This window comes from Pinus tabuliformis, chromosome Q (assembly GCF_031772625.1).
Source record: "Pinus tabuliformis cultivar Carrire ecotype Pingquan chromosome Q, CPIR1, whole genome shotgun sequence".
NCBI lineage: Eukaryota > Viridiplantae > Streptophyta > Pinopsida > Pinales > Pinaceae > Pinus > Pinus tabuliformis.
The window spans coordinates 1,216,675,785-1,216,819,963 of record NC_142296.1 but is presented as its reverse complement, the minus strand read 5'-3'; positions in this window follow the sequence as shown (position 1 = coordinate 1,216,819,963).

Sequence of the window (144,179 nt, the reverse complement as noted above, 5' to 3'; positions counted from 1 at the left end):
TAAATCCAACTTCAAAGCGTTATAAAATTCTAATGATAATCTCTTTGTGTCAGTACTATCTATCATCCAGTGATTAGGACTAGATGTTCCTCAGATTTGTCTCGATTACAAAATTAGCCACATAAGGCAGATTGACTGGAAACGTTACTCTCTTATCCCCTACTAGATGAGATACACATGAGCTTCTATCTCTAGAATCGAAGTGTATTGTTATGGCATCATTGATCTAGGTATATTTTGAATTTTTACCTGCAACATAACCAACATTAGAGAAAGGAATTTTAAGAATATCATACAGTTTTACCCTTCTTTGGCTTACAACCCTTACTCATAGTCATACATGTTTAAAAGAAAAATAACATAACAAATTATAGTAAAGACTAATCCTAACTAAATAATTTGTTGTTCTTTTTTCTAAGAAAAATTCAGACCAATATAAGTCACTCACTGAAAAGGAATCAAACCTTTCTACTAATAAGCACAACATAAGTACACATGGTAAAAAAACAACACAAATTCTTAACTATAATACTAGAGAAATTCACTCAGAAATTCATATTACCAAAGTCTCATCCCTAAGCACCTCCCCAAGAATTTTATGCAACCAACTCACAAAAAGATAGATCAACGACTTAAAAAGTATCCTCTTCGAGGGGGAAACCTCATTTACATTGAATAAATGAACAATTCTTGGATGGTACAAATGACAAGATCTCCTTTGTATATATAGTAGTCTAAGGAATCACAACATAATCAAAGCCTACATAAAAATAATAATTTAAGGGCACAACAATAACAATAGTTGACTTCTATGGGGAGCAACAATAATAATATGGGGGCTACATGGGTACAACAATAACAATAAGAGGGCTACACTAACAATAACAATTATGGGTCTACACTAGTATTATACGGTACTAACATGCCCCTCTCCTTTAAAAAAGTGTTGTGCTCAATGACTGAGTAGTTCTGGATGCTTCTGTATAAAATTATCATCCTCCCATGTGGAGTCTTGAGTGGGTAAGCTCTTCCACTTAATGAGATACTCTGAAATTGATTGATTATGTAGCTGTCGAGTTCTTGTTTCTGTGATTACTTTAGGCTCAAATATGATTTTTCCTTCTTTGTCAAGTCTTGAACCACTGTTTGAACTGGAATATTATCGGTGATAACCTTATTTAAGCATGAAACATCGAAAAATAGGTGTATTCATGAAGATGTAAGAAACTCCAATTTTTATGCCATAGTAATATTTTTCAACACCTTTTAAGGACTGTAGAAATTGGGTGATAATTTATTATCCTTCTTAGCTGTCTTGAGAGACGTTTGTATGGTTGTATTTGTAAAAATACCTAGTCATCTACATCAAAACTTCTTTTACTGTGATGTTGATCTGCATGTTGTTTCATTCGTTTATGTGCCATAGTGAGGTTATGCTTTAAGAGTTGGAGAAATTTTTGTTGATGCTCGATGTTATCTTCCACTACTTGAACCTTAGAATCTTCTCTTAAAGATGATGTGATGGATCATTTTGGATGATATCCAAAAAGCGCGATAAATGTTGTCATTTTTGCTGCATTATGGAAGGATGTGTTATACCACCATTCAGCTAGGGGTAACCACTTGACCCATTGAATTTTTTTATCAGATACAAAGAAAAGAAGATATCCTTCCAAACATTTGTTCACTATCTCAGTTTTCCAATCATATTGAGGATGATAAGATGAGATATGAGCTAATTGAGTACCAAGACAAGAAAATAATTCCATCCCAAAATTTCTAGTGAAAATGGGATCTTTGTCACTTACTATAATATTTAGGTTTCTATGAAGCTTTTGAATTGTTTCCATAAATGCATTGGGATTGTACTTTATTTAAAAGGATGAGATAATGTGCAAAATCATGCATACTTGATAAGTCTATTACCTACCACCAGGATGACACTCTTTCCTTCATACTTGGGTAAACCTATGATTTGAAAATATAGTGAACCAAGACCTGAAATTTGAACACACGGTTCACCAAGATTTTAGCTACCCGTGGTCGAAATTTTATCTTCTGAAGTGTCAAATAAAACAAGTTATAGCGAAAATTACAAGGTGACTTGCTTGAAGAAGTGAAACCATAGAATCCAAGGCTCTGATACCAAATGTTATGCAACCAACGCACAAAAAGATAGATCAACGACTTAAAAAGTATTGAGGGGGAAACCTCCTTTACATTACATAAATGAATAATTCTTGTATGACACAAATGACAAGACTTGACAAGACCTTCTTTTTATATATAGGAGTCTAAGGGGCACAATATAATCAAAACCTACATAACAATAATAATGTAAGCACATAGCAATAACAATAGTGGGCTTCTATGGGGCACACAGATAACAATATGGGGGCTACATGGGCACAACAATAAAAATAAGGGGTCTACACTAAGAATAACAATAAGGGGTGTACACTAGTATTATATGGACCTAACAAATAATGACGCCAAAATTTTGGTTATAGTTTATGCTAGATTAATTGTCCAACACTATCATGATAATCTATGAGTATTGTTAACTTTGAGGTGCATCATAATATGTGATAGAAGAAGACCTCTGGTACATTCATAAGAATAAGAAATCAATGTCTTGCTACAAAATTTATTCAATCAACACTTTCAAACATTAAAAATCATATAATTTCCTCAAAATCTATTATAATCCTGTAATCCTAATCGCATTTATTGGAAAGAAAATCTTAACTACTAGTCATGTCGGAATCTTAATCGCAGACTGGGTTGAGCAACTTCTATATGAAGCCTATGTTAGTTTTCCAAAGGACAAGGGAGTTTGAAATCATAATCGCATTCACATTTCATGGAAAAAGAGTAAGCAAAGAGCCTACTCCTATATCCCTACTGCATTGAGAAACTTCTATGTGAAGCTTGTCTTAGTTTTCCAGTGGACAACGGACCATAGTTCTCATCACACCACGAAAAAAAGGAGTATAATGAAAGTCAATATTTTTTTCCTAAGGGAATGTAGAAAACTCACTTAACAAATCCAAAAGGAAATATATCCAACTTCAAACTCTTATACAATTATAATGATAATCTCTCAATCTCAAACCTTATATGCTTCATAAAAATTGGAGTCTCTAAACCTACTTCAATCAAAAGAAGTTTGTTAACTTATGCAACCGAAATATTTCACATAGAATGTGATGTACATATTTATATCTAAAACTCAATATTCATTTGAGAAAAATTTTGTATATGTTTTCAATCATCAAAATCAAATCCAATTGAAATATAATACAAATATCAGTTCAGGAAAATGTATTTCTTGCCACAAATCCACAACAGGAAAGAATATAAGAAAAGATTACTGGATAGATACCCTGCAATCACAAGAGCTTAAAATATGTTCATATTAGGATCCCTTATGAAAGCTAGAGGACATTCATTTTAAAGTTATCTTCCTTTTTGAAACACTCAAAATTAACTTTACAAAAAGAATAAGGCAACACAAATATATGTGTGTGTGTGTGTTAAATATCGCTGATAGAAAACTCACAAGTTTTAATAATCAAGCACCAAATGTTGTATTCCCACATGAAAAATTAGTCTGACCTCAAAATAAAGTTACAAAAGCACCATATAATTACAATAGCTTTGACAAGGTGCACATTGTAACTCAGATGTGTGGTTTAGATCTTAAACTCCAAGATCATATCCTTCTTGTAATAAACCATGTACAATGAACTCACGTGAAGATAGCATTCAATAAATAATTAACGAAATGCGTGCCATTTTAGCCTTTGTATAATTCATTTGTGACATTAAAAAAATGATTCACTACAACTTTAATCTTTGTATTTCCCATATCTACATACACACAACTCGAGTATAAAATAGACGTATTGTGCTGAGAAACAAAGTACATAACAACCCTCACTATTTCCACACAAAATTTCTAAGATCTAAAAGAAAGAATGTTGATTAACACATCATGCTTGATATATCAAACATTAAACAAGAATATCTACAACCTTTAACAAAAAATGAACAAAAAGGAAGGGCAATGGTTGAGTTGGCAATCTCAACCAACTAGCAAGTTGCCCCTTGGAAAATATTAAATCATAGAGTCAATCAAATACACAAATGACAAAGTTTGAAACTTGGCATAGCCTTCGTATATTAAGGATATGCTTATTTTTTACATAAGATAGAGATAGGTCATAATCTGGTTACCATAGGGGGTGACTCAAGAATCCGAAAAAGTAGCATACATTTACAATAGAATCGCTCACTTGGCCATGAGCCATGGATAGAATTTTATAACATTTATAGTACAATAACAAGCTATAACTAGGTGAAATAGATTTAGAACAAAAGAGGCATAAATCGTAATAGTCCACGGAGGAAGATAGGTCTAGTGGCACTAGCTAACTAATGATGGATGACTGAAGATTTTCTATGGAAGGAATCTAAGATTAACCTCCCAAATCTTTGTTTTCTACTAACTAAAGTTCCAATAGAGTGCATTTTGACTTAACCCTATCAATGATGTGAAAGAGTGTACAAGAAATCATCTTGTCGTGGACCCACATGGAAGGCTTCTTATGAAAAAAATCATCCACACTTCCTTCCTTTGGTTGTAGGATCTTGTGGAGGGTGCATTAGAAACTTTCACAAATAATAAGTAAGCCTAGAAATGCACTTGAATGAAGAAATTGTGGCATAATTAAATATTAACCTTTCAAATTTTCAAAATAAATGTCTATTAGGGACATTCTTCCACTCTTACGCCTAAAAGGGATGAAAGGATATGAAGTAGGGGGCTCAAAATTGGTAAATATGTGGGTAAACACGATATTTTATTGGCGAAAAAATTCTCAATTCTCAGGCCTACAATAGATACCCATTGGATGTATAGTTAAATTCGACATCCAATGGGTACCCACTCTATATAGTTTTGAGTAGACCCATATCAAATGAAATTGAAAATACCTAAAAAAAGTGTGTTGAACACTTTTCTTCATGCATTTTCAATTTTTTTGATGTGGGTCTACTTAGAAATATGAAATGTGGGTACTCATTAGAGGTGGAATTTGAGTGAACTTACAAGGAGATAAGCCAAAAATACAATTAAGAGAACTAGATTTCTTCATTTCCCTCCAAAATTTTCTCCCATGGGGAAGGCATCATCACCTTGAATCCTATTGGTTATTTTAAGGTTAATTTTGTTGGTACATTTCTTGTTTTGAGGCCCATTCTTGACCTCAAAATTCCCTTAATAGCTCCCTTCTTAAACAATTTTCACAATTGTGAATTCACTACCCATTTGGTTCATATTGACCTAGTCAATGTTCCTTGACTGATCCTTTATCCACATCTACCCTCGTATGAAAATTTGCAAGGCTTCAAAGATGAATAGGAATTTTATCACATGAATAAAAATAATAATTTATTAAACGAAGAAATAAAATATGTCAAATTTTTAGGAGACGCACAACCCAAATTTCTTCCTTGTAACAACTATGTGGTCCCTCCCCCTCACACTCTTGTCCATATCAAATGTCTCAACACACATTATATCAGTACAATTCTCATAGAAAATCATCATTCCTTCATGCAATATGGCATGCATATACTCATATCATGCACTTAATCAAGCATTCAAACAATGCTTTCAGTGTGCGTAAAATTCAAGAGTCATAATAATTAATTCTTAGAACACTTATTTGGGGAATGTTGAGAGTGATTTTCTCATTGATGTCACAAACTGGCTATTAATGCGAAAGGAGTATTGAAATTAGTGGGATCGTATTGCTATTTGAGGCCTTTATTTGAAAACCATCATAATAGTAGATATGTGATGAATCTTTAGAAACAATGATTATGACTATGACTATTAAATGTTGAGGCCATCGTTGAGAACCTTCCTAGCTATCTTTGATTGACTTCTTGAAAAATTCATCAGAGAGTGGAGAGAAATCATAGTAAGGCATTTTCCTTAATGAAGATCAAGTCGGATGTCCCTACATGGTGTGTAGTTGGATAGTCCTCTCATAGATATTTCCACGTATATATGGTGTTAGCACTCGAATCTGCCTCAGGCTGAAGAAGGAAAAACTCGAGGCAACATCAAACCAAGCTCAACCTCGTAGCTAGCCCTACGAGGACAGGAGAGGGCTCTCTCCACTCAATCTCGATAAAATGAGCAATAGGGTGCGAGATGGCTTAAAATGGGAATTTATTTTAGGCTAGTAAATAGATAAGAGAGGGTATTTTGATAAATGACTGGGTTTTCTGGGCAGTGTGGGATCAAGAATAGCATGAGAAGAGAGATTAAATCCGAGACAGATTATCTCAGGAGGCAAGACAGGCAATAAATTTAGCATTGAATTTTCAAATTATATGGAATTAAAAGACTACTGAGAGGTTGACAAGGGAAATAGATGAATCCTTATCAAACATAAGAAAACACAGAACATGAATACCTTCCCAAGGTAGAGCAGTAAACTGGATTCTGTCCTTCTCACTTAAAAGTATTCATTTAGAAATGATTATGAAATGAAATGTGACACATAACAAGCTACATATGAAACAAAAGAAAATACAAATGCTAAATTCACACCACAAGAATCTCAGGAGTCAGAGTTGTATCTTTTCATTAAATCCGTGTCAAAAACTGTACAGTGAAGTTTTCCTTCACACCTCTCCCACAGTTTTTCAGAACTTCCCCCTTTACAAATGATCTTTCATACAATAAATAATCTCTACCATTAGGAAATGGATCGACCCAAAGTGGGGATTGTTTAATCATTATTGACAGAAATGAACAGCCAACAATCAGTAACTGAAGCATCGTTACATTTTGATTTCTCCGATGACCAATTAAAATGAAAAAACTGCAGCGTAGACCCTCCTGAGTTGTAACTGAAGCCGAAATAGAACATCGAACCATATTCCTTTGCCACCATGGATATATACGTTAAATTCAGCTTTTCGGTTTAGGACTTTTCACCTTCCCTTGGGTAGAAATGCGAGCATAACTGATTTGCACATATCAAGAACATAGTGGTGTGACTGTACATCCAAGAAAAGGGGTGGCACCATGCTCACGGCCTCTTGTCGAGTTATGTTCCCAACCTCGTTTTCTGGCTTTAAGAATTCATGAATCCTTTCAAGCATTTGGTTTTTCCTTAGTAACATGCGAGAAAAGTTCAAGTGCCAAGCAGGTTTGCCAGGATACCATAGTAAAGGCCTAATATGTTCAACCACATTGCCAATTCCTCTGCTGCCTACATATTTTTGAATTACTTCACTCAGTACTAGATATTCTGACCATATTGAATTATACCGCCGGACTAGATTCTGAAATTTCTTTGATTCATGGAGACTTTCCTATCTTTGCCCAGTGCCTGCTAGATCAGACCAAACTACTATATCAGCGACAAATAAACTATACCCAACCACAAAAGTCCGCAGTGACAGATACATGATTTTTCAAATTCAGCTCCAGCCTGAAAAACATTGGCGTATTCCAAATCATTCATCAATCTGAGTTGTTGCAAACGCATCACGGAATACATCTATGGCAATTGCATCGAGATCCTTTCATGATCAATACTTGCACCGAGATTATGACTTCATTTAGTTCATCTTCAATATGTCGAGACAGAGTACGCTTGCGCAGAAATCATGATTTCATTCCATATGTTTGAGACACAGTATGTTGCACCAAGATCATGACTTCCTTTATTAAAGTATGCTAAGGTCTACAATATATGGAGTGAAAGATTTTATGCCTTGATAAAATTGCTTGTTTTGGATGGACTTGGTGAATAATGTACACTAGGATTCTATAATCTTCAATATTAAGCCATCAATCCTCATCAATCTCAGTGCAATCTGCTACCATTTGGGCTTAAGTAGAGCGGTTTCCTCTCAAACGTAATTCATCAATTTCTATCCTTAGTAGAGGATCACATATTAGTTGTCAGCTGTAAGCATTTTCGGGCACCCTGCAGCAGCGCATTTGCAACCACACCTTTTTGCATATATATGCTTGCACTCCGTGCTGCGCATGGGATTTTCAAGTTCAATGACAGGTTTCCCAGTCAATGGACAAGTCATGTTTACCAGGCTGCACTGACTGCTAGTCATAATAATTTCGTCCTGCTCCTCTCCAGGCGTTGGCTCATCTGCATGATGAACCCTCCAATGCATTATTGAAAAATAATTTCTGGACTTCGCTCGTTCCCTTATTGAACGTCTCTTTTCTCTGGCAATCAAAGAAACTTGGTACAATCCCGGTGCTCATAATATATACAGGAGAACACATATGAAACTTGTTCGAGGATTTCTACTGGCTTAATGAAAGATCTAGAGATGATGTATAAAGAGGGGGACGATCCATACAGTTGCTGCCCAATTGTTTTCTGTGGCTCTGTGTTGTTTCCGCCATTGAAGACCCGAGCGTAAGCTCTAGTCCCAAATTCCTCTCATCTGTCAATTCTGTTCTCATGATATTATTCTCTACCCAATTATTATCGTTCTGCTGAAATAAATTTTGAAGTGGGCATTCACTTTGATTTTCGATTCCTTCAGATAGGGCTGGGCCTTCACTTATTCCTTCAGATAGGGTCCAGGTCTCTCGATTCTCGATTGGATTACAGTCAGATTTCGCACTCTCAAACCCTGTTTTCAGACGAATTAAATCATCAGAGTCACTGCTGGAATCGGTTGATAAGAAATTGTTCACTGGTTGTGCATTGATTAATTGGAATTCCTTGGGATAACATCTCCTCCAATGTAATAATTTCTTTGCAAGAAACATGTACATGCTCTTCCAATAAGCCAAGGGCCAGACAAACAAAAATACTATGAGCGTTTTGGCGAGTAGTTTATTCCGCATAGAGTCTGAAGTCTTCAAGTAGATTTAGAACATTTCCAGCAACTGCTATCGGCGAAAACATATGAGAATCATAAGCAACTGGAGCCAATAATGCCACTTTCTCCATAATCTCCACTAAACGTCCTTCACTTAAAGCAGCCAGGGTGCATTGAGCTCCCTGAGAGTGGCCGATGAGATGAACATTTCGGTTTGTAATGTTGTGCACAGGTACATCATGCCGGGAAGGTCAAAGGCTGCCAATTCATCCGAGCTCCAATCCCAGTATGCCTTATCTAATTCTGTCAAGTATTCATGACCATAGCTATAACTCGTGGTGCGAGCATTCCCAATCCAAACATCATAACCTGCATCTGCCAGAACAAACACAGGGGACACATCGGCTTTATCAGGGGGATTCACCACCCATGAGATTCCACCAGTTAAAACGACGTGGTTAAAGGAAATGGGACTCTTTTGATTGGATTTAGATGGGAATGCCCGAGAATAGATCCTCTAAACTCCCAACCAAAAGCCATCTACAATTGTAGTCTTGTATTCCTGGCAACCATATTTAGAATAATAAGGTTGCACGAGTGTGGCGCAGAAACGGCCTAGCTCCTGCGCTCCCCTGACAAAGAGGGTATTTGAATTGAAACCAATATAGAAAAGTAAACCAAATATCATTTTCCATGCTTCCATGAATGCCCGCCCACCAAAAGAACAGTGAAAGGCTGTACTTCTCACAGATGCTCTCATATCTATCGATTTGAGGGGTTTCAAAGGCGACTTGATGCAATTTGGAACAAGTTTCAGGCCTTTGTGGGTGTGCGCCGCACGCAAAACCCAGTGCGCCGCACCCTGGCTGTGCATTGCGCCTGTTGAACAAATGAACTGAGGATTGGCGCTGTGTGTGTCGCGTCCCGGGTGTGCGCCGCGCCACAGAGTATATGTGCCATGCTGCTTGCAAACACCCAGTCTGCCATTCTAAAATGCATTTCCATCCCTCCAGACTTCAACTCAGCTTTTCTTTTGGGCATTTTGACAATTTCTTGCTTGATAATTGTGAGAAGTGCCCGAGGTCTGCAAACATTGCCTCTGAACCAGTGATGCACAATAGAATGCCTCCCAAGGACATCCAACTTCCTCGTTGTGCCTTTTTTTTTTTAAATTGTACATGTAATATAGAGAGAGTGCCCAGTGTACATGTGGATTCCAGCAAATAATATTATAGAGGCCAATTTCTCTGATGCATAGTAGCCAAGTCAAAACCGTTGGTGCTAACATGAATTCCACCCAATGTGTGCCATGGTGTTGTAGTGCAAATAGGCCTATTATTGTAATATAAATTGAGCACTTTAACTGATTTTCACCGGCGAGCAACATGAACAGTCATCGTGTCACTATGGATAGTGTGGCTACCTGTGCATTCGACAATGTTTCAGTTGTCAGTGAACTTGGTCTCAGATTTCAGATTGTCCAACTTCATTCTTGTATAAGGCACTTTTGGAAAGCTATAAGTCACACATGGTTCACTTTCAAGATAATAACCATCAAACTCCACCAAAATCCTGAGCGTGTTGTATTCGACAATTAGGATGATTTGCCAAGAGTTCATTTTGTGAATGGAGCGTATCATCAAACAAATTTGACAATTTCTTCTTCAAAACAGAGTTTTGAAGAAGAAATATCTTTGAGCATTAATGATGATGAAACTTTTGAAATAAGAAACTTATTGAACCTCCCTCTAGCTTGTAAGCATTATTTCACACTTTTGGAGACAAAACCCTGGACTCAAGAATTAAAATGACTCTTTTTGACCAAAATGGCATTTGATGACTGCAAATGACGAGAAATGAACCTTGGTGAATTTGATTCTGACAGAGGACTGACAAGACTAAGTCTAACATATGGAACTTATGAAAACTCCTAAGGGTTCATGAGATAATCCATTTTGAAGTTGGGATGTATAGCCAAGGAAAAGGAAGTTTTGGAATGTTCATAAGCTTGGGCCATTTGGGATGCAAACAGGTAGTGCATGGCCAAATGAATTGGAACCTAGACTAGTTCAAATATTTAGGTACCTCGAGGTGAAAAGTGTAACAACTTGAATAATGGACCTGAACCCATATTTGTGGTGAATTTCGCTATTTTTCAAGGCTAGTGTAATCTAGGCATTCAGTCACCTGAGTATCTACTAAAGGAAAATAAGGAGAACATATCGAATCTAGATCTCCTCTTCATTAAATTTTGTGACATGGAAGTATGATGAGGTCAATAATGTAGCATAAAGGTGGTGTTAACTAGACTATAGTGACAACATGTCATCTTGACAGTGTGGCACATGGCAGGAAGTTTTGGATTTTTTAGGTGGCTATGTAAGCCAAATACATATGACACATGGCCCGACTCAGAGGATTCCATGTGGCATGATGTAAGAGTGATGTAAGCTAATTTTATGGCACAACTTACAGATTCATTCTAGGACTTGTGTTTTGAACAAATTTCCTATGTTAAAGTATGATTAGAAATATACTGAAATTACAGTAGTGGTTCCAAAACATGAGTTGGTGTAGAGGACTAGGAATTTGTGCATTAATACATGATGGAGGTTGCAAAAGGAGCTGAAATCCTGGATATTTGAAGCATGTTGGATAATGATGAGGTCAATTTGATAGATCCTATGAGGTAAAAGGTACCAAATCTTAGGAGAAAAAATAGTTAAAATTTGGAAATAGAGGCAGTGATGAAAACAAAAGAATTTGTTGCATAAGCTAGACAATATGAGTTATTTTTAATGGGAAATCTGATTATTGATGAGAAGTGACATATAACATCCTTTAGAGAATGAAATTCTAGATTGAGGTCTCATGTTTTCTCAATTACAACTTACATGGAGAAGTTGTGATGTGAATTGTTGTTGGTAGAAATTAAATACGTGAAATAATAATTTGAGACTATAACAGAGTGCTAAAATTATAGGACTGGAAAATTAAATGTCTAGCCTATAGCTAATTGCAGTAAGTCTATTCAAGTACTTCCTCGAGTTGTAAAGAAGTTAATGAATTTAACTTTATAGAACTCTGTGAGATAATGAAACTCATGTTTTAGAGATGTTTCAAAATGGGATTGAAGAAAAGAGCTTTGGTGAGAAAGAAAGATAGGGAACCTAGTGCATGATTGTAGATATCTATAGTGTGTGTTCTATGGAGTGATGTATAAGAGAAAGTGTATGAATTTGTTGTAGAATTGTGGTGTTGTGTAGAGAGTGAGTGAGCTATAAAAATAATAAATATCCTAGCTAGGAAAACTATAACTTCGGAATCATAGGTGGTTGTAAGAGAGTAATGAAATTGATTTGTAACATAATTGAAGAATGCTTGAAAATTTTGAGTCTGAAAATGTATGAAATATTGATATGACTAGCTACAGTTCATTGGTGTCTGCATAGGATAGAGGTTGGTGCCTCTATAAATTTAGTGTTTGTTGATTTGATGGGGATAGGGCCTCCTATCAGTGGATTCTAAAAAAAATGATTTAATCATATTTGGTGCTTTATATTTACATCATAATAAAAACAAGCTTTGGTTTTCTTTCTCCCAGAAGGGTTTCCACAATAAAACATTATGTACAAATCTCATGTGAATGCTTTATTGTTGTATATGTATTGCAAATGGTGGAACAATAAGTTAAATAGATTTAAAATTAGTAATTATTGATTGAACACCCCCCCAACTCTCAGCAATTCTTGATTCCCAACAATTGGAAGTAGACTAGGTTTCTTCCGGAGTATTTTGACCACTAGAAGGTAGATCTATAGGAAATCATGTAAAGTCAGGGAAATAAAGATTCTTACTCAAGCACAACAATTGAGGTGCGATCCAGAAGTTAAGCACTCAGCCAAGAGAGTAATGGTTCATACAACATCGTATAGTACCATCGCCCCCCCACACACTCAAGGTGATTGGTGCGGCGGCCCTTTGCATGATTGCATGTAGTGTACAAGGGAAATGTGGCAAAGGGAGTAAAGAAAGAATTAGTTTTATTAATAAGGAAGGAGTGAAGGTTGCTGTTGATCGAAACGCCTGTGAGCATGGAGACTAGTGCAATGGGAAATGTTTGTGGTACCACCAACTGCAACAAGCCTACCGACTATGCACGAAGGGTAACGAGTATCTACTCAGACATATTTCTACTGTCATAATGTTTACCTTATTTGGTTTTAGTATGAGGGAGAGGGGAGGAAGTATGGGGGATAATTGCAAAATTGAGAAGCATTGGGGGCCTAGGCTGGTGGCATATATTTGGTTCTACGTTTGTCTCTCGCACTCATTTGGCATGCCATCTATTTTGCTTTTCTTTGAAGTTTTCCTTTCCCATATGGGAATTCTGTTGGTACTTGACAGAGGGCCAAGTTTTGCAATTCGTAAGACTCTTTCTGGTAAAGCTAAGGAGATGAGCCTTGGGGGTATAGATGGTCAGCCCATCTGCATGCTGGGTGGTAGCCTCTACTTTAGGTCCATGCATAACCGTAGAGAGGTAGGTTGCAACCTTGGCATGAGGGAGAAGGTCGAGAATTAAAAGAAAGAAGTCTAGAAAGGGAATGGCATTCATTATGGTAGGAAAATTGGTGATAGCGGCATCATGGGGCTTATGGATGGGTGGAATATTTTGTAAGGTCCTCCTCTCACATACTCAGAAGAGGGTAAAGTGTATGCTAGTGAAGTTTGGTAGAGAGTTCGTAAGCAACGACGTTTAGTAATGTAGAACCAAGGGGAAGAAACACAACTAATTGAGCCTGAGAAGAGGTGTCTTAGGTGAAGTATATGTGTTGGTGTTAGTTGTGGGTTTTTTCTCTCTGGGGAACTAACCTGCGACCCCAAAATGCTGGGCATTAAAACTATAAGGGGATGGTCTGTGAAAGGTGGGTTGGTGTTCGATAATCCGACCACCTATGTGAAAGATCGCTATTGTATTTTGTTGAATTATAATTAGGTTATGGCTTGTTTCAAGGAAACAATGTGGGGTTAGAAAAACCATGGCTCTTCCTACAAAAACCTGTGGTCATGGAAGGAGAGCCCAAGCGACTAGGAAAGACATGGAGTCAGGCATGTCTAAGGGATGCACAGTCATAAAATATGTTGAAAGGCTTGAAAGTGAAGTGGTAGTTGCCTACCGTGAAGGCACCAATGAGGAAATTTGTAAGTTGTTAGATGATTGGGAAGAAGAAGTAAAACAAGAGAGTGAGATAGACACAAAAATGGAGGATTGGATAACCTTTGTCCTGGACCCTAGAAACACAAGGGGTAGAATCATTGAATTCAAGAAAACCCTCTACCTGTACTGGTTGATGAAAATTTTTCTAGGTAAAGCTATGGAACAAATTTTGGTGGGCATGGTTGTCACTGTCCAAGGAATGCCGAATTACAAACAAAAATTTTAGAAGGTGCATTTCCAACTACACAAACAAGATGTTGGACTAGGCTGAGTTGAGAGACACCTTCCCTGTATCCTAGTCCAGACTGAGATGTTGGGGACGAATGCCAAAGATCCAACACCTGTGGAGTCCACTTCTGCTGAACAGTAGGAATATATAGTCTACTTTCATGGTTTTGTTTATATATGTGAATAGATTTTACATTTCCTTATGAAAATATATATGTATGTAGATCTCTAGAGAATGGACAAGAATCTGAGACTTATATAGCCTGGATAGAAAGACTATTTTTTTTTGTTTTTGGATGGCATACAATGCGGATAGGTGGCCAACTGACTTGGTTTCCCATCAGGCAAGTTGAGGCAACCTAGCTAATCTTTGTGGTGTAAATTTGCTTTATAATTAATGAAAAAAGGAGGATCTACCAAGATTACAAAAAAAAGGATGCTTAATCAAGAAAAGTACCAATATTTAATCGAACAGATTATGTCTTTTGGAAGGTTAGAATGGAACCCTATATCATGTCTCTAATGGGATGGATTCATGGGGGTTTGTACTAGTTGGATATTTTGTTCGAAAATATCCTCCATCTAAGCCTGATGAGTGAACAACTTATATGAATAATGAAAAAAATAGGGATGTTATTATGTTTGGCCTTAACCAATTTGAAATAATGAAAGTAATGCGTTTTCAGTCAGCCAAGGAGGTCAATGATAAACTAAAGGATAATTATGAGGGAGATGAAAAATTAAAACAAGCCAAACTTCATATATTTAGAAGGAGATTTGGATGTCTAGGGATGAATGAGGATGAAAGCAATGTACAATATTTCCTTTGGCTTGATGACATTTCCAATATGATTAGGGGATTCAATGAAGAACTAAAGGAAGGAATAGTTGTCTAAAAATTACTATGATATATTCCATTTATATCTAATGCTAAGGTCTCAAGAATAGAAGATATGTAAAATCTGAAAGCCCTGACAATGGAGCATATGCATGGGATCATCACAACCTATGAGATGACAATTGGAAAATAGAAGGTAGAGCCAAAGGAGGTACCATTAAAAGCCTCAAATAAGCCTAAAGAGTATAAATAACGTTAAGACTACTCATGTTGTGAGTCAAATTAGGAGATGGCACATTTTTTAAGAAAATTAAGAATAAGTTAGGAAAGAACAAAGGAAAGTTACCTTTCAAATTTCTTGACTATGATAGACTTGGTGACGTTCCCTCCAAGTGCCCTTATCCTAAAATAGAAAATCTAGAGAAAGAAAAATATCAAAAGCTAAGAGATAAAGCTCAAAAACACCATAGGAAAAATTCTCAAAAGAAGAAGAGCCTCTATTCTAAAGAAGATAGTCACTCTTCAAAAGATGACAATGAAGAATAATTTGAAGGAGAGAATGATGAATGCTTGATTATGACATTGGAATTTGAGTCAAGATTCAAAACTCATGCTTCGAAAGAGAATCATAAGGTGTTTGTTGGAAATAATACTGAGAGGGGGGGTGAATCAGTATTATCTAATCAATAAAACTTTTTCATTTTCATACTTCAGAATAATATATGCTACTTCAGTTAAGTATACCCGTGTATATACGCGACTGTGTCTATTGCAACTAGCGTATAACCATTAAACTCATGATTCAGTTATGTGATCTTCAATGGATGCATCAGAACATTATTAGCCATATTAACAGTCAACAGTAGTAGTAAAACAAATAGATAAACACACACAAGCAACACACATGAACACCATGATATAAGGTGGAAACCCAATGTGGGTGAAAACCACCTACTACAATTCATTTCTATCTTCCTTTATTAAGAAACTTCTTTTACAATGTACTGGTGCAGTCCATTACCAGCACGTAGGCTACAACCTGCAGAAGGCTACAACCTTCTCTCTTTCTCCAGATTCTCCTGGAAGGGAGCTCCAACACCCTTTGCTCTTGTACTAGCTAAGATACTAGTACATAGGCGCCGGCCTACAATCTTCTCTCCTCGAGGTACCACGTTTCATACATTTTCAGACTGCATACTCCTGAAGCACAACACTATAATCTGAAGGCCACGTTTCATCAAATTTTCATACTGGACCCATAACTATCATTGAAGCTCAAAACATTCACTACCAGCATCATCAATCTCTGAATCACTGAAACACTAAAACCCTGTCAATAACAAAGTCACCAGAACACAGAGCAGACTACAGAACTCTGCCATAACAATCAGATCCATCTGCAACTTCAAATATTATCCTTCATAATGTATACGCTACTATGATGAATCAAACCCGTGTACAAACGCTCTTTTTCCAAAGACAACCCGCGTACAGATCTAAAAATATTTTCTTATAACTTTGGAGCTATACCAGTCATCAGTCATACTCATAACATTTATAGAATATTACATGCGTTAGTATGCAGATCTAGAAGAAGCATCATAAAGATAGTTCATTTCAAACCATTTAATCCTGATCTCTCCTTAGATCTTGTTCTCCATCAACCGGTGAGATCCCCCCTTAGCTCAGATCACTCAATGCATCATCAACCCATAACCTGCATACTAGATCTCATACTTCATCAGATATTCTTGTCTTTTCAGATACGCTTGCCTAATGATCTTCTTCTCCTTTTATAGTCTTAGGCCTTGCTCAATACCATGGTCCAAAACCATAATAAATCAATACCAAGGGCCCAATACTTGGGATCAACACACTTGTCGAGATACCACGGTCCAAAACCATAGATTCAAATATCGAGGACCAACTACCATGGACCAAAAGTAAGCTTTCTGGCATGTACTCGCTTTTCCGTGCATGAAATTGTGTGTATACCCTACGCGACTTGGTATATAGTGAACTTGCGTATATACCCTACTTGGTATATAGTGAACCTTCGTATACACGACTTGGTATATAGTGAACCTGCGTGTATACCCTACTTGGTATATAGTGAACGCGTATATACTCTTCTTTCTTCATTCTTTGTAGTCTGATCATCAATTCTTTACTACTGACCTGCTGCACTCTAATCTGTCATCTGTGTGATTTGCCATCAAGGACAACACTTGTCTCATAATGCCAACAATCTCCCCCTTTGGACTTGATGGCAAAGCTAACTTGTCACACTTAGAACTATCATCTAATTCCTTTGATCTGTCCTCCATTAGTCACATCTGATATCTCTTCTGAAGATTCATCGAGTTATAAATAAGTGAGATGTTCTTCTATGAGTGGGTTGCCATCAATTACAACACATGCATCATAATGCCAACAATCTCCCCCTTTGGACTTGATGGCAACAACACCAAATCACTCTCCCCCTTTGACATCAAGGGCAAAGGGCAAACCAAGATATTCTCTTCCTTTGCTGAACATTCTGCTGTCCATACTCCCACTGAGTATCTGTTGAAATCTCTGAACGAGCTCCCCCTTTGTATATGCCAAGGTGTACCAATCTGTCCATTCTCCCCTTGAGTACATGTCGAGTCTCTGTACTGTTGAAGTGTGTTGTTCATGCTCTTCCTGACTGTAGGCAAGATCTGCAAAAAGGTGTTCTTCAAGAAGAACCATGACTTATACATCTTAAAAGACCTTCCTATCACCAAAAGACTCAATACATACATCCATTTCCCAACCAAGTGGGGATATACTAGAATTGACTCATCCACCCAACCAAGTGGGAATACATCAAAAGTTTACACATGATAAAACAAGAACATTACATCTTCATCCCAGGCATAGTGGGGAAACCAATATAGGCCGTTACATGACCTTGACACCATGAAAGAGATACCACAAAAGAGATATATGACATAGAGACGAAATATCTAGAGCAAGACTTATGAAAGTCACCAATAACTACTATTAGCAGCATCTGACAATCACTGTATATATCAGCAACCATGTTCTCCTTCTGTTCTTCTTTCTGCAGCTGATCCACCTGAACCAAAATAGCTTGAGTACTTGAACCAAAAGTTTCTAAGGTAATGTCAACAATTCATTATTAGAAGATTATCTTCTCCCCTTGAACCTGTGCCAGATGGACTCTGACAGACCCATATCAGACTCTCTGCAACCAGAGTCTGTCCCTGCTGATTTCCTTCAAAACTCCATATACGCGTCTGCACCTGCATAAATCAGCGTATGTACGCGGATACCCCTCATCCAACTCGTGTACACTAATTTCCATATCAACAACCTATAAATGTCCTGTAACAAGGTATGTCTGAACATAGATGTCAACTCATCCTTTTAAAACATCATCATGAAATCATTCACATTATATCATATGTGAAACCACCATAGCCATTTCATCAACATCAATCTCTACATGATCCAAGTATCATTACTTGGGAACATCTGCATCAATCAACATATGTAAGTATCAACCTATCATCATATAGATACGAACTCATCATCATGTCTCCAACAAAGCGACTTTGAGTAGTCATCCATGTATCAGCACTATGTATCTTGAGCTCAAGCTCTTTTGACAAAACTTCTTGATATCATCAACAACAACAATCCTTATCCACATGAGTGCCTGCATCATAACTGTATGATCTTTATGCATATGACAACAACAGTATATGAGTGACTCATTATCAAGTGAGGAAGATGTGTATTCAAGCTTTGTACTTCTCCTTATCCTTATGAAGATCACCATGTAAGTACCATATATGCATCATCAAAGAATCAACCATAAATCTGATTTGAACATCTACTATGTAACTTCAAGAATCATATGAGAGTTTATCATAGACAACTCACAACCACATCATAGCAAGATATATCATTTAGTCATATAAGTATCATCACCAAGGACTATTAATCCATAATGCCAACAATGCATTATTAAAGGCATATGCTCCCCCTCAACCTGAGCGATCTGTTTACTGTTAGATCTGATCATGCATATATCAGTAATAAGCATCAAGACATCATCATTAGGATCAAACCCTTCTAAACATCTTACAAGTATCAAGATATTTCCACACATCCTCAACAGACTATAAATATTATCAAATAGAGAAAATAATGGACTGAAACATAACAAATCCTTTTCCTGAACCTGTCCCTACTACATTTCTTCAGATAATCATATACACGACTGTGCAGCATCCAACTCGCGTATATACATGACTTCCCTTTATGGAACTTGCGTGTGAGATTTAGGACACTGAAGTTTTATACTTTTAGCTCCCTCTGAGTCTGTTATGTCTGTGTTGTGCTGTGTCTAAGTACATTGTGCTGTGCCACATCTTTCTGACTGTACTTCCTTCTTCTTCCATATCTTCAAGTGTGATGTTGTTTTCTCCTTTTGGTGTGATGTCTGTGCTTTGTTCCTGCATTCCTTTGTTATATGTCCAAGCTTGTTACATGCATAACATCTTACATGTTTCATATTTCTCTTGTAGCAATCAACAGTTTTGTGACCAAACACATTGCAAGCAAAGCAATATCCATTAAAGTACCTTGAATGTGATGATCTTTCTACATGATGGTCTTGAACCCTTCTTCTTCCACATCTAGCTGCAACATGTCCAAGATTATGACATACATAACATTCAACATTATTCATAGGAGGAGTAAAAGATTTTATTTGAGGAGTCTCTTTCCTTGATTGTTGATGGGGTTGACCTTTCATCTCCTTGTTGATCATTTTAGATTTCTATTTAGAGTTCCTTGCCTCACCTTGTGAACTAGATTCACCTTCAACAGATTCATGAAAACCAAGACCAGTCTTGATAGAAGGAGACATTTGACTACTAAGAATATCATCCAAGGCTTTAGTACTATCTTGAAATCTCAACAGTTTATCCTTTTCTTCTAATTTACCTTTCAAGATATTTACCTCAACTTGAAGTTGTTCCTCCTTTTCTAGACATTGCTTCTTCATGTCTTCTTCAGCTTTCCTTCCTTCTTCCAACTGATGCCTTAGTTTGAGAATCTCCTTTTCTTGTTCTTCATTCAGATCCTGCTGCATTTGACGAATTCTGAAGGCACATTCGAGTTGAGATTTTAAGCTAATATCTTCGTTTACCTGTTTTTCAATAGCTTGGAGTAGATCTTTATTCTGCTTCTTTGATTCTTCAAGATCTTCCTTTAGCGAGCGGATCGTGGCTTCAAGACTTTCATAGTAACTGGATCTATCTCTGAGTTTCTTGATGGTTGTACTTCTTTCATTGACTTCATCTCTTAATGATGTCACTTCACCCTGCAACTTTTGACATTGATTTTCCTTGTCCTCGAGTAACTTTCTTACCTTGTTTCCTTCCTCTGATTGAGCTTTTAGTTTGGTAACTTCTTCTTTGAAAGCACATTCCCTTTTGTTCAATAGATCTTGTTGATCTTTAATTTTGTCTATAAGCCTTCTAAATACTGCCTCTATTGATACTTTTCTTGCTCACCCATAAAAGAAAATTCAGTTGCTTCACTATCACTTTCATATTTTCCAAATGGATAGATAGCTGGAACATCAGAGGATAGAAAATTCATACCTGATAGTTCATCTTCATTCTAAAATGATTCTGAATCTGAAGAGCTTCTTATACCTAATCCCCAATCGATTCTCCCACTGTCATAGTTCCTCTGAGAGGTCTTCTTCTTCTTAGGTGCTTTCTTCTTAAGCTTCTTTCCCATAGTTCCACGGATCTCCTTCAAGCGATCAAGCTTCTACCAAAGGACCTGCTCTGATACCAATTGTTGGAAATAATACTGAGAGAGGGGGTGAATCAGTATTATCTAATCAATAAAACTTTTTCATTTTCATACTTCAGAATAATATACGCTAGTTCAGTTAAGTATACCCGCGTATATACGCGACTGTGTCTATTGCAACTAGCGTATAACCATTAAACTCATGATTCAGTTATGTGATCTTCAATTGATGCATCAGAACATTATTATCCATATTAACAGTCAACAGTAGCAGTAAAAGAGATAGATCAACAAACACAAGCAACACACATGAACACCATGATATAAGGTGGAAACCCAATGTGGGTGAAAACCACTTGCTGCAATTCGTTTCTATCTTCCTTTATTAAGAAACTTCTTTTGCAATGTACTGGTGTAGTCCTTTACCAACACGCAGGCTACAACCTGCAGAAGGCTACAACCTTCTCTCGTTCTCCAGATTCTCCTGGAAGGGAGCTCCAACCCCCTTTGCTCTTGTGCTAGCTAAGATACTAGTACGTAGGCGCCGGCCTACAATCTTCTCTCCTCCAGGTGCCACGTTTCATACATTTTCAGACTGGATACTCCTGAAGCACAACACTATAATCTAAAGGCCACGCTTCATCAAATTTTCATACTGGTTCCATAACTATCATTGAAGCTCAAAACATTCACTACCATCATCATCAATCTCTGAATCACTGAAACACTGAAACCCTGTCAATAACACAGTCATCAGAACACAGAGCAAACTACAGAACTCTGCCATAACAATCAGATCCATCTGCAACTTCAAATATTATCCTTCATAATGTATACGCTACTATGATGAATCAAACCCGCGTACATACTCGCTTTTTCCAAAGACAACCCTCGTACAGATCTAAAAATATTTTCTTATAACTTTGCAGCTGTACCAGTCATCAGTCATACTCATAACATTTATAGAATATTACATGCGTTAGTATGCAGATCTAGAATAAGCATCATAAAGATAGTTCATTTCAAACCATTTAATCTCGATCTCTCCTTAGATCTTGTTCTCCATCAACCAGTGAGATCCCCCCTTAGCTCAGATCAAGCAATGCATCATCCCCATAACCTGCATACTGGATCTCATACTTCATCAGATATTCTTGTCTTTTCAGATATGCTTGCCTAATGATCTTCTTCTCCTTTTATAGTCTTAGGCCTTGCTCAATACCATGGTCCAAAACCATAATAAATCAATACCAAGGGCCCAATACTTGGGATCAACACACTTGTCGAGATACCACGGTCCAAAACCATAGATTCAAATACCGAGGACCAACTACCACAGACCAAAAGTAAGCTTTCCGACATGTACACGCTTTTCCGTGCATGAAACTGCGTGTATACCCTACGCAACTTGGTATATAGTGAACCTGCGTATATACCCTACTTGGTATATAGTGAACCTGCGTATACGCGACTTGGTATATAGTGAACCTACGTTTATACCCTACTTGGTATATAGTGAACCTGCGTATATACTCTTCTTTCTTCATTCTTTATAGTCTGATCATCAATTCTTTGCCACTGACCTGCTGCACTCTAATCTGTCATCTGTGTGATTTTCCATCAAGGACAACACTTTTCTCATAATGCCAACAGTGTTAAGGATCTTGAAGGAGATATCATCAATGCTTTGGATCAATTAAATAAGGCTAGAAGAAAATAAAACCATTGAAAGAATAATTAGAAGAGTTGTAATAAGCTAGATGATGGGAATAAACACTTAAAATAAGACTTGTCTAAGAAACAAGAGAAGATGGTCCTAGATGTTAATAAAAATGAAATTATCTCTCTTAAAACTCAATGTGAAGAAGACAAGACAAAATAGGATGTACTTATTAGCCAAATGGCTAAATGGGAAAGGAACTATCATAAATTAGACGAAGAGGTTGTGTCTCTGAGAATAGACCTTGAAAAATGGAAAGCCAAGTTAAATTCGGATCTCTAATTTACTAAAGGACTAGATGCCTTGAACTACACCCTTAATAGTTCAAAGATCTGCTATAGATAAAGAAAGACTGGGATAAACATATTCCTAGGAAACTTTAAGAGGAGGAGCTAGCACTGGGTCCACGTGAATCAGTGGCATTCAAAGTTATACAAAAGAAGTTCAAGGGGAAGCCAGTGAAGAAAAATGAAAGACAAATCAGTGAAGAAACCATAAAGGTAACAAGTTTGTTGAAATTGCAAATATTCCATAAAGTAGACCTCTGTATCGACAATCAAGGTGGTAAAATTTCAATTGATCTATTCAAACATAATGACAACACTATCTTAGGTACCTGAAATTATTTTATAGTAACTATTATGCTTGTAAAAAAATTGGACATAAGGAAGTAAATTCTAAATTTAATAAAGTTGAAAGAGATGAAAATGTTAGATATATTCATTTAAAAAAAATTATATCAAAAATTCCTTTGTTGCATAAAGAAGCTCATTCTCTCCTCTTGTGAATGAGATTGAATGCTATAATTTCCACAAATATGGGCACAAATCCAATGAATTTTCAAATAATTTTTTTTGCCCTCCTAAACAGTAGATCTTTCAATAAATAACTCACATGAATATGAAGAAATAGAAACAAAAGACAAAAAATATTGAGGAATGTAGTGTTGTATTATATGTTCGTGATCAATAAGAAAATTCGTATCTTCATAGTGAATGTTCCAAGAACATGACTGAAGATAGAAGTAAGTTCCTATTTGTAAGAGAGAATGGGAAATGTAGTTTCAAATTTGGGAACAATGCTCCATTTGAAATTAAAGGGAAAGGTACTATTAGCCTAGACGAGAAGACTAAAGCCCAAAATGTTCTCTATATGGATGAAATTAAACACAATATCTAGTATGCATCATAAAAATGTGTGATAATGGCTATGATGTAATATTTCATCCTAACTATTGTGAAATAAGAAGAGAAGAGAATGGTAAGCTCATAGGGAAATCCTTCAGGTCCCCCCAACAATGTGTATGTTTTCAATGAGTTTGGAGTAGAATGTAATTTAAGAAACATTGATGAGACATGGCTATGAAATAGGAGAATGGGTCACATGAATTTTAACAGCTTAGTAAAGGGTACCAAGATAGGTGCAGTAACAGGTTTTCCTAAATGGTCAAATCCAGACATCCCTATATGTAACACTTGTTAGTTTGGTAAGCAAGAAAGGGTGCATTTAAAAAAAATGGAGTATTAATAAAAAACGCTTTTATAGCTGATCCAAACTGATATATGTGGTCCTACAATATAACAAATCCCTCGAGGAGAGAGGTACTTCATTTTGTTCCTCAATTATTTTAGTAGATAAATTTGGATAATGCTACTCAAAGAAAAAATGGAAGTTATGAGTAAATTGAAAGTTTTCAAGGATGAGGTGCAAAATGAAGATATTCGAGAATCAAATGCTTGAGTTCGAAGAAAGAGAGGAATACACTTTGAGAGGAATTTTTGAGTTCTATGAAGGAAACTAGATGATATGGAAATACTTAGTTGCTAGAACTCTTTAGCATAATGGTGTCATTTAAAAAAATAATGGAACCATTCAATAAATGACTAGAGCCATGATGGATGAAGGAAAGTTTGAAAACACCTTCTGGGGAGATGCCAGTCAAGCCATTATTTATTTGGCCAATACAACTCAATTCAAGACTAATAGTCATATAAATATATATGACTTATGGAAAGGAAGGCTAACCTCATTGAACCACCTCAAGGCTTTCGACAACAAATGTTATATTAAGAGAAAGGATAAAAACCTTGGTAAGTTTTATTGTGATGCAAAGGAGGGAATTTTTATTGGATATGTAATAAGAAGAGAAGGATACAAATGTTATAGTAAACGAACCAAGAATATTGGATAATGCATTGATGTTAGATTTGATGCCTCATACCTCATGCAACAAAACCTTAAGAGAAATTAAATGAGTCTGATTATTATGTTTCAAGTATGTCAAACCTAAAGAGATAGAAGAAGAAGGAGAAGAATAAGATGGGGATGAAGAAATAACACCTTAGAGGCCCTAAACACCATCTAAATATGTGTAGAAACAATACCACAAGATCCAAACCAATGGAGATAGGGAACTCAATGTTCAAACAAGATGGAGATTGAAAGCCAATTGAAAACATGCAAATTTTACTCTGTTGTCCCAGATAAAGCCCAAAAATTCAACTAAACAAGTGAGGACAAATTCTAGGTTAAATTTATAGATGGTGAGTTGGAACAAATTGGTAAAACAACACGTGGGAACCATTCCCGAGACGAAATGACAAGAATATTATAGGTACCAAGTCGGTGTTCAAGAATAAGCTAAATAAAGAAGTCCTGGTGGTAAGGAACAATGCAAAGGTGATTTACAAAGGGTATGCTCAAGTATAAGGTATATATTAGTATTTTTCCCTATAACTAGATTAGAAGCTATAATAATGTTCATATAATTTGAAAGTTATAATAATTTTAAGGTATATCAGATGGATATTAGGTTATCATTTCTCAGTGGTGATTTGGAAGAAGCGTACATTGAAGATCCATAAGGGTTTTAACTCTCAGAAGATGGAGATCATGTCTGTAGACTAAGAAACTATTTTTATTGGGTGAAGCAAGCTCCAAGAGCATGATATGCTAGACCAAATAAGTATTTACAATAATTTGGATTTAATATTAGAAAAACAAAAGACACTCTATACATTAAATTAGAAAATGACAATTTGTTGATTATTTTGGTGTATGTAGATGACATTAATTTTGGAAGTGATCTAGAATAATTGGGAAAAGAATTTGTTGAAGAAATACAAAAGGAGTTTGAAATGTCTATGCTAGAAGAGCTATAATTCGTCCTTGGACTACAAATTACTCAATCATTAAAATATATTTTTTGTCTCTCAATCCAAATATTTTAAAGAAAGTTTGAATTTTTTCGGAGGGGATGATTTCAAACCTATTTGTACAATTATGGTGACTAGTTATAAACTGAGAAAAGAGGATGATTCCCCCCACTGTAAATAAAAATAATTAGAAATCCATGATTGTATATTTGTTTTATTTAATTTTTGTGACGCCCGATATGATGCATGTTGTAGGAATGGTTTCTAGATTGTAGAAAAATCCAAAAGAAATCCAAGTCAATACAGTAAATAGGATTTTCAAATGCCTTCAAGGCACAATGGACTTTGGTTTGTGGTAATCGAGATGTAAGGATTTTACTTTATGATATTATAAAAATGTTCATTGGGCTGGAAGCATTGATGACAGGAGAAACACAAGTGGAGAAGTATTCTTTTTGGGAAATGACTTGGTGTGATGCATAAGAAAGAAGCAAAATTAAATTTCTTTATATGTAGTTGAAGCCAAGTACATAGTTGTAGGTAGTTGTTGTACTCAATTTATTTGGATGAAGTAGACATTGAAGGTTATGATAGTTGATTTTTATGATCTAATCCCCATTATGTGTGATAATACTAGTGCCACAAGTATTTCCAAGAACATTGTTATTCATTGAGTAACTAAAGACATTGTAACTATAATTTCTTAATATTTCAAGTTGTTGATCATGTTGTTATTTTGGAACTTTCAGCTACTAAAGAAAATGCAAATATTTCCACAAATCCACTTCCTAGGGAACCATTTGAGTACCCTAGACACATATTGGCAATGATTTATTCCTTAGAAAAATTACTTTGTTTAATTTAGTGGTTGAAATAACTTAACCTCTTTCCATATTTGAGAAGTCATGTGCAGAAGAAGAACGATGGAATATAAAGTTGTCTAGTATGTATGTCTATCTACAAGGGGAGGAATTTCATAGTAGCTCTATATCTTGTTCTAAGGATGCATGGCTTCCAAGGGGGAGAATATTAGTGGTTGAAACATTGACATTAACGGAATACAACAATAGAGGGTGTTCAAACTTGGTAATAAACAAAGAAAAACTAAAGGATTGCATAGGGGGAATATTGCAAGGAGTAGTTTCCAAATGATAGTCATGTATGAAGCCGTAAAACATTGAGGGTGAGAAGGAATGTATATTGATTAGACATAAAAGGAAAGAATTAACTTGGAGACAAGTATGATAATTATTAGGTGGAGTGTTGCTATGTGCTATTACCATTAATGCCTTAGCAATGCTTTTTAATGTTACCGTCAATGCTAAAGGTGAAGATTGTTGATCATAGTGTTTTCATTATTGTCTTAGTGTGGCCATTGTTTTCAAAGGAGTATTAGGATTGGGGGGTCCTGCTGGTATTTAAGGTATTTAGTTGAGATCCAGCATAGTAGTAACATCAGTGAAGAATGTTTAAAATTTATGATTATGATGATGATTTTTGGTTGTTGAGGCCATTGTTGAGAACCTTCTTAGTTATCTCTTATTACTTCCTTGAAAAAGCCTTAAGAGAGTTGTAGGAAATAAATGCAAGGCATCTTGTTTATAGAAGATCAAGTCAGATACCCTTGGAAGGTGCATAGTTGGACATTCCTCTCAAAGACCTTTCTAATGATATATGTAGCTTAGAAAAACTATGAAGGATTCAGAAGATAATGTATTTTTAAGCTGGGTCATAAAGCCAAGGAAAACACAGCTCGCACATGTTCCAAAGTCTAGGAATTTTGGGACACAAATAAGTAATGTGAGAATGAATTTGATACACTTCAAACTCATAAAAACATCGACGTATATAGGGATGAAGAGTGTGGCCACTTGAAGAATGGACACAAACCTAGATTTGTGGTCATGTTTCTTGTTGTGTCAAGTTTCTCGTGTAATTCATACATTAAATAACCTTAGTATCTATCAAAGGAAAGTAAGGAAAGCATCCTAGATTTGTATCTCCTCTCCCTTCAAGTTGATTATGTGGTAGTATAACAAGATCAACAATGTGGTGTTCAAGTGGTGTTGACTGGACTAGAATGATGACGTAGCATATCAATAGTGTGACATTTCATAGGTAGTTTTGGATTTTTTGCATGGCCAAGTGGGCCAAATCCATATGAAATGTGGCATCACTCATACTCTACCATGTGGCATGATGACATTATCATGATGTTGAATGACGTTAACCAATGATGCGGAAAAACATTGGGATGTGTGCCAAGAGTCGTGTTCAGAATTGATTTTCCATGTTAAAGTATGATAAACATTCTGCTGAAATCATAACAGTGGAACCCAAAGACAAGTTATTCAAGAGGACCGTGAATATGGGAATTATGATGTGACTAAGGTTTTAAAAGGAGATGAACTCTCGGATATCCAAAGCACATGATATAAGGATGAGATCATATCAATTGGTAATATGAGGTAAAAGGTGCTAAATATTTTACGCACAAATAGTTAAAATTTTGTGTCATAGTTAGTTATGAAAACAAAAGAAATTGTTACATAAGACGGACAATGCATGACCTGTTTAATGATAAATCTAATTATAGATGACAAATGAAATATAACATCTTGTAGAGAATGAAATGCTATATTGAGACTGCAGGTTGGCTATATTGAGACTGCAGGTTGGCTTGAGTACAACTGAGGTGGAGAATTTGTGAAGTAAAGTGTGGTTGGTAGAAATTGAAGAAGTGAATTAACACTTTGATACTACAAGAAAGTGCCAAAATTAGAGGACTAAAAAATAAAATAGTTAGATTGTAGCTAATTGTAGTAAGTCTATATGAAGTACTTCCTTGAGCTATAGATAAGTTAATGAAGTGCATTCTTGAGCAATGTGTGAGATAATGGCACTCCTATTTTCAATCTATGTGTAATGGGATTGAAGAAAAAGTATTCAGTGAGAGATAAAAGAAGAAAATATATTGTATGAGTGTAGAGAGCGAGACTGTGTGTTTTGTGAAATGGTGCCTGAGAGAGAGTGTATGAATTTGTTGCAGAAGTGTGGTGATACTTAGAGAGTGTGTGTGCCAATAAACAAAAAAAGATTGTGGTGAAGAAAAATAGAATTGCAAAAGTAGAGGTGGCTATAATAGAATAGTGAAATTGATTTGTACAAGAACTTAAGATTTCTTCTAGAGGTATAATTATGAAAATGTATGAAATACATATTTGACTGGCTATAACAGGTTGGTGCCTGCACAAATAAGAGGTTGGTGCCTCTAGCAAGTCAGTTCTTACTGATATTAGGGGATTTCAATCTCCTATGAGTGGGCGCTCACAAAAATTGATGTAATCAGAGTTGATGCTTTATTTTTAGATCACAATGAAAATAATATTTGGTGGTTATTCTCCCATAAGGGTTTCCATGTTAAAACATTGAGTAAAAATTTCATGTGAATTTATTCTTTTTACACATGTATTGTTAATGGTTGATTGATTACATAAATAAGTTTAAAATTTTTAATTATTGATTCACCCCCCTCTCAGTAATTCTTGATTCCCAAGAGATAAAGAAACACTAAGTGGAATAAAATCTCTCATTTTCCCTTAGCCATGGGCTCTACCACTCTTGTTTCGTTTATAAGTGGGTCATTATTAGGGTGGGAAATGATTCCAAAAATATAATGGATTGCCAAGAGTCGAGTATTACATAGCCAATATTGAACACAAATAGAGCTAAGGTACTAAACCTATGCTATAAGGATTTATGCTTCATTAGACAAATAAGAGACCCTCTAAGGTTTTGTTAGAAAGACAAGGTAGATAAAGTAAGGGAAGGATTGTTCTAAGTATTCATTCTTTCAATAGTGCAAGCAGTAAAGCATAAATTGAAAAGATAAGTGGAAGGTGAACAAATGAGCCCTCACATGTATATCTATAGTAGTGGTTAGTGTAGCTGGGAAGGGCTCTTAGATAGCTCCAAAAGCTGATCCAACACATAAAAATAAAACAAACACAACCTTCAAAACATAATAATATGAACAAAAAAATGAATAATAAATGGACAACAAGCATTCCAAGCAATAATTAGTTAGACATAAAAGCAAAGACCATGAACAACAATTTGGAAGAGAGGAAAATCAGTCTAAATTAATGAATCTAGTGGGAAGGAGATTACAACCAATAGATGTAACTGGAGAAACACCACTTTCAGCTCCTAGCTCTCTAAAATATGTATCTGTCTCTCTCTGTCTCATGGAAGATCTTGACAGCATAACATTACAGTGAACTCCAATCCCTTTCTCAATGGTCAAGCCTCCAATATATAAGCAAGTGGATGCTATGAAGACTACCAAATTATTTCTCATTTTTTGGCAAAAATCTATAGGGTGGGTGATGATTCCTCCTTTTAATGCTTTGTGGCTTTTTCCTGTGTTTGTATGCTTTTTCAACTTTTAAGAGCTTTAATCCACTTTTAAGATATTTAATGTTTTTATCCACTTTTAAGAACTCTATTTGTTTAGGAAAAAGTTGTAGATGAGAATAAAGTGATCACATTCAACCATGTGAGAGTTTCCTCATGTGAACAAAAGTGGCATAGTGAGTTAAATTGAATTTTTTTCCTTCTAACTGAATGAGAATTCAGTAATGCAAGTTAGATGAAGATACAAAGTGTTGTAGACTAGGATAAAATTGTCCTCATGGCACATAACTTGTTTTATAGTCTTAAATAGGCTAGAGAAAGGGGGGTATAAAGGGGTGTATTTCAACCAAAATTATATTAATTTTCTCTGAGTTGATGAGGAGGTATTTTCATAGATAAAAAATGCCCACTAAAGTCGGAGGTCAGAGAAGAATGTGATGGTTGAAATACTTTATAAGGAAACCATGGAGAGAGAGTAATCAGAGCCTCAGAATGAAAGGAGGTATGTAAAAAACATAAAACATATGTCATATATAAATCATGTCCAGAGTCACTCATTCCCATGCTTAGTAGTTAGAACAATACATTGTGGATCCGTGTAGAAGATGAGATATCATGTTCTCAAGTAAGTAGAATGTGGAATTATGTTGCAATGTAGTCAAACTGAGAAAAGTTGTGTCTAGAAATAAAATATGTAGCTTGGGAGAGGGAAAAAGGCTAAGTGATGTTAGCATCATCACAAGGTCTTAATCACCATCATATAGTAGCATAATTCTATAGATGTGAATAAATTACCTCAAGTCAAACATGTGAAAATTTATCTGGTTACCAGCCAATAATGAGAACGATTAATAGACATGAGGATGGACACCAATAAGGATGATGGTCTCCAAGATACACAGTACAATATAGCAAGTGTGAATAAATGAGTTGAGGGCAAACAAATGTTGAATCACTCAATTAGGAGTCAATAATGAAACCCCCCAATCAAACACTCATAAACCTGGCACAATGTACTGCAAGCTCTTGTATAATGTGATGTTTCTCAATCTGCTTCTAAGACAATGTGTTGAAGTGGATAGGAAGGGATATGTAAAAGGTATGAAATAAGGAGTCCTACATCAATTAATGTGAAACGGGACAAAAATGTTTGATCTTGGAGATATTATAGAAGAATAGGTTAAACTGACTCAAGGAAATAAGGTATATGAGAAAATGGTTGATAAGGTCAATAGAGAGCATATTATCCCTTGAAAAATTGAAGGAGTGACACCAATAAGACCAAACAACTTAAACTCAATAACACCAAGAGGAGTAGGACATGAATATGTAGAGGAAGTAGGCTATCAAAAAAAATCTCATAATACGGTAGGGTTCAAAGAGAAGCTGATAAAAGGTGAATATGATGGGAAAATGCCATGTTCAAGTGATAGATAGTAGACTATTGCGAAGAATTATGAACAATATTGATAGTAGCATGCATCATTTGTTGCAATTTTTTCCCAATCTTCTTAGGTTTAATGAGCCCATAAATGTAAACTCATGAGTATTTTCACAGTTATAGAGTCCGAACAGAGCTTAGTGAAGACTCCAATAGCTACGTTTTTCATGGTTAGTAACTCGATGCAGCAATAATTTAATAGTATATGTGGCATAGTTCCTTTTCCATAGTTATTGCATTGAGTTAGGATACTGTGATAAAGATATGCTCAATAGATATTCACCTCATTTTGTTATGAGTACAAGGGGAACAAGGTAAACTCAATAGTCTTCATAAATTTGACACAAGCTAGACAGAGAAAACTCGCAGTCTCTTTTCTAGTTTAGAAAGTGAGAAAAAGGTAGAAAAAGAATGGCTCAATATTGTTCATGGGACTTTAACGAGCCCAAAAAAGGTAACAAGAGGTTTTTCTGGTTTCACAACCAAGAAAAAGCGTAGAAGAAAAATGCTCATTCCTCTTTGTAGGAGTTTAATGAGCCAAGAGAAGTAAAATCGAGGATTTTTTGGACTAATGAGCTAGAAAAATACCATAAAAATAATGCTCCTTTAAATTTTGTGGATTTTGAAAGTGATGTAATTTTTTTTGTTAGATGCAACAAACCACAAATCCATGTTTTGGGATTTTTGATGGACTAAAATCTTGGGAAAAACAAGGAAAAGGGAATGAAGCACACCAAATGAAACAAAACTTTGTACATAAAGCTACAAAGTACATGCTAGCATGGCGCTAGGAATAGTACTTTCTCAGTGGGTCCCCAACATAGTCCATAAGTTCATAGGCCCTTTGAGAAAGGACCTGAGTAACAATATTAGGACTAGACCAAATGGGTGGAAAGGTTTATGCCCCTATGAGGTTTCTCAAGTTTCCTTCCAAGCATAACTCTTAAATAAGTGTCAAAGAGGAAGGAATAAGATAAAATAGGGGACATGATTTGAAGAGAATTCATGTTTGACACAAATGGAAAAGATATCGAGACACAAGGGTGGAACCCATCCCAAGGATGTTCATATAGAAATGTGATCTTCTTAATAGCATTATCAAAGGCTATTCCACTTGATGAGAAGATTAGTTGATGGAGTTTCAATGGAAGAGTTCACAGGATCATAGACCCCAACCAAAGAAGAATAAGACTCATATGTAGAGGGAATATCTTGGTAAGCTAGTTTTTCCTATGATAGCAACATTTGTTCTCTAATAGAGTGGATAGTGGAAGGGGTTAGAATGATCCATGGATCCATAGATCTAGTGGGTACAACAGAGACCATACAGATGGTCAAAGAGGCCTCTGATAGTCGAAGAGGGAAACACCCTAAGAGAAAGGATCCCTTCAATAGGATGGTACCAATATTAACAAAAGTGTCAGGAGAGCCACCCAGGAAAGGAATTTTTCTAGAAGGTAATGGTTGAAACTTAGGTGTGTACAAGGATATTTTGTCCAAATTCACTATTTTCCCTTGGTGAGAAAAAGAGATAAGCCAAAAAACTGATGAGACAATGTCTTTCATTATGTAAATCCAATGTCATCCTAGCATAAGGTTGTAATCGATTGGGTGATTGAAAACTTCAATACCAATGGAAACAATTTTCCCTGCAATTGTGATAGGAAAGTTAGCAAGATATCTTTTAGGAGTGAAAGTCTAGTTGTTAAAATATTCCATGGATCTTGACGGAAGGGAAAGAGTGAGTGAACCAAAGGTGAGCCAACAAGAAGTAGCCATTACATAGGTAGATTCATCTTCATTAATGATGGTGCAGTGAATGACATTACCTTTCACATGACCTTGCACTTGGAATGTGATCTGAAAATGTAATCTTAGACTAATATTAAGGTATTACAGAATCATATGTAGGATTTGCCTATATTACTTAGTGCAACAGATTAAAAAGATTGCGAATAATATAGACAATGAAGCAGTTAAAGAAACATAATAGACACACACACATAACATGACAAATAATCAAGGAGTTCACCCAAAACTCCTGGGCTACGTCTCCTGGTCTAGACTTCAATGGTGACCTCTCTATTATGTCTCCAAGAGTAGAGTTTTACAAAAGTGAGCCCAATTTGAGTCTCAACACAACAGATACAAAATAACAAGAGTTTACCTGAATCCCTCAAGTCTCCCTAAGTACACAGACTCTCTCTCACTCTCTGTCTCTATCTTCCCTCTGTCTCAGCATTACTTGCCTTTGTCTCTATCATTCAATGGTTTTTAAGCCAATCAGTGTTGTCTGTTCGTTTCCTCTTCTAGGCTCTCTGGCTTCTGGCCTCTATCTGCTCAAATCCACTTTGAGCGTTAAGAAATCATTGCTAAACGGTTTCAGGGACGGCGGCTACCTGTTTTGTAATGGAAGGAACCATCAATGCCTTTGAAATCCCTAGAATAGTCGTTCTCTGCTTACACAGAGAAATACACAAAAACACTGGAAAATCTGGGAAAATACTGTTTATTGTACTTGAAATATTATCAATTCTGCCTTATAACTCCATCGAGTTTGCCTTTATATCGCTATCACATTTCTGCCCTTGATCTGTGTAATATTGATCCAATGGTTGAGATTGATTTCGGGCAGTTGATGCGTATAGAGGTTACCTGCCTGAAAAGGCGGTTTTCTCAAACCACGTGTCAGCCAGTGGATGGGATTGGGTGGAGCTTGTCCAATACCACTTACCGCCTAAGGCTCGCTCGAAATCCTACTCATTATGGAACTCAAATATGTTAAACTACATGTATAAAGCTTTTCGAGTCCGTTTTATCACCCCTTTCGTATTTCCTTTATTTTTCGTTTATTTAACGAAAATGCGAAATACATAGAAAAAACCCTTTTACCAGACTTGAAATATTATTAAATTTCATCCATAATCCCGTCGGGCCAACTATCACAAGTCACTTTTGTATCAGCCCCGCTCCTTTGTATTGCTCCGATGTGATATTGCAATGCAATATCGCAATCGCATATCGTTGATCCTTCAGGTCACGGTTAAGTCCTATATATATATATATATATATATATATATATATATATATATATATATATATATATATATATATATATATATATATATATATATATATATATATATATATATATATATTAGCGATGCGATAACGCGGTTGAATCTGGACCGTTGATTTGCGTGCTTGATCGACAGTCCTCGTTTAATCGTGCTGATTGCTATTGCACTTTCCATAAAGCTGCCTTTGATAGACTCTGCTTGCCATCGCCGATTTCGTTATGCTGATCAGATTTGGACCGTTGATCGGCCAGATCCGACAGCTGTTATGTAAAGTTATTCAACCTCCGAGAGACTATGTTTTTGGCCATTTTGCATGTTTTTTCTCTCCCGATAGTGTAATCTGCCTTTTTTAAAGGTTTTCCCCTTTGATAGTTTTTAAGTATATCAAGACTTAGAGGGTTTTAGGATCCATTTTGGATCACACCTTCCCATTGAAAAAGCTTTTGGACCACCAAAAGTTAGTTTTTAAGCATCGATCAAGCGAGGATATGACTTCCTCACTTGTCCAATTTCTATCCATCGTGTACTGCTTGGTTTTAAACCTTTGAGTTCAATTTTGAGGTACTCAACATCTCCTCTGCACATAGTTCTCACCTTCCTATCCAGAACTGTGTCTTCCTGCAACTCATTGAGATATTCAGGCAATAGATCATCAATAGAAGGCAACTGACTTTACTCTTTGGGATCTTCAATCAATGAAGGTTCATATAGTCTCAAGTTCTCTGCATTAATGACTGAATAGATTTGCATATAAGCTAGCAAATCAAGGCGAAAAGTGTTTTCACCAATTTTCTCAAGTATCTTGAAAGGCCCATACCTTATTGGCTTCAGTTTCCTACCTTCACCTTGCATTCTATCTTTACTGATGTACAGCCAGACTTGATCACCATTTTGGAAGCTATGCTCAATTCGATGTTTGTCATGCCTTGCCTTGTACTTGGCTTGGCTTCTTTCTAGTTGTTCTTGCACTGCCTGGTGAATTTCTTGGCTCTATTCAATGAACTTGGTTGCTTTGTCCATATCACTATGTCGATCAACTGCTATGTCTTTACTAAAGACAAAATTCAAGGGAGACCTTGGTGTAAAACCAAAACAAGTCTCAAAAGGAGATCTTTGAGTAGAAGAGTGCTTGGCATGGTTGTAAGCATGTTGCACATAACACAAATGTTCATCCCAAAGCCTGGGATGCTTGCTACAATAGCCTCTCAGAAACTGGATCACTGTCATGTTGACCACCTCTATTTGACCATCTATTTGTGGATGAAATTTTGCACTCTTATTCAATCTGGTGTCCATCAACTCCCATAGACTTGACCAAACCTTTCCAACAAATCGGAAATCTCAAACAGATATAATGGAAGTGGGTAACCCAAAATGAATCCATACATACTGAAAGAACAACTTCGTTGTTTGTTCAGCTGTAATCTATTTGTTACAAGGTATTAAAATACACATTTTGTTGAACCTGTCCACAATAACATATAATAATCATGACCTTTTCTAGATTTTGGCAATCCCACAACAAAGTCCATGGAAGCACTTTCCCATGGGAAAGGCATGGTGTAATTTATCCATGTTAAAGGAAAGTAGGTTGGAATATTGAGGGTTGACTTCACCTATAACCATATGAAATTCTTTCCATTGTTTGGGACAACTTTGTAATATTTTGAGTGCAAACATGGCACAAGGAACTTGTGTGAGATCTTCTACAAAATTGTAGTTCTAGGCAGTGTAGGTAGATGGATTATGTGTGTTATGATGAAGTGTCCCTTTGAAGGGATGAATCAAAATGTTGACAATGGGCCTCTCGATATGTAGATCATTAGGTGGAGGCAGAGTAAAATATGAGAGGGTATCCAAAGTGTATGGGGCATGACTCCCATAATTCTTCGCTTGATATTGTTAAATCAACTACCTTAAAAGCATAGATAGTTGGTGATCCTTCCCCGGAAAAAGGGGGATGAGAAGCAACATTTCCTCCTTGTGGGGGTGGGGGTAGGTTCACAACGATATGTTATTTCTACTGTTACTGTTAGCAAGGGAAAGGATTTTTAAGGATAGAAGGAGTCCTGGAATTATTTTCTACAAGAGTATCAATGAAATCTTGTAGACAAGGACATTTTTATGTTAAATTATCCTCAGAACATATCTTGAAAGTAAAATTCATTGCTTTCTCTTATCTAGCAGTAGTAGGTGCTTTCTCTTAATTGTTCTAAACAAATGTTTTCTCCTCAAAATCAGATGCATTTTTCTTGTTCTTATTTTTCTTTCTAATGGATTATTATGTAGACTGCACAAATTTATTCATAGTGGATGGAGGAGTAGTAGTGTGATCAGATGCAGTTAAGGTGGGGATAGCAATGATGGATAACTAGGCAGTTTGCTCACTCAGCTATTTGATAGCGTTTATGGAGGCATCACCAGTGAGGTGGTTAGCATGAGGACCAAGCTTCTATGTAACAAGACTATTTGATGTTTAAGGATCATTTAGGATAAGGTCGTAAAGCATGCGAGACTGAGAATCAATGTTATATAACTAGCTAACAAAATAGAAGAAAATATAGATCAACGACCTCAAAACCAGCCTCTTCGAGGGGGAAACATCCTTTACATTAAACAAATGAATAATACTTGGATGATACAAATGACAAAACCTCCTTTCAATATATAGGATTTTAAAGGGTCACAATATAATCAAAGCGGACATAACAATAATAATATAACGGCACAACAATAACAATAAGGGCTACAACGAGAATAATAATGGGGGAATAACTAGTATTATCGGGACCTAACAATCAATGAGATCTATGTGTTGGGAATAATGGATGACCTAGTCTTCCGTAATAGCTCTAGACATGGAAACATCTTTCATGATGGGAGATAGAAGTGATTTGTAGAAATAATTAGCGAGTAGGTAGTCTAGAATGGGGATCTTTACTAACCTTTGTCATCAGCTTCATTCATGAATATCATTAAAGATTTTGGTGGAAGTGTTCTAGTGAAAAGTTGTCAAAAGTTGTATTTTGGTTTCGTAATGGATTGGTAGCTAGAAATGATTCAAGAATTTCATAGCAAGAGTATTAAAGTTGTTAATATAGGCGTGTGGTAATTCAATATACCACTCGAAAGCATTGATATTTAGGGTGCACAGGAAGAGTATGAGCCATATACTATCATCAATCATAGAATTAGAAACACACAAAAGGTGCTATTTAGTGATGTGTGTTATTTGGTCATCTCTCTATTTGCGCTTAAACTTAGGAATTCCGAAAGGAATTTAGTTTTGGGTTGGAGACCAAATTAAGTTTTGGTTTATGGAGTAATTTTTCAACTTGTACAGATATGTAATGTTAGGAATAGCCAAAAATGGCAATGGAGTAGGCACCATCAAATTTGACCAATGAAGAGGAGGATGACCATAAGGACCTCGAGTTCCACCCATAATTTGGTTTCTAGAAGTGTACATAGGTTTCAAAGGATAATTATTTCCTTAAGGTGGTGAGAGGGTGATATAAAGTGATGAACCATAAGGTGTGCCCCAAGCCTAAGGAAAGGTACTACCACACTGGCTGTCCCCAAGATAGGAGTTACTCCCAATAGGTGCATAATGTTGATTTGGGAAGCCCAAATGAGATGTAACTAGTCCAGGGAATCGAACACCACTCACCACAAAATAAATATTAGGTACAAGACCGCCATGAATGGGACAACCACTGAAAGGAAAATAATCAATCAAAGATGAACCCTATTGTACCACCGATTGCATGGGTGCAAGAATGCCCCCGGTGGTTGGATATGTACCAAAAATATTTCCCCCAGTTTATAATGATAGGGGAGTTGAAATTTATGGAGGATTCCAAACAAACAAAGTGTTAAATGTTGGTGAAATGATAACACCTAGTGGGCTGAGGGCCTGCGTTCTAGGAGCTGACACAACAGGGGGTGGGATGGTTGGAGGTAGAAATTGTGGCATAATAACCAAAGGTTGTATAGTTTTGGTTCATTTATTAATAATATGATAAATAGTAAGATAACCAACAAACTATGTAGAAGTTGTTACAGGTGGGTTAAATGGTGGTGGAGCAAAAGTGTCTAGGAAAGACAATTACTCACTAGCATTCATCGGTATGTTCGAAAAGGAAATAGATGGAGACATTTTAGGAAATGGTGTTATATGAATAAAAATATTCCCAAGAGGATATGCAAGTGGAGGATTATAAGGAGGTACTAGAAGTTCAGTAAAAGGGTCCTCGGGCATAGTATACTCCGAGTCAATATGGTGTGATTTAGGTCTTCAAAATAGAGACTCACTCCACTGGGTAGAGGCAAAATCTAAGTCACTCGTAAATTCCTCCACAAGAAGTGGAGGAAGGCCTCACATCCATTGAGACGAATGATGAGGTCTGGTGGTAGCCACAATGAATAATATATATTTTACAAAATTTTATTAAGTAATGTATATATATAGTGTCAGTAGGAAAAATAGCACATACCTACAAAGAAAAAAATCTAAGATTAACAAGGAGTCAAACTTTTTCCAACAGTCACATCTAGTTGGTGATGGAATACACTATCAAAGGAATATAAAAGGAAGCCATTTTGGAAAGGGAAAATTAGGATTACTCCTGAACCTCACGTGAACCCTAATAAGTAGGGGTCTGGAACACTCATGAAGGTGAGTATGCTCCTAAAAGACAAGAGATAGAGTAAGTTCATCTATCTCAAGTACAAGGGTAGCTCGCCTTAGTCTCCTTGTGTATGTTTCCCTAGGATTATGGCCACTAATCTTTACCTCAAATCATAAATAATTCCAAGGGGTCAGAGTCATGCAAAGTATGTTGTGTGGGCAGTATACCTAATTCCCTGACACAAATATGAAATCCCCAAAGGAATCCTCAGTAAAAAAATATGTACCAAAATGCAATCGAAGTTGGTCTACCTTGTCTCACACTATGATTTTACCTCACACTTAACTCTTGTGTTAGAGGAGTGGTCCCAATGAATATGACTGCAAAATGATTTTCACTCTTTAATGACACTATTTTGGTTTTGTAGCCTTGGGGAGTTGACTTTCATAGCCTAACCAAAGACCCTAGCCTAAGGTAATGTGTGTTTTACCTATGAAAAAGAGTTACTGATCAATTTTGTTACATTTTTTTCTTTTAAATTTACATTATTAATGTTATTGAAGGGTGTTGACGTACAAAATCATGAGACTTGACTCAAAGCATGTAGATATATGCTTTTCAAATTTCTTTCAATGAGAAAGTAATTCTACAAGGAGAGACTAATGAACTTTGTTTCAAAAAACCAACAATACTTATGTTAATTCTGACACCTAAAAGAAGATGTATACATTCAAATTCCAATTACATGCACACCAGATATTTTATTAAAATTAGAATTACACAATGGATATAGAATTTTTTTTACTTTAACTAGATTGAGTTTTTTCCAAAAATAGAAACTAGAAAATCACTTAATTCATTACTTTGAATGGATATATTCACTATTTTTGTGATAAAATTATCATAATAAACTATGTAACAAAATTTATAGAAATTTGTAGAAGAAAATGTTTCAAGTATTCATATCTTAATGAAGAATAATAAGTTATTGTTAATTATTTTTATTCTTGTTCATCACGTTTCCTTTTTTTTGTGATAAAATTACCATGATGAACTACATAAACCAAATTTATATAAACTTGGACAACCAAAACTTTGATGTTTTAATCTTGGGCTTAGTTAGTTTATTTCCTCTAATATTATTTATGCCAGTGTATTAAAAAGTTGATTAATATAATTTGAGGACAAAAATATTATATACATTAGTATTACTAACCAATTTAATTGTAATTTGATACAGTAAATTTAAAAATATTTGTGACATAACCAACCTTTTTGACCTTTTAACTCAATAAAACTATGTTGATCTTGGAATGCTTCTCTTAACACTTTTTGAGCATAGAAATAATATTCCAAATTTTATGAGTAATCGGTTTATACCCTAGAAAGGTCCAAGAGACTGTCTTCACACTTAGTGGATGTTAATCATCATCATAATCACCACCATCATTATATATTATTATAGTAAATTTAGACCACTTTATAACTGATAAGATAAAAATAAATTATGAATTGAAATAGTAAAATAATTCTTTTTTATTATTTACTTTTTTGTGTTAAAAGATAAGTTAGTTGAGGTTTGCTAATGAATAATAGATTAAAGTGTGAGAATTATATTACTTATAAAACTATTTAATGGAAATTACATTCATAATGTCCAATATCTATTATTAATTCTTTTAGCAATCATAATCAAATCTGAATAATAATAGCAATAGAGTAGTATAGATCGATTTTTTCTCCAAATAGAAGAAGAAATGGGTATGCTCGCTAAACTAGTTATTTCATATGTTCAACATTTATTTTTGAATTCTTTAAAAAAAATTAGAGAAGAAAAGATAACTATTTTGTTTTTTAATGAATAAAAGAAGTATAATTCTAACTGAATTGAGTATTTTTTCATTGACATTTTGTTGTGGTCACAAAGAATCATCTCTTTTTATAACTATGAGATGCTTGGTAAATTATATAAGGCTTCCACTTAAGGAATAACATTGCTGAAAACTAAGAAATGTTGATGAAAAAGAAACCAAAGTTGCAGGCTATCTAATTGTTGAATAATTGTTTCAATATATTATATTAAAAATAACAATAATAACCTAATTATCAATTAGGTTATGCGAAACTAATGGTTTTAGAGTCATGGCTAACCTATGAGGAAAACAGGGCAAAAGAAATCAAGAGAATCCTGGCCAAGGAAGTAGAAGAGCCACTTTTGTTTAGGTAAAAACTATCAGCACCTCATCTACTCATTGCTAACCACAAACTCATAACAAAAAATATATAAGTGGTAGTTTTCTATAATGAAAATAGTGAAAAATAAATTCCTCGTTTTGAAGACACTTTCATATTATAGGGGGTGAATTCCTTCAAGCATGCCAAAGGAGGTCACATACCTTTCCACATAGTTTGAGAATAAGAGAATACCATTCACTAGAGTGGTTCATAAATGGATTAGCCAAGAAACTTGTATATAAATGGATCATCCAAAGGCTTGGATTCCATTATATTGGACTCAATTTAGGCCTCTTATACTATTGGGACTAAAAGAGAATAAGGTTCAAGCAGAGTAAAATAGGGAGTGGAAAAATATTGAGGAGAATGCAGGATTTCATCCACAGGGGTTGTAGATTTTAACCATGTACAAAAATTACCTGCAAACAATTTCTTAAAATAGAAAAATATAACGAAAAGAACATAAAACAAATATACACAAATATTTTCCACTAGATCCCAGAATATGGACTACTAGATTCATTTTTCATTATATTACTTTCAACATTACTGTATATATATATATACATGTTAAAGCATTCATAAACCACAATCCACTAACTTTGAATTAGAAATAACCATAGTTCCCTTGACTAGATCTATAAAATTCCATGGGAAGAAAACCATCATGCCAAAAACCATGTGCAAACTCCATGCACAAAAATATGGGTAGATATTCACACCACATTTGGGTCTTCCCCCCATCTTTGGGTCTGACGAACTATTATTGGGTCCACATAAAAAAGAATCTCGATGCAAGGGGGTTACCACCCCCTTGTAAACCCCCAGTAGGGTGTACCACTTTTGACACAGCTAGTGATGTCAAGAAAGGCACTAGGGCAATGAATGAGTTGTAGCTATATGAATAGGTTTCTCAAATGACGAGTAACATTTTCAGTAGGGGGTATGATGGGTCTCAAAAATAGGTATACTTTAAGCCCCATTTGATCATCCTTTCGCATATTTAACCTTTCCTTATTCATTTCATAATTCATTTTTCAAACTTTAATGTGTTCTTATGAAGGATAACACATATTTTCCATATCATGTGTTTCTATTACATTAAATGTCAAATATATTAAGGATGCACTTTGTAGATGACACAGGAGTTCTGTAGGAGAGGATTATGGGGCTTGTTCCTTGCTATATGCTAATCAAAACTCGGTTGGTTCAAGGATATTTACTACTTCCCTATGGCTAAGAGAACACTAAGGAATCATATCTGTATTTTTAGGGATTTTCGATGGAAGAAATCCTCCCTTCAAGAAGCTTTCTCCTCATGAACGTTTTATATAAATAAGGGGCCTTAGAAATGTAGTAGGGATTCAAAAATATAGAATAAAATAGTTAGTATTGGAGAAAAGCTTTTGCCTATCATTTCATTTTGTCATCTCTCATGTATGAGCAATTTTGTAGATTAATGAAAACCATTTCTTTGTTCTCGGTATAGTTTAATTCTAAGGGACTTAAGTCTCCTTGGGTCAGGGCCAAACCCATTTGCTCAAGCCCCCTCTCGATACATTTCCTTTCCATGCATTTAGTGTATTTGTGATTTTTTTACAAATCTTATTTATGAGAAAAGTATTGTCTTTGCAGGGTTTATAAGTGACTTCCTTACTGATGTTTGGTTATGCATCTTACTCTGATAAGCACAAAAATAATTTTCTTCATGCAATAATAGCCTTCATTTCAAACTAAACTCATCCTTTTCGTTGTTGTCTTACATCCTACAATTAGTGGTTTGAAAATTATTTATACCTATTTATTTTATTACTTAGTCATGTAATTTTCTTGCAAATGGATGGTATCGTTTCATACGAAAAATCGGTATTTTTTTCATGAATTGGATCACTCACAATATCACATTTTCACCCACTTCTTCACATCTCTACCAACTACCAATGAGCTAAAATCTGCTTAGGAAAGCTACAGGAAACCCCTAGTCCTTTTTCTTCCTTGCATAAGATGACTCATTGAGTGAGTTCTAAGTCTGGTAAGGACCTTTTTTTACCTTCCATAACCTTTAACCACATTTTCCACTCTTCAAACTACATGTAGGCTTCATAAAATTTCTCTTTGATGTTTCTTGTAGAAAAACAGGGCCATCATTTAGAAATACACATATTTCCTTAGAGCACCTCCAAAATTGCACCATAATCTTCTCCATAATCCCTCAACATTTTACAACATCGATTAGAACTTAAATATGGAGTTTAGAGGTTCAAACACCATTTAGGAACTTTGAACTAATATTTGTAGCTTTCTTCCCGCAATTAGGGTTTGTTGTCTTTATGTCTTATTTCAACTATAGAATTATTTTTTCATGCAAGATAGAGTAGTATTGATTTGATCCAGCCTTATTGAAGTGTTTTCTTAGATTTCTTGCAAGTAGCATAAGTTTATTTTAGTCATTTCCTTTCATCCAATACCATATGTTTATTTTCTGTAAAAGAAAGTAGAATTACTTCTTGTCATTTATCATCTTGCAATTACATTAACATCTATCTTCTGCCATTTAATTTTCTACAATAGAATAGGATTCCTTTCCATTGTTTTCTTTCCTGCAAGATAGAATAGATCTCTTTATTTTTCACTAAATTTTCTAAGTATTTCCTATAGGGTACTGGTCTCTATGCAGTATGACTTATCCTTAGCTGCATTAGACTAAACTAAGTACAATATATTGCATGTTGTACATATAGTATCGATACCTCTTAAGTTTGTAAAACCCTTGATTTAATTAAATTTGAGCCCCCCAGGAGTTCTAGAATTCTTGTTGCAATATTAAGGGCCATCAAGGGGCATCGCAAGGTTGAATTGTTGGAGAGGCATGAACTATATATAATGGTGTGTTAACGAAAATATGCATGGAACGAGGAATTACTAGCCACCTTGCTATGTTGACGTGGCAGTGCCACGTGGCCATACGGTGACCACATGGATGCCACATGGTATGTGATATGCACTGCATTTGATTAAATGCATACCTCATTGGAATATGAGGGTATGGGCTTCAACAGTCGTGAGGGGTGTAATATAGTTAAAACACTTAGATGAGCATTGCTTAAATATAGTGTTGCAACAATGAAAAACAATATGGGATGAGGACCTGATGGATGGGTGTGTTTCTATGGAAATTCCATGTGGGCCAAAGTAGATCCACGTGGATGCCATCTGGAATTACAATTATGATGTAGACTAATATAATTGACAATTATTATGGGCATAACTTTCAATATGAGTTTTGGGTTGAGGTGAAGGTTATGGGCATAACATTCAATATGAGTGTTGGGTTGAGGTGAAGGTTAAATGTTTGCCACAAATCACATAATTTTCTTCTCTTAACATCAAAGTACTAGGTGTTAATGAATTTTTAAATAGAGAAGGATTATATTGAAGCATACATACTTTAAAAAGAAAATCACAAATGTTCAAATCATATCATCAGAGAGATCTATTGATTATATATCTCTAGAAATGTTGTAGATACAACAAAAATTATTTATAGCTAATTAGGTTGTTATACAAAGGAAAAAAATGGAAGAACTATATAGTATGGGTTCTTATAGCTTAGAGGACATATACAAATGTATATGGTTCGCAACACCTTCAATTAGGGGGATAGGGCGGGCTTTAGAATTGTCATCCTTTTCTCATCATTTACATGTCTTTTTACTTACCCATAATCCTCTATTTATCCCTATTGATGGCTAAAACTAGACTTTTGACATAGGATGTTTTGGATTTCATTAGTATTTATTTAAAAATATGATTAAATTTAGACAAATGTATATTTTATATATGTTTATCAATAATGACTTGTTTCTAAACAAGTTGTGATAATATATTAATTTAAGATATTATGTTACAAGTCAAAGAAAATTTGAACAAATGGCACAGGCATTTTGTAGAAACCACGTGTTGCATACTTAGCATGCTACAATTAAAGGAATTGACCACTACCGATCATGCAATTGCTTCAAAAAGAGAATAAAATATATATTTTAATTATTGTGAAGCATGCTTCTATGTTCTGATATGTGCATATATGCTTTTATTGAAAATTAGAGATATCCAATATATAGTGTATGGATATAGGGATGCCCTCACAATTAATTATTATTTTCCACATATTTTGAGAAAGTTTCTCACCCACATTGGTTATTACGAATTTGGTAAAAAGGCTATTTCAATTTTATTTTTTTTCAGAATTAGCATGAATATTAGAAATCATTGTTTATATTTTATTGGAGTGTAAAATGGTTGCAACCACAAAAAATCCTTAATTATCAAGTTGATATATATTCAAACATTTTTCATTGAACCAAGGGGCACTCTCCAACCCAATATAGTAATGATGTTCTAATATTTTATTTGACATTTTGAGAGAGTTAAAGTAAAAATAACTGAAAATAAAATAAAAAATAATAATTATATTTATAATTAATAATAATAATATTTATTTTTATTATTATTACAATTAATAATTAAATAACCTAGATACATCTATTCCAAATCCACTAATGATCAAGAGAGATCAAATATCTTGAGATGAAAACCTCTTTTACTGTTATAAGGGATTTTATCCCTCTCAACACTTGGCAAAGTTAAAATCGATGTTCATTCGTTTCTATTATAAATCAAAATCATGCATTAAAAATTGTCATTGCGGTCCTAATAGTACTTGAGAAGAGAATAAGACAATCGTGTTGGACTGTCATATTTTTTGTGTTTAAAGTTAAATATTTATTTCATTTATATTTCCTTTTGTATGTTATAAAAGTAGGGAGTGATGAATTTAATAGTGATGTAGGTTAATATCAGCACTATATTCTATGGAGGTATGACCCACTCCAATAGAATAGACTTTAATGGAGTTCAAGTAGTTTTCATTTATTATTGTTTAATTCTGTTTATTTTCATAAATATTTATTTTAATAGTTTTATTTCTTTATGTATTTATAAAGTTTGATCTACCTTCTATAAATATTCATTTCAATGATGCATTTGTAGAAAATGTTTTTTTTTCTTAGCACATATTAATTGTTGATTCTCACATTTTACTTTCATGCAATGTGTGGTGTGATTTACTTTTCCACATTTTACTTTCCATCAAAATATGTGGTGATTTACTTTTCATTAAATTATAGTGTGATTTGCACACACCAATGCATGCAAAAAATCTAGGGAAATTGGAACACACAACCTACATTAGTGCATGATGACTTGCAAGTTCCATACAAACCCTAGGTTGAAAATAAAATGTGCGAAACATTTGATTACCTCTCTAAGTAGTTTGGAAGACCATTAAATCGATTATCAAGTTGTCCCATAAGGTACCAAATCCCTTTTATTAAGTGGGACTTAGTTGTTTTAAATTGATTTAAATATACCAAGAATAATAATATCCATGACTGTGAATGCATCCTACCAATTTTGTATAGTTATTCTACATTGAAATGGTCATTCCCAGTAAACATCGGAAGAATTTATTGCATTCATGGGTATATTATGCAAAGGTGGGGTTAAGTTCAAATGGGTCCTAAGTTGCTAATGGAAATCAATTGGAATACATGCTTCCATAGAAATGGTGATTAAAATAACTAGTATATGAATGGAAGTTGTATTTTACAAAATTGATGTGTTTAGTCGAAATTATGTCCTTGTAAGACTCTAAATTGTAGAAGAGGAAGAGGATATCTCTGATTGAAAGTAGGTGTAACCTTATTTGTTGGTTTCCTAGTTTTATATGATAATTTATTTCTTATTCTTCAAATAATCTATCTTCTTCCAAATGTAGGTGACACAAATTCCTTAGCTCTAATATTTTTTCACTCTACCAATGTGTGAGGGTGTGAATTAAAACAATTTTCACTAGAATATTGATATGCATTTGAAATTTGAGTTCCTTATAACATTACTTTAAACAACCACATGAAACATAAATTATTTTTCATTCTTCCCATAGAAGAAAACATGGTGACATGGAAACCCTTTGATGTGATGTGTTGGCTTGATGGGCCCTCACCCAGGTTCAGCATTAGTCAGCCAAGCAAATCCCTACACTACTAGCCCTTTCGGCATCAGCCCACGGAGAGCAGACCGAAGTCTCACCCAAAGCAGTATAGGGGGATGCAGGAACCAAGTTTCCACACCTTGAGATGGTTGTGATGTCAGTATATACTTCCTGATATTGACTTCATGCAGGTTGATATGGCTTTAGGGCTTATCAATGTTCCTTCTCTTCCATCTTTCAGTACCTCTGCAAAGGTACTCCACTGATCTTCGTGCAGCCCTAACTTGACGTCTAGGAACTTAGGCACCTTTGTGACTGAGTTACTGTATAAGTTCCCAAGTTATCTTAAGGGTTACCTAATCTACCATGCATTTACAGTTACCTATGCGCAATCCATTAATCTTCCTTGTGTTCAATTAATAGATATAGTCACAGACATTCGCACATCAATTAAGCATTATAATGTAAACCCAGATTGTAACACAATATAATCGGATGCATTAAACAAAGACAAAATATACTTTGATTACAGAATAATTCTCTTTATTGATATCTCAAGTTCAGTATAGACTCTATTTGCCCTGCGCACATAGCTGAAGGGGTCCGCGCACTCAGCTATGGACTTCCACCCTAGGCCTCTGCACAATCAGCTGCAAAGCCTTTACCTATGCTAACACTCGAGAACACTTAGAGCTTCTTACCCTGAAATCCTTCTTACCATTACCACTACTCCCATAGACTCTTCTAAGACTCCCTTTTTATACAATCACATGGTCCCCAGACCATGGGTAGATCTTTATAGCTAACATGAGACTTCACAAAATAAGGGCAGACAACCCTTTGACCTCTTCACACTCCGCAACCAAAAAATGCAGAGGCTTTACATTTTTATTACAAAATTTGGGCCTTATGCACCAAAATATGGGCTTTTAGCCCCAAAACTCGCTCTTGGGGGAACCCGTTCCCAACAGGCCCCTAACACAAACATGGTGATTCACCCTCGAGTCACTCTATGGGCCTAGAGATTTTGGCACAAATTCCCCCTAGCTCGACCTATAGGACTACTACCTTGGTGGTGCACTGCGCAACTGCCTACTTTATTTCTTCGACCAACTGCTCTGTTGTTGGCCTGCACAATCAGCCTGCAGCTTTTGTTGAGTCTCCTATATACTGGCCAGCTTGCCTTTAATGGAGACTGTGATCAAGTAGGCCTGATCCAAACAAGGCTTCAAGTGTGCCTTCAACACTGCCTCTTTGTGCTGAGCTGCATCTACTAGCTCCTTCAATGCCTTGGCCTCCTGCAACTTTGCGAGTCTCTATGTGAGGGAAACAGTAGGCGCTGTCCCTTTTACCTCATCGTAGCGCTACTATAGCTCCCGCGGCTTTGCTTCTAGCCTCTGCACAGTAGGGTCTTCTTGTAGGCTGGCTAATACATAGAATGACTATTCAGAAAGCATTGTGCAGTCCGCCACTGCATTTTCTACTGCTGCCATTGCCTCTATGATAGCAGTCGTGCATTTCTCCTTGACTTCCGATGGAGTTGAAGGCTAGGACCTTAATTGCAATTCTGCAATTTGGAGGTTCAAATCCAACTGAACCTTTGCCAATTTTGTGCGGGTGTCACACACTCCCGTAGCGACTTTGAGAATGTGCACATCTAGTTGCTCATCCACAGGAATGGCCAACTTTGACACCATTCAGCATGCTTCCTCCATGGCCTGGACTATGCGCTTATTCTTATCAGTCACGTCATTTGTAGTGGTGATGGAAGAATCTCGTTTTATGACCATCAGAGCATTGTTAATGATCTGCTCGTTGATCACCTACAAAGTGTGTTGTTCGCGGGCCCTCACTTCTGTGAGCACTCCATCCTATAGTAGGTGAAGTGCCTTGTTAGGAAGCATTTCTAAGTTCATCCCTACTCCCTTGAGTGTGCTAAAAGTGGGCCTATCAGCTTCGGTCTCTCTCTTTAGTGCTCCATCTGGCAGCACTATGGCTCGAGAGTCCTTCGCACGTAGCATCCCGACATCTTCTGAAGTGCCAATGGCTAAACTGGTGGGTGTCACGCTGGTCTGTGTTGCTCGAATTTGCAACTCTCGCAGATTCGCCTGAATGGCCTCCAACACCTATTGATGTTGCTGCTCAAACTACTACAGTAGTTCCATGGTGGCATCCTGCACTGTATCCCTAGTGTCGTTCATATCGCCCTCCATTAGGGTGATCGGGTCCATGGACATCTTGTTGGCCTTGGAATTCTTTTTTGGCCCTACCTTTTCTTGTCCCCTTGGATGCTTGATATGGAACGAAGGTGTCTACGGTTCCAATCCTCCCTGTTCTGTCAGATTGTCCTCTTCTTCCACATCTTCTTGGGAGGGAAACTCCTCTTTGTCAGAGCCATGCTCCTCTCCTCCTATTTTTCCACTTGCCTCCCGTGTGCCAGTGCGGTTTTCCCTAGCCTTATCCCCAGCCTCTTTCCTCCTTTTCATGGCCAGCTACTCCATCTTGAGCTTGGCTTCATCCTTCTTCTACTGCGCAGCTATCTTACTGGACCCCACCGTTAAATCTGAGGCAGTGTGCCATTCTCCCGGCCAGTTGTCAATAACTACTTGAATTGCTTCATCTGTGACTAAGTAGGGCAAGTCATGCCACTTCTGCTTAGGGTCCTTTCATGCCCTTATGGATACATGGTGGAAATCATCCTTAAACTCTACGTACAACTACAACTTACCAAAGATAGTAGGTGACCACTGCAACTTGCAGTCGATGGCCATGTGCACATTCATCTCCATCAAGATCCAAAAGATCTTGTTGTCCTTGATCCCTTGAGGATCCTTAGTCACCCATAGTGAAGCGTACTTCACAGCCTTAGGCACATCCGATGCGACCGAGGGAAATTGGCTATCTTCAGGTAGCTCCCAAGCTACCAGCACAATGGACAGCAATAGCCATGCATAGTGGAAGGTCTTGCTGAGATCCTATGCCTCATGGTTGTTCGCAAGGAACTCACCGCAGAGGTAGTGTACCCAATTAATCTAAAACCCCTCCACGCATTGGGCCACTAGGGCTACGATAGGTGTCGTTACTTCATCGGAGTGACACTTCCACATGACCTTCCCTACCAATATTTGTGTTACCACTTTGACCACAGGGTTGGAAATACTTGTAATCACATAGCCGCACTGCTTTGTTACTAGTTCGAACTTCTTCTTCATGGCCTCCAGGAAGGCCAGTTCGCTTGCCTTTCCACCAAACATCATAGCCGAATTCTCCCTTGAATATGGTAGCCCCATGATTCTATGGATTAGTCTATCAGTGATGGGTAATGGCTCCTTCAGCCATAGAAACCCATCATGTACCAAGGACAACAGCCGCTTGATTACCAGCAAGGTAATGGGTGTGCGATTGTAGTGTGGCACCCATAGCAGGTTGAGTAGGCTTGCCTTATCCACTCCTTTGAGCTATTTATGTGGTTCCAACAGGATCACCCCAGTGGTCTTATCGTCTGCCACCAAGTGAGGGAATTGCTTGCTATCAGCTAAGTCCTAGTCCTCCAATTTCAACATTGGAATTCACGCCAAGTGTGGTCCTTCAAACATAATCTTGTTCGGCAACAGAGGCGTGTACAAGGTGACCTTGCTCTCATCAATGTCCTTAGGCACCTTGGCCTTGTCCCTACGCGGAGGGATGTACTCAGGAATTTTAGTAATGGGGTCAAACCCCTCAACTTCAACGTCCTCCGTGTCGATCCCAAGATCCTGACAATCCATTGGGATATCCCCAATTTCTTTCTCCTTCAGTTGTAGGTTAATGGTTTTTCCCTTTTCCCCAACGGTGGGCTTGTCATTCAGTGAGTTTCTCCTAGGTGATGCACACACCAATGTTGTCGCACCCTACTTTCATTTCTTTCCTTTCATGCCTTCATGGGTCTAGGTAGGCCTTGGTCTAGGCGATCGTGGCAACTTCGGTATCTCTGCAACCTCCAAAGAAGTTCCCTCTACTTCCATAGCAACTTCTGGCATAGCTCCTTCAGCTGTCACCACTTCTCTAATATCTATGGTTTCTTCCAGTGTTGACATGACGCTATCCAAAAATTCTTGGGTCTCCTTTGGTAATTGCTCAAACACCAGACTCGCTATCAGAGCTTCAAAGAATTCATGGTTCATACGCATCTGAGAGCTCAACATCTCAATGCTCAAAATGCCAAGTGTTCTTCATTCAGTAGCCACATGTAATTTATAGACCATTTTGAATTCAAATCAGACCACTCCCCCCAAAATCAGTTCATTAATGCTAGATTGGGTGGCAAATTTTCAAGGATCTCACCCAAAGATTTTGTCGTAAATGTCGCCCCCTGCTCCATTTGGCTGTTTCTTCATCATCAAATCATGAACAGTGACTTTAACAGTCACTCTCTGGCTGATCTGTGCAGTTTTATCCCAGGTAGCACAACCTTTTGTGCACTTGTGTGGTCTCTCTCACATCTCGTCATTCGTGTAGTTTCTGTATCCCGTGGTTCCCTAACCCGGGCAGTGTAGTTTATAGTCCCGCGCCTCCTTTCAACTTCTTGGAGCACTAATACTATGCTTCCTTCATATAGTCACCTAGCCAGATCACCAGTGTATGGCTTCAATCGGCTACCATTCATGTTTCTTGGGAAGGACTCCCCATTTAACTTAACCAACTGAATTGCTCCACCGTCGATAATCTCCTTGATGACATAAGGCCTCATCCAATGCATCCTAAATTTTCTTGGAAATTTATCAAACTTGCTGTCATACAGAAAAACAAGATCATTTACCTAGAAGGTGTGCAGTTTAATGTGCCGATCATGCCATGCCTTTTAGCGCTCCTTTTAAACTTGTTGATGAAATCCAGCTAGAAATCGGCCCTCTTCAAGATCTGCTAGCTGCACAAGCCTCACTTCCAAGGCTCTGTGGTCTTCCATTCCTGTGAGTGCTGCTATGCACAGATTAGGTACAATGTATTCCATTGGCATCACAACTTCTACGGCATACACAATTCTAAAAGGTGTTTTCCCAGTCAACTTCTTGCAAGTCGTTCTATAGACCCATGACACCGCTGGTACGCGCATATCCCAGTCACTTCTCTGAGCATTTCAGGCCTTTTTCAGAGCATTCTCCAGTACTTTATTGAATTCTTCCACTGTCCCATTAGCCTGTGGGTGATAAGGCATGCTCTTCTCATCATACACCTCAAATTCTTCTATCAACACATTGATTGTTTCATTAAGGAAGTGCATACTGCGATCGCTCATCAAGATATTTGGACAACCAAATCTCGTCAATACATATTAAAAAATGAAATTTGTTGATGTCGCACTGCTACAGTCCTTCATAGGTTGTGCCTCTACGCATCTGGTCAAGTACTCTGTCACAATGATGATATACCGCGCACCTCTTTTCTTCCCTGGAGGCTGAATTGGTCCCACAAAGTCAATCACCCATTTCTTGAATGGTTGGAATGTCACTTGTGTTGTCAATGGCAGCTTATCCCTTCGCGATGGCTTGCTTGTCCTCTGACATGCATAATAGGATCTACAATATTCTTTTGCGCCCTTATGCAAAGTTAGCCACCACAATCCAACACGCAGAACCTTTTGTGTTGTCACGTTTCCTGCATAATGTCCTCCTATAGCTCCTCCATGAGCCCCCGCGAGGATGCTGCTCCACTCAAAGTGAGGAACATAGCGTCGCAGCATTTCACCAGACCCCATTTTGTATAGATGTCCTGTAATGACGGAAAAGTCTGCTCTGCACACTATTATCTCCTTCTTCTGATGGCTTGTATACCCTTCTAGAGTAGTCCCTGTTGTCAAGAATTGTATGATATCCTCAAAGTGATTGTCGGTGATGTGTATTGCAAAGAACTACACCTTAGGTAGTCCTTTCTCCAAATTAGTGAGCTCCTCTCCTATTTCAACGTGCGACAGATGATCTGGTCCCAGGTTAAATCATCCAGGCTTCACAATAACTTCAAAATCACACTCCTAAAATAATACCAACCACCTACAGGTATTGCCCCCCAACACAGGATTATTAACCAGGTATTTTAACACAGAATGATCTGTATACATATTACAATGTCCACCCACCAAATAGTGCTTGAAATTTTGGAGTGGATATACCATGGCTAGTCCTTCATGCTCTGTAATGGAATAGTTGTTCTTAGCCTTAGGTAACTTCCTGCTCACGAATGCTATAGGATGGTCCAATTCCCCCTCGCCTGCCTATGTTAGCACGGCCCCCAGTGTGATACATGAGGCATCCACTTGCACACGAAATTCCTTCTTCGAGTTCGGAAAGACTAGGATTGGTGCGGTGACCATTTTCTCTTTCAGCACATCCAAGCTCTTCTCACATTCATCATTCCAACAGAATGTAGCATCCTTTTTCAACAACTTCTCCACGGGCATGGTGATCTGGGCATAGCTCTTGATGAACTTACTATAGTATCTAGTATGCCCTAGGTCGCGCACAACTATTTCACATTCATTCGTGCCTCCAAGTTAATTATCACTGCGATCTTCATGGGGTCTACTATCAATCCCTATCTGTACACCACATTCCCTAGAAGGATCCCAAAGGGGACACAAAATAGACACTTCTTTAGATTGAGTGTGATCTGGTACCTTCAACTTGTATCTAACATTAAGCGCAGACTTGCCACATGACACTTGACCAATCCAAGCACCGTCCAATCGTCAAAGTACACTTTTAGAAAATTATGAATGAAGTCTTTGAATGTCACAATGACTATGCGCAAAAATATGGCTAGCACATTCTTCAGCCCAAAAGGAATTATAGTATACTAAAAACATCCCCATTCCATCACAAAGGTCATCTTTCTTCTATCTTCAGGCACAATTTTGATCTAGTGATACCAAGAGAACCCATCAGTGAAAGAGTATGCTTCTTGGCTACCTACATTATCCAGGACTTCATTAGTGAATGGGGTCAAGAAGGGGTCATGCAGGCAAGCATCATTCAACTTCCAAAGATCCACACATATACTTATTTCTTCTTTCTATTCTTTTCCTGAACCACTATTGGGCTTACCCAATCGGACTCTTCTACTGGCTCAATAATTCATGTCGCGGGCATCTTGTCCAACTCAGCCCGAACCCTTTCCTTATACTTAGGATTAAGGTGGTAAGGTCTTTTTTTTACAAGCTTCGCATCCAGATCCAGGGTGATCTTCATGACAAGTAGGTCTCCTATTATCCCTTTTAGATCAGAAAACTTTGTGGGGAACATATCCTGATATTCATGGAGGATCTCAGTGAACTTGTCTATTGTTGTGTCATCCTAATAGTCCCCAATTTTTGCAAATTTTGGTTCCGCCTCTGTGCTAGTGTTGACCTGCTTGGTTTTCAGTGGCACAGTTATGTCAAGATCCTGTATCTATGAACCTTAAACCTCACGGTGACCTTCAGTTTCCATAATATTAACTTTTCGGGGATCCTCGTCTTCTTCTTCAATAGTCATGTTATATCATTCTAGTGCATGAATCAATTAGGTAGTCCAATCAGGTTTGATCAGGTCCAAAGGATCTTCGGGTATCCTAAAGATCAATTCCTTAAGCTCTTGTTGCGCTGCATCAATACAGTTAAACCCATCCTCAAAGCCGAACGTCATTAAAAATCCCTGGCGCAGGATGTCCCATTCTTCTGAGCGATGGTGGAGCTCAGTTTCCAAGTACCAATTCATTGGTATGATGCCTAGGTGTTGGCTTATTAGGCCCTGACCTAGGTTCGGAAGAGTCATTATCCAAACAAATCCCACAGCTACCATCCCTTTCGGCAACAGCCCGCAGAGCGCAAACTGAGGTATCACTTGAGGTAGCAGGGGAGGTGTTATGCTCTTAACCTGCAAGACAATACAAGAATACCAAATATGCACAGAAATATACCTAGAACATAGAATAGTGAGAAATAACAACAGGTATTTTATTATTCAGAAAGCAATGTTCACTTGCCTCTTCGAGGGGGCAACCTCCAATAGAGCATAGCTCGATTAAAAGATAAGACATGATGCTCCTCGCAGGGAGTGTCTATCCTTTATATATGACTCATACATGAAATACCATGGAGAAATACCATGGTTCTTATTAATACCATCTATCTAATACCATGGGCCATTTGCAACTAACTGTGGTCCCTTCATTAAATGTGGGTTAACCACTTACAATTATTAATATGGGCTTTATTGACTCGTTACTTAACTATAACTATGACTCAATCCTACTACATAAATAAGGGGGTTAGGGTGGGACCCTAACATGCCCTCCCCCTTAATAATAGCCTTGTCCTCAATGCTGAAGCTGCGGAAACTATTGAAGAATAGTGGCTAGTTCCCAAGTTGCATCTTCTAGAGAGGTGTCTTTCCACTTGACGAGAACTTCCTTGATCATGCAGCCATGTAGGTGTCGTTATTGTGTGTCTAGGACCTGTTCAAGTTGGAGCCAGATTGATCCTTCTTCATCCAATTCAGGTAGACTGGTTTGAATTCTATAATTGTTCCCAATCACTTTCTTGAGGCATGAGACATGGCAAACTGGATGGATTTTTGTAGTGGGTGGCAAAGCTAACTTGTAGGCCACTTCTCCCACGCGCTAAAGTACTCGATACGGTCCGTAGAATTTTGGAGATAGTTTTTGACAACCCTTGTCTTTGAGTGATGTTTGCTTATATGGTTGCAGCCTAAAAAATGATCCCCTTCTTGAAGTTGGCACTCTGAGCAATGCTGATCTACCTGTTGCTTCATGTGGTTTTGAGCTTGATGAAGATTCTCTCTAAGATGGGCAAGCATGGTTGTGTGGTTCTGTAGGAGTTGATCCACTGCTTGCACCTTTGAGCACCCCTTGATATAAGAAGTAGGGGAAGGAGGGAGTTGACCATAAACTGCTTCATAGGGAGTCACTTTGGTGGTGGCATGATAGTTGGTGTTATACCACCATTTAGCTAGAGGTAACCACTGTACCCAAAGATGTTGCTTTTCTGAAGTGAAAAACCTAAGGTAGGTTTCTAGACATTTTTTGACTGCTTCACTTTGACCATCCGTTTGTGGATGATAGGAAGTACTAAGTTTTAGTTGGGTACATTGTAGCCTGAAGAGTTCTTGATAAAAATTACTGGTGAAGATCGGGTCACGATCAGACACAATAGAAGTGGGCATGCCATGCAATTTGAAGATCTGATCCATGAAAGATTGAGCAACCAAAGTCGGTGTAAAAGGGTGGGGTAGGGTGCAAAAATGAGCATACTTAGAAAGTCGGTCCACAACCACCATGATGACAGACTTGTTTCCTGACTTTGGAAGACCTATAATGAAATCCATAGAAACCTCCATCCATATTGATGCCCGGATGGGCAATGGTTGTAATGTACCTGGTGCTTTGACTATCTCCCCTTTGTGGCACTGATAGACATCGCATTCCGCTACAAAAGTAAGAATGTCCTTTTTCATGCCTGTCCAAAAAAATGATCTTCTAGTGCAAGAATACGTCTTCTGAAAACCTGAATGTCCTGCAGTGGGGGATGAATGCAACTCTGCCAAAATGCGGCTTTTGAGGGTGGATGTTGGTGATATTACAACTCTGTCCTTGTAGTGAAGAATCTCATCTTGCCACGAGTAGCCCTTGGTGGAATTTGGATCTACCTACAATTGAGTAATGAGTTGGGAGAGCCTGGGATGTGAAAAACATTCCCTACGAGCCTCTTCAATCCATTCTAGAATGGGAAGGGAAATTGCGAGCAAGGTACTTTCCTCCTCAAATTGGCGAGATAATGCATCTGCTACAATATTTTTGCGCCCTTTATTGTAAATGATCTCATAATCATATCCTAGCATTTTGGCGAGCCATTTATTTTGTTGTGGTGAGGATAGGCGTTTCTCCAAAAAATATTTAAGACTGTGATGGTCTGTGCGGATTTGGAAACATCGCCCCAATAAGTAAGGTCGCTAGGTATCTATTGCATGTAAGATGACCATCATTTCCTTCTCATAGGTAGATTGTCCCAGATTCTTCCCACTTACTTGTTGGCTTGTGAAGGCCAAGGGTTGACCTTCCTACATTAAGACCGCCCCAATACCCATACTCGAAGCATCACATTCAATGACAAAAGACTTGGTGAAGTCGGGTAGTGCTAAGACTGGAGTGGAACACATGGCATTTTTGAGAGCTGTAAAGGCCTGTTGTGCTTCATCATTCCAGAGGAATTAATTTTTCTTGAGGAGTTGAGTGAGGGGCTTCGCAATGTGACCATAATTACAGACAAATTTGCGATAGTAGCCTGTGAGACCCAAAAATCCTCTTAGGCTCTTCAAGGTCTTAGGTTGAGGCCAATCCTGCATTTCTTGGATCTTTTTGGGGTCCACCCTGACACCTTCACGCCCCACAATGTGGCCTAAATACTCCACTTCTTCCATGCTAAAAGAACACTTGGACATATTAACAAATAATTTATGCTAGCGGAGCAGTTGCAAGAGTAGATCTACATGCTGAAGATGTGTGGCCTAAGTGTGACTGTAGATGAGGATGTCATCGAAGAAAACAAGGACAAATTTTCTGAGATATGGTTTGAGGAGGTGGTTCATAAGGCTCTGAAAAGTAGATGGGGCATTACAAATACCAAATGGCATGACCAGGAACTCATAATGGCCTTCATGAGTTCTGAAAGAAGTCTTTGGAATGTCGACTTATTTCATTCGAATTTGGTGGTAACCTGAGCAAAGATCTAGATTAGTGAAGAATTGAGCCCCATTTAGTTCATCCAGCAAATCATCAACAACCTGGATGGGAAATTTATCTTTGACTGTCAACTTATTGAGGGCCCTGAAGTCTGGACACATACGCCATTCCCCATCTTTCTTTAGCACCATGACCACCGGTGATGAATAAGGACTAATGCTGGGACGAATGACGCCTACTTCCAAAAGTTACTTGATTATTTTTTCTATTTCATTCTTTTGGGCAAACAAATATCTATATGGGCGCACAATTGGTGGTTGGGCCCCTAGGACCAAAGTGATGCTATGATCATGTTCCCCTCTTGAGGGTGGAAGCTCATGAGGCTTGTCAAAGACTGGCAGATGGTTATTTAAAATCTGTTGCATCTTAGGAGGAATCGGAAGAGAATTGGGTTCGACAGCCTGGATGGCATTAAATTGAGCTATAACTCCATGATGGCCCTTTTTTAACAATTTTTCCATCCTATGTGAGCTGATGATAGAGGGAGCTCCTACCTGGAGTCCACAGAGGGTATGTGTGGAGTCGTTCTTCTTAAAGCTCATATATAACTCCTGGAAATCCATTGTGATTGGCCCAAGTGTGCGAAGATTGGCCCAAGTGTGCGAAGCCATTCAACACCGAGGACAATGTCGCACCCTCCCATGTGTATGGAAAACATGTGGGACTTCAACTAATAATCACCCATTTGAATTTTGACATTTTCACAGTGGCCTTCACATTTCATTGTTCCCCCATCCGCAATTTGGACTTGGAAGTTAGAAACTGCTCATATAAAATAATGCACTGCTTCCGCGATTTTTTGATGGATAAAATTATGTGTACTTCCACTATCAATCAGGACTACTATTGGGTGATGCTTAATAAAACCTCTGATTTTGAGAGTTTGAGGTGAATAAATCCCTACCAAAGCATGCAACGAAATAACTGGTTCATCAGGGACATTGTCCTTCTGCTTGTCCTCTTCTTCCTTCTTAGGTTCCTCAAGTGGTGGGGCTTCCTCCGATGAGCTGTGATTAGTGGCATCAATTTGAAAGAATTTGGGCTCCTTGCATTTATGACCGGGGGAGTATTTCTCATCACAGTAGTAACATAATCCCTACTTTCATCTTTTTTCCATTTTTGAAGGTGACACCTTTTGAACCTTAAGTGTTTGAGTAGTGCTGTGAGCCTATGGGGGGCGACCCTTGGTGGCGAAATTTGGGCGATTGGACTAGGCTGCTAATGCACGTTCAACATTACGAGCTACCTTGCAAGCCTCTGACCATGTGGGAGGGTGGTGCAGTCAAACGTGAGCTTGTATGGCTTCTTTAAGACCACTGATAAAACATTTTGTATAGAATGCATCTTTGAGACCCATAGTGCGGAAAGCTAAGGCTTCAAAGGCTGTAATATATTCATCCACTGTGCCAGTCTGTCAGAGCTTAGTGAGATGACCCAAAAAATCAGAGTCATGGTCAAAGCGCTCTATAAGAGATTTTTTGAAGGTGTGCCAAGTCAATGGCCTTCCATTGCAACGTTGATGCCATTGCCACCATTGCCATCTTTCATTGTCCAAGTACATGCTCCCTACCATAAGCTGAGTCTCATTATCCAATATGTAATTCAGATTGAAATACTACTCCATTTTTGCTACCCATGTTGCCAGGTTAGAACCATCAAATTTATGCATATCTAGCTTGGGTGCTCACGGACGGGATGGTTGGTGGGTGCCCCAGAGGTGAAGAGAGTGGCTAGACTCACCCTCACTATGTTCATTGCTAATATACACCTCCTTGCAGGCTTCTGCCTTGCCCTTAGAGAGTGTGTTAGTTATTGTCGTCAGCTGGTCTTGGATATCTTTCAAGACTTGTTCCAGTTTATCAATCTTCTCATTTGCCATAGCTTGAGCTCTAGTTTCTACCATGCACCAATCCGATGTACTTGAAATTTGGGACCACCTGAATTTTTTTTGGCACTACAATTGAATGGTACCTTCTTGCTCAGCTCGTCATCCTAATTCTTATGGGCTAAGTCAACAATAAGTGCTCTGGGGGGGTCCCAGAGTGTTGCAGCGGATATGATGGATCAATAGATCTGAATGGTTGTTCTGTTAAATCTGAACTCCGGGACTGATTGCTGCTGCTGCTGCAAAACCCCACTTGTGAGATTTGATCTGGTAGAGATTATGCATGATCCCAAGATAAAAAAGGGAACTATGGTCTCGAGGAGTGTCAGGTGCTACAGATCGCAATATACATAAGGGTCTGACAGTAGTACTCGGCCCAATTTTTTGGGTCACTAACTAAGGAGGATCAACCATACCCTTAGCCGTACAACTCGACTACCCTATCATATGGGCGAGCAATCTCTCCAAGTGTTGTTCTTGGTGTATTTTAGCAGCAAGACGGCTGATGGTTTATCTATGGCAAGGTTTCAAGGGAGCTAGGGGGCTTTCGATATACTAAAGGGTACTTGGAAGACAGTCCGTGCACGATTCTGTCTAATGCGCTACTACTCGAAGGGTACCCACAAGGTTAACAAGGGAGTTGAACAAGCGTGACCACCTATTGTATTTCTTGTGTGCATGCCTCCCCAAATCCGCAGGTTTATGCGCTCAATGACAGATCCCGTGGTTTAAAGACGCCGGAACACGTCTCTAGCCAAAAAAAAAAAATTGCTAAAAAATGGAGATCCCACCAGCCCTGGAAAGCGCTCTGATACCACTTTTTATGCTCTTAACCTGCAAGACGATACAAGAATACCAAATATGCGCAAAAATATACCCAGAACATAGAACAGTGAGAAATAACAGCAGGTATTTTATTATTCAAAAAGCAATGTTCACTTGCCTCTTTGAGGGGGAAACCTCCAATAGAGCAGAGCTCGATTAAAAAATAAGACACAATGCTCCTCGCAGGGAGTCTCTATCCTTTATATATGAGTCATACATGCAATACCATGGAGCAATACCATGGTTCTTATTAATACCATCTATCTAATACCATGACCCATTTGCAACTAACTGTGGTCCCTTCATTAAATGTGGGTTAACCACTTACAATTATTAATATGGGCTTTATTGACTCATTACTTAACTATACCTATGACTCGATCCTACTACATAAATAAGGGGGTTAGGGTGGGACCCTAACAGGAGGGTGCTGGAACCAGGTTTCCACACCCTTGGGATGTCTTGATGTGGTCAGGAGGGGTTGTGAACTGTTCTGTCACCTCACATCAATCTGTACTCTTATCGGGCTTCTGCGTAGATCCACGCAGGTGTACTTTCTTATTAATGAAATATTATAGATCTTATTTTCTTGTTACAGTCTTTAAGCAAACATTTAACAATAAAACCCAGTGCACACAATTATAAAAAGATATAAACTCATATAACAGATGCATAAATCAGAGCACAATAGAGCCATGATACTTCAGAAACCAGTTATCTTTATTAAAATCTTACATCAATACAACCAGATCCACCTTGTGTACTTAGCTGGAGGGGTCCACACACACAGTTGCGAACTCTACCAGGCCTCTGCGCACACAGCTGCAAAGCCTCTATCTATCTACCAACACCCTTGACTCGGACTTACAGACGCAGATAACACTGTCTTCAAAAAACCATAACACCAAGATGCAAAACAAAAATTCTCAAAAACTGACTTCTAGCAATAAAGCCTTACTCTATTTATACATTCCCATGGTCTACGAACCATGGGCAGGACGACTCACTTCCTATTATTTTTCATCATTTTCAGGCAGACAACGCTTTGACTTGACTCATTACAATTCGTGCTCCATGTACTTCATGGAGTCTTTACTATACTTTTTCCAAAAATTGTGGACTTAGGGTCCCAAAACCATTACCCGGGGCCTTCGCTACCCAACAAGGCCCCAACACAATCAACGTGAATTGTCCCAAGTCACTCGGCTAGTGTAGCAATCTTTGCATGAAGGTCATGCAACAACTTCTGTGCTTTGCTTACACTTGCAACAAATTCTTCTACCATCTGTTGTACTTGTTCTACGCGAGCCGTCGATGCATCAGTATTTGCTTCAGTCGCCTGTCCGGTTGCATATGTTGCCTGCATGTGGGCCATGTTTTGATCGATGGTGGTGGAAACCCCGAACGCCTCATCAAGCCGAGGCTGGATCCATTCTTTAATCATTGTTGCTTTCTGCCGAGTGGTGTCAGCCTGTATCTTAAGAGCCTGAGCCTCCCTCATTTTGGCTAAATGCTACCTAATAGCAACTGTTTGCGCGGTCCCACTGACATTATTATAGGGTTGTTGTAGCTCCCTTGCCTCTGTTTCCAAGCGTTGTAAGGTTGGATCCTCCTACAGGGACGTGATCATAGGAAGTGATTGATCCAACACATTGGAGCACTCCTGCATAGCATGAGCCATTGTTTCTCGTCTGGATTGAATCATGCCTCTCCATTGCTCGGTGACCTCTCATGGTGTAGAAGGCTATGCTTGGAGTTTCAGCTCTGCGATCTGCAAGCTGAGAGCCAACTGAATCGTTGTGGCCTCCTCCTTTGCTTCGCAGAACCCACTAGCTAGCTTGTGGATTCGTATGCCAACAGGAAACTCGGCCACAATCTCCAGCTCAGAGGCACGCAAACATGCTTCCCCTAAAAGTTGCTCCAACTGTTGAATCTATGCGACTGCTTTGTCCCATTGGAGGCTCAACTGTTCTATATTAATTCTCTGCTTGATGAGTACCTGTTCTGTGTGTCCTTCCCTAGTACGGAGCTCCATCGTTGCATTGTGCTGGAGCTGGTACAAGATTTCATGTGGGAGGGTAGCCAAATTTAATCCAAGTCCTATAAGCTGGCCCACCACAGCTCTGTCCACCACATTTTCTATTAACAATGCTCCTATTGGGAGAGCGATACTATTAGCCATTTCAACCTTTAGTAGCTGCTCAGTGGCCTGTGCCCCAAGTTCCTATATCTCCGTGCAGAGTGCCCAACACAATCTGTTGCTCTAACGTGGCCTCGTCAATTGCTTCCCGGGTGACTTCACGAACTATGTCCCCTATGTCACCTAGGTCACCCTCAATCAATGTGGTAAGTTCTCTATCCCTTTAAGACACCTTGGCCTTCTTCCATGGCTTTGTCCGTTCTATCTTCGGGTAGTTCACTTGTAAACAACATGATGGATAATAGCAACCATGCATAGTCGAAGGTCTTACCGTCCTCTTGGACCTCCTTACAGTTGGTCAAGAATTCATCGCAGAGGAACTATTCCCAATTGAACTGTTCCCATTCTGCGCATTGTTCCACTAGTGCGACGACTATTTGTGGGACCTCCTTGGCGTGACATTTCCACATCACTTTTCTTGCCAGCAACTGGGTAGCAGCGCGAACCCCTTTGTTCAGAATACTGTCAATACCATACCCTTACTGCTTCTTCTCCAAATTGTATTTCTTTTTCAAGGATTTTGTCATCGTCACATCGCCACTCTTAGCAACTATTTCCATGGGGTCCCTACCTTCACAGGGAAGCTGTGTGATCTTGTGAATAAGTTCAGTCATGATGGGAATGGGTTTGTCTATCCATAAGTATCCATCATGTACCAAACAGAGCAGTTATTGGATGACCAATATTGTGATGGGTGGCCATTGAAAATGTCGAATGGATAGGAGATAGAGTAACCCAGCTTCCTCCACCTTTCACAGCCACTCCTTCGGCTAAAGTGTTGTAAAAATTCCCTCCACACTTTTCTCCATTAGTTCACTGGTCACCAAATGGGGAAACTTATCGGTATCTGCAAGGTCCCAGTCTCCAAACTTCATTGTCGAGATACGGCCAGTCACTGATGCTTCGAGCGGAACCTCTCTAGGGAGGGATGGGGTGATGAGTATGCTGTCAACGTCATCCCAATTTGTAGGGACCTTGGCCTTTCCTTTGCTTGGAGGAACATACTTGGGTCATCTTACTAGCTGGATATCTTCTTTTCCTTCTTTGTCTGGTTCTATTTCTTCAACATAGGTCAGAGGTCCCCCTTCCTCCTCGTCACTTTCAATAGTAACAGCTTTGCCCTCTTCTTCCATTGTGAGCTTGCTAAATCAAGGATTTCATGGTGACATCCTTACTGGTCCCAGTATCTAGGGGTCCTTCTTGGTCTCTGGCATCCTGGGTGATTTAGGGATTTCAGCTGCCTGTGGTGTAGGATTTTGTGGAACCTCCTTGGTGGGGGTTACTGACCTAAGTAATGACTCTCGCAATTCCTTTGGCAATTCCTGAAACCACGGGATTTCTTTCATCAATTTTTCATTCATCTTTCTACTCTCGGTTTGAACTCAGAGCATCCTATTCTTTGAATGATCAAGCTTTGTTATGTGCCCCTTTACTTGTTTGTTATATACGATTTCGAATTCAAATTCGGTCTTTCGCCCTATTTGTGGCTCATTGATGCGATCTTGGTGGTTAGCCCTATGCCTTAATTGCTAACCGCCCACTCTTTGGTGTCTTAAATTGGACATATTATCATGAACAGTAACTGCAACATTCACCTTCCATCCCTTCCACACAGCAGCACAACCCTTGGTACGTGGGTGCGTTCTATGCTTTTGACTGGCCCTGCACGCCACAGCCTGTTTGCGTAGCTTTCCTGTAGCCTGTTTTATAGTCCTGCGCCCTCTTTCCACTACATGGAACGCTGAGACTGGGCCTCCTATAGATAGTTGGGTGGTCGCACCTTTCGTGTGAGCCTTCCTTTTCCCCGCTAGCCCGGGCCGCGGGCACCCTTCGCGCACCTTCGAACTGAATAGCTTCTTGTGGTTTGTACTCCCTTCTTCAGTAGGGTGCAGTCACAACCACGATAGTAGGGTCACGGCTTGTGCTAGGATTGTAGGAGGGCTGGCCAAGTCCAGTTCCTTCCCTCGTGTGCTCGCACGGCCCGTTTGTGTGTCTCCTATTTTTATTTTGTCAATTTCTTCGTCCAGCCTTGTGCTTTTCCTTCTTAGCCTTGCCCCTCTTTCCTCCAATTCGCGAACTCTCAGGATACCACAGCAAATGGCTTCCTGCAACCATCGAATCCATTCATCGAGGTCTATTCATTTAGTTCGAATGATAGGGGCAGTGGTTGGGGAAATTCCCTGTACTTCCCGTCCCACCGTGGATAGAGTTTCCTTGGCACACCTTGCTCTATTTATGGTCTTATGGGCCTAGAGAACCCCTGTTACGCGTAGATTTAGTTAGATCGATGGTTGTGCAACATACCACTGTGTCTGCTACTGTAGATGGGTAGCCGCCTTGCACCATCGTGGCTGCCCTGGCTGTGTTCACCACACACGTCCTCCAATCCATACCCAAAACCACCTTCTACCTCCACATTCATTCCTCCTCATCTTCCTCTGTGTACACCACCCTAGTGTGATTGTCGCGTGTAGTGCCTCTTACATCACCCCCTGTAGCTTTGGCCTTATGATTGAAGTTCTACCAGGATTGACAAAATCCTCCTCCTTTGTTGCGCCCTTGTTCGCTGGTTGTTTCCGTGCCTCGGTTGTGATGCATCATAGTGATCTAATCATCATGTTACAGTTGAGCGTTGTGACTTCATGCAATTGGTTCTGCCATCGTTCGATCTCCTCATTTGAATCTAAGGTGTAGGAACTATCATGCTCCCATGAGATTCTCCCATCCGCTGTGGGATTCACCCAATCCTGGTCTTGCGCTGTTATCTGGTAGATGCAGTCTAGTTGATCGTCACTGTCCTCATCACACACCAATTCAGTGTCATGTGCTCCTTCAGTTGGGTCCAATAGAATTATTACTTGGACTGACTTTTTTTCGAACGTCATCTTCCGTCTTTTTAAGTTGATGACCCCATTCATGTCCATGACCTAATCTATTCCTAGCAAAGCAAGGTATGGATTACTGTCATCAACAATTTCTATTACCTCGAATTCGGTCTGCATACTTATGCCTTTAATGTCCACTGTCACCCCTTGGAGTTAGCCCATTGGTAAGATATTTTGCTCATTGGCCATCCTCAGTTGAATAGGAGACCACTGCAGTGTGGGCCTACCCATGCTTTCCCACGTTTTCTTAGGCAAGACATTCGCATACGACCCTAAATCCAGAATGACCTGGTCCATCTTGTATTCACCGATTTGCATTGTCATTCGCATCTCTCATCCGGTGCGTAGAGCATGTCTTCCCAGTTTTCAGACTACGTGCAGCTCCCCTAACCCTGCGCACTTAGTGATCAACTCTTGTAGTCCTTTAATGGCTCTATTGTCACGTAGCAACTTCATACATGTCTCTAAAAAGGTGGTAAGCATAGAGGGATCCATTCCCAGCTCAATTGGGTCCCCTCTACCTGGAGTAGAGACTTCCGTGAAGCTCTTCTAAGCTTCCTTAGATGTCTTCTTCATCTGTTCCATCTCAAAGTCAGGTTCCCTTGTAGAGGCATCGCGACCCTTCTCATCTTTTGCAGGTTGTTTCCACGCATCTCCACCTGTAGTTGTACCACTCCTTAGTACCATGTTTATGCAGGGGTCCTCTTCGCGCAGCTCCGAATTCATCATTTGGACAATTTGAGTTGGAGTGGGCTATAATACCCCCTTTTCGCAAATCTTCACAATTAGCGTCGGACAGTCTACCATTTCATGGTGAACCTTTTCATAGTATGGACATGATATTCTCGTAGGGTTAGTACAATCGTGAGCGTAATGCCATAGCCCACTACAATTATAACAGATCAGCTGTCTGCATCCCCATCTAGTCTTGTTATAGATCTAACCGAGAAATATATGAGAATAGAAATAAACCCAAGAATAACAAGATCGAAATAGATAGAAATGATTCCTTTATTAATGAAACGCTTAAGGTAGGGCAACACCATACATTCACTCCTTAAGGAAGGAGAACACTCCACAAGCCATATGCCTGTTCATACAATAATTCCTTGACATCTCTCAATGTGTAGTCTCTAGCATCTATATAGGCCTCACACACACAATACCATGGGTCATTACCATGGTTCCCTCAATACCATCTATATAATACCATGGGCTTATTACATTATTGCTAACTGCTTGTGGTCCCTTACATGATACGGGTTAACCACATTATTTATTACTATGGCCCATTCCATTATTACTTATTCCCTTGAGTACCTCCCTTTGTACCCCATATTATCCCCCTTAGGTATACTACATTCCACCCCCCTTAACATGTTTCGTCCTCGAAAGATGGGAAGAACACAAATAATAAGATCTACTCAAAAGAGTAGTCCACTGGTACCATGAACGTCCATCTAGCCATCCAAGAGAAAGGTGAACTCTTGATCTAGCTAGCGCCTCGCTCGCTTGAGATGGAAGTCGACCATGGTGGCTCTTCTGTGTTGATGTGTAGTAGGTGGATTGTCGCTTCTCTCTATCTATCATGTGGGGGTTGTTGTCGTTGTGGCTAATTGGTTGCCATCTTGTTGGTTGTTTTCTTGCGGGGTGATGTGGGTGATGATATGTTGACATTTGAACCCACGGTGTATTTTTCTTTAATTCACGCCTTACTGGAGCCTGACTGTTATCTGGTGCATGTTGTGGTTCCTGTTGTGGTGTCTTATCTTCCAATATTACTTCAACCACTGAGCCCTCATCTGATGTATCAACACATGTAACCTTTTCTGCTTCAGCCTCTGTTTGTGTTTGATTTTCTATCATCAAAGGCTCATCATCTAATGTGTAAGTTTCATTAGAGCTTTGCGCTATTGCCTCCGTAGTCTCTGTTTGTGGCTTAATGGAAATATGCTGCAATGTAATTTTCTTCTTTTTATACTAGAGCTTCAGGAATTTCTTCTGCACATTAATATTGATAGTACCCATGGATTCCATCCAAGGATATCCCAAAACAACATCCATGTTATCCATATCTAAATTATAAAAATCACCATGCAACACATACTTATCCATAGAAAGCTTAAAATCCTTATAAACTTGAACATCCTTATTATCAACCTGTGTGTTTTCAATGTGTTTGGCTGGAACTTACAATTTTTTTGCCAAATTAACATTGATAAAATTATGCTTGTAGCTAGGATTTATAGACACAATCATCTTCTCCTTCTGAATCAATCCATGAACCTACAATAAGGAGACACCAGTAGAAAATAACCCCTTACGTGTCTCATTCTCCTTTTTTCTAGCACGAGACCATTTGTCTAAAAGGACTCTTTCAAATTCTGCATCTGAAAGTTTGGTCAACTGCTTGTTGTCAAGTGAGAACCACCATTTGGCAGCCTCATCTTTGAAACCAAGCCACACTGAAACCTTCCAAAGTGTCCCATATGTGAACTTTTGTCTCTGTATGAATTCTTCAATAGTAGGGCTATCATCTTTCCCTGTAAAATTAAGAACCGCCATGAAGAGTGTTTTGAAAAAAAATCACTTACTTGGTGAAAATTTGAAATGGCCACAATTCCATCAATATTGATCAAAATGGCTTGTTTTCAGAAATGGAACAACCATTCTGCATCTTCTCATGTGGTATAAATCTCGATCTAGGCACTAGAATTGCAGATCCGCGCTGCAACTGTCCCGCCATCACAAAAAAATTGCTAAAAAATTGTTGATTTTAAATCAGCGATATCTCCCTCATTCGGACTCCGATTCGACTGATTTTTTATTGAACTTGGGTAGTTTTTCACAAACAATCTAGATCTGCAATTAGATTCTACAGATTTTGCACCAAAACATACAGATCTGCGCTGCAAACTCACCGCCTCGAAAAAAATGTCCGCAACCCAACTGATTTTTTAATCAGCAATCTCTCCCTCATCTGGACTCCGATTTGGTCGATTTTTTTTTGGAAATTGGGTATTTTTTCACAAAAAATATAGATCTACAATTATATCTTATAGGTTTTGCACCAAAATGTACAGATCGGATATGCAAACTCGTCGACCAAAAAAAATCCCTGCAAAAATAAAAAAAATAATATTCTCCACTTTGCCGAAGAAAGTGCTTTGATACCACTTGTTATGAAAATATATGAAAATAATACCAATATACCCAATAACTACAAATAGTCACCAAAAATAAGAAGATTTGAATATAGATAAATGCTTCACTTTATTGTTGAAACCCTTAAGGTAGGGCAACACCTTACATTCACTCCTTAAGGAAGGAGAACACTCCACAAGCCATATGCCTATTCATACAATAATCCTTGACATCTCTCAGTGGGGAGTCTCTAGCCTTTATATAGACCTCATACATATAATACCATGGGTCATTACCATGGTTCCCTCAATACCATCTATCTAATACCATGAACCCATTACATTATTACTAACTACTTATGGTCCCTTACATGATACGGGTTAACCACATTATTTATTACTATGGCCCATCCCATTATTACATTATTCCCTTGGGTACCTCCCTTTGTACCCCATATTATCCCCCCTAGGTATACTACAAGGGCCCATTCCTCGTCCTCGTCCACGTCCTTGGAATCCCCCGCGGGGCCATGTGGCTGGGTTGAAACCCTGCGCCTCAGTCTGCATTCGATAGGCTAGGGTCCTCTCCATCATTAGCTCATATATTTGACAACTTCGCTCATCGTGACCTACTGACCTAAAGAACTTGCAATATAGATGTTGCAGAGTCTAGGTAAACTTCTACAACAAGTGGTAGTTATCTATTGTGTGCTTTTCTCCTACTTGACAAATCACGCACCATAGGGCATGCACCACACTTGGTCGTGCTTGTACTTCCAGCGTTAATGGCATCGACCCCCCTCCCGCCAGATAATTCATGAATACAGGGTAGTGGTCTTTGTCGTGACCTTGACCTTTGCATTTCATGCATCGTACTTCTGTACGCGCCTACGGTCGGGGCACCCTTTCTTGCTTCAATATTTACATTTCTAAGCATAGGTTTTGTAGTTGCACGTGGATTTGCTAAACTCCCAACCCCAGATCCTGTATTGGAGTTTCATGCAAACTCATCACTATCTCCAATGCTTCAGCTTGGGTTGAGATCTTTTGCTGTGACAACGCCATCCTCAGATGTGGTGTCAATGACGCCACAAACCACAGGCAGTGTTGCGCACCCATCAACATCATGTTTGCCTCGTGAATTGTACTTTTCAATCTCTGATCGAGATCCCACAAGGTTTAACTAGGCATCATCGCGATCTCCTTGAACCCGATGATCCACTACGTGTTCGATTTTGGTCGGCTAAATTCTTTGTTTAGGACATCCTGAATCGCCACTATTCCTGCATTCGGGTGACCGCTAGAGTACTTTATATACCACATCAATGCACGGTCCTACAGCGCGCTCACCAAAGAAGCCTTTTTGATGCTCTCATCTGCTATGCCTTGGGCTTCCCATACAGACTTTACCACGAACAAAAACTGATTTGGTTCCTCATTTCCTATGCCTCTAAGTACCGGTAACTTGATCACCCATCCCTACCCTCGGTGGTGGCGGTGGTGGGGTAGGTGAAGATGGGTTGGGTTGGATGTAGGTGAAGTAGGTGATGGCCTGGATGGTGGTGGTATTAGTGGAAAGAACTGCTTTATCAATCGGACTGCGCTTCTCAAAGAGAACCCAGTGAGCTCCTCCTCACTTTCTCATGAGAATGAAACCAGGGGACTCTTTTCTAATCCTTCGGTCCCTCGGTAACCTCTTCTACTCCTCGTTACCCCAGACATCAATGGATACGCATAACTTATCTTTCACATAACAACATTTTAATCCAATTATTCAATAATTTGATGTACTTACCCCACAACCCTTAGAGAAAGCGCCTTTCTGCCTTGCTGTAACTCATAGCTGTGTCTATCATGAACTCGGTTATACAACCTCCTATTACTCGATCCAACCAGTGATTTACTGCCCATGCAATTTTGTCTTTAGATGCTTCCAGCCCACGCACCAACTCTGGGGTCCACACGATGGGCTGATCCAATTTGCACCTTCTCTAGCTATTATTTAGCCTCGTGATCCACTCATATAGCTCTACCGAGAAAGACACGAAGAAAATCTCATGGATCTTTGTGTATATGTAGCGATCTAGCCAACTTTCCTCAAATATCCGTGGCGTTCTATTTTCTTGTAGCACAAATTTTTGAAGCTTCTGATCCAACCAATCTTCAAGTTCTTTCTTTGTAGGGTTCCAGTGCTCATACATCAGACATCCCTTAGTAAGATCCTGGTCCTGACAACATAACCACTTGTTGGCTTATTAGGCCCTAACCCAGGTTTGGAAGAGTTATTAGCGAAACAAATCTCATAGCTATCGGCCATTTTGGCAACAGCCGACGAAGCGTGGACTGAGGTCTCACCCGAGGTAGTAGGGGAGGGTGCTGGAACTAGTTTTTCACACCCTTGGGATGTCTTCATGTGGTCTGTGTAGAAATTTTGAATAATTTAACACATATTCAATGGAGATTATCTTGATCATGTACTATTTCAGAAACCATACACAATACATAAGCTCCTCTACGTTGATCAACAATATAGCAGCATCAATAACAATAAAACATCAAGAGCATTCACACATTAACACAGTATGTATCCCGGGGAAAGCATCTCGCTAAAAACCCCAACTATATGTATATTAATGATTGAGTCATGTAACATTACACAGCATAATACTTCTCACAAGTATCTCCACCTCTATTACACACAATACAGCTCAGATTTGATCTCCAAATCTCTTCCACTGCTTGCCTGCCTCCACTGCTCAATACCTACTCAAGAACTGATGAGAATGACTTCCCAAACTCGTATTTCACCTGCAAAATAGTCACTCACACTTTGTTGGACGTGAGCACAAGCTATAATGTGGGAAAATACGTGAGCAAACTCATTGGCATACTCAATCTCTTGATTGTGCAAGATCTGGTGCACAACTATAGTCACAACTGATAGCAATCTGATTCTCTACCACCTGTCCCTGTTGAACTGAACATGCACTGACATGCAACTGAGTTAACTGATGTATTCATTAGTTGTATTATGAGTTAATAACTTGTGAATTAATTAATAACTAATTCACGCAACTCATCTCTAGTCTATTTTCCAGTTAGACTAAATACAACCAGTTTAACAAAGCTAAACTGAACACAACTCCATCAACTCCACAATCAACTCCACCAAACTCAACTGATTGAGTTCTAACTGAAGTCATGCATGCAACAACTCAACTGACTCATAAGAAAAGCGTATTTCCTTCTGACAGTTGCATGTGCCACCTCTGTAGCTCAAACTGAAGTGCTTCAAGAGAATAAGATTAAGTTTATAGTCCAAAAATTATTGTGAGATAATAATATTTGACTTTTCTATTTTTGACAGCCAGTCTAAAATTAGACTTTGATCACTCACACTATGATCACTCACACTTTCATCAAAAATAGAATTCCATCTATTTTTTCCCAACTTGGTCAGTCATCCATAAACAGTAACCTGCAATCCATAGACATGATCCATATGTCTAAAAATAGACATAGTCTAAAAATAGACTTGCGCCAAAAATAGCCTGCGGGCCCACTTAGTGAAGGCGACTCTTTTCACTAAGCTCCACCATCTTATTGCAATCTCAACACTCCCTCTCGACATGATATGGATTATCAGCAACCCCTATCCTGCCTCTGTGGTACTCGAATTTGCTCCTGGTGAGAGCCTTCGTCAAAATATCAGCATCCTGATCCTCTGTTGGAATGTACGAAAGTAACATGATCCTCCGCTGCACACAATCTCTGATATGATGGTACCTGATGTCAATATGTTTAGATCTATCATGAAATACAGGATTAGCCGAGAGTTTAATGCAACTCTGGTTATCACAGTATATCACAGTAGGATCCAAATGAGAACCAAACAAACCAACTAGGATCTTCCTCATCCATATAGCCTCGCATGCAGCCAAACTTGTTGCCATATACTCGGCCTCCGCTGAACTGAGTGCCACGGATCTCTGTTTCCTGCTGTACCAAGAAACTGTTGTCAATCCAATACTGAAGACCCCTCCTGATGTGCTCTTTCTGTCTGTTGGGCTCCCTACCCAATCTGCATCCGTGAAGCCACATAGCTTCACCTCATCCTCCTGTCTATACCACAAACCATATCCCAATGTGCCTCTCAAGTAGCACAATACATGCTTGCCCGCCTTCCAGAAGAGCTTGGTAGGCTTAACCATAGCTTGTGAAAGATGGTTAACTGCATAGCATATATCAGGTCATGTATTGACCAAATACATCAGTGACCCCACCAACTGTCGATAAACAGTGGCATCCACTTCTTCTCCTGAAGTGGCATCCTCCTTCCTCCAACCTCCAGGAAGAGGAGTATCAACAGGCTTGCAGCCATGCATGTTGAACTTCTCCAGTATCTCCCGAGCATACTTGCCCTGAGAAACAAATAGTCCACCACTACGCTGCCATATTTCCAATCCCACGAAATAGTGAAGGAGGCCCAAATCCTTCATCTCAAACTCTATAGCAAGATCCTTCTTGCATGACAGTATCAACAGCTCATCACCCATTAGAATCAAATCATCAACATACAGTACAATGATAAGCAACTTACCCTCCACCACAATCTGGTATAGGTTCGGATCCGCCTCACTCTTGGAGAATCCAAGTCCTGTGAAATAGCTGTCTATCCGTGTGTACCAAGCACGTGGTGCTTGCTTCAACCCATACAGCGCTCTCTTGAGCCTGCACACATGCGACTCGCTGCTGAAGACTTCAAAGCCTTCGGGTTGCTCAATGTACACCTCCTCCTCAATGACTCCATTGAGGAACGCAGTCTACACATCCATCTGATGAATGTGCCATCCCATCTGCGCTGAGAGAGCAAGAATCGTCCGTATGGAAGAATACCTTGCGACAGGTGCAAAGGTCTCCTCATAATCGATCCCCTCAATCTGTGAAAAGCCTCGGGCAACAAATCTTGCCTTGTACTTCTCCACACTCCCGTCAGCTGCCTGCTTAACTTTGTAGATCCATCTCGAACCCACCACTGATTTCCCTTCCGGTCTAGGAACAATCTCCCATGCACTGTTTCTGACAATAGAATCATACTCTTCCACCATGGCGTCTACCCATGCGGGATCCTCCACAGCTTCCTTGAAGGAGGATGGCTCAGTCACAACACACTTGCTCATAAGAGCCATGTATCCAGTGTACCGATCAGGTGACTGTCTCTGCCTGCGTTGGGCTGTAGGTGGTCCTACAACTTTCTCTGCATCTTGAGCCAGTCGCTCAGCTTCTGTCAAGCGCTTTTGCCCTCTGATGGTTGGCACTACATGAGTGGTCTCTTCCACTCCATGAACCTCGTCCTGTGGTTGATCCACATCCTGAAGCTCATCCTTAGGAACTAATAGCTCCTCATCTGCATGCAAGTGTAGCTCCCTCTCAAGCGAACACTTCATGGCTTTCTCCTCCTGAAATTTTATATCCCGTCGCACAACAGTTTTACCACTGTCTGGCAAATACACACGATAGTTGTGGGGTGTATTAGTGTACCCCACAAATATCCCAACCTCTGCGGTCGGCTCCAACTTCTTCCTGGCATCCTTCGTCACATGCATGTAAACGTTAGCACCAAAAATCCTCAAATGAGAAAGATCAGGCTTCTTACCAGAATAAGTCTCCTCAGGTGTACTCATGCCAAGTATCCTATGAGGACAACGGTTCTGCACATAAACTGCTGTATTGCATGCTTCCGCCCACAAGTGAAGGGGTAGGCCCTGATCATGCAACATTGCTCGTGCAGCACCCACAATCGTTCTATTCTTCCGCTCAGCTACCTCGTTCTGCTATGGGTTATGGGGAGCTATGAGCTCTCTACAAATCCCTTCTGTCTTGCAGAAATCCTTGAACTCATCCGAGATGTATTCACCACCATTATCGCTCCTAAGAGCCTTCACCTTCTTCCCCGACTCCTTCTTGACCAGTGCTTTGAATTCACAGAACTTTGAATATGTCTCGCTCTTCTTCTTCATGAATAAGATCCAGCACTTACGAGAGAAATCATCAACAAAAATCACATAATACCTGTGTTTTGCTGTCGAAGCAACTGAGAAAGGTCCACACACGTTTGTGTGAATTCTCTCAAGGATCGTCGTGGCGCGACTATCCTTCTCGTGAAAGGTGGCTTTCACAAACTTCCCCAAAGTACACCCCTTGCACTGATCTGACTGCGCAAGTGTGCCTTTAGGAAGCCCTGTAGTGATCTGCTGCAGTATCTTCAAGGCTCCATGGTGAAGGTGACCCAATCTCCTGTGCCACAACTCGCCATCATCCCGGCTCACCAATCCTTCTGCCTTGCCTGCCATTGCTGCACATCCATCTACATGCAACTGATAAAGGTTCCTCACTCAAACCCCTATCTTCCGGGCCTCACCAGTTGTCTTACTGCGCAGGAAGACCTTTCCCTCACTGAAAACAACATCATACCCCTTGTCTTCTAACATCACCACTGAGATGAGATTCTTCTTCAATCTTGGAACATGCATGACTTCCTTCAATACAAAGGGTTTACCAGACTCCCTCTCAAAGGAAATGGTATCGATACCGGTCGCACTGTATCTACCATCATCGCCCATCTCGATGTGCACTCCAAGATCCTTGTCCTCCAGATCAGAGAACAAATCTCTATCTCCCGTCATCTGAAAAGATGCACCACTGTCCAAGAACCACACTGATCCCATCACACTTGAAACCAAGCATGCGATCAATGAAAAATCAAGCTCAAACTGAGAAGCTAAGGCCTCTCCCCCTGCAGATCCAACAGCTTGCTTGTTCTTCTTCTTCTGCAGACAATTTGTGGCATAGTGTCCGTGCTGGTGACAGTGAAAACACTTCACCTTGGACATGTCCTGCTTCTTGCCTTTCGCACCGGAATGAGAAGATTTCTTGTTCTTCCCATTCTTTGCTTTGGCAGCCAAAGCACAATTCTCTTCATTAGATACCTTTGATGAAGATCCATTCTCACCTTTATTGTTACTGAGTTTATCCTTCAGCGCCAGGTCGCTCTTGCTTTGGAATAACATTTGCAATCTGTTGAAGGACATTTCAACAACACTGCTGCAAATTCGATTTTCCACCAGCTCCAAACTCAGCCGCTTCCGATCTAAAATTCATGAGAACACAATATTTCTCGTACAGAGATTGACTGTATGGGCATTCACTGGATATCTCACCTTCCAAAGGAAGGATGAATCCAGAGGCTACCTGGCCCGATTACAGACTCTGCCTGAAGAAATAGAATGTAAACACTTCCTAAATAGTAGACCTGATGATCAATCCTTGCTTGATATCCTGTAAAAATCTCTTCTACAAATCAAGCAGCTCTGATACCATGTAGAAACTTTTTCTACAATTATCTAGCTTGCTCTGATACCTGTTGTGGGGAAAAATGCCTATGTAGGACGATCCTATCCACCTAAGGTGTGACAGTGCCTTAGCAACAAACAGAGACAACTATTCTAGTATTCTTCCTTTATGAATTAAGAATGAAGAGAGATGGATGGACTAACCGGTGTCTTTCGTTTGTCCCTCGATCCAGTTTCTCTTCTCTTGGAGAGTTCCCAGCTACTTGTCTTCTCGCTCGCCCAGCTTCAAGAGGTTTCTGCAAGATCACAAGAGAAGAACACTACGCAAGACATAGATTCATATTCATAACTAGTTCAGGATTATAAGTAAACTAAACATACTAATGCAATCATACATCAAAGATACACCAGTATATAGGAGAAACCAAGATAGCTTTATTGATGAATAACAAGGTTCAGGAAGAGATACAACCCAGAGGGCTCCAATCCAGCATCTCCTTCCCAGCAAAATGGAATTCCTATCTTCACCTCCCTTCAAAGCATTAAGCACCCAATGATTCTGATCTCAAACCAACAGCAATTCTTTGCAATAACAAAATTCCAGCCTCCAGATCTCATGGAGGAGAGATCCATATATAGATGTTTGGAGAGAGGATGAGTCAGCTTGAGATCTGACTAGTGTCCTCTCCCTCTGCCAGTTCTTGATTCCACTTGGAGGTTCTTGCTTCCACTTGGATATTTGGAACCTCTTACTCATCACCAGTCGAATTCACTGAGGCAAGTGTCATTGAGGAAGATTTTGGAAGCTTCCTGGGTTTTGACACCTTGTGGAATGAACTTTCCACATGTCAACTCTCGCTCAGCGTAGGTAGCCAGTGTTGGCTTTGACATTCAGCGCAGGTAGCCAGTGTTGGCTTTGATCCTGAATTGACTTGTTTTTTAGCAGATTCTGGTGGAGAACTTCTGTGAATTGCTGTGGTTTGTTAGCCTTGTTCCTCTAGGGGTAGGAACAACATGTTTAGGGACTTTGGATCCCTTAGATTATGGACATTTCATGCTCAATGCTGTAAGGCACAAAAATGTCTATAACAGTTGCCCCCTAAAGTATGAGGCCGTTTATTGGGCGAAATGCTTTATCTAGGAGGGTCCAAAGTTCATCCAATGCTGGGAGGAGACCTGTAATAAGATACAATACAATACATTATTTTTCATACTGCTTTCATGATCTAGCTGAGGCGGGCATTCCCATGCTCAGCTTTATAAATTCATTTTTCCGTACATAGAACAGACAATCGTCTGATGGTAGACTGATAATTTTGATGAAATTATCATCCTTTGAGTAGGATGATTATCTACTGCAATGATGTACATGTCAATGTCTTTATCTTTCCTGAATATATATCGCAGCCCGGATGGATGAAACTAGATCCGGGGTCTTCAAACTCGTTCGATCTTCACTCTAAGTACAAGTCGATCCATGTGAGAAATGTTCTGAAGTCGAACATGGAAAGACATCGCTTGATTACCGGTCAATGAGGTAAACCGTTAACAAGCACGAGAGGAATCACCAATAATGATAATGACCCTCAAGGTACTGCAGTACAATTCACGTGGTGTGAAAAGGACTTGGCATCGAACACCACGCAAAATCTTTCGGTCGAAGGTCATTGATGTATACCTGTCGCCGGAAGTGAGAAACTTGCCATTGAGGCATGCAAGCTTCAAAGTACTGAAGGGGGTGTTCCTAGATCAACTTCTTGGATAATGAGCTGATGTCGACAAGAAGCGATCCGTCAAAGGAGGGCCTTAATGAATCCCACATCAGTGACACAAAATGGAGCTAATGATTTTGATGGAGGTGAAAACGATCTGTGACATATGATTCAGGGTGGCGGTCATGAAAGGATGAAGGATAATGTATGGCAGTGGATGGGACACGGTTGACTTTTCTGAACGACTTCTCTTGAACATATGGCGACATTGATGCGATGGATCGGTAGCATTACCCCAAATATGGATGGTATGGCGAGACCATGGTGATGTGACCGGTGAATGAAACAACCCAACCCGATTGTGGTACGGAGGAAAAGTGTCATGTTCAAGAGCGACTTGCTACCATCAAAGTTTTCTTGAGTTTCTCCCAATTTTTCCCCAGTCATTGCTGACCAGTACTTCTTTATTTTTGTCAAGCTTGAGGAGGATAACATATGCTTGTTCTATAACTCGCCCTTCGGGCAAGCCCATCGCTATGTTTTAACGAGCCTAGCGATAGTGAAACTCGTTCTCGTCTAAAGACAAGTTTGTCGCTATTTAATGATTTTAACAAATCTAACGACAAAGACAACTCGGTCCCTTTTCATTTTTAGAGAGTCTGAAAAGGTACGTAAAGATAACTCCAAAGTTCTTTTTTCGTCATCTAATCCCTTAAGTCCGAAAAAGTATAAAACAATATAGAAGGGATGAGTTTTCGATAGTTTTAACGAGCCGAACAAAACAAGCGCTCGATCTTTTTGTGCAATAATCCCTCAGGTCCAAAAAGATTAAAATCTAGAGGAGGGATAGCACTTCCGGTTGCTTTAACGAGTTGGAAGGCCAAAACTCGGCAATCTTTTCATATTTTACGAGTCAGATGAAAAGAGCTTAAAGAAGACTCGTCTTTTGAGGAACGAGTGATAAAATGGGTTAGCAGCTGATTCCAGGTACAGGTTGAAATTTTCCAATCACGGCAGTGTCACAAGGATGGCTAGGTGAAATCACTCTTCGCAGCTGTTCCTCAAAATGGGTAAACAATCAAATGGAGGTGAATGATCGGCCAATGGAAAAGTGGAGGTGATGGTGCAAACACGACCAAGGCTTTGATGGCTGATGATATTACATTCACTGTGGTTATTTACCGGGTAGTTCATTTTTTAACGAGCTTAAACGCGGGTGGAAACATTTGATCGATCTTATGTTTATTTTTTAACGAGCATGAACTATGTGCTAAAACTGCTCGGATCTTGCGTTTATTTTTTAACGAGCATGAACTGTGTGCTAAAACTGCTCGAATCTTGCGTTTATTTTTTAACGAGCATGAACTGTGTGCTAAAACTACTCGATGATAAGTTTGCATGCCCCCGGCATAACAACGCAAATCGAGGTGCATGCCCCCCAAGCTTTATTGCATTCAACTTGGTGGTTGGAATGAAGGTTTACCTTTGAGATTTGGAAAGGAGATTGTTTCATTTTTTAATGAGGTTGACACAGTAAAAGAACTATCCTCATGACTCCTTGTTTCATTTTTTAACGAGGTTGACACGAGATTAGAACCGTCCTCGGAGCCCACTGTATTTACAGTATTTCTATTAGGGCGATGATCCATGCTGACAAAATGTTTAGGAATCTTCCGAATCCATTAGATATAGAAGATTTCATATTGTAGGTTTCCACTGTGGCCACTTCCGCCAGATTACTTGCAGGCGGTAGGGCAAAAGTACCCATTAAGGCAGGGTCTTTTAGGAGACCTACTCCAATATTTTGAAGCGAATGATTGCTTCCATGGATCATTGGAATGCTTCCCGTAACTTGTGAACTGTCGGGGAGGAAAGCTTTTGGTCGATGACTGTAATTCCTCCTTGAAAGGGAAATGCAATCTTCCTGAAGTAGGTCGACACAACTGCGGCCATGGCATATATCCAGGGCCTTCCCAGTAGGATGTTGTAATCGAGGTTTCCATCAATTACTTCAACATCAATTCCTACTGTTTTTCCCCCTAGTTCAACTTGCAAGTTACTTAAAATACCGTATGGAGTGTATGATCGTCCATCAAATGCTTTTAACGTCATTGACGATCTCGACAAGGGTGGTGAGCCTAAATTCTTCCAGCAACTCATCGACATAATACACGTAGATGCCCCCTCATCAATAATTGTTCGATGAACAGTTTTGTTGAGGGCTTTCACTTGAATAAGGAAAGCTAGTTGAGCTGGTAACTGAGGGTCATATCCTTTATGATCAAAGGCCACAAGATTGGAGTCCATTGGGTCAATTTCACCTATTGCTGATAATAAAGCTTGCTCTTGGGAGAGGCAATTTTGCGGTACCTCAAGCGTCGATATAGCGGACGGCGATTGGGCCAGGTCCTCTATTATATTATAATTCTGTGCTATTTTTGCACGCGGATTAAATGTCGACTTGTACACTACTCCCTTTGGCGACTTTATCATTTGTTCAGGAATGGTGGGTGGCACAACTTTGGTCAAAGTTGTTGTCGAACTACTAGGTTGTTCATTAGCCTTGTTATTCGACACCTGTGGATTCCCGTAATCTTTATTCCTTGCCAAAGCATCATTTTTCTGCTTTGAGATAGACAACATAAGCACTTGGGATCGGGAAGCATTTTGATTAGCAACCAGTTTGGTACCCGGGCTTGGAAATGGATCAGTCAATACTGCTGAGGTTTTTGAACTCTTAAAGAGTTTCTTAACTTCAGCTATATGTGGACAATCTCTCGTCCAATGATCCCCATCGCATATATGACACCCCGCAGGGGGTTTCCTTTTTCTCCCTTTCTTTTTCTTCTTGCCCCCTGGTTGCTTCAGTTGTTTGCCCTTGTCGGTCGACGCAACATTTACTTCCGAGGCAAGAAGTTCCTCATTTGCATTTTGACTGGAAATCTTACGGGCCCTTGTAGATGTAGCCTTTGTCGATTTCGTGTCTGTCGTGCCAATCACGCCATCGATGGCATGAGAGTCATCGTTTGACTTAGGAGGAGGAGGAATTGAGAATTCCGGTCTAGGGGCGTCAGGTATTTTGTCGTAGAGCGTGCCAGACTGAGTATAGACCAAGTCCAGATATTGCACACGAGCGATGACTTGCTCTTCCATTACGACTCCCCACTTTGCCACATCTTCCGTGATTGTAGGAAGTAAGGATTTGATAAACCATTCAGCTAATAGCTGATCAGGAACGTACGTTTTTACCATCCTACGACGACGTCGCCACTCATGTATATGATCAGATATGTGAGTGGCCGTTGTCTGTTTGAAGTTGGTTAGGAGTTCCATTCCTGTTTCATACCTTATCGGTAATTGAAAATGGGTTAAGAAAGTCGTGGCTAAGGTACTGAAGTTGTTGAACGAAGCTCTAGGCAATTCAATATACCATTTTGCTGCTGGACCAGTTAACGTCCTCTGAAAAAGGCGAAGCCTAATCGAATCATTGTTTAGGGTGTTTGATGAACACCATAGATGAAATGTCATCACGTGATTCGATGGATCTTCACCTGGATTTCGATTAAATTTAGGAATATATGATGGAAGTTTATGCGGAATCGCTGGCCACCAAGGGGCATAAGCAATTGGATCATTCGTCAGCTGGTTTAGATCTGGTAATTCTAAAGTTGCTACAAAGGGCAACTGTTGATTCAGGTTAGGCGAAGCATACCCAGGATAAGATGGAATTGCCTGAGCAATGGGTCTTTGCATACCAGCATAATGCTGGCAACTTTGACAAGGTTGATGGGCATAACCACTATAATATGGTTGCCCATTACCTACAAAGACTTGTTGCTCAGGTCCTTGATATAATTGCTGGAACGGCGGTTGTTGAGATTGAACCAGCCCTGGTTGTTGGACCATTTGCTATTGTCCAATACTGGATGTTTGACCAAGATGAGGAGTCATAGTACTTGTTTGAGCCTGAGTCGCTCCAGATAAGGAGTCACTAACCTGAGGTTGTGATTGAGTCGTTGAGACAAGAGGCTGTTGTATTGCAACCTGAGAAGCTTGGGGTTGACATACAACAGGTAGCACTTGTACTTGCGATGCAGTCACCATAGCCGGTATAGCGGGAATATTCGACACAGGGTGGACTGGTTGCATTGAATATACAACCCTTGGTTGCTGAGGCAGTATTGGTACCCAACCGCTGGATGTAATTCCAGTTTGACCTAAACTTTGTTGTAAACTCCCATATGTTTGTTCTCCGGGGGGGAACAATGAAAAGGCATACTGCCCTCCATATGGTGGCAATCCAGTACTTAAAGGGTAGATTGGCCTTTGAAGACACATTGGATCAATTTGTTGAGTTTCAACATAAGAAATACCAGATGATAATCCGGATGAAGAAATAGGAACTAACCATGTCGTCGAAGCAGTCCCTGATGGGACTCCGGCTTGTTGTTGATAACTTGCCGGGACAGATGGTATACCATCGAACATCGTTGGGGTAGCAGCAGGAGGCTCTGCCGCTGCTGTGTCGGATGACACAGTCCTGGATGTCGACGGTTGTTCAGACATATCTAGTCTATCCAAAAGATTTTCTAGCGATTCTACAAGAACTTACGATGAAAAGAGACTAACTTCGAAGATCAACGAGGGAATGGTGATGATTATTCCATTTAAAATAACTTTTAACGACGCTTAGACACAACCTGCTTTTTCAATTTTAAAGAGTCGAGAAAAAGCAAAAGATGACTCTAGTCTCCTTCGATGTTTTAACGAGCCCGAAGTGACAAATGCTTGGATGGACTTTTTCCGTTATAGAGTCTGAAAAAGGCCAAAAGGAACTACTCTGGAGTTCTAGGCAGAGGGTGTGCCAAACTTTTCGCAAAACCGCAGAATACTTTTTAGGGTACGGGCGGTCGATCTTCCTGAATGCTGTGTTCAGTGCATTGCGATCAGTAGGGCGGCCGACACGGCTTCCTAAGGATAAAGGTTTTATGCCTATAGGGGTCTCCCAATATATACGTGATGGTACGTGGGAGCACAATCCATACTGGCGTTGTCGTCCCTCAGGAGGAATCACCCACCATCCACGAGATCGACAGTCACCAGGCTTTACGACGTCGGAACACGTCTCTAGCCTAGACCTCTATGTTGTGCGTTATGTTGCAAAGCGTTGTTAAGTTCATTCAATTTATTTTAGGTTGATCTTTTTAGAAGTTTGCCTTTCAAGGTTCACCACGAGATGTATGATACAATTCCTAAATGCAGTCTAAAGATGATAAGCAAGCTTTATATCTTTTCAACTTTGAAAATCCTAGCTACTAAGGGAAAAGAAAGACACCATCTTTTCTCAAAGAGCAATCAGCACACTCTAATGCACTTTTCCTAAATCAGACATGCAAACTATCAAGATGCAAATGCACAATGCAGGTGTTTGTTTTCCGCTTTCTTAGTATTGATGCCTATAAAGAAAGCTTTTTGTACAACTTTGAATTTGCTTTTAAATGACCAATACAAACAAGTTTACTTTTTTCGAAATCAGAAAGGGTAGAAGAGAATACAACACTTTACGACTTTCGAAATGAACACTTGTTTCGACACTTAAAAGAGACAAACTCAAACCAATAAGCAAAAGTAAATGTATAATCAACTGTAAACAGCCAATGAACTCTCTCCTAAGATCACAATCAACAGATCTGAATCAAGGGCTACCGGATGATTATTTCACTCATGCAAAGGAAAACTGTAAATGACGCCACAAACACATAAAAACACTCACAGTCTTTTTGTACAAAAGGAGGCGGAATCTAAGCAGAGAAAAGGAGTTATCAGACTGGTACCTATGCTGGTTACAGGCTGCAAAAATCAGAGATCAAAACAAGGCAAAACAGAGCAGAGAACCCCAGCTGCACAAGGCCAAACTGGTTCAGCGCAACCTCAACACAGGGGTTTTGACATTCAACGCAGGTAGCCTTCACGGGAACTGCGTTGAAATGCAGAATCCCTTCACTGGGTCTGAGCTGAAGGAGAAACTCTCGTTTCCCACTGGGTTCTGGGTCACAGATTGCTGATTAATCAACGGTTTCAGGCCAAATAAAAGCAACAAGCAAGGTACAATCAAAGGGATGCTTTGAGGGGGTACTAAGATCTATCACAAAGGATCATCAAATCATTTGTGAGTCCATCATTCAGATCATAGACAATTCCAGTGATTGGATCAAGACAACAACTATCTACTTTGCATCCGGGAATAGCAGATGCAGTTCGATTGTTGCTGTCAAGTCTATGAAACAAACAATGATAGAAACACAAATAAAATGACTAAACAGATCTCCCCAGTGGAGTCGCGAATTCGTTGTGGGGAAAAATGCCTATGCAAGACGATCCTATCCACCTAAGGTGTGATAGTGCCTTAGCAACAAACAGAGACAGCTATTTTAGTATTCTTCCTTTATGAATTAAGAATGAAGAGAGATTGATGGACTAACCGGTGTCTTCCGTTTGTCCCTCGATCTGGTTTCTCTTCTCTTGGAGAGTTCCCAGCTACTTGTCTTCTCGCTCGCCCAGCTTCAAGAGGTTTCTGCAAGATCACAAGAGAAGAACACTACGCAAGACATAGATTCATATTCATAACTAGTTCAGGATTAGAAGTAAACTAAACATACTAATGCAATCATACATCAAAGATACACCAGTATATAGGAGAAACCAAGATAGCTTTATTGATGAATAACAAGGTTCAGGAAGAGATACAACCCAGAGGGCTCCAATCCAGCATCTCCTTCCCAGCAAAATGGAATTCCTATCTTCACCTCCCTTCAAAGCATTAAGCACCCAATGATTCTGATCTCAAACCAAAAGCAATTCTTTGCAATAACAAAATTCCAGCCTCCAGGTCTCATGGAGGAGAGATCCATATATAGATGTTTGGAGAGAGGATGAGTCAGCTTGAGATCTGACTAGTGTCCTCTCCCTCTGTTAGTTCTTGATTCCACTTGGAGGTTCTTGCTTCCACTTGGAGATTTGGAACCTCTTACTCATCACCAGTCGAATTCACTGAGGCAAGTGTCATTGAGGAAGATTTTGGGAGCTTCCTGGGTTTTGACACCTTGTGGAATGAACTTGCCACATGTCAAATCTCGCTCAGCGCAGGTAGCCAGTGTTGGCTTTGACATTTAGCACAGGTAGCCAGTGTTGGCTTTGACATTCAGCGCAGACAGCTAGTGGAGCCACTGAATTTATCCTGAATTGACTTGTTTTTGAGCAGATTCTGGTGGAGAACTTCTGTGAATTGATGTGGTTTGTTAGCCTTGTTCCTCTAGGGGTAGGAACAACATGTTTAGGGACTTTGGATCCCTTAGATTATGGACATTTCATGCTCAATGCTGTAAGGCACAAAAATGTCTATAACAATACCATGTAGAAATTTTGAATAATTTAACACATATTCAATGGAGATTATCCTGATCATGTACTATTGTGGAAACCATACACAATACATAAGCTCCTCTACGTTGATCAACAATATAGCATCATCAATAACAATAAAACATCAAGAGCATTCACACATTAACACAATATGTATCCCAGGGAAAGCATCTCGCTAAAAACCCCAACTATCTGTATATTAATGATTGAGTCATGTAACATTACACAGCATAATACTTCTCACAAGTATCTCCACCTCTGTTACACACAATACAGCTCAGATCTGATCTCCAAATCTCTTCCACTGCTTGCCTGCCTCCACTGCTCAATACCTGCTCAAGAACTGATGAGAATGACTTCCCAAACTCGTATTTCACCTGCAAAATAGTCACTCACACTTTGTTGGACGTGAGCACAAGCTATAATGTGGGCAAATACGTGACCAAACTCATTGACATACTCAATCCCTTGATTGTGCAAGATCTGGTGCACAACTATAGTCACAACTGATAGCAATCTAATTCTCTACCACTTGTCCCTGTTGAACTGAACATGCACTGACATGCAACTGAGTTAACTGATGTATTCATTAGTTGTATTATGAGTTAATAACTTGTGAATTAATTAATAACTAATTCACCCAACTCATCTCTAGTCTATTTGCCAGTTAGACTAAATACAACCAGTTTAACAAAGCTAAACTGAACACAACTCCATCAACTCCACAATCAACTCCACCAAACTCAACTGATTGAGTTCTAACTGAAGTCATGCATGCAACAACTCAACTGACTCATAAGAAAAGCGTATTTCCTTTTGACAGCTGCATGTGCCACCTCTATAGCTCAAACTGAAGTGCTTCAAGAGAATAAGATTAAGTTTATAGTCCAAATATTATTGTGAGATAATAATATTTGACTTTTCTATTTTTGACAGCCAGTCTAAAATTAGACTTTGATCACTCACACTGTGATCACTCACACTTTCATCAAAAATAGAAGTCCATCTATTTTTTCCCAACTTGATCAATCATATAAACAGCAACCTGCAATCCATAGACATGATCCATATGTCTAAAAATAGACATAGTCTAAAAATAGACTTGCGCCAAAAATAGCCTGTGGGCCCACTTAGTGAAGGCGACTCTTTTCACTAAGCTACATCATCTTGTTGCAATCTCAACAGTCTGGAGGGGTTGCAAACTATTTTTTTGCTTCGCATCACTATGTACTCTTATCGGGCTTCCGCATTGATCCGTGTAGGTGTACTTTCTTATTAATGAAATTCCTATAGATCCGATCTTCTTGTTACAGTGTTTAAGCAAACATTTAACAATAAAACCTAGTGCGCACAAGTATAAAAAGATATAAAATCATATAATATATGCATAAATCTGAGCACAATAGATTCGTGATACTTCAGAAACCACTTATATTTATTAAAATCTTTCGTGAATACAACCATATCTGCCTTGCACACTCAGTTGCAAGGGTCCGCTCACACAGTTGCGGACTCTACCAGGCCTCTATGCACACAGCTGTAGAGCCTCTATCTATCTACCAATGCCCTTGACTCGGACATACAGATGTAGATAATACTGTCTTCACAAACCCATAACACCAAGATCCAAAACAAAACTTCTCAAAAACTAACTTCTAGCCATAGAGCCTTGCTCTATTTATACATTCCCATGGTCCGCGAACCATGGGCAAGCCGACTCACTTCCTATTATTTTTCATTATTTTCGGGTGGAAAACCCTTTGACTTGACTCATTACAATTCGCTCTCTGCACACTTCACGGAGTCTTTACTATACTTTTTCCCAAAATTGTGGACTTAGGGTCCCAAAATCATTACGCAGGGCCTCTGCTAACCAACACAAAGGTATGACAAGATAGATGCACCCATTCAGGCTGGGGCCCCGCACCATAAGCCTTATTCAATTTAGCCAGGTAATCACGTGGGTCATCTCGTCCATCATACTTATCTGTCGTCCGCACTTTTGGTTGTCTAAAATGTATACTCATCATCCTCTTATAGTTGCACCAATCATTAAAACTATCTTTGTGCATACCCCACCTTCTTGCAGGCATAACACACAGTACCCAGTGCAAGGCCTAGAAGGCGATGTTTCTCTACTACCTCTCCTTCAAATGCATCCAAAAAGCAATCAAAATCAGTTAGCCCATCATAATGAGGCAGATTCCTAACCTCGAATGACACACAGTGCAATGATTTGGTCATCATATTACAACGCATCGTCGAGACTTCATGGAGCGGGTTCTGCCAATGCTCCAATTCTTCATCAGAGTCTGATGTGTAGGAGTTTTCACGATCCCATGCAATGCATCTATCCATTGTCAAATTCACCCAATCCTGACCTTGCACCGTTATTTTGTAAATTTGGTCTAGATCATCATCGCTTTTGTAATCTACGATTGGTTTTGTATAGTGTAGTCTCTTCGTGGGATCTAATGGAACCACTATGCAAACTGACTTGTTTTCAAATATCATCTTTCACTTCTTCAGGTTGATTACCCCATTCATGTCAGTGGCCCAATCAATTTCAAGGAGCACACTGTAGGGATTGCTATCATCCACAATCTCTATTACCTCAAAATCCGTCAGCGTGCATGCACCCTCAATGTCAACTATGACCCCTTGCAGCCTCCCCATTGGGATAATTTTCTGTTGATTCACCATCCTTAACTGCATCAGAGACCACTAGAGCGTAGGTATCCCCATTCTCTCTAAAGTCTGTTTTGGCAAAACATTCGCGTTGGACCCGAGATCCAGGATAACTTGGTCCATCTCGTATTCCCTTATCTGCGGAGAGAGTCTCATCTCCCAGCCTATCCTTTCCTTATGCTTTCCAAGTTTCCTAACCACGCATGGTTCACTAGTAGCGCTATCCTTACTAGTGTACTAATTGATCAACTGTTGCAAACCCTTCATAGCCTTACTGTCATGGAGCAACTTCATGTAGGTCTCTAAGAATGTGGTAGGCATGGATGGGTCCATTTCTACAACTAGTTTCTCCTAACTTCTAGAGGTAGAGGCCTTAGCAAAGCTTTTCTTCGCTTCCATAAGTGTTTCTTTTACGCGCTCCAAATCAAACCCAGTCTCCTTCTTTGGTGCTTTGTGGAGCCATACACCTTCTGTAGGTTGCTTCCCTTTATCCTCCCCAGTCATGGTTTCACTCCACAGCATAATGTTTACCTTAGGGTCTTCCTCGCGAGGCTCAACCCTCATCATCTAGAGGTTCTGTGTCGACTGCGGAGGCTGGGCCCCCTTTTCGCGAATCTTAGCCAACAATATTGGGCAATCCTCAGCCGCATGGTCAAATTAAGTATAGTAGTGGCTTGACAATCGCGTCGCATTCAGACAGTCCCTCGCATAGTGTCCTGGGCCTCCACAATTGTAACAAATCAGTTGTCCTCTGCCTCTCCCAGGCCCTCCTCCACCTCGGCCTCAGTCGCGCCCACAATACTCACCTCACATTCCCCCAGTGCCTTGGTTTGGAGGTCGTGTTTCTGTCTGCATTATATATGCAGGTGTCCTATCCATCCTTAATTTGTAACTTCGACAATTGTGCTCGTCATGGCCTACTGATTGACAAAAATTTCAAAATAGTTGTTGGAGTGTTTTTACAAATTTCTGTAGCAAATGGAAATAATCAGTGGTATGTTTCCTTGCTACCTGAGATATAACACACCATAGTGCAGGCCCTTCACTTGGCCCTAGTTGTAAACATTGGGTAGTGATCTTTGTCATGTCCCTGACCCTTGCATTTTATACCCCAAACCTCTTCACGTGCCTCCAGCTGAGAAGTGTTGTCCTACTTCAGACTTTGCAATTCGAGACAAAGGTTTTGCAACTGTGCATGAATCTATTAAACCCCCAGATTCAGATCTTGCATCGGCATTTCATGTAGTCTCATTTCAATCACTAAGGCTTCCACTTGAGTCGTAATCTTCTGTTGTGATAGCACAACCCTGAGATGAGGCAGGAGTGAAGCCACAAACCACTCGCGGTGCTGCCCATCCGTCAAATTCATATTATCTTCGTGGATGTTACACTTCGATCTCTGATCTAACACCCAAGGGGTCTTACCTAGTATCATTGTGATTTCCTTGAATCCCACAATCGACTATGCTTCAGACTTAGGCCTATTGAATTCCTTATTCAACATGGTCTGGATCTCTACCAATGTAGCTGACTAGTTGTCAATAGAGTACTTGATGTACCAAGTTAGCACGCAATCTTGAAAAGCAATAACCAACATTGCCTTCTTCATATGATCATCCACAACACCCTAAGCTTCCCATACAACCTTTATGATGAACCAAAACTGGTCCAGGTCCTCATTCCCTATGCCTTTGAATACAGGTAGTTTTGTGGAGTTTTCCATATTGAATAGTGGAGGTGGTGGTGGTGTGGGTGATGGGGTGAGCGGTGGAGACAAAGATGGAGGTGGTGTTGATGGATGTGATGAGGGCAGAGGCAGTGTAGGTATTCATGGGAACCCTCGTCTTATCAACTGAATAATGCTCAGGGGAGAAATTTGTGGTGTCCCTTCATCATCACTTAAAGGGAGTTTGATCATTGGGCTATACTTAGGACCTTTTCTTCCTCCGTCCCTGAAAGGTTTTCTGCTTTGTGTAGCTCCAAACATCAAGATAACCGCATAACTCGTTGTTCACACAAAAGCATCTTAATCCAAGTATTTAGTGATTTCAAATACTTACCTCACAGTCCTTTGAAGAAGCGGCACTCTGCTTCACTATAACTGATAGAGGTATTTACCGCGAACTTAGTCACAAATCCTCCTATGATGCGGTTGAGCCAATGGTCGACAACACGCGCAATCTTATCTTCAGAAGCTTCTAACCTCTGTACTAGCTCCAGTGTCTAAACAATCGGCTTGTTAAGCCTCCACCTTCCTTGACCGTCTACCAACTTCGTGATCCACTCGTATAACTCAACCAAGAAGGAACAAAAGAAGATTTCATGTATTTCTATGTACAGGTATATGTCCAACCACTATTCTTTCGTCAATTGCGAGTTCTTGTTTTCTTGTCCCACAAATTCGTGGATCTTCCTGTCCAATCGGGTTTCAATTTCTTTCTTAGTTGGATTCCAATGATCTGACATCACACATCTCTCATGAAGATCCTGGTCCCAACAGCGGAACCATTTGTTGGGTTGATGGGCCCTGACCTAGGTTCAATGTTAGCGAGCCAAGCAAATACCTACACTACTGGCCCTTTCGGCATCAGCCCACGGAGCACAGACTGAAGTCTCACCCGAATTAGTATGGGGGGATGCAGGAACCAAGTTTCTGCACTTGAGATGGTCGTGATGTCAGTGTATACTTCCTGATCCTACCTTCGTGCAGATCGATAAGCCTTTATGGATTATTGATGTTCATTCTCTTATGTCCTTTAGTACCTCTGCGAAGGTACTCAACTAATCTTTGCGCAACCCTAACTCAAGGTCCAGGCACTTACACGCCTCTATGACTGAGTTAGTCTATAAGTTCCCAAGTTATCTTAAGGGTTACCTAATCTACCATGCATTTACAGTTACCTTCACGTAATCCGTTACTCTTGCTTATGTTCAATTAACAGATATACTTAGATACATTCGTGCATCAAATAAGCATTATAATGTAAACCCAGATCATAATATAATATAATCAGATGCATTAAACAGAGACAGAATATACTTTGATTACAAAATAATTCTCTTTATTGATATCTCAAGTTTAGTACAGACTCTATTCGCCTTGTGCACATAGCTGCAGGGGTCCGCGCACTCAGCTGCAGACTTGTACCCTAGCCCTCTACGCACTCAACTGCGGATTTGCACCCTAGCCCTCTGCGCACTCAGCTGCAAAGCCTCTACCTACGCTAAGACTCAAGAACACTTAGAACTTCTTACCCCAAAACGCTTCTTACCATTACGACTACTTCCTTAGACTCTTCTAAGACTCCCTTTTTATACAATCCCATGGTCTACAGACCATGGGTAGATCTTTACAGCCAACATGAGACTTCACAAAACAAGGGCGGACAACCCTTTGACCTCTTCGCACTGTGTGACCACAAAATGTGGAAGCTTTACATTTTCATTACAAAATTTTGGCCTTCTGCCACAAAACATGGGCTTTTAGCACCAAAATTCACTCTTGGGGGAACCCATTCCCAACACTCTGTGAGAATAATTTTAGAAGTATGTATGGAAATTTATTTTTATTCTAGAAAATGAAAATCACTAAGAAAGAGAATGGAAATATAGCATGTTGTAGAAAATAAAAAAGAAAACCGTCTTTATTATTTCTATCGACTTACCAAAAGGCCCTCGTAAAGGGTGGTTTAAATGTTCATCCATGACATGAACCTTATGCCAATATTAGTGTAGCATATCCTACTAATATATTATTCTATTAGTTATAATATCAATATGTTAACTTATCAGACTCTTCTCAGGTATCTTGTGTCAAAATCTTAGTGGGTGTGTGTTAGTGTACTAATAAGACTTGATGAATTAGTTTTGTGGTCCATTAGGATTAGTTCTACAAGTATAAGATCTTTGCCCCCAATGCACACTCTCTTGTAGTATATTCCACATTGGTATAAGGGTTTGGATGTAATGGTTTAAAGGTCCTTACATGTCATGAATATTATGCCAATGATGATGAAGATAGTAGATTAGTATTGCCTACTATGAATTTTCTATACCAGTGATAGAAATTATACTCTACCTACACGCCCTCCCTTTATTCATCCTTAGTATGGTCGTCTTCATGAGTACATGTGTGTGAATGTAGTAGTAAGGTCACATGGATTATTAATATTGTATCCCTTCGGATCAAGTTTATGACTATAATACCTCTTGTCCCCTTCTTTTATAGTCTATCCCACATTGATCCAATGGATCAGTCCATAGTCATTTCATGGTCCTAATTACAAAATATGAAGCATAGGCCAACGTTGAAGTCCACATCATAGTGGTGTCTCCTATTACCATATTACTATGCTCATTTTCAAATTGATACTCTATTTACTGGGTCTCTTGAATGTTTACTCTTTATGTAGCCAACTTCATGAATGTCTCCTAGGGTAGCAAAAAGTCCAAAAAATAAATATTTTAGCTCCTATTAATTATTTTCATAACTATAAAAATTTCTCTCTTCTTATATAACTACCCTATATTAATCTTATAATTTGATTTGCAACTATTTAAAATTCATCACATACTAGGAATCCTACTATAAAAATAATGTCCAAATTAAAATAATTTCCAAATTAATCAATTTTGGTTTTATTATATATTTTGGAAATATTGTAATAAGATAGAGACCACTCATATATTTTTTAAGTGAGTGGAAAATTTCTCTCAACTTAGTTGTTAATTAACTTCAATGTAGTCATCACTACTTTCTATCACTACATGCTAATTTTGAAGGTGGTTTAACTCATAACCTTTATTAAAAACAAATAATGTCACATAAAAGGACTCACTCATAATTTATTAAAAAGAAAGCTTTCACTCGTTAACCTATTCCGAGTAGTGTCATTTAAACATAACTCACACCATCACAATAGTCACAACTATATGGAAAAAGAAATGGACTTAAACCTAGGCTTAAGGCATTAGTGAAATATTGACTGGGCAATTTAATCACTTGCTTTCAAAATATCTGTTTCATAACTTTACCTTTGAATTTGTTAAATATGTGACACTCGTGATTGACAGTTGCATAAATTTAAACGCCCAAGTAATAAAGATGAAAAAGCAAGCTTTCACTCATTAACCTATTCCGAGTAGTGTCATTTAAACATAACTCACACCATCACAATAGTCACAACTATATGGAAAAAGAAATGGACTTAAACCTAGGCTTAAGGCATTAGTGAAATATTGACTGGGCAATTTAATCACTTGCTTTCAAAATATCTGTTTCATAACTTTACCTTTGAATTTGTTAAATATGTGACACTCGTGATTGACAGTTGCATAAATTTAAACGCCCAAGTAATAAAGATGAAACGTGATTGATTGCTATTTTATATGCTCGTCTTTATCAACTCTAGGGATTTCGTAGAGGTGATAGATTATTTATTTTATAGGTTCATCAAAATCTACTCAAACTGTGAGGGTTTTCGTAGATTCCATTCTCCATTTTCACTGTATAAGTTATGATGTTCAATGAATGATTCACTTTCCATACAAGAAGGGAGGTACTGAATTTTCACTAGTGTTGAATAAGGTAAGGTGGTAACTAATTTCAAAGTTATGATGTTCGATGAATGATTCACTTTCCTTACAAGAACAGAGGTACTAAATTTGACTATTGATGAATAAGGGTAGTAAAGAAAATTTAAAAGTGATTACTTACAAATAATTTAATGTAAAACATGATTGATAATTATATTAAATAAATGTTTTTTTTTATAATAAACTAAATATGTTAATAAAGTGTAATAGTAATTATTATTTTTTAATCAAATAAATATGGAAATACATTTTAAAATTAATTACTATTTATGGATGAATCATTTTCATTATGTAGAATGGTGATGATTGTAGTCATGGTAAAGTCAATGAATACTTGTTAAGGAAGATTATAGTAAATTTTGAAGGTAGTTATTATTGATGGATAATGATAATAATGACTTAGCATTAATAGATCAATGTGGTAGTTATTTTTAACAAGAGTTACTATTATTTGTATATGAGAGTCATAGTGAATTCCAAAGCTATTTATCTCTAATAAATGAGAGGATGAGAATAGTGTTTCATTTTGAAGCTAGATACCATGGATTAATGGTGATAATATTCAATTTTAAAGATAGTTATTATTGGTAAGAACCAATATAGCTAAACTAGATAATGGTAATCACTTTAGAAGAAGTGAGATTATTCTTTAGATAAGGGTGTAATCAATTCCAAAGATAACTACAGTTAATCATCAATAATTTCAAGTAGTTACTTCTTGGAATATGATTTAATGATAGTGAATTCTCAATTTAGCTACACTTAAATGGAATGACTAGGAAATAATAAATTCCCAAGATAGATATGCTTAATAAATGAAGACTATCAATTATCAAGGTGGTTGTTAACTTCTATATTATTCATACTACAATTAACTTAATAAGGGAGGATATCTAATGGTTGAAGGTGGCAGTGAAGTTCTAGGCTACCTATACATATTGAGGGAGCTTATGCATGACACAAAGGTAATAGTTAATTACCATGCTAGGTACACCTGTTAATGGAAATTATCATTCATGTTACCTAATGAAGATATTGAGAGGGGAAATATCATAAATAATTAGAGTAGAATTTGTTTAGATGAGAATGATAATCAATCTTAGGCTAGTTACCATTAAACATTCTCTAAACATTTTATGCTATTTCCATTTCCAAAGCATATTTTTCAATGATCTTTAATACAGATTTGACCAAAAATGGTTGGAATGACATATTTCAGTTATTAAATTTTCATAGGCTATGTGTCTATGGGGTTTTAAGGGCTAATATGTTTATGCATTCAAATATTCGCTTTAAATAATGAAAAATAATAGTATCATCAAGAATTGTATCACTAGATTGCAACAAAAAAGGAAGAAATGTACAACAATGGGACTTTTTCATGACCATTATAGAGGGAGAATATAATTAATTAGGATAAGGATGGTATTTGAATCCTAAGTTAGATTTCCTTAATGATATTTCATATTATTTGGATGAGTATGGTAGTCAATGGTTACACTAGTTATTGTTAATCAGGGAATATTGCTTGGATGGAGATTGAAATAAATTCCTAGCCCATTACTACGGTCATATTGTCATTTGGATTACAGCTGTATTTCACTCCTATACTAGGTATTGTCAATTTGGTTGATTATCATTTAATAATGATGGTATTCAATTCATGTGCTATAAACTTTTAATGATCATGCTGGGAAATGCAACCCACATTAATGAGGGAACTATTATTGAATGAGGGTGGTAGTAAATTCATGTGCTAGATATTGTTAATGGGTAAAACTATTATTTGGATAAGGGTTATAGTTAACCCTTATGCCACCTATTATTAATTAAGCTAACTATCCATTGATACAAGTGCTAATTGTTATGCTTATTGTTGGTATTGTAGGCCTCTATTGTTTGATGAACTTTTCTACACTTAATGAGTCTCTCTATCATTTGAATGAAAGTTATAGCCAATGACTAGGTTATTTGTTATTAATGATAAAAACTATCATGATACGAGGGTGGAATTGATCAATTTAGGTTGGTTTGCCTTAATAATGATGTGTGTCATTTGGACGAGGGTAGTAAACCCCTCCTACATATAATATTGTTAATGAGCTCCTGTGCGGATACAACCACCCTCCAAAATTTTGGCTTGCATGGAAATATCAAAGCTTACCTTGGATCCTGTGATAAATTGTCCTTGGTCGCTTGATTGGTAAGATGATTATTTCAAAATCCACTTCTTGATATTAAGAGTTTTCCGCGTTCTCATCTTCCTAGAGCATGCGGCATATTTGGGAGAAGGGATTATCGTTTTTCATGCAAAGGGGATGTTCTCTTGCTGCAAGGGAATTGTGTGCGTATGAGTGGTTGTCATCACATAGACATGTTTCACACTCACCTCACGCACTCATGTCACGAAGGTTGTTGCATCAAGAAAAGTATGTATTATGTATTATGGATGGTCTATGTTGTGTCACTAAGTGTCCGTGTATGATCACAGTCGAGTCCTATCAATGTTTGCATATGTTTCACTGATCTCACACTTAGCCATTTTCCCAAGCAACCTAGCCTCATCCAGCTTCCTAGAACTATGCGCTTTGTTTCTAAAACCATCAAGCTTCCTCCCTTGCCTGTTGAAACCTTGTAGTGCGTAGAGACACCAACCTTTCTTGCCTACTGAAACCCCACAACCCGGAGAGGCCCCAACCAAAAATGCTCTCCCGAAATGGGCAGAATAGTCGAGTTGCACTACATTCAGAAATTGCACAAAGGTGTCCTCCCAAGACCCCTGTCCTGCACGAGTGCTTTGAGCCTCAAAACTGTGTAGTTTTGTCCAAGTTCTCTTGTCGGTCTTGAATGCAAAAATTACACAAGCGGGCCTCCTAGGGCCTCAGTCTAGAAGTAGTCATTGTCAAATGAAATTGGGCATATCTACCTCTCAGTGACTACAGGAAAAGGTGACAAGTTGAAATCACTACCAAGGAGTTGAGGAGAAGGACCAAGGAACCGAGTATTGGAAAAGATCATGACCGCATGAAAGTTGTGTTAGATGAATGATCTGTTGGGAAAAATACTGAGAGGGGGTGTGAATCAATATTTACAAATCAATAACTTTGTACATTTCATATTCAGATTTCTATACGCGACTTTACTGAATGGAACCTTCATGTGTATGCAACTGTTCTTGAGACAATTAGCATATATCTAGTTATGTCATGATTCATTTTATCCATCATATGTTTGTAATCATCCAGTGCATTAGTTATTTATTAAACATTAGATAAACAGTAACCATGTGTTTTAATAACAAAATAAACCATCACACATAAGTAACACATGTGAACACTAGGATTTAAGGGGGATAACCAATGCGGGAGAAAATCCACCTATTGTTGTTGTCTCTATCCTCTTTTAATATAAAGAAAATATTGTTTACAATCTTGTACTGGCGCAAAATCATACCAGTACGTAGGTACCCACTTGCAAAAGGCTACAACCTTTACTCGTTCTCCAACTTCTACTAGAAGGGAGCTACAAGTCCCTAGCTCTTGTACTGGCTGATATGTTTAGTAGTACATAGGTGCCAGCCTACATAATATTACCACCTTCACTTTTCCTCCAGGTACCATGTTCCATAAATTTTCAGACTGGATACTCCTGGTACACATCAACACAATATGTAAGCCACGTTTCATCAAAATTTTCATAATGGACCCATCAGTGACATTGAAGCTAAATATAAAAAATCAAAACTATAACTCATCTCTGTAACACACTCATCCATAATCAATCAATCACTGAAACCCAATCATCAATATTTGACATAACTGAAACTCAATCATTAATATCTGACATAATTGCAACAAACAATCACTGAAACCTCTAACACAACTGAATCACCCAATCATCCATTTCTGATACAACTGAGTCAACCATTGACTCACAACCCAATCAACCGACACTTAATCAAAATTTAACTAATCAAATGGAACAGTCAGATCACTGTAACCAGTACATTGTTTTGAACCCAGAACACTACATCAACAACTAGAACCAACTGTAGCCTCAAAAATCACATGTCAGAATGTATATGCTACTTCAATGAAGCCAAATTTCATGTATATGTTACTTTCTGTAACCCAACTTGCATATAACTCTAAAGATATTGAATCATAAAAATTCTGAACCAAAAACTATACCAACCAATGACATTCTAAAGCTCTACTATCATATTACATAGTTCTAAATAGATAACAACAAAGATCACCCTTCTTACTCAATCAATCAATTAACCAAACTCAGTCTCCTTATAAAATCTGTTCTACTTTCAGATCTAATGAAGACATAATTGAAAAACAACAGTAAAATAACAACAATGATCAGAAAGATCAGTCATCTCTAAACAATAATATTTTCTTTTACATACACTACTTAGAAGTGTCGAACCCGCGTGTATGTGTGCCTTCACCAAGGTGAACCTGCATATATAACTACAAATAATGACTTATAATTTTGTAGCTTTTCAAGACTTCAGATATACCTAGATCATAACATATAAAGGATAAAACATGTTTTAGCACTCAAATCTAGCCTATACATTCTCAGATCAAGCAATGATAACTAATTTCAGGTCTCATGATCCTAATCCATCATTAGATCTCATCCATCATCAAACAGTCAGGTGCATACTTAGTTCAAATCAAGCAAAGCATCAAAAACCCATAACATGCATATTTGCTTTTGATCTAACTCTTCATAATATTTTCATCACTTGCACACTTGTCCTTTTGATCTTCTCTTCCTTATATACTTTTATCCTTTTTCAATACCTCGAGTCAAAACCATAGTTATGTCGATTGTATTCTTTGACGGGATCAATATTCTTTTCCGTGCTCATTACTATGGGCCATTACCATGGTAGGAACCCCTGGTATTATTTAACCTTAATTTTATATCCCATACACACTTTTCCTTCTGTGAAACTATGTGCATACGTATACACTCCTTTTATTCTGTCTACCCATGTGTATACGCTACTTGGACTAAGGTAAATAGCATATACAACTTAACCATTCTCTTTCCATAATTTCTTGCTCCTAATCTATAATCCGTTGTCCCATCATCCTGTTCTTATGTGCCATTACTTTGTTACCTTTAAATAGACTTGTTACAATTTGAGTTTCCATCATACATCACTTCTAAACTGATTCCTCTAAATTGATTGTCACATCTGTAAACACAACTTCCATGCATTCTGTCATATTCTATTTATACCTTTATCAAGTAGTCCATTCATCAAATAGGTTGTCATCAAGGATAACATATCAGGTAGGTTTCTATTAAGGACAACACTAATAATCTCCTTGTATATCAAGGACAACATTAACAATCTACTTGTTTTATCAAGGTCAACACAACACTAACAATCTCCTTATCTCAAACTTCTGATTCTGAGTTGTAAACCTTTGAACATCATTCTGTTCCATCATTATGTCACCTTTGATTTCTTTGTTCCATCATTCTATCACTTCTGATATGACCTATAGATTCATCTAGTTACCATATATTTTTTCTACTTCAAGTGAGTTTCCATCAAGGAAAACACAAGCATCATAATTCCAACAATCTCCCCCTTTGCACTTGATGGCAACCACTTTGGTGTTTGGTCGCCACAACTTGTAAATAACATCAAGACATGAACCAAACATCAAGCTATTCTCCAAACACCAAGCTACTCTCCAAACACCAAGCTATGCTCCCCCTTGACATCAAGGGCAAAGTGTTGACAAATTTTAAATGAAGACTTCCATATCTAAATTATTGAATATGAATATTGATCATGCTCCCCCTAGGCACATGTTGAACTCTTTGATCAAAATCCCCCTTATTACATGCCAAGATGAACTATACTATCCATGCTCCCCTTGAGCACATGCAAAGTCTGCAGAAATATTTTTCAAATGAATAACAAGACTCTAGAACTCAACTATGTGAGTATGACCTTCCTATCACCAATGACTCATACATACATCAATCTCCCAACCAATTGGGGATACATTTTTGACACAACCACCCAACCAAGTGGGATTACATATTTGACATGCTCTCAAAAGTCCATACATGACTGAATATGACAATTATTACATCATGACCTTTACATCAAATGACATACATGGCATTTATACTAAATACAAAAGGCATAAACAAGATCATGATAGTTATCAACAACTATCATACATCATATATGATCTGAACCATAAGCATATGTCACCAACATCAAGAATAACAACTTGTATATGTCCATCATCATTGTAACAAGAACTGCATGCTCTTTCCATAACAACCCACAATATATCAACCATGTATCTTCACTAGGGATTTTTCCAACATCCCACATATGATCAGCATCAACCATTATAAACATATGTGAGAACCAAACCTATCATCATAAAGTAATAAGTCATCATCATTATGTGACTAAATAATCCAAGTCTCCAAATAGTCATGTCTTCATGAAACCTGCAATAACACCATTCTCTTGGCCAACCAACAATATTTAGCAATATGAAATTTAAGTAATCATCCATGTATCCATCATAATATGTATCTAGTCTTCTTATCAATGAGAAAGGAAAATCATGAGCTCACAGTGATTTGTCAAACTTTCTTGATACCGTCAAGATCAACAATCCTCAACCAATATATCATCTGAGATCCAAGAACTAAATAAATCTTCATTCATAATTTCACCCTATGAAATTCTATGCATCTTTGAAGGCATGATGGAAACAACATAACATAAATGAGTGACACTTGACATCATCAAGTAATTAAGATTGGTACTCAAGCTTTCTTTTTCTCCTTGAACATATGAAGATCACCATGTAAGCAATATAAATATATGCATCATACTATGCTCCAGTCATGAATTGCCTATGATGAAATCACAGATGATACTTTGCTTGAGCCACTTAGTTGTTTTGATGCTTCTGATCAAATTTGTGGATGACTCACCATTGATAAGAATCATTATGTACCAAATACTTCTAAACATAATGCCAACAATGCATTATTAGAAGAATAATATATTCTCCCCCTAAACGTGTGCCAACCTTTCACTGTCAGATGTCATTATTTCATATATCAGTAAAAATCATAATGGAATCATCATCAACCAGTTATACATCAAGTCATCAACAAAGCACTTATGAATAACATCAAAAGACTGTAATCATCAATCATCAAGACAGAAAAGACAATTGATCATTGATTTCAAACCATATCAGACCGTTTTCCTAAGTGTGTCCCTCTGTTTCTTCATCAAACCAACCTATACACAATTTTGCACTTTCAAACTCATGTATATATGCAACTTGTCTTCATTAGATCTACATATGATAATTGGAATACTGAAATTTCATACTTTCAGTTATTCCTGAGTCTGTTATGACTGTACCTAGTCCTAGAACTTTTGCTGAAACATTAGTTCCAAGAATATCATTACGATGATGGTTCTTCATTAGAGACTCCATTTTTCTCTTGTCTCCAGTGATGTGATGAGGACATCCACTATAATATTTGTCTTCAAATGAGCAGAGAGAAATATCACACCTTATTTGATCTTCCTTTTCTTGATTCTTGGTGGATTCATCTTTTTCTTATTTTCTTATATAAATGTGCTTATTTGATTGCTTACCATATTGTCTACAGCGATCCATAGACGTGTTCCTGCATTCTTTTGCTATATGCCCAAACTTGTTACAAGCATAACATCTTATATGTTTCATATTCCTTCTATAGCAATCAATGGATTTATGATCGAACATATTGCAAGAAAACCAATATCCCTTAAAGTACCTCAAAGTTGATGATCTTTCTGAGAAATGATTATTAGCTTGAAACATTCTACTTCTACACCTAGCTGCAACATGTCCAAAATTATGACAGATAGAACATTCAACATTATTCATGACAGGAAATAATCAATTAAAGCTTCCATAGTTATGAGTAAATGATTTTCTTTGAAGACTTTCTTTCCTTGGTTGTTGATAGGGTTGACCTATTATCTCCTTGTTGAGCATTTTAGATTTTGCCTTAGAATTCCTTGCCTCAGTTTGTGAGCAAGATTCACCTTTAACAGTTCCATGAAAACCAAGACCAGATTTGATGGCAGGAGACCTTTGACTACTAAGAATATTATCCAAAATCTTAGTACTATATTGAAATCTGAAAATCTTATCCTTTTCTTCTAATTTACCTTTTAGGATATTTACCTCAACCTCATATTGCTCTTCCTTTTCCACATACTGCTTCTTGATTTCTTCAACTTTTCTTCCTTCTTCAACTTATTGTATTAATTTGACAACTCATTTTCTTTTTGTTCAAATGCTTGAAGTGGTTCTTCATTCTGCTTGTTTGATTTTTCAAGATATTCTTTTAGAGAGATGACCTTAGCGTCAAGACCTTAACAATAACTAGTTCTTTCTTTAAGTTCCTTTGTTCTTGTATCCTTTTCATTCACTTTATTTCTCAATAATGTTACTTCATCCTCCAGCCTTTGACATTGATCTTCCTTTTCCTTATACTACTTCCTTATTTTGTTTCCTTCCTCCAATTCAGATTTTAACCTGGTAACCTCTTCTTTGTAGGTACACTCCCTTTTTTCAAATAGATCTTGTTGATCTCTAATTTTATCTGTGAGTATTTTAACATCTGTCTTTATTAGATTTCTTTCAATTTCACCAATAAGAGAAAATTTAGTTGTTTCACTATCACATTCATTATCTTCAATATTGCATGAATAGAGAAATGTATCACTAGCAGACCAAAAATTAGTACCTGATAATTCTTTTTCTTGTTCATCTTCAATATTAGGTGATTCGAAATTTGAATAATTGCTTCTACCTAATAGCCAATTGTCTCTCTTGTTGTCACTATTCCTTTGAGATGTCTTCTTCTTCTTAGGTTCTTTCTTGTTTTTATTCTTTCCCATTTTTCTGACAGATCTCCTTCAAGCAATCAAGCTCCTACTAAGGTACCTGCTCTGATACCAATTGTTGGGAAAAATATTGGGGGGGGGAGGTGAATTAGTATTTACAAAAAAATAACTTTTTACATTTCATACTCAAATTTCTATATGCAACTTTACTGAATGGAACCTGCGTGTGTACGCAACTATTCTTAAGAAAATTAATGTATATCCAGTGAACTTATCATTAAGTTACTCCATCATATGTTTGTCTTCAGTGAATGCATTAGTTATTTATTAAACATTAGATAAATAGTAACCATGTGCTATAATAACAAAATATAACATCACACGTAAGAAACACGCATGAACACGAGGATTTAAGGTGGACACCTAATGTGGGAGTAAAACCAGCTACTGTTGTCATCTTTGTCTTCTTTTAATATAAAGAAAATAATGTTTTCAATCTTGTATTGGTGCAAACTCATATCAGTACAGAGGCACCCACCTGCAGAAGGTTACAACCTTCACTCATTCTCGAGCGTCTACTCGAAGGGAGCTACAACCCCCTAGCTTTGGTACTGGATGATATATTTACTAGGACATATGTTCTAGCCTACATAATACTACCACCTTCATTCTTCCTCCAAGGACCACATTTCACAAACTTTAGACTAGATACTCTTGGTACACATCAACACAATATGTAGGCTATGTTTCATCAAATTTTCTTACTATACCCATCAGTAACGTTGAAGCTAAATATTAACTCAGCTCTGTAACACATTCATCCATCATTAATCAACCATTGAAACCTAATCATCAATATCTAACATAACTGAAACCCAGCCATCAATATCTGAAATAACTGAAAAAAACAATCACCGAAACCTCTGACACAATTGAATCACCCAATCATCAATTTCTAGTACAAATGAATCAACCATTCACTCAAAACTCAATCAACCGACACTGAATCAAAATTCAACCAATCAACTGGAACAGTTAGATCACTATAACCACTACGTTGTTTTGAACCCAAAACACTACATAAACAACCACAACCAACTGCAACCTCAAGGATCATATCTCAAAATCTATATGCTACTTCATTGAAGCCAACCTGCATGTATGAGCTACTTTCTGTAACCCAACCTATGTATACCTCTAAAGATACTGAATCATAAAACTTTTGAACCAAAAACTGTACCAACTAATGACAATCTGAAGATTTATTGTCATATTATAGAGTTCTAAACAGATAGAAGAAAAGATCACCCTTCTTAATCAATCAATCAACCAGACTCAATCACCTTATGCAATGAATTTTACTCTCAGATCTAATGAATACTTCATTGACAAACAATAATAAAATGACAACACTGATAAGATAGATCAGTCATCTCTGAACAACAATATTTTCTTCTACATACGCTACTTGGAAGTGCCAAACCACCATGTATACGTGTCTTCACCAAGCCGAACATGCCTATAGATCTGAAAATAATGAATTATAACTTTGCAACTTTTCAAGACGTCATATATACCTATATCATAGAATATAAATGATAAAACATGCATTAGCACTCAGATCTAGCCTATCCATTATTAGATCATATAATAATAGGTCATTTCAGGTCTCGTGATCCTGATCCATCATTAGATCTCAGCCATCATCAAACACTTAGGTGCATACTTAGTTCAAATCAAGCAAAGCATCAAAAACCCATAACATGCATATTTTATTTTGATGTAACTCTTCATAAGATTTTCATTACTTTCACACTTCTACCTTTGATCTTCACTTCCTTATATACTTTTAGCCTTTTTTGATACCTTGGGTCAAAATCATAGTTATGTAGATGGTAATCCTACACTGGATCGATATTCTTTGTTGCGCTCATTACTATGGGCCAATACCATGGTAGGAACCCCTACTATTCTTGAACCTAAATTTTCTATCCCATATAGCGTTTTCCTTCTTTGAAACTGTGTGCATATGTATATGCTCATTTTATTCTGTGTACTCGCATGTATACACTACTTGGACTAGGGTAAACAACGTATACAACTTAAACCATTCTCTTTCCTTAATTCTTGATTTTGATCTGTAATCCTTTGTCGCATCATCTTGTTCTTCTATGCCATTAATTTTTTACCTCTGAATAGACCTATTACAATGTGAGTTTCCATCATACATCACTTTTGAACTGATTCCTCTGAATTGATTGTCACATCTGTAAACACAACTGCCATGCATTCTGTCACATTCTGTTGATACCTTTATCAAGTAGTCCATTCACTAAGTAGGTTTTCATCAAGCACAACTCATCAGTTAGGTTTCTATCAAGGACAACACTAACAATATACCTATCTCTCAAGGACAATGCTAACAATCTCCTTGTCTTATCAAGGAAAACACAACACTAACAATCTCCCTGTCTCAAACTTTTGATTCTGATCTGTAAACCTTTGACCATAATTATGTTCCATCATTATGTCACCTTTGATATCCTTCTTCCATCATTCTGTCACTTCTGATTTGACCTGTACATTCACCTAGTTACCATATACTTATTCTAGTTCAAGTGAGTTGCCATCAAGGACAACACATGCATCATAATGCCAACATGATCATCTTGAGGGTAAGTATGGTAAGTACGGAACATCTTTCGAAGTACACTTCTTAGTTGAGTTTATAGGACTCCTTGTCATTTTCATATCACCTTGGCCTCAGTAACATGCATGTGCACAAACACGAAAAGTCATATTATGTGTTTCTTTTACATGTCTTACTTCTTTTTCACTTGTCCAACCAACTGCCGTCTTCCACTTTTTGATTGCTATGTCATGCTTGTGACCTCGTTCTGGTGATGTTGAAGGTTGTGTTTGAGTTGTGTTCTCTATATAAACATCTATCAAACTCACACACGATGTTGTATGCACTATCATGCAAGCATCATCGTGGCCATTCAACGACCTATCATAATTGTCGCACTCGTCACTCACACCGTCAGTCAGTCACACTAAGTATATGTTGTCTTGATGGTTTGAGTTTTCTTGTCATCAAGTCATGTTGAGTGTGTGTTCGCAAGGTCATGTATGCACAAGTTTAGTCACTCACACACTTAGTCATTTTGCTAAAATTCTGACGATTGGATAACCATCCAACAACTAGACCTTCATTGAGCTACATCGCACAGTTTCAACCCTTAATGAACATGTATTATTGCCCAGAATTGCATAGATATTGAGGTTGTCTCCCAAGAAACCTGTTGTGTGCAATCCTAAAATCAAACGAACTAACTATCATCCATAACAGTGTAGAAGTTCCTCAGCAAGCCATTTCAATCTGCACTGCTCGCAAGCTGAAAAACCAAACCTTGTGCTAGTCAACTAGAGATTTTGACCAAGTAGTGACCCTGGGACTCACTCCCCTCAAAAATTGCGTAGAAGATGCAGACCTTGTCCACTCCCCTAACTAAGGAAACTACGTAGATAGGCTAGACAGATACCAAGATTCTGTCCCTGTCTCCCATCAAAAATTGTGTAGTTTTTCCAGCCAGCCACCCAGTCAGCCGACCAACTGTTCACCTAGAAAACTACGCAAATTTCATAAGAAATCTTGTAAGTAGACTAGCATCCTGCTCATCTCAAAATATGCGTGTTTAGTCAATTTAGTGTCTGGGTATCGTAAACTGATGAAGTGTAGTGCACTATATGTGCTAGATGGCCCTTCCTACTTCAGTGTTTTTGAGTTCTAAGTTGTTTTTGGGTTTTGATATTTTAATTCCTAATGTTCTGCAATGTACTTAACAAAATATTAAATCTACTGCTGCTAAGAATCTAAGGAAATGAAATAAGAGCTAATATTAAAACTTGAAATGAAATTGCAGCTATCTATGATGAACCAAAAATGAAATATTACAAATATTGTCTAATTTATTGCAAAATCAAAACTTAATGAACAACTGAAAATGGAATTGCAACTAAATGAAAAAATATGATTGAAAATGAAATTGCAACGTGCCTTGTCACTTTGCTACACAATTTTGGGAGAACTACCTCCTTGTGATAGCATTTTGAGGGATTCAATACTTCATCGTTCTAAAACTGAAAATGAAATTGCAACAAAATTAAATGAAAGACCAAGACTGAAAGTAAAATTGCAACTAATCTAAGCATTCATTTCAAGGGGAATAACGCAAGTAATGGGAAACGGGGGGGGAGAAATCGAGCTTGAGTGAGGATTGAAGTTGGCGCTAGGGTTTTGCATTAGGGTTCCATGGCGGGACGCGCAGGGGGGAGCGCTGCTCCCTCCTACAGTCAAGCAGTCATAGAAGGAGGCAAGAAAGCAGGAGGGAAGCACTTTAAAAAATTGTCGGAAAAGATTTCAGAAGCAAGAGGCAATGAGACAGTTGTAAGAAACGAATTCCAGGATCGGGAAGGAAATCAACAACAAACAAGTAAAGAAAAGGAGAAGGGAGGTGGCAGCAGTAAAATGACCTCCACGAGAACTATAGGAGTTTGTAAACCCAAATCGAGCATCATTCTCGAGGTCATACTAAGTGATCTAGTGATTCAAGCGCATAGGGACCATATGAAAGAACATGCGCTCATTTGCAAGTTCATGGGGTTATGGCCAATGGAGAGGGCATTACATATTTGGATTAGGAGCCATTGGAAGCCAAAGGGAGAAATACATTTACATTTGGGTTTTAATGGATTCTTCACGTTGGTGTTCGCGAGGCTACAACACAAAGATAGAGTATTTGAAGGAGGGCCTTACTTTTGTGTTGCGGCAGGACTCTACATGCAGCCATGGATGATGAACTTTGTCCTGGAACATGAGACATTTACATCCGTATTGTTTTGGATTAGACTATACTCATTACCTCTAGATTACTGGCAACCACATTATTTGAAAACCATAGGCAACAAGTTGGGGCATTTTCTGAAGATATCATAGGCAACCCTTAAAGGTAAATATACCTCCTTCGCCTGAATATGTGTGGAAATGGATCTATCTAGAGCCCTTCCGGAAGCAATAATTTTAGTGGTATATGATGAAGAATGGGTGAAAATGGTGGAATATGAACACATACCATTCAGGTGCCACAAATGTCATGAACACGGTCATCTATTCAAATACTACCCAATAAACAATATGGACGACAATGGGAAAACATTTTTGGATAGAGATCACGAAAGTTTCACCAAGGTGGGGTGCAAAGGGAAACAGGGTAAACAGCCACACAAGAAGATTACTGAATACATATACACCAGATACAATAGCTTCAAAATCCTAGAGGAAGTAGAGGAGAATGTGGAGACAGTCTAGGACAGGGAAAATGTATTTAAGGAGCAGGATATGGAATCTAAAATGGAGGATATCATAGTAAACAACCAGCAGAAGGAGGATCTACCAAGCTGCATGGAGATCAGTAAGGACCATGAGATGACTCCAAGTGAGACAAGAATGCAGGACCATGAACTATAAGAGATTCTAGATAGGGAAAATCTCGATCTAGAAATACTTCTGGAACAAGGAAAGAACAAAGGAGTGGAATCCTTGCCAAAAGAATATTATGATCGAGTTCAACAGTTGTTTCTATGGACGTCACAATCAAAGGGAATGGGTGTCAAAAGAAACTATGAAAGCCATGAGCTAAGTGGGATAAAAATGATGGACAACTCACAGGCACAATCTCTAAAGAACTCAGGAAGGAAAAGAGGAAGGAAGAGACAGAATGAACTGCTAAACAAATGTGCAAAACCACTGATTAACTCAGGTAAGATGAAAGATCTTACCAACTATTCCTTTACTAACCTTTCTTAATGAAGCTCACAACCTGGAATATTAGAGGTATAGGTAGTAGAAGGAAACAAAGGAATCTAAGTAACAGAATAAACAAAGAAAAACTAGACATGGTCTTTATTCAGGAGACTAAATGCTCAATGGAAAAAATAAGAGAAATTCATAACAAATGGTTAATCAAGTATGAGTATTTAGAGGTTAAGTGAAATAACTCAGCAGGTAGGATTCTCATGTTGTGGGATCCACAGAAATTTAGAATCCTAGATGTTGAAGCATCCAGGAACTATCTATCTTTGGTTTGTAATCCTGTCATTGCTAAGGAGACATATATGATAACAAATTTTTATGGACCTCAAAAGCAAGCAGATAAACTCAAGCTTCTTACCTCCTTGGAAGGTCTAAGAGCAAGACATACCAATATGCCTTGGATAGTTGCAGGTGATTTCAATATGATAAAATCTCTTTCAGAAAAAAAAGGAGGCACTAGACAGCTAGGGAGAGACTCTGAAGCCTTCCAAGATTTCATTATGAACATGGGACTAGTGGACACTGAGGTAATTAATGGAACCTTCACTTGGAACAATAAAAGGGGAGGGGCTTCCCAAGTAGCTTCCAAACTTGATAGGTTTATTTTTTCTGAGGATCTCCTCCTCATAGGACCAGCCATCACAGCTTCCATTCTGCCCTTTGGAGGCTCAGATAACTGGCCAGTTCAGCTAGAAGCTACCTTTATGGGCACTCCAAGAAACAGGCCCTTTAGATTTGAAAATGCCTGGCTCACACACCCCAAATTCACCAGTAACATTGATAAATGGTAGAAAGAGGAGTTGAATATTTAGGGTACAAAAATGTTCATGCTCTAGCAGAGACTGAAACATATCAAATCCAAACTTAAAGCTTGTAACAAAAAGGAATTTGGCGATATCCTCAAAGCTAAAATAGAAACTAAGTGGAAACTCCAGGAAATCAATCAGATTAATATCACAGAGGGCTTCAATGAAGAGAGGCAAAAACTAGCTAACTCTTTGCAGGAAGAATGGGAGGATCGATGCTTACAAGATGAAATTTTCTAGAGACAGAAATCTAGGATTCAATGGATCAAAGAGGGAGAAAGAAATAGAAATTTCTTCCACAAATCCACTATGGCCCACATAGCACACAATAGAATCACAAAGATTAAAGATTCTCAGGGTATTGAGCTTGTCTCTCACAAAGACATGGAATCGAGCCTAGTACAACACTTCTTCAATATTACAAAAGAGCCAATGGAGGATAGATCTAGGTTCATTGATCAGTTCACTCAGTATATTCCTAAGTTGGTTACCAGAGAGGACAACCACAATCTCAACAAGCCAGTCTCGGAAGGGGAGGTTAGTGAGGTGATTAAGGAAATTCAAAGTGGAAAAGCACCAGGCCTGGATGGATTCAATGTAGAATTCTTCAAACCCTGTTGGGAAATAGTCAAACAGGACATCCTCGAGGTTGTGGAAGACTCGAAAAAATCCAAAAAGGTTCTGAAAGCACTGAACACTTCCTTTATAGCTTTAATCCCCAAAAAGGAAAATGTTATGACTTTGTATGGATTTCGACTCATAGCCTTATGTAATGTGGTGTATAAAATCATCTCCAAAATGATAGCCAATAGACTCAAGCCTCTTCTACCTTCCCTCATCTCGGAAGAGAAAACATGCTATGTGGAAGGAAGACAAATTCTCAACAACATCATCCAAGCACATGAGGTGGTACACTCTCTCAAATGCAACAATCAAGCAGGTATGATCATTCAGTTTGACCTTGCAAAAGCCTATGACAAACTTAGCTGGTCCTAGATCAGAGCTATTCTAAAAGCCTATGGCTTTGACCAAAACTGGATAAGATGGGTTATGGCACTAGTTACCATGACCAGTTTTTCCATTCTGCTTAATGGAGCTCCCTCAAATACCTTTACACCTTCCAGAGGGCTCAGACAAGTTGATCCACTCTCACCTTTCCTCTTTGTCCTCATGATGGAAGGGCTAGGTAGGGCAATCAAAATGCCTAATGTTGAAGGTCAAATTCAGGGTATCAAGCTCACCCCGGATGGAGAGGCTAACACTCATCAACAATTTGTGGATGATACTATGTTGTAGGGCATACCCACAGTTAGGGAAGCAAGAGAAATCAAAAATATCCTAAATGACTTTGCTATGATAGCAAGTATATAGGTAAGCCTCAACAAGTCCAAAGTTTTTTTCTTTAATACTAATATTGCTATAGAGAGAAACATTACTAAGATTCTTGGTTTTCAAAGGGAACAGTTGCCTTCCAAATATCTCGCATTCCTCTTACTGAAAAACCTCTAAGAAAGAAAATATGGGAACAAATTTGAAATAAAAATCAAGACAAGATCAGAAAGTGGACATGCAGATCTTTAAACTTAGCAGGGCGGCTTGTGCTCACATAGGCGGTACTGCAGGCCCTTCCCATTTTCATGTTTGCAGCTCTCCCTACTCCTCAAGGTATTAAGCAACAGATAAGGAGCATACAAAGAGACTTTTTGTAGGGCAGAGGGGAACAGAAAAGGAAATGGGCATTAGTTGCCTAGGACAAGCTCTGCAACCACAAAAGCCATGGTGGCCTGGGGCTGCATGATCCGAAGACTCTCAGCAAAGTTTCGAGAGCTAAGCTTTGGTGGAGATGGATCAAGGAGCTGAATGCCCCCTGTGCAAAGCTTTGGAAACAAAAGTATGCCAAGCATTGGTAGGAGAAGGATCATATTAGAATGTCATGAAAAATCAGGGGCTCACACATTTGGAACCTTTCTTGGGAGAATAAAAGCATTGTTCAGCAATACTGTTTCTAGGAAATATGAGTAGGGGACCGTGCTTGATTTTGGGAGGACAGCTGGTAACAGGAACCCATCCTATATAGGAATGACCTAGCAACCCTCAAGAGAGACATAGATATCAAAGGTCCATTAATGGTAAAAGATTTATGGGACCAGGGAAGGAAGAATGAAAAATGGAAGAAATGGAAGGATCTAAGTTACAGTGATGAGAGTCCTTTGAAGGACAAGGCAGATGCTCTTATCCAAAACTTAGAGCATAGACGGATTCTGGTTTCCTCCTCACCAAACAAATTAAGATGGGGGAAGAATAATGAAGGTAAATTTAACCTCAAAGAGGCAAAACAAGCAGTCACAGGATTTAACTTTGTGAATATTGATCAAGTTTGGAAGGAGCTTTGGCAAACTGCTCACTAGATGAAAATAAAGTTATTCATCTGGCTAGTGCGTCAAAGAAACATCCTAACTTGGGAAAACCTCCTAAAGAAAGGCTTTAGTGGCCCTTCCAAACGTCACCTTTGTGGCTCACATGAGGAAACGATTGAACACCTTCTTAGCCTCTGCCCTTTTTCTGCTAAGGTGTGGAATTAGGTGGCCTCAATCTTTAGACAAACCGATAGGCATAGTCTCAGCATCTCCAAGACTTTGAAAAACTAGAGAAAGAACTTCTCAGGGAATGAGATCATTAACAAAGCTTGGATGCCAGTACCAGGCTTTGTCATTTAGAATGTTTGGAAAGAGCGCAACAGGAGGATCTTCAAAGATAAATCTAGCGAGCCCCAACACATAATCGATCAAATTCTAAAACAGCTTAAAGACACAGTAAAAATCCTATTGAAGTCACTTCCTAAGGATCCTCCTCTGCCTCAAGAGGAGAATATTATACTTAATTTGGGACTCCACTCCATCAGTCCTCAAGGATTAATAAAGGGAGTGAGAACAATAAACACGGGGGCCAGTAGTTGGAAGCCCCCTCCACAGGGTTTCTTCAAGGTAAATATTGATGGAGCTTCTAAGGGCAATCTAGGGGTAGCTGGCTTTGGGGGTGCCATAAGAGATCATTAGGGGAAAACAAAATACATCTTCCATGGCCACTTCGGGAAGGGTACCAATAACATGGTTGAGCTCCTATCATTAGAGCAATGCTTGAAAATCCTGGTGAAGGCAAATTTATAGAATGCTATCATTGAAGTATATTCGAAATTGGTCATTAGAACAGCCAAGAAAATACACAATGGAACTTCACCAGATAAAATGTCGAATCATTGGAAGCTACTGCAGGTTTTTTACCATATACACTCTCACTTGCTAACCCTTAAAATGATAAGATTTGTTCATGTGAAAAGGAAAGCAAATATGTTAGTGGATCGGTTGGCCAACGAAGGAGTGATCAATAGGGACAGGGATTCTCGACATGCTTGGGAGTCATTACCTACAGGAAAATTGCGATAGGATTGTTTCCATTTGGAAACGAAAGATATGGAACTATGGGTGAACAGAACTGATCGAAGGGATTCAGGAGACAGGCGGGAGGATGGGTTCACCTAAATCATCTACATTTTTTTTATTTTGGCTGCTCTCCAAAACTCTGATCACTTTCAGTTGAATGATGAAGGTAACAAATCTGGCAGCACCACAAATATAGTTGCTTATTTCCATTTGTTACAGTAGGTATTTAACGGAGAATCTAGGCGGAAGGCTCAAAAATGTCTGCGGGAATGGTCTGACGGTCATCGCTTCGCAAAAAAGCGCTCTGGTTTTTCCGTGAAACTGTGGATGCAAAACCACAAATGGTATATCGGGTGGGATAAGAATGGTATCTGGTTTTTTGTTATGTGCCTCCAACTCCACTCATCGTGTGACACGTTGCGACGAGAGGTGAGAGAAAACTGCCCTCATCAGATGGTTAACCCCCATGCTTCTTGTTTGACCGATATCCACGATGGCTGTTGGATCAAGGTTGAGTAATGAATGGCAGGATTTGGTTCGTGCACGTTGCTCGAGAGTTCCAGACCCGAAATTGTTTAGTGTTTTTAACCTATAGTTGTCATCAGGTCCGTTTGTTGGTTGTAGAGTGGTCTGTTGTGGTCCCAATGTGGGCCCTCGGAGGGATACTTGTAGGATTTGTGTGGGCATCGGTCCTTGGTTTCCAGGGCTTCTTTGGGCTTCTTTTGGGTTTCTGCCAGCCCTGCTAGCTGGGACACTCTCTCAAAGCGGTGTGTTTCTTACACATTATGTAATTTTAGCTAGCTTAATAGAAGGTTCTTCTCTTACTTATCAAAAAAAATAGATTGCAACTAATCTACTATAACAGCGAAATGAAGTGCTTTGTCACTCTGCTACATAATTTTGGGAGAACTACCTCTTTGTGATAGCATTTTGAGGGGCTCCATACTTCATTGTTATAAGAAAAAGTAAACATAAAAATGCAGAGAAAGACTCATTCATAAATGAAATATTTCACCACTTAGTTTTAAGATGAACCACCAACTGAAAGGGCTTTTGGAAATATTCACTTACAACATGAGTTATTAAACTAACAACAAAATGGGATTGATTAGTTACATTCAAAATCTAAAGACTAATGAACAACAAATAAAAGAAACTAGACTAATGATCAACAAATCTAAATTACTCTATGCTACTAACATCAACTTCAAGCTACTGATAAGAAACTAGAAAGTAGTGAAACAAAAGAGCTATTCTGTGCTAATAAGAAGATGACACAATCTGCATTATGAACAGAGTTAGAAAATGGTTATAAAAATCATGGAAAAAACACGGTGAATTTATAGTTAACTATAAAATACAAAACATAAATAAAATGTAACATTGACCAATGCAAGGGCCCTCTACAAAGGTCTCAGAATATAAGCACTTAATCAACACTCCATAATGCTTTAGGTATCCATGAAACATAGTCTTTATATAAAAAACAGAGAATGAGTTCTTCAAACTACAGAGTGAAAATATGAACTTAATACATAAGCCATGAATTGCACTGTTATGCGTTCTTCACACAGGTATTTATAGGGAAATTATACAACTATTTTAAAGAGAGAAATAAGCTACAACAAGACACATAGATAGGCAAGTATGAAAAATTCTTGTCCTTGGTTGCTTGTAAAAATAAATCTTATGGTAATGGCTATTAGATTTTGTTTGTGCAGGTGGCAGATGAAGTCCGTGGCCTCAGGAAACTACTTCAGTTCTCATCACTGAGAAACATGTATAGAACAAAGTCCTATTTGCCATAGGTTTCTATGTTTTACATCCCTTTGACCGGAGTCTTCCTCATTGATCTAGGCCAGATGAATAAGATATGATCCATGCCTTGTTTTCCAAGCTACCCATGTAGTCCTTTTCCCCTCTTGACACATGGAACCTGCAAAAGCATGGAAGGAGCTGCAGAACAACTGATTAGCTGCAGAATGTGGCTGTGTTCCATAGCTAAAATACAAAAACTTATTCAAATAGAAAACATAAATGTATAACCTATAAATCACTAAAATATACTCCTTGAGGCAATGTATAATGGTTTTTGATGATAAGGATGCATTTTTCATGGAAAAACAGAGAAGGAAGGATGAGAAAAGTAGCCAATGGAAAGGTAGTTTTGGAACTCAACATACCCCCACTGCTAGACTATTGCATGTACCCATGCAATCAAAATTGTAAAATCTCTCCTCCTATTGCATTTTTTCTGAGACTTCAGTAAAAACATCCAACCTCTTCTTGCTTTTCTTTGCACCAACTGCCATCCTAGGCCTCCTCATGAGAAATCTGAACTTGGGGTTAATGAGTTCCCGATTTAGCTTCTTATTCTTCCTTTTTAGTTTTCTATTCTTCTTGTGCCATAAACCAAAGTGAAGCATAGTTTTATCATGGATAATCGTATCCAACTTGTTCTATTCTTTGAAGGCTTCATTTTCTCTTTGGATATTCCTATTTAGAACTTCTAGCTCATAGATTTCCTGTTTAAGTGAGCTAGTCAAAGTTTCTTGTGATGTGGTAGGCTACCCAAGATTAGATGAAGTCCCTGGGTCCACTGATGTACTATTTTTCTCCAATGACTCTATGTAGTCATAAATCTGATGTTGGTCTCGATCAATACCTAGAGAGGCTCTTCTTGGGCCGCTTTCAAAGTTTTATTGAGGAGAGTTCTGTAGGCTTTTCTCATATGGAATATTGTCATGGGACTAAGTTGGAGATTCTTCCCCCAAATCTATGAACTGGGTTTCTTTTGATTTTGCTTTCTTTACTTTGCCCCTGAGTCTAGAACTTCTCCTCAAACTTTGGGAGCCTATGATTTCTTCCTCTATAACTATTTCCTTTTTAGCTTCTCCTTCTCTTTATTGAGCTAATCTCTGATTTTGATTAATCTCTCTGAATGTAGCTGTTCATCCTCCTTAGATGATGAAGGTTTAGGAATACTCTTGTGGATTTCCTCAACCTTTTCTTTCATTTTTCTTCTCCGTTTTGTCTGCTTTCTGGTCTCTGTTAATGTTTCAGATATGGGCTCTTCTTCACTATTTTTCTATACTAAAGTTTCAGGAGTGTTTTGAATGGTGAGACTGGTCTTCCTTCTCCTACTTCTTTTTACAGGACTTCCCTCAAGCAATTCTGGAGCATCTTGGAAGACATTTCTGACCAAAAAGTTTTCCCATGTGTCCCCTACACTCTTTAATTTATTTTCAACTAAAATTTTTACTAGTCCATGATGATAAAGAGTGGTTTCTAATGCTTCAATTTTCTTCTGAACATTAGTGGCCATTCTTGTCAACCTATTCAACAGAAAAAATGGGAGATTGAGGGTTCCATCTTCAAGAAAATTCATTAACAGTCTTATGTGATATACATACATGGAACCAAATCTTTGCTCGCATGTAATAAACTTTTGCAAAATTAACAACATGCTACTCCATTTGCCCTTTAGTGCAGAGATTGGGATCCCTTTCCTAAAGATTGAAGTGTCCATACCTAGACTTTTGAGAATGACCTTCTAGCTTTAAGCATGAAATTCTTTGTTCTCGAACCACCTCTCTCCTAGCCTTGGTAGCTCGGTTGCTTAAGCAATAAAAGACTTGGTCACTGCAAATTTTATGTCACCTATTTCCATGTCTATCCCATCAAACAATGTGGCAAAAGATTTGGTGATTTCTTTATGGTAACCATTGAATTTTTCAATGAAACTCAACCAGTCGGCCTTCTACAACATTCCTCTCAGCTGAGGATAGCCTTCCATGTACTTCATCCCTATGGGTTCAGTTCTGACGATGAGCCCCATCACCTCTGTCCTCTTTTATTCTTCAAAATTCCCTTCATTGTTTGATAAATGGATTTACTGTGTAAAGAAGACTGCGTATACAATAGTGGAACAACTTGGTACATAGAAACAAAAATAACTATGGATATGGGGTGGAATGACAGAATATATGTAAGTAAAATGACTATGAGAATGGGATAAAAGGACTGTACATACAGGGTATACGAAAACAGAGTAGCTATATGCATAAAATGTGTGGAAATAGAGTGTGCTCAAGGTATATGAAACAGAGTGGCTGTATACGTAAAATATGTGAAAAACAAAGTGACTATTATACACAGAGAATATGAAAACAGAGTGACTGTGTGTACAAGGTAACAGAGTGTTCGTATGCACGAAAAGGTTTTGGAAGTATAAGAGAAAAACTTGGTGTAATATATGAAAAATCATTGTTTTGAGGAGTCATATTCAAATAGGTTACGTCATGAATCTAACCGTTTAATAGGTGTGTTGGAGAAGTCTGGTTAAGTACGAGTCATTGAGTTTAAAATGGAGATTGCATCATTAGACTGTTAGGTATTAAAGACGAAAGGTGTGGCAGAATCATCATGGCCGTCAAATTTGATAATGATAAATCAAGGAGTCATGTGATTATACGAGTTATACAAACTTATGTTTTGTATTTCTTTTTGAAATAAGTTTTTGTTTTTACCTTCTAGAACCATACCTTCCACTTGCTAATCTCTTGTTATTTTCTTCCACAAGTGCTCAAATGTTATTGGTCTTCAAAAGTTGCTCTCTCCTCAATTACCTACATATGAAATTTTATTATGAACTGGCCTCTTTATGCTTGGACTAATGATCAAACTGTTGATGCAGAATCAGATTAGCTGCGGAACAGGATTAGCTACGGAACAGGAACAGCTGCAAAACGTGGAAACAACTGCAGAATGTAAAACAAAGAGTAAAATATGACTTTATGAATGAATGAAATGGAGATGGTTGTGTGAGTGAAAATATGACAAGGTGAAAAATGAAAAATGGAGATGGAAGAAATGCCGGAGAGGAAATATTTATTGGTGGAATATGGTATTGGAGTGAAGTGAAACTTTCCAAAAGTAAAATAGAGTGAAAATGAGATAAAACAATAAATTTTGAAGAATGCAAAGTGAGTCATCATTTTTTTTTCATTAAAGGAAATAGAAAATATAGGGTGTCAGAAGCTTTTGATTTTCACCCTGTATTTTCTATATAAGCATGCCAATCAGTGATTGGTTTTCATCCTTATACACTTATTTTTTTTATTTTTCCTTTTTTTTTTTTTTTACATAGGAAAAACAAAGACTAAGTTGGTGGAGAAGAAGGATTCTTCTTCACCAACTTCATTTCAGAATTGTTCTAAAATATCTTTATGAACTCCTCCTTTGTGATTGGTTTTTGATAAATTTTCAATCTATGACCATTCACAAGGAGAGGAGTTTGACTTTCATCTATTATTCTGATCCTTACTGCTCCATTATTAAAAACTTTTTCAATCGCATATGGCCCAAGCCAATGAGTTTGAAACTTCCCTTGAAAATATTTAAACTTTGAATCAAATAATAGTGCCCAATCTCCCTCTTGAAACTTCTTGTCCTTAATGTACTTGTCATGCCACTTAGCCCTCTATTGCTAAACTAGACCAGTACTTTGAATAGTTTCTTGTCTAATTTCATCAAGTTCATTCAATTGCTCTAGTATATGCTTTTGAGCTTCTGATAAATCCATCCCCAACTACAATGACATCTTGAAAGTTTTGACTTGGAACTTTATGGAGAACAGGACTTGCTTCCCATAAACAAGTTCATGGGGTGTATGTCTAGTTGTGTTCCTCCATGTAGTTCTATAGGCCCATAAGGCTTCATGAAGCCTTTCTACCCAATCTCTTCTATGTAGATGCATAGTCTTGGTGAGGACTCTTTCAATCACTTTGTTTGTAGACTCCACTTGACCATTTTCTTGTCGATGATAGGGAGTGGATTTCCTATGCTTGATTTTGTACTCCTCCATAAGCTTCTCCATCATGTTTGATGTGAATTGAGGTCCCTGATCTGTCACAATTTCTCTTGGAACACCAAAGCAAGTAAAAATATCCTCAAAAAGAAAACTAACTACGGATTGTTCGTTAGCAAAAAGTGATGCTTTGGCTTCTACCCACTTGGTGACATAATCAATACATACCAATATATACTTTTTCTGCTTGGACATAGGATTAATAGGTCCAGTAAAGTTTAAAGCCCATTTTTCAAAGGGTTCAATAAGTATCTGAGGTTGTAATGTCATCTAATTCGAGGGGGCAGGTTTCCCTACCCTTTGGTAGTTGTCACACCTTTTGACATATTCTTTAGCGTCTTTGAAGATGGATGGCCAATAATATCCTAAGTAAAGGATTTTATAGGTTGTCCTCTTGTTAGCAATGTATCCACCACATGGATCATCATGACATGCTTTGAGAATATCAGGCATCTCATATTCCCTGACACACCTTCTGATCATAAGATCTGGCCCTGTTTTATACAATTGGTTAGTGATCCATGAATATCTTGCACTATCTTGAATAATCTTTCTTTTCTCTCTAGGAAATAAATGTGAACGTAACTTCCCTGCAACCAAGTAATTAGCAACATCTGCAAACCAAGGAGTTTGAGTAGTTACTACAAAGAGATATTCATCAGGAAACTTATCTTCAACCAGAGATGCCTCTTTGATATTCTGAATCCTCGACAAGAAATTAGCAACTCTGTTTTGTTTTCCAGGTCTATCTAGCACAGTAATGTTGAATTCTTGCAAAAGTAAAAGCCATCTTGTAACTCTGCCATTAGTAATAGGTGTATTTATCAAATATCTAATTGCATAGTGATCTGTATGAACAAAGGTTTCATAGCTTGTTATATAGTGTCTGAACTTGTTAATTGCATGAACAACAACTAAGAATTCTTTTTCAGTTACAGTATAATTCAACTCAGTGGGAGTCAAATTTTTACTTGTATAGTTAATGGCATAAGGAATCAAGTTTTTTTGTCCCAATACAGCTCCCAAAGCTGTATTTGAAACATCTATAGAAATATGGAAAGGAAGTTTTCAATTTGGTCCTCTTAAGATAGGTGCTTCAGATATTTTTTCTTTCAAGGTTTCAAATGCTGGTTGGCAATCAAGATTCCACTTGAATTCACAATATTTTGTAAGAAATTTGAAGAGTGGAGATGCTATTTTAGAGAAGTTTTCTATAAATCTTCTATAATATCCAGTAAATCCTAGAAAACTTCTAACATCCTTTTGGCAATTTGGAATTGACAACTTAGAGATAACTTCAACTCTAGACTTGTCAACTTTAATACCTTCTCCCGAAATATGATGTCCTAAAACAATACCTTCTATAAACATCATAAAGCATTTTTCATGGCTTAGTGAAAGGTTTGTTTCTTTACATCTTTTAAGAACTTTTTCGAAATTCTCCAAAGCTTCTTCAAATGTTTTACCATAAACTATAAAATCATCCATATATACCTCTACACAATCATGTGTTGGATCAAAAAAAATTCCTAGTACTACTCTTTGGAATGTTGTAGGTGCATTACATAACCCAAAAGGAAGCACTCGGTAGGAAAAATTTCCCCATGGACAAGTAAATGTGGTTTTATCTTGATCTTCAAGTGCTACCTGAATTTGATTATAACCACTAAAACACTCCAAGAATGAGAAACACTTTTTACTTGCTAATGTATCTAACACTTGATCTATAAAGGGCAAAGGAAAGTGATCTTTCAAGGTTGCTTTATTCAATTCATAGTAATCAATGCACACCCTACATTTACCATTCTTTTTAGGCACAATTACCAAAGGGGAAACCCATTGGCTATCTGAAATTGAGTAAATGAAGTTTACATTGAGTAATTTTTGGAGCTCTTCTTTCACAATTTCCCTAAGATTTGGATTCATTCTTCTTTGAGGTTGTCTAATTAGTCTACTGTTTTCCTCAATATAGATATGATGGATACAAGTATTAGGATCAATACCTTTCATGTCGGTATACTCCCATGCAAATGTAGCAGAATGTTTTCGTAATATTTTGGTTGGCTCTTCTTGTTGTATTTTCTCCAAATTTTTGTTTATGTTCAATGTTCTACCCGGAAAAACTACAACTCTAGAGCTACCAAACTCTTCCATAAATTAGAGAGACATCTACCTAGATGACACATATTCGATATTAGATCTTTCCTGAAATTGTGCATGATCATATTCTGAAGATGTTTCAAAATTTTCCAATGTGTTCAAAATTTGACTATCTTCACCAATTACAAATATAGTAAAGAGAGGCTGAATATCATCTTCATCACTAATCCATTCCTTGTCATCTATTTATGTTATTGCTTGTGTTGGAGGATACAAAGTAAATTTCTTTGTTGAATTACCATCAGAAATATACATGTCACAAGATCTACAACTAATAAAAGCATCAGTTGTGGCTAGCCAAGGTCTTCCTAATATGAGTGGAAGTCCTCCTAAATTATTCTTAGGAGTTAAAATCAAGAAATCAACAGGATATTCCCAAGAATCTAAGGAAACCAAAATATCTTCTAGCACACCATCTAGTTTAATTACTAATCTATCTACAAGTTGCAGAAAGGTAGGTGTGTAAAGAAGGTTAGGAAGTTTAAGCTGCTCCATAGTTTGTCTACTCATAATGTTTATTGCTGCCCCTAAGTAAATCAATGTATTTGGAATTTCAATCCCATTTATATGTGTCTTGATAATTGGACTTCCTGGATCAACATATTTCTCCATGGCAATCTTTCCCATCATGATGTCTGCTATCTTTCCTACCAGGTGAATTCTTTTTGTTTCTCTCAATTTTCTTCTTGGTCCTTTGATGCTCAACTCCTTTATTGTCTTGGCTAGAACAGGAATTTTTCTAATGGCTTGCAGCAAAGGAATTTTCATACAAACATTCTTCAATTCATCTAGAAAATCATAAATGGGCAACAAGATCTATTTTTCTACCCGTCCATTAATTTGTAATCTCTCAGGAAAAGGAGGTGTAGAAGGAGATGATGGTTGCTCAATTATAGGAGTTGTGTTTATTGATTCTTTTTGTTTTTCTTTTTCAATGTTTTGGTTTCGGAGGGATGTTCCCTCAAAACTTTTATTGAATTTCAGAGAATCCTCCTCAAAAGTGTCTTGTTCTTGAATAACTATAGAAGGTTTTTCCTTTTCTAATATCCTACCAGATCTATGTTGAACATCATTAAGATCTAGAGGAGTAATCATGTAAGTTGGAAATTGTTGTCCTTCTACCATGTAAGCATTTTGAGGGTTTTTATCATTTGGGTTTGGTAATGGTTGGGTAGGTAGCTGATTTGGGTTTTGTTGAAATGCAAGTAAGAGTTGAGGATTTTAACCTTTTTGTGGAGGTTGTTGTGGAAATAGCAATGAAAGTTGAGGGTTTTGATTTAGAAGTTGCTGCTGATTTTGTGGCTAATTTTGATAAGATGGAGGATATTGGTAATATTGGGCAAATATCCCAGAAGGATTTTGTACCCCTTGTGCCCATGGTTGAGATTGATACTAAGATTGAGGTTGAGGCCAAGGTTTCTGCCAAGAATTCCAGTTCGGTGGGGGTTGAAGAGACATTGGATTGTTGAATCCTTGATTTTGTGGCCCCTGCCAAGGTCTTCTTGCAACAAAACAAAGATATTCTATTGGATTTGGGATTGTTTTCTCTTGAAAGACAGCCTTAAGACCTGGGATTGAAGGACAATCCTTGGTCTCATGATTGTCTGAACAAATCATACAAGTTTCTACAATTTTTGCATCCAATGGGCATTCCCTTAGAGCATGTTTCTTTCTGCATTTTGGATAAAAGATGGCTAAAGCATTAGCCTTTGTTTTTTTCTTATTTTTAATTTTAAGGGTGTTTAGTTGCTCACTAAGGCTCCCTAAAATTTCAGTTTTAAACTCATCAAGCATATTGCCAATTTCTACCCTACTTACAAATCTGGTTGTAGATTTGTTTGCTCTAACAAGAGAAGGATCTTTCGGTCCTTACTCGGTTTTAGATTTCCCTCTTGAGAGAGGAACACATAGTTCTGCTATGTCACTCAGTGGAAGTTGAGAGATATCTCCCTTCCCTATCATGTTAAGGATATCTATCCATTCATCTCTAATGGCCTTTAACAAAAGAGCTTTCAAAGTTTCTTCATCTAAATTGTTCATCTTTGCTCTTTTCAAATTATAGTTGAATCTCTCAAGCAAATCCTCTAAGTTTTCATCTTCGTTTTGTATTATTTTGAACACCTCATCTTTATGATTGGTAGGCATACAATAATCCAAATATCTATCCAAAAATGCACATTTCATGTCATTCCAAGTTCTAATGGATTGAGTGACTAACCCCATAAACCATTTCCAAGTAGCCCCTTTTAGTGTTGAAGGGAACAATTTGAGTTTTTTAGAGTCTTCTAGACAGTCATAGGTTCTGCACAAGAATTCAAACTCAAACAAAAATGTTTCAAGATCCTCACTTCTCAACCCATAAAAGTTTGGGAGAACAGATGGTGAAATTTTTTTCATTGTGGTATGTGTTTCCTCATCTACTATAGGGAATCCAAATGAGTTATCTACTTCCCTATTTCCTCTACCTCCTCCACTATTACCTCTACCTCCTCCATTGTTTCCTCTACCTCTCCCTCTACCCCCTCATCCAAACAGTGTGAATTCTCTATCTTGTTCTTCGTCTACCATTATGGTTTCCTCAGAGTCAGTATAGGGCTCAACCTGCAAGGTTATCCCCTCCTCCTCTGGTTCTTCTATTAATGAACTACGAGAGAGAGTTTCTTTTTCTTCCTCACTCGGTATTCCTAATTCTTCAACTACAATAGGCTCCCCTGTGGAGGTGAAAAAGGTCTTCTCTCGTAGCACTGTTTTGGTGGATGATGTAGGAGAATCTTCTGATTGAATTTCTACCCCTTGAATTCCAGGAATCCTATGGCTGGGAGTATGAGTCTGGGATGGAGGTGTGTCTTTTCTAACTCTTGATGGAGTAGGTTGAGTTGTAGGAATCAAACTTCTACCCCTAGCTATAAATCTACCCCTAGAGTCTCGTTTTCTATGCATGTCATTGTTTTGTTTTGTTGTTTTTGTCTTTTTTTTTATGAATGTACGAGATAAGACTACCTAGTTACACTTCCCTAGCAACGACGCCAAAATGCTTAGTCAATTTAGTGTCCTAAATTTCTCTACATAAATGATCAATCCGGGTATCATAAACTAATGAAGTGTAGTGCACTATATGTGTTAGATTCCCCTTCCTACTTCAGTGTTTTTGAGTTTTAAGATGTTTTGGGGTTTTAATCTTTTAATTCCTAATGTTCTGCAATGTACTTAATAAAATCTTAAATCTACTGCTACTAAGAATTTAAGGAAATGAAATGAGAGCTAATATTAAAATTGGAAATGAAATTGTAGCTATCTATGATGAACCAAAAATGAAATATTACAACTATTGTCCAATTTATTGCAGAATCAAAACTTAATGAACAACTGAAAATGGAATTGCAACTAAATGAAAACCTATGATTGAAAATGAAATTGCAACTAATCTATCATAAAAACTAAATGAAGTGTCTTGTCACTCTGCTACACAATTTTGGGAGAACTACCTCCTTGGGATAGAATTTTGAGGGATTCAATACTTCATTGTTCAAAAACTAAAAATGAAATTGCAACAAAATTAAATGAAATACCAACACTGAAAGTAAAATTGCAACTAATCTACTATAACAACTAAATGAAGTGCTTTATCACTCTGCTACACAATTTTGGGAGAACTACCTCCTTGTGATAGCATTTTGAGAGACTCCATACTTCATTGTTCTAAGAAAAAGTAAACATAAAAATGCAGAGAAAGACTCATTCATAAATGAAATATTTCACCACTTAGTTTTAACATGAACCATCAACTGAAAGGGCTTTCAGAAATATTCACTTACAACTGAGTTATTAAACTAACAAAAAAATGGCATTAATCAGTTAAATTCAAAATCTAAAGACTAATGAATAGCAAATGAAAGAAACTAGACTAATGATCAGAAAATCTAAATTACTCTATGCTACTAACATCAACTTCAAGCTATTGATAAGAAACTAGAAAGTAGTGAAACAAAAGGGCTATTTTGTGCTAATAAGAAGATGACACAAGCTGCATTATGAATAGAGTTAGAAAATGGTTATAAACATCATGTAAAAAACATAGTGAATTTACAGTTAACTATGAAAGACAAAACATAAATAAAATGTAACCTTGACCAATGCAGGGGCCCTCTGCAAAGGTCTTAGACTATAAGCACTTAATCGTCACTCCAACAATGCTTCAGGTATCCATGAGACATAGTCTTTATATTAAAAATAGAGAATGAGTTCTTCAAACTACAGAGCGGAAATCTGAACTTAACACATAAGCCAAGAACTGCACTGTTCTACGTTCTTCACACAGGTATTTATAGGGAAATTATACAACTGTTTTAAAGAGAGAAATAAGCTACAAAAAAGCACGTAGATAGGCAAGTATGTGGAATTCTTGTCCTTTGTTTCTTGGAAACATAAATCTTATGGTAATGGCTATTGGATTCTGTTTGCACAGGTGGTAGAAGAAGTCTGTGGCCTCAAGAAATGGCTTCGGATCCCATCGCTGAGAGACTTGTACAGAACAAAGTCTTGTTTGCCATAGATTTCTATGTTTGACTTCCCTTTGACCATAGTCTTCCTCATCGATCTATGCCAGATGAATAGGATATGATCCATGCCCTAATGTTTTCCAAGCTACCCATGTAGTCCTTTTTCCCTCTTGACACATGGAACCTACAAAAGCATGGAAGCAGTTGTAGAACAACCGATTAGCTGCAGAATGTGGTTGTGTTCCATAGCTCAAATACAAAAAATTATTCAAATATCAAACATAAAAGTATAACCTGTAAATCACTGAAATATACTCCTTGAGGCAATGTATAATGGTTTTTGATGACAAGGATGCATTTTTAATGGAAAAATAGAGAAGGAAGGATTAGAAAAGAAGCTAAGGGAAAGGCAATTTTGGAACTCAACAATGCATAGAGGTCTTTAGAAGGTCATCCACCTAGAAATTACATGATTTTTGTCCCCAGCAACCCCACAGCCCGCTACCAACTCCCTCCAAGAATTGTGCTGCTTTTGCTGCCAATCCTCCTGCAGCTCCCAACCAACTCCCTCCAGAAATTGCACAGTTTTTGTTGCTAAGGCTCTCTGCTGCTCGAATGGCTTCATTCCAGAAATTTCCCAGATCTACCATCCAGCCGAGCCATATCCCGTAGATAGCCACTACTAATCTGGATTGTCCATCTCATTTCCCCAGTGACCTCTGCGCAATTTTCACTAGCAATGCCTAGAGCTGGTATCCTAGCTCGAAATGCACCTCGTGCAATTTTATAGCCTTATCCTCTCTCCCAGTCATCTGCATCTGAAAGTGAAGGATCATGCATCATTGTAGACTAGGAGGTTTATGGATTTGATTTCATCTCGTCATGAGTGACTATGGATACAGGTACATGAATAAAGATGACGTGACGAGAGATGGGATGAACAAGGAGAGTACATGCAAAAGGATGTGTTCATGAATAGGTGAATGAATGATTTGTGCAAGGAGATATGTTTGTGAATAGATAAATAGATGATGCATGCGAGGAGATGTGTTCACGAACGGATGAACATCCGAAGATGTGTTCGTGGATGGACGAATGGACGAGCATGAAAGGATGTCTTCGTAGACAAATGGATGAACAAATGTGCGAGGAAATATTTTTGTGAACGGACAGACATGTCAAGCATGCAATAGTACAAGCAAGGAGCAACATGCACATGCAACATCAAGCGAACCCAATGACCATCATGGACTCCACATACCTTGCCATATTGAGGTGAAGTTGTGCCACACCGAGACTACATCCATCACTCACCAACACTGCAGGTCGACATGCACAAAATCAACATCATGAACATACCAGCACTGTCATGTCAAGTCGTGTCATGATTCATGTTGGCCACATCACTACTGTGGGTGATACTATTGTCAATCAATGTAATGTAACATGTAAGTCGAAGAGACCCACTTGTAACGTGAAGATTCATGTAATCTGAAAAGTCATGAAAGTCAAATAGTCATGAGGGAAGTTGAACAGTCACAAGTGCCAGCTTCACCCTTGGCTATAAATACCAGTTCATTTGTACATGCAAGGGACTTTTCACTTTGGCTCCTCCCACATAGCCTTGAGAGTCTGTAATGTTTTCTTTGAGGAGCGATCAATGGCTGCAATGCCCCACCAAAAGGGTTAGTGATGTATGGTGTATCGTTTTGTCTTTGAAATTTCACTTAAATCAGAAGCATGCTCACAGGCCAACACATTTTCATACATGTGTTGTAACTGATTGTAATAATTAATCTTGAAAAATTGTAGTACATGTTGCTTTAACTTGTCTTAAACAACTAAACTCATTCAAATGTTGTAATACATATATTTATGAAAATTTGTTGTATAATCTGTTAACAATGTCCTTCCCATGTTGATTACCTCCTGGACATCAGACAAAGTATTTAACATAAACCTGCTATAACAATTGTCACACTCACAGAGACTCCCCTTAGGTGTTGTACGTGTTATCTACCTTTGTGTGTTATGATTTCCGCATCCGTGTGGATTACTCTTTTGTATGTTGTGCTTGTCTTGTTGTTTGTGTGTCTCTAACAGAGTTGGGACTTCCTCCCATTCAACCTAAGTCTCACTTCCACCCACTCTCTCTATTGCGAAATAACCTTCAAACAAAGCAAACCACTCTCTCGTGATGACAAGCAAGAGCTAAGGCATATCTTTAAGATAATGGCAACCGGCCCATCTTACCAGATATGACTCCTACACCAAACAATGTGGGTCTAGTTTGGACTTCATAGTTGGGAGATCCCCTAATGTTGGTGGTTCGAACACCGTCCACATGAGGGTATATATGTTATGGATCACAATCATACCTAATTATAACAACCAATTATCATTATTATTAGAAATTGGAATTAAAAACATTATTAATGGGAGATGCATGACCTTAAAAAAAGTCTTAAAGGTGAATTTTCAAAATATGATTATTTTTAATGAAAATGGCCTTATTTTGGATCATTTTGATACACTAATTACTTTTGATTCAATCTCCTTACTAGATATAATTGATAAGTGACCAATGTGTTTCATTGAAAGTTATAGTCATTTACCATGTGAGTTCATACTATGTAGAGAAAATGTAGTTTGAAAAAGGGTGTTACTCAAATTAAAGGATAAATAGAGACTAAATAACTTTTGAATGGTGATGATAATGGATTTAATGCTAACAAGAGCAAGTTTTCAATTTAGCTAATGTTATTGCTTAGATCACTATGGTAGTTCAACATGTGTATATCATGTAAGGGTGTGATCATTATGGTTAAGAAAATATGTCAATATCATAGTGAATTATGAAAGAATTGTGAATAGGGTTATGTGGAAGATTAAAATACCTAATTTATCTGACAAATTTTGTATGACTTCAGCATAAAATTTCAATATGATCATGACATTGTAATTATCCAATCTGTGTGCATGATATAACAATGCCTTTAGAAGTTTTCCCAATTTTGAATTCACCCAAAGACTTAGAAAATATGTTAGATTTTGGTATTGGAGAGAATTAAGACTTCTAGTGTCATCAATTTTTGACAACCAATGAAAAGTTTCTCACAGTATTAGAAAACTATGATGGAAACATTTTATGAGTTCTTCCCTTTTCTACAGGTGTATAATAAACACAAAACAAAAAAGAATTAATGCCAATATATGTATATGTGCACAAACTTGATCATCTATATATAAAAATATAGAGTCATTTATTTTGTATACTAATAAGTGCTTATTATTCTCCCTTTTGAACAAACATATAAATGAAATTGTGCTTCAGGACCAAAAATAATGATGAAGTGTATTTAGAATACTCATGTCCTCATCAAATCTATTCAACCAAATATCAGTATGACTATTAATATCTCTTATGGAGTATTGTATTGAGTTACTGATGGAAATCCATTCATACCGAATCAAATGGTCATCTATATCCTACGCATATCCATTAGAAACCATGAAAATACTGAGAGGGATGGTTAATTAGTAATTTAGCAATTTTAAAAATTACTTGCTAAAAATAGAAATACTTAGGTATGTAGTAATAAATAACAACACACCAATCTCATAAAGTTTTGACACAAGATATTAATGTGGAAACCCAACCAAGTAAAGCCACACATTGTTTTTTATTATGATGCAAAATAAAGCTCCAACATCAAATTACATTAATTTTTGTAGGCTACAACCTATAGAAGCCTCCAACCTCCTTTTTCATTTGTGAGAACCAACTTAGTTATTTTTACAGGAACTAAAATGAAGGAAGAACCAACTCCTTGATATTGAAGTACCTACATACACAACCTTTTATATCTTTCTTTCATAAATTTTCAAACGAAGATCTTAGGATTATCTTTTTATAAAATATTACCTCATCCATTTCCCCTTCTCATCTAAAATTGATTTCTAGTTAATGTTGTGTTAGTATCATTTCCAAATATAAAATTTTCTTTGCTTTGGTTTGCTTATCTATAAAGAGTTTATCCATGAGCATGTGATTGTCAATTCATCTAACTTGGTGAAATTTATTGTTTTGCATGAACTTAAAAGTATGAATTTAAATGGCTGAAAAACATCATTTAAAAACATAGCAAGAACAAATACCAGAGCTCAATACACAAATTTTTGTTGAAGGAGTTCACCCTTCCTGGGCTACATCTCCTTGGTCCAGCTTCATTGTATGGGCCTTTCTATTAGCTTCAATAGTGCTCAAATTGTTCTTACATGCATCCAATTCTCTTGGAAAATGTTCCAATGATTTTAAAACATTCAAATCTATTAGAAATTACTATTTGTTTACTCAATTTTGTTACTAGCTTCTCTGGGAATAGCTTCTAACACCTGGTGGCCCTAGGCTTAAAAAATTATTCAAGTGACCAAAAACACCTATTGATGACCTATTTTGCCTCTCAAACCTACTCCAATGAATTCCCAGCATGCCAATTAGCCACAAATGGTTATTCATTTTCCAAATTTGGCTGAGAATTGAGTAAGTTATGGCTCAAACAGTTTTTCCTACAAAACTTTTGCTAAATCTGGAGAGACTCTAGTTAAGTCTGCCAAGTTTGGTGGTGGTTCTGGATTTGATGGCTCTTCCATAATTTCCGCCAACATAATCAATAGATTAATTAAATGCTAATCATCATTAGGGCACACTAATCGTGCTTAGCACTGGCCCCTAGCTCCTGGTTTCGGCGCTTGGTCATATGGGGTGGGGGCTAGCTCCCTCCACCCGCACCATGAGCTCCTTATCTGCTTCAAATATAAAATCATGCCTACCTTTTTCAAACCTCCATGACTTGGTACATTGGTAATGTATGTGGTTTGTGTGGGGGAGGTTATGGGTTCAAAACCCACCTCTACCCAACACATATGTTTTACTGTTTTAAATCTAACACCATAATATTCCATTGGTAAATCAAATTTGAAGATGACACTTGTCATAGTGTCACTAGCTGAAACTAGAGAATATTCTTTATATGCTGACTAGGCATCCATTCAACCCTAGTCAAACTTTGACTTTGACTTTTATATTTACCAAACTTTCAGAAGCTATAACTTTTGCATACGATGTTGGTTTTTTGAACCGTTCATAGCGTTGGAATCCTGGTGATGAACTCTATCCAGTCACTCATGTCCAAAGCAATTCCAAACACGTCCATTTTTAGCTAAAATACTGATCCCTGATCATTCCTCCCCACTAGAAGCCTTTTGGACCCAAAAAGCTCTCTTGATCACTGATTATGTTGATGAGGGGACTATTCCCTCATCCTTTTAGTCTTTATCCATTGAAATTTTCCTAATTTCATCGTTTGGAGCTTTTCATAAAAAGTCAAAATTTTCCTTGATTTTGATGACAATCTATTGCTATCTTTGACACCATCATGGTACAATATTTCTGAATTTGCAAAACAACAATCTAATTTTGTAGAAAACATCTTGTTCCTACCTTGGTCAACAATCAAGGGGAACTTGGAATCTTTCTCACCTTGCACTTTGTCTCTATGGTGGTTTTTAGCTGCTTTTTCCTTGTACTTGAGTCAAATCTTCCGCAAGTTTCTTCACCATTTTAATGTGCCTTTTTGAAAGTAGAAATGAACATTGTTAAACCCATGCCTTCTTTGCCAAGCTGCTTTGTCCTCTTCTGTTTGAGCTTTGAAAATTCTTTCACCCGCACCTTGTTTTCAACACCGCTCAACACCAATGTTGGCTGTTACAAACATTTTTCATCTTCTTTCAAAAGCAACCTATTGCCATTTTGAAACAACTCATTAAAAATATAAGCATATTTATGGAAAGTATGACTTAAAACATCTCTTTGTTTGGTCATCAACAATGTCAAGTTATGACCTACATTCACTAGCCTCTTCATTTTCCTAGAATTAACTAAAGAAATGTTTAGTTTCTTGTGATGAGCTCTCACAATATACTTCACCCCATATTTAAGCAAATGATATTTGTGCTCATAGCAATGAAACAATGCTTTCCTATCATACAAATATGGACTTCCCAAGATAATTACAGAAATGTCGAGTGGAACCACATCTAACTCAACTTCATCAACCAAGTTTGCAGTAATAGCTAATATAAAAATGCATTTCATTGAAACCTATAAATTGGCATCCTTAGCTATCCAACCCAAAGGGTATGGTTTATGATGTGGTACGGTTTCAAGTTTAAGCTCTTTAACCAAGTCTTCGGAAATCAGGTTCGCTTGTGATCCACTATCAAAGAGTGCATCAATCTTGGTATGATTTGAGATTACACTGACAGTGAACAACTCTTCCCTTTTGTCTTCATTTGGAGTGTTGTTGTGACTATTTCAGGAACTAGTACTTTCAACATGTTGACCTTTCAAACCCATAGTTGTAATTTTTGTCTCATCTCCTAAATTTGACCCTTAGTCTTTTTCATCTATAGCAACAGTTTTTCCCCTCTGCTTAGCTTTCAATCTATCTAGTTTTAATTTTGGATGATGTTGCCAACAATGGTCTTCATCATGGCCAGTCTTTCAATAGTTTTTTCATGTGACTTTTCCCTTCTCTTTTTGATACTTGCATTCTTCTTTCCCTTCCATTTGTATCCCTTCTCTTTTCTCTTACCCTCATTTTCACCTTTCTCCTCTATGTTTTGTTTTCCCCTTGCCTCAAGATGTGTGGCTTGCACACATACTTCATCTAAGTTGCTTGGGTTAAACATAAGGATAGTATGCTGCAAATAGGAATTTAAGTCTCCAATATATCTCAAGAATATGTCTTGTGAGTTCAAGTTTACTCCCAACCTTAAAGCCCTCTTCCTAAACTCCTGAGCGTAGTCTTGGACAATTTGGCCTTTGAGTTGCCGAAAACACTGCCAACTCATAATGGCTTTTTGTATATAAGCTAAAGGATAAAACTCTCTTTTAATTGTAGAAACAAATTCAACCCAAGAAATGGATATCTTACCATGGATTCACATTTCCTCTTGAGTCCTTTCTTCCCACCAAACTAATGCAGCTCCTTCTAGCCTCAGTGAAGCCAACTGGATCCTTATGTCATCTTCTTGAAGGTTCTGAATTGTATAGTATACCTCCAAATGTCAAATCCAATTGTCCAATTTTTATGCATTCACTTCTCCACTGTACATGGGAAGTTCGAATTTTATGTCCAATTCCAATAATGGAGTTTCTCTTTTTGGGGTATTGGAATGAGTATGGGCACTGGTGGTAGTGGAAGATGATGTTGTGCGATATGGTGAAGGTGACAAGGAAGATGATGAGGATGGTGGAGATGGAGGTGGCTTTCCACCATTCCCTTTGGAATCCTTCTTCTCATCCTTTTTGTCCTCTCAGCTTCCTTCTCCATGTGGATGTTTAGAACTATCTCCAACCATTTTGGTGTTCCTCTCTTCATAGAGGACTTTAACCATCTCAGTCAACCTATAGAAAGATTTCTTGAATTCTTCCTCTTCTAAAGAGGGACCTTCATGCTCTCTTTATCCAGACATAATGGCTATAGATTCAGGCTTAGAAATTTGTACTGATTGTACCTCTTCAATCACTTCAGCCTCTTGTGCAATTTGTGCCTCTTCTATCTCAACTGATGGAGATGGAACTTGAGGTGATTGAGGCATTGCCTTGAGTGGTCCTGTGGGTGAGGATGGTGCTTTTTCAGCCTTCTTCCTTCTTTTCCTAATCTCACGAGTAGCTATCTGTAGCTTCCCTTGTCCTCTTTGCAACTTCAACCTTGTAATCATAACAACAATTGCAACTATTAAACCCTCCAAGAAAATCAAGCAAGAAACCTTGTGCTCTGATACCAACTTGAACAGAAATTAATTGCTAGATAATGTTGTGCTAGTATCATTTCCAGATATAAAATTTTCTTTGCTTTGGTTTTCTTATCCATGAGAATGTGATTTTCAATTCATCTAACTTGGTGAAATTTAGTGTTTTGCATGAACTTAGAAGCATGAATTTAAATTGTTGAACAACAACATATAAAAACATAGCAAGCACAAATAACAGAGCTCAATACATAATTTTTTGTTGAAGGAGTTCACCCCTCATGGGCTACATCTCCTTAGTCCAACTTCATTTTGTAGGCCTTTGTATTAGCTTCAATAGTGCTCAAATTGTTGTTACATGCATCCAATGCTCTTGGAACATATTCCAATGAGTTTAAAACATTCAAATCTATTAGAAATGACTATTTTTTTGCTCAATTTGGTTACTAGTTGCTCTAGGAATGGCCTCAAACACGTGGTGGCCATAGGCTTCAAAAATCTTCAACTGACCAAAAACACCTATAGATGAATCCTTTTGCCTTTGAAACCTACTCCAATCAATTCCTGGCATGCCAATTAGCTAGAAAGGGCTATTCATTTTCTAAATTTGGCTGAGAATTGAGTAAGTTATGGCTCAAACAATGTTTCCTACAAAACCTCCACTAAATCTGGAGAGACTCCGGTTAGGTCCGCCAAGTTTGGTGGCGGTTCCGGATTTGGTGGCTCCACCATAATTTCTGCCAACTTAATCAAAAGATTAATTAAATTCGAATCATCATTAGGGTGCACCAATCATGCTTAGCGCTAGCCCCTAGCTCCTGGTTTTGGCGCTTGGTCGCATGCGGTGGGGGCTCGCTCCCTCTGCCCCCACTATTGGCTCCTTATCCACTTCAAATATAAAATTGGGCCTAAATTTTTCAAACATACATGGCTTGGTACATTGGTGATGTATGTGGTTTGTGTTGGGGAGGTTATTGGTTCAAAAGCCACCTCCACCCAACACATATGTTTTACCATTTTAAATCTAACACCATAATATGCCATTGGTAAACCGTATGATATGGCTTTGAATATATGCGGATTTAGAATTTGAAATATATTTAATTAGTATATTAAAATATATAATATATAATACATTATATTATAATATATAATTTAAAAAATTATATAATATAACATAATAAATTTATATAAAATATATATAATAATATAAGAATTAAAAAATCAAATTCCACGTTAGAGCCAAACTGGTGAATATGAAGATAACACTTGTCATAGTGTCACTAGCTGAAATTGGAGAATATTCTCTGCTTGCTGACTGGGCATCCAGTCAACCCTAGTCAAACTTTGACTTTGACTTTTTTTTAAACCAAACTTTCAAAAGCTCTAACATTTGCATACGATGTCAGTTTTCTTAATCGTTCAGGGCATTGGAATCTCGGCGATGAATTATATCCGATCATTCAAGCCTGAAGCAATTATGAGAACTTTTATTTTTTAGCTAAAATATTGATCGTTAATCACCTTCTGAGATATTCTCTTCTATCCAACATAGACATCTATGTCTTTGTTCATGTATTTTATCTCTTCAATGTTGTTGCATCTTATAAAATTTTATAACTAGTATTCTTCATTGATTTTGTATTTTAAAATTTATCTTGTAATTAGGCTTCATATGTGTTTTAGATTAGTTGTTGTCCTTAGTGTTGCTTTAGCTACTCTCATATTTTCACTCTATAATTATTCAATTAGTTAACTCATTCTTCAATAATTTTTATTCTTGTTATACATGTGAATAGAATCTTTTACATTCGATGTTAAAAATAGAACTCTAACTTCTCTAGTCTGGTTGTCAAAATTTTGTGTTCAGAAAATAATTATTCTTTTTCTAATTTTGGCACTCGAATGCCAAAATTTGTCCTTAGCACCTAATGCTAGCTCCTTTTGACATAGGATTGTAGGCCCCAAACTTTATGATTAACTCCAAAATTGGTGGTTCATAACTTGCCTATAGGACCACATGAAAAGACCATTTTTTAACCATCTAAGAGAAAAATATTCCATCGATGTCATAATAGTGTCATTGTGGCATGTGTTATCCTTTATGTGATACCATGTGTCACCCTGAGTCTGACCACTTGGCCAACTGAAAAACCCAATTTTTCCTACCACCTGTCACCTATTATACTATGCCACATGTCCACTAATGTATGGACTACATGTCACATATTCTCCTACGTCACTTTACTACATCCTTGACTATATTGCTACATGTGTTTGACCACCACATCATCATTGATCATAGGAAATATAATATCTATGACATTTCATTCATAGCTTTTTATCATGCCTTCAATAGTCATGGAATCCTGGATACACCATTCACTATAGAACCATGAACATTCAAAATTGTGACCCAAAAGATGCTCAATGGAAATCTGGATCCATGCATTTTTTAAAAATAGTTTCCTTCCATAGTGCCCGGATAGCCACGTGGTTAGATATTTATATCTTCACATAGAACTTCTCTTCTAAATCCTTGACACAACTCTCTTTCTCTTATGAATCCATATCTGAAATAATGATGAAACCACGAATTATCCAGATACAAAACAATATGGATACTTTGCATTTCCCATATAAGTCCTAATGAATCTATCATCTAGCACTTTTTATCATACATTAAGTTATTTTCACTCTGGATTACCCATATGCCTTTGATTCTTTGAATTCTTGTCTTACTGCCAAACATTCCTTCACTTGAAAAACATTTTTGTCCCTAATCCTTTAAGTTTTTACCAAGTGTCATATATTGTTGGAAAGGTATCTGAGAGGAATTTCCAACTACACACTATGCAAGAGAATTTGAACAATTTAACTGTAGAAAAAATTACATGAGAGAAAAGCTAAATGTCATCATTAACAAACTTCCCTTGAACTTGTATTCACTCATTCACTTGGTATCAGGTAATAGCCTTGACATCAATGACAACACTTTTCTATCCCCCTATGGCATTGATAAAAGTACCACGAAACATTTCTATCATGTATGGAAACTCCATCACTTGGCCACGTTAATGTTGCTAATGGTTGCAAATTCTCCATTTTTTTTGTTTTTCTAACTCTCCCCCTTTGCTTTTGAGAATCCAATAACCATATTGCATCATAACTTGGCAATGTTTGATTCCTTTCCCATTGAATATCTTCATATCAATAACCACAAGGCATCACATCATGCCAATGTTTTCTCACTCTTCCCACCTGACATTGATTACATGGGGTTTAGTAAATCCCCCTAATTTTATTACAGTCCTACAAACCTTTAAACTCCCCTTAAGATTGATCTATGTTATTCAACTACCCCTGCAGTTATTTAGATCGTTTCCCTCTTTTCTTGTGAAGAAGGCTAGTGAAGATAGGGTAGAAAAATTACTCCCAAATTCCACCTTAAATACTCAAAAGGTTCTCATGCAAAAATTTTGGTGAAGATGTCAACAACTTGTTATTTTTAGAAATATAATCCATCCTAACAATTTGATTACCAATTTGTTCTCTAAGGAAGTGGTACTTAATGGGAATATGTTTGGCTTTTGACTTCAGAACAAGATTCTTAGATATTCTAAAAGCACTTATGTTATCACAAATAATGGTAATAAGATCTACATAAGTTATCTTCATATCCTGTAACTTTTGCTTCATAATTTTTTTTTTAGTGAAACTAGTTGTAGGTGCAATGTACTTGGCCTCAGTAGTAGAAAGAGAGGATAATGTTTTTTTTGCGCAACCAATCCAATAGTTACTCTCCAATAAAGAAAGCATATCCATTTCTTCTTTTCCTATGGTCAATATTTCTAGCCCAATCAAGATTTGTATATGTAGTTAATATGTAGTTAATGAGAAGTTTTTACATTGTGGATAACATAATGCATAGTCCCATATAGCTCTCAAAGATCTTAATATTATTTTGGCTGATAAGAGATGACTTTGTTTGGGGGCTTATTTATATCTAGTAGCAACACCCATAACTTGCATACAGTCTAGTCTAGAATATATTAAATATACTATGCTCCCTATACATGGTTTTACCTACCTTAGGTGACTCATCATCTTTGTTGATCTTACATTCAGTGATCACTCAAGTGCTGACAAGTGAGGGTTCATCCATTCCAAATTTATTCAACACTTATTTCAAGCTACTACCTTGGGAAATTAATAAGTCTCTTGCTAATTGTGTAATCTATTAACCAATCCTAGACTAAAATTTCCCCATGCATCAAAATTTTAAATTAAGCTTGCATATTAGTCGCAAAATTTGATTAAGTGCATCTACATCACTACCAAAAATAATTTCATCAGCATAAACGACAAGAATTATATATTTTCATTTTGATATTTAATATGCAAGTTGTTGTTTTCTACTCCTATTTTGAATTCATGTTGTAGTAGATATTTATCTAATCTAGAATATCATGACCTAGGTGCTTGTTTAAGTCCATATAATTCCATTTTAAATTTGCATACTTCATCAAAGTTTTCTAACAACTAAAAAAATTCAAGTTGTTCAATGTAAATATCTTCCTCAAGCTCATTGTTCAAGAAACTTGATTTCACATCTATCTAATATACCTTGAACTTTTTGTGTGTAGCTAATGCTAAAACCATTATGATGACTTCTAATATGGCTACAAGAGAAAATATTTCATCAAAATCTAAAGATTCAACCTCCTCATTTCCTTTTCATACTAATATGGCCTTATTTCTCACCACTTGTCCATTTTCATTTAATTTATTCCTAAGCACCCATTCGGTGCTAATGATAATTTTGTTTTCTAGTCTTTGAACCAATTCCTAGGTTTTATTTTTCTCATTCGATCTAGTTACTCATTCATATTGTTCACCCAATGTTCATATTCGATTGTATCAGAGAAATCCTTTGGATCAGCCATACATAGCATAGAAACCTGTGATTAATTATGGGGATTCATCACTCTTCTTCTAGCTTGTACTCCTACATCGAAATGACCAATAATCTGATTCGAAGGTTGAAGGTTTTGTACATACATTTAGGGATCTTTTGGATTGGGGCTCTTTTCGTCTTCATTAACTTCATTTTCAAGCTTTTCGTCATTACATTCATTGCTCACTTGTTCATTCAGGTTAATATATGTTGTTTTCTTGTATTTGAGAGGAGTATACTCATCCACTCTTAAATTAATGATGTCAACTATTTTTCCTAATATTTTATTATAACATTTATAACCCTTAGTCTTAGTTGAATATTTCAGAAATATTCCTTCATCTTGTTTTGCATGAAACTTACCAATATTATCATCATTATTTTTAATGTAGGACTTGCTATGAAAGACTTTGAAGTTTTTTAGTATTACTAGTTTTCCATACCACAGCTCATAGGGGGTCTTCTCATTGTTTGGCTTGAAGTGAGATTTTTTTAAAATATGGACCATTGTATGAATAACTTCAACCCAAAACCCATTTGGTATATTTCTCTCATCCATCATTGCTCTTTCTAATTGTTATACTTATGTATTCACCCTTTTAGCCATGTTATTATGTTGTGGTGTATTTACACTAGTTAGTTGCCTCTATATGCCCCACTCCTTAATGATCATCAAAATTATTAGAAGTAAAACCTCCACCCCTGTTTGATCTTACATAGTTTAACTTATAGTTAGTTTCATTTTTAGCCATTGTTTTAAATATTTTTAAAATTTTAAATGCTTCTTACTTTTCTTTTAACAATGTAACCCAAGTAAGTATGTTTTAATAATCAATAATCAACATAAAATATAGCTTACCACTTCGAGTTTTACTTCTTGGAGGACCACATAAGTCCATGTGGACTAGTTGTAAAGGCTTGGTGGACATGTTTTGTTTACTCTTTAAGGGAACTTGAATTTTCTTACCAACATGGCATGACTTATAAATTTTGTTGGTTTATAGATCTTTGGAAAGTCCCTTATAACTTATTTTTTCCCAGCTTCACAATATGGTGGAATTTAATGTGTCCTAATATTTTGAGCCATAACTAGCTCTCATCATACTTCCCCAAACAACATTTTTCATTCTCTTCATTCAAAACGTATACATTGCTTTATGTTTTGGTAGCTTTGGCCACTACTTCTCTTGTGCTTAATGTTTTTATTTCATAAAATTTGGAGTAGAAAAGGTCATCATGTCACTAATAACAAATTTGAATCAAACTTAATGGGTTGTGTTTGAGTCCATCTACAAAGAGAACATTCTTATTTTTGCATTTTCCATTTACCAAGCTAACTATACCTTTTCCCATTATTTTTCCTAGAGCATCATTTCCAAAAGTGACATTGCATGTTTTGTGTTCTTTTAAAGACAATAATTTATTCCTGTCACCTCTCATTTGCTTTGAACACCCACTATCTACATACCAGTGACTGCCCTAATCTTGGGCAGATAACATGATTCCAAATTTTTCTTTACTTTCTTCCTTTTTCTTCTACCATACCTTGGCTTCTTCTTTAGATTTCTTTATTTCAACAACTAGTCTAAATTTTTGGATATTACATTCAAATGTGTTATGGTCATCAATATGGATATTATAGAATTTAATCACATCAAACAAAGGGGAAAATAATTTGTATCTATCAGAATATTACTTTTTAAATTTGTAAATCTCCTATTTGGATGATATAATTTGTTTCTCTAATTTCTTATTTACCCATTTCTAAAGTATGCTTTACAACTTATAACTTTAAGTCCATAATTTGTGCATGTAAAGAAATAATGGTGAAAGATATTCTCATACTTGGGAACAATTTTTCTATGTTAATTCTATTTATAGTCTGACCCAAGTTATGCACAAAATGTATCCAACAAATCCCCATTGTATTATACCCCTTTCAGCATCACTTGTGAGAGCAGATGAAGTCTCACTCTAGGCATCAAGGGGGACTATAGGAACTAGACCTCTATAGCTACAAAGGGAAGAGGAATTGAATGAGCACAACAATTCTATAACATCTTAGCCATTATTAATATGCTAACCCTTGTGTGAATACTCAAAACAAACATTGAAATATTGAAAAATAGAAATAAAAATTTGAAAGTGGTGTCTTAATTAGCCAAACATTGTAATAGAATTAGTAATGCACTACAATTATTACAAAGAAACAGAATTCAGGCATGAGGTGATCTTCTCACATAACATAAGAAATGAGAAAAAAATCAACTTTATCGATATTTAATTAATGATCAAAATGGGTGCTTGACAGAACACTTACAAGATTACAATAATATTTCACCTCAGCTCACTAGCCTAAATATCATAATATTACAACAACAACAAGAAACTACTAATGAATCAATCACAAGCCAACCAACCAACTCGAATTGCTTTGGCATCCACCTATTTATACATAGTTACAAAAATATGATACCAAGGGTAGTACTACGGAGAAAATTTAACATGGGCATTACCATGGGTAGAGACACTACACATGATAATTTGGACCAAATCAAAACTGGTTCAATGATGCACTCAAAATTAACCATTTTCCCATTCACTTTTTGTTTTTCTCCTATCCACGTGGTTCTCCTTTTTGCACCTGTTTCGTACACATCCCCTTCTGCAAAAAGCTTGTGTCATGTTTCTTTGCATTTCTTATGCTTCACCTTTCTATGCACAATTCCCAAAACTATCTCAAAACTCCAACATTTCCTTGACTACCTTCATTCCAAAACTGGTCCCACTACACCTCCAACACTGACCTATATCTTGTCCAAGGCCACTCAACCCTTCTACAATGATGAATTTTCTCTTTAGCTATATCTGTTAATACATGGAGGGGTTTGCACCTAATATAAACCTTAAAACACATATGAATAATGTGTGGAATGATTCCAGTGGATATATTTAGTGTCATGAGAGTAATAAGCCATTGCTTGCCATTTTTTATTGTAGTATTGACTTTTTGATGTACTATTATGGCTTCATTGGTGATCCAAAATGCTTCTCCCTATAAATCTTCTACTTTCACATCCAAATGCTTCCTGCATGACCTACATCTTTTTAATTTCCATCTCCAACTAAAACATCTCATCTATAGTAGGCCTCTTTTCAACCACTACTAAACTAGTTAAATTATAGAGGATCTTCTATATCATTTCGTCAACAACCTATATTTTTTGGGCAACATCCCAAAACTCCTAATTCTGCAATATGTTGGTCGAAAAGTGTAGTCCTTCCTCATACATGGCCTGACGTTGTTCCTACAAATCTTTCATTTGTGCAAGATGAGTGTTATCCATCTTCTGCTCTATTTGGTGCTGGTTTTATTTGGGTGGTTTAGATGGCCTCTGCTACACATTTTAGTCCTCAAGATATGCTTTCATCCCCTATGTAACTTGTCCAATCTCCACAACTTAGCCTTTATATCATATATCAACCTCCATAAAATATGCCACAACATGCTTATACAGTACGCCGATTGCGACATGCAATCCCATTTGTCTGTCCACAACCTCCTACTTGTCATCTACTAACTGTACCTTTTCATATTGCTATACTTCATGTGCTATAAGTTCTTGAACTTACTCCATTTTGTTGGTTGTTTCACATGACTATGGTTCCATAATGACATTGTTATCCAAATGGTGTAAATTATACAAATGAAACTGAGACAAAATTAAGTTGATATACATAAAACCTACAACTCACTGTTGTAATTCTTTAATGGGGAACTCTACTGCTTGCAGATATATTTGGAGTGCCTATCACTTTCTATATGATGAGCACGAGTATTGCAGCAAGAATTTTGCAACTCCTGGGGCTACCAACTTTACTTTATCAACCCGGGGTTCGTTCAAACTTGGAGGTGACGGTGCTCTATACACAAGTAGATGTGATGGGTCCACTCTTTGTCACTACTAAGCTGGCGATATACCACTTATGGTTTTTTAAACCAGACTTCTATTGATTCAGAAGAAGCTTAACTACCAATGACAAAAAAAAAAGGAAATTTACACTGATGGAAATCTTTTCTACTATACTAAGGAAAAGACTGAAATCAGATGCTAAACACACCATTCATCTAAATAACGACTAAAAGGATTTGCTTCAAAATAATGCTAAGTTAACATATGTGCAATACTACTGTCCTAGGCATGCAATTCGAAACATCCGAACATTCCACTATTGCGCATGTAAATGAACAAAATAACATTTTTTCCTTTTTGTCATTTTGTGTGAAAATGTCAATTCTAACCTCTCTTGGTGTTGTGGCAGCTGGATTAGGGATGATGGTGAATGGTCAGATGGCTTGGGAGGAAAGTAGGGGTCTTCTCCTATATTTCTAGGGGCTTTTCCCACAAATCGGCCTCAAAATAGGCCACTACAGGTCAACCTACAGGATGTCCTAATGTGTCCTACAGGATGTCCTAATGCTCCTACAAGATCCACTGTATTCCTATAGGATACAGCCGAGAGAAAGAGGACGGATTTCGAAGGTGATGTAAGGCCTAGGGGAGGTGAATGGTGGGTGAAATAAGGCAAGGGAGTGCCTAGGACTCCTCCAGGGCTCAAAACAGTGTTGTGAGATGGTTGAATTTGTTCAACAAGGTTGAAGAAGTATTCTTATGGAATGATGAGTTTGACGAGGGATTTATTGAAAGAAATTTGGATGGATGGGGTTAGGATGGGGTTGTTGGTCATGAAATCTATCTTCACTGCTAAAACTCCTGAATTGAATTAGTCACTGACATTTTATCCATGAACCATGTTAAATAAGAAAGCTTTTCAATTAGCTAAGGAAAAACATAATTTTATTATCTATTTTCCTAAGCATGCGAAAACTTACAGAATGATGTGAAACCTTTATAATATCTAATGCAAGGCTGAGTACATCATAAATGGCAATTAAATCCTATTCTTGAAAACTAGTAAAATGCTAGCCAAGTAACAAAAAACCATAAATTCCATGAGAAATCAGAATTCTGTCCTTTTGGGGTTGCATAGGAGTTCTTTCCTCAAACCATGGTCCGTGAAGGGAGGAGTGAGACCAGATCCACCCACTAATAGATTTTGGATATTCCTTTACCTTCCTAATCTGCTACTACAACAATGCACAAATGGAAGCAAACTAATCAAATCCACAACTACTTGCAATGAAATAATGCTAAAGACAATTCAATCATTAATCTATGAAATCAACTAAGCATACAAATACAAGAAGAGGAGCCTTTTCTTCTAGGTTTGGGCCCTAACCCAAGAGCTTTAGCCCTCTGAGTCAACTTAGTCCTGGATCGAGGAAATGCTCATTCTCATTATCAAATCAGAAAATAACATAACAATGTCTTCCACAAGTCTTGAACTCGAAAAATGCTTCGTGTTTTTACATCAAAAATTTGAATCCTAATGAGGCTCTAGGCCTCCTTATTTATACAACTGAAGTCTCCAATGACTTCCTTAAATCTAGGGAGGCTCAACTCCCAAACTCAAGATGAACTGGCTCTTTAACTGTCACTAGCTCGGCTGCCTTTTGATCTTCATGACTTGGTTGCTTATAACTCCGAGCTAGTGTGATTTA